The following is a 144179-nucleotide window of genomic DNA, read 5'->3' on the forward strand; positions in this document are numbered from 1 at the left end:
GCTGCACAACAGGATTTGAGTCACTGAGGATGATTTCCCTCCTTCTGCGGTGCATGCAGAACTTACATTAGCTACTTTTATTGTGTTGTGGATTCCCTAAATGGAAAAGGAGGAATATCACATGGCCTGCAAACATGTTCATATGATGCTTTGTGCTGCTCCTTTGTGTCTTTTGGGGGTGCTGGGATAAAAACAGTGTGACAGTTGAATGTTTTGTAGCATATCCTTTCCCCTGAAGTGACCGTAAGAGTGAATTGGACAGGGAAGATTGATGACAGGAAAAATATTGATTTGTCTGGAGTATGGTGCTGGAGATTAGCTTTGTGGACTTCCAGAAAGATGAACAAGTGGGCCCCAGATCAAATCAAATCTGAACTTTCTCTGGAAGCAAAAATGATGAATCTGAGGATGCTCTACTTTGGGGACTTCAGAAAAAGATAAGACTCGCTGGCAAAGCCAATAATGCTAGGAAAAATTGAAAGCAGCAGGAAAAGAGGAAGGCTAGATATGAGATAGTTGGCTGGAGAGTTAAGTATCTGAAAACAGAGCCAAAAGTTGAGAGTTTGATTCCTCACTGTTCCTTCTGGGAGAAGAGCCAGCCTGTGTGGCCCTGGGCAAGCTACACAGTCTCAGGGCACCCCAAGAAGAAGGGAATGATAAATCACTTCTGAATAGTTTCTAGCTATAGAACAATGGTAGGAATTGCCATGAATTAGAACCAACTTGACAGCACATGATTATTATTAGATACGACATGGACAAAAAAGAGACCCCCACACTCCAAATAGGAACTGTATGATTAGCCATGGTCTGCGGCCACCAGCGATTGTTATTTGTGTTGCACAGACAATACTGTGCAACAGGATCGTGACCCTTCTCTTTCCCTGGTCCGGCTTGCCCATAAAATGCATCTCCTCACCTGGAGACTTGGGAAAGGATAGCAATATTTTCAGGCCTTGGATGGTGCACTGAGAACAACCTTCTTCCCCCACCTCCATGACCATTCAGCAAATATATTTTCAGAGAGACCCAGGCCTGCTTTACAAAGCGTACTGAATCAAGATTCGGCTCGGAAGAAGTTGACCAGAATATTTAGCTTTCAGTATGGCGAGCAATGACAGAACAACCTTCCGCTTTTGGTCCCCCCCCCCCCGTCTCTTCCCTTCAACGTGACACTCTCTCCAGTGCAATGTGTCGCCGTACTGGGCTTCAGCAGAAGATATTTGAAAACCAGCAAGATGTGACAAACAGCTTCAGGGAGGAAAAGGAAGCTGAGCGAAACACTACAAGCAAGCGCTCTAGCGCCTGTTAAGTAGCTGGAGGGGGAGGAATGAAAGGAAGGGGGATTTATGTCCTGAACTGATAGGAATTCTCTCCGGATGTTTGTGGGGTGTGTGTGTTTGGGGGGGGAAGAGAAAACAGCCATCAAATGACCTTTTGAATAAATCAAGAGCTCCCAGCATTTCAGCACCAGCTTCCTAATAAAGATTACATCATAGGGCCCCTCTCTCCCCCACCTTTGCTGGGATATAATTAACGAGGAGGAATTGTTATTACATTAAAATGGATTGTGCGGCAGTCACTTTACATAACAAACCAACGCTTCTCCACTTCCTCCTCATGAGGTTTGCAGGCCTCAGCTTATAAAACAGGCAGAATTACAACAGAATCGAGGAGCCCCAAAGTCCCAGCTTAGATATCATAAAAAAGAGCAAAGAAGAGACCACGGTGGCCCACGATTTGTAGCCATGGTCTATGGCTGAGCCGTGGCTATGGTGGCCTCTTGGTGCTTCAGAAATGAGCACAACACCCTGGGTGGGTACCAGTTTATATTGTGGGTGATGATTATTGCCCAGTCAATAAAACAACAGAGAGAGAGAGAGAGAGAGAGAGAGAGAGAGAGAGAGAGAGAGAGAGAGAGAGAGAACGACTGCTTTATTTAACTCTTCTTTTCTATATCTTTACAGTCACTTGAAAAAGAAAGTGACTGCTTTATTTACTTCTTATTTTCCATATCTTTACTGTTTTTCCTTGGCAATATCTTCTAAGTAGACATGGGGACGAATATAAAAGCGAATCAGGATATTCGTTGAATATCCCTGACTCGTCAGATATTCATTGCTTCATATGCTTGGGGTCCAGAGACCCCAGTGAATACAAATCGATGAACAAAGTCCTCTTATATTTGTCCCTTCGTTCCCTATCGGCTTACGTCCCTGCGGATCAGCTGTTCCTTCGTGGCATAAGCAGAGAGGGATTTTCCCCTTGGGCAGCTTGCTAAAGCCTGCCCGAAGGGAATCCCACTCATGGGGCTGGTGGATGGTTTGGTTCCCCTTTCCTCCTCTTCCTATGCCCACACGGCATTGGAAGAGGAGCGAAGGGATCAAAGCAGGATCAAAGTGATCCCCCATCCCGGCTGCCTTTGCAAAAACAGCACGGCTGTTGGGTGGCTTGGGTCCTGCTTTCTCTCTTCTTCCTATATTGTGCAGCATAGGGAGGGTGAGGGGGGCAGGGCTCTTTTTAAAAAGATAACACCACAGCTGTTTAAAAAAAATGATACGACGAACCGACAAATTGATTCGTTGTTCGTCGGGTCATTGGGGCGCAATTCGTGGTTTGTACGCTTCGTCCCCATCTCTAATTCTAAGGAGAGCCCTGTGTATTGCACCTGATGCCCTTCTAGTCCAGCAATTTTTTTACCTTTCCTAACCTGGCCGAACTAGAATTGCCTCTGTGGACAAACCCCAATTCATGTGCCAGAGGAGGAGAAGTGGCGAATCACTCGCACGCCGACCACAACTCTGTACACCAGGTTTGCACACATTTACACAAGAGGCAGGCAGTAGGAAAAGAGGAAGCCCAACGATGAAATTGGTTGATTCCTTAAAGTAAGTCACACAACCCTGAGTTTGTAGGAGCTGAGCAGGAGTTTTGAGATCAGGACATTTTGGAAGAAGCCCACACATAAGGTAGAGATGACTTGATAGCATATAACAACAACACAACACATGTTCCTAATATACAGAATTTTTTTTTACCCTTCTCTGAATCTTCACACTCATTCTACATATTTGTCCCTAATATATGTGCAGATAAATTTCCTTAATATTTGTGCACATTCATATTTATGTGCAATGTTTTCTGACTTGCAAACGTATGAAAAGCCGAAGATTTAATCTAGTATATTTCAGAGGAATGCATTGTGGGTAAGGTAGCCATGAAGTCTCTTCAGTTTTTATGAGGCATGTCTGCAGGTTCATCTCTCCCACCTCCCCTTGCATCAATGAATAATATTCAAGAGCCCAACCTAGCCAAACATGGTCACAATACTGTATTGAAATTTCTAAGCCAAAGTTTTGACTTTTGCAGGGTTTTGCAACACAGGCAGTCTTTGTGCGCAACCGTAAATGTGCACAAATGTCAAAGAAAAACAGTGACACAGAATATACTAGGGGAAGATGCATAGAAAAAGGGCACACTTTTGGAAAAATGTGAAAAAACTGCACATATTACGAATGTACATAAATATGTGCAAATTATGTCTACACAAAATTTTGAAAAAGGTTCAGAAAATTTGGTTCAACAACAATTTGCTGAGAACATAGAGTGAAACAAAATGTATTTAGGGGAAGGAGAAACTCTCTGAAACCCAAATATTCAGGAAATATTATTTTATGATCGTTTTGAATTTTTTTAGTGATCGTGAGGGAGAGGTGCTTGTAGGCTATTATACCCCATTTACTGAATATTGTGATTATATTAATTGCTTTAATTGTTTTGATTTTTATGGTTTTATTGCCTAATCTGTTTTAGAACTGCTTTTAATTGGTTCTTAATCTCCTTCTAATTATGTTTGCTAGCCACCTTGAGCCCTATTTTTTGGTGTAAACGCAGGATAGAAATGAGATAAGATGGGTGGAGGGGCCCCATTTGCTACATTTCCTCGAGTAGAGCAAAAACTTGGAAGTTTTCTCTGCCTGTCTCTGTGTCAGACACACGTATGCACTTGTTAGCTGGTAAATAATAATAATAAAAAAACCCAAACCTCCCACCCCAAATATAATAATTAAGTTTGAATTGAAACAGGATGTCTTGGCAGGCCTTTCTGCACAGCCGTTCCTGGCACTCAAGCTGAGGATGGAATCCACAAATAAGATCATGTGGGTCTGTGCAACAAAGCAAACAGAGGAAAGATATCAGGTGAAAAGGAAAGAGACAGAAACGTTGTGGCATCTTAAAAACTATCTGCTATATTTTAATGTGAGCTTTCATGGACAACTCCACTTCCTCAGACAGCAGACTTGCCTACGTATATTATTATTATTATTATTATTATTATTATTATTATTATTATTATTATTATTATTATTATTATTATTATTATTATTATTATTATTATTATTATTATTATTATTATCGTCGTCGTCGTCGTCGTCGTCAATAATAATAATAATAATAATAATAATAATAATAATAATAATAATAATAATAATAATAGAAGAAGAAGAAGAAGAAGAAGAAGAAGAAGAAGAAGAAGAAGAAGAAGAAGAAGAAGAAGAAGAAGAAGAAGAAGAAGAAACAGCAGCAGCAGCTATCAGGTCAATTTTGACTCATGGTAACCCTTTCCAGGGTGTTCCAGGTAGAGAATACACATAAGTGGTTTACCATTTCCTTCTTGTGTGGCACTCCTAGGACCGTGCAGCTGGCCCAAGGCTGCGCAGGCTGGTTCTTCTCTCTGGAGGCACAGTGGGGGAATCGAACTTCCAGCCCCTGGCTCCACAGCCAGACACTTGGTGCACTGATTTATCCAGCCAGCTGTTTGTCCACAAAAGCTCACATTAAAATATAGTGGTTTGTCTTCAAGGTGGCACAATCGTTTCGTCTTTTTTATTTTGCTTTTGCCAGATATGGTAGCACAGCCTAACATGCAACCGAGGGAAGTGATACAAGAATGTGTGACATCACTTAGAGTCCAGATAACAAAAGATGCATGTGTATTGATTCAGCTTCCTCTCTCTTCCAAAACATCAGTGAGACTTCTTTTCAAAGAAAACCCAAGCTGAAGTTGAAGAAAAAGGGAGGGCTCTTTCTTTGGAGAAGGGTAGGCCACCACAGTGGTATAGTGCTGGCCAGTAACTTTGGTAAAATCTCGGTTCTAGTCCCCTGCTAAGTGAGTCACCTTCCGCCAGTTGTCGTTTCTGATGCTGACCTACCTCACAGGGCTGATGTGAGGAGTAAAAGAAGAAAGTGTGAATTTTCTAAGTGCTCAAATTGTGTGTGTGTGTGTGTGTGTGTGTGTGTGTGTGTGTGTGTGTGTGTGTGTGTGTGTGTGTGTGTGTGTGTGTGTGTGTGTGTGTGTGTGTGTTTGAAAAGCTTGGAAACTAAAGGAAAAATACGCCTTTAGATAATCACATGAGGTCCAGGAAAGGGCAAATTCCAAGTGGAGAAAACTTCTGTAATTGCAATTCTGTATTGCAAACTCCCTCAAATTCCAAAACTCTTCCAGATTCAGACAGACAAAGGCCTTAACACTGGCGGAGTAGAGGCGGCTGACAGGGATGAGCTGGGATTAAGAGTAAAGTAATAAGGAAAGGCCAGGCCATCGGGAGCTTTTGAGGTAACTTCTATTACCTCAGAGACTTGAAGCTCAACGAATGCTATAATTCATTCTCTCTCTCTCTCTCTCTCTCTCAGCCTGCTGAACTGCTTCACAGGGTTGTTGTGAGGAGGTCCGAGAGGAAGACAGCCAGGCTCACCACCCTGAGTTCATCACAGAAAAGGCACTATTATCAGTGCAACAAATAATAGATTTTCAAAACAGCCTTCCATGTGGGCCACAGTTCTACACAGTTTCCTTTCACCTTGACCTTGACTTGTCATCATGAAGACGATCTTCTTCAGTTTCAGGTTCTCCAGATAGGTGAGGCTGATGAGGCTTCTAACTGGGAATGGTGGAAGTTGTAGTCCAATATATCTGGAAGGCAATATGTTAGGGAAGGCTACTTGGCAGATATTGGTCTTTTGGTTCAGTCACATTTGAATGGACTTTTCCATTCCCAAGAGAAAAGACAATAACTTAACTGCTGGAGTCTGTAATTCTTATGTGCTCTAAAGTTATACAGTGGTGCCTTGCTTAACGATGTTAATTCGTTCCAGCGAAATCGCTGTAGAGCGAAAACGTCGTAAAGCGAAATTAAAAAACCCATTGAAATGCATTGAAAACCGTTCAATGCGTTCCAATGGGCTAAAAACTCACCGTCCAGCAAAGATCCTCCATATGGCGGCCATTTTCGGTGCCTGTATAGCGAGGAATCCATCCCTAAGCACAGTGGGAAGGCATTTTAAGCAACCTGTGGCCATTTTGAAAACTCGACAATCAGCTGTTTTGATCGTCGTAATGCGAAGAATCAGTTCCCGAAGCAGGGAACCGATCTTCACAAAGCAAAAAAAAAACCTATTTTAAACATCGTTTTGCGATTGCAATTGCGATCGCAAAGCCGTCGTGAAGCAGATTTGTCGTAATGCGGGGTAATCGTTAAGCGGGGCACGACTGTATCTGTTTCACGATGACCCTAATAGAGTTTTCAAAGTATTTGAGATGTTCAAAGAGTGGTTTATTATTGCCAAAACCGGTGATGTTTCCAAGAGTGGGGATTTGAACTCGGGTCTCCTGGGTCCTAGTTGAACATGCTATCCATTACTTCACACCAGCTCTCCTGCTGAAATCTAGACACCTACAATAAAAATGTATGGGCCACTCATGCACCTTCTTTTATGGTGACACCAGGAGCGTTCATAGATTGCAACCTGTTTCAGCGGTTGTTAACTTCCTTCCTGGCATCCAGCAAAGCTGAAGTTCGATCTATGAAAGGCCATGCTCTGGCAATAAAACAAGTCAGTCTCTCTGGAGCCAGAATTCCAGTTACCTTTAAATTACCTTAGATAGTATGTGTGTAAGAGGAAGAGGGAGGCCAGCTTCCTGTGCTATATGAGAAAAGTGAACAAGGAAAGATGGGTGTCTCTCCATTCTACTTTTCTCTGACATTTAAAGGCAAATGAGAGCTCATTTTTTCCAACCAATAACGCTCACAGCTTGGAAATATTAGGGGTTTTTGCACTGTAACTCCCCAAAATGGCGGCTAAGGCTTTGTGGGAGTTGTAGTCCAATAAAATAGTTTTTGAAGCTCAGGTTACCGCTACAGAACTATTCAAGCGTTCATCCTGAGCAGGATAAACAAGTCACAGGTAACTTACTTGTCTGTAATGGTTTACTCCTGTGTTGTTAACAAGGGTGTGATAAAAATGTAACACCGGAAGTGGGAGAAGGCATTTTGGCAGACATGTTCCCTGTTTCTATGAAATTCTCTTCTTAATTCTAAACCTGTTTTTCTTTATATATATATATAAAAAGCAAACAAGAACACAACAAAGCAAAACAAAGTTTGCTGCTTATATACCGCCCCATAGCACTTATATTACTCTCTGGGTGGTTTAAGATTTTTAATTATCCAGGCTACACATTTTCTCTCTCTCTCTCTCTCTCTCTCACACACACACACACACACACACACACACACACACAGAGAGAGAGAGAGAGAGAGAGAGAGAGAGTCCTCAGCAAGCTGGATACTCAATTTACTGACCCGAGAAAAAGAGGTTAAGCCAACCTTTAGCCAGCTACCTGACCCCGCAGAGATCAAATTCAGGTTGTGAGCAGAGTCTTCACAGCAGTTTAACCACTGTGCCATCACTGCAACAAGCGATACAGCCAGTAACACAACTATTTGCTTTCTTTTTAATTTTTTTTAATTTATTATAACATAAACAAAAACATATAACATATAAACTCAAATACAATTGAACTGTGTTCCCCACCACCATGTATGGGACCTTGCCATCATCATCATCATCATCATCATCATCATCATCATCATCATCATCATCATCATCATCATCATCATCTTCTTCATCTTCTTCTTCTTCTTCTTCTTCTTCTTCTTCTTCTTCAAAACTGCATTGATTCTTGATTTGGAGCTTTCCCTTTTCCCCTTATTAAACATATTCCAAAAATCTACCCCATGTTTCATAAAAATTATTCATTTCATTTCAGTAAAATGGGTTGCACACACCGAACCGCAAACCAGCCCAGTTTCCTGGGCTATGTTTCTGCCCGCCTCGAACGTGATCTGCAGAATGTTCCTCTCCAAAACTGAAAAGATGGGGGATTCACATCTCTGTCTCCTGGAAATGTGAACTAAGAATCTTGGGCAGTCTAAGATTCCTTTATGACATTGTAAGGGAGACAACTATGACCCTTGAATTGACTTGGCCAAGATGGTATTGGGAAAGCACAACTTCTCAGCGTGCACCTCCAAGCCCAACTTCTTTCCTCATAGACCTTCTTTCCCTGCATTGTTTATTCTGTGTATTTAACCCAGCCAGGTAAAATGAAATATTGTTTTTAATAAAAACCAGAAGCGTTATTCCTCTATGCAAGGGGGGGGGGGAAGGACACCATATCAGTAGGCAGGACAAATATTTATTGCAGTTTTCTCTGTCACGGCATCTGCTTTACCCTGCAGTATTGTTAAAAAGTCCTCCAAAGAGTATATGTAAGAGGCTCCATCTCTCGGATTTGCCTGGTGTCCTAAGAAAGCCAGCATAATGGAGACAAAGAAGTGAGGACTAGATTCTTTTGCTTCTGATCAAGCTGAGGCCTTAAAGTGACTCTAGGCATATGTTCTAGCTGCAGAAAAAAAGCATCGAACTAGGGAGGAGCAGGGTCATTTGCATGTTGTCAGAGCAGATACTTGAGGGTTCAAGATTGTATATCTCTTCCAAATCCTTCCAGAAGGAAGGAAGGAAGGAAGGAAGGAAGGAAGGAAGGAAGGAAGGAGATAGTGGAGGAAGTAAGAGTCAGGAAAAGGAAGGAAGGAAGGAAATTGACTTCAAGTTGAGGCTCTACTACATCCCCAAAGTTGATATATAGCACCCCCAATTACAGGCGATGGTCCATTACTTGCCACATTTTTCAGTCTTTCTTTCCTCCTCATTTGAAAGTCTACAAATACTTTAGGAAACCCAAGAATAAATCAGTTCAGGCCACTTTCCGCTCAGCTCCGGGCAGGTCCCAATTTGTATGGCAAACATTTGAATACTGAACAGATTCAGTGGTATTCATACCATTTTTGTTAGGAATTTTACTTGAAAGATTGTCGTAGAGCGGCAGAATCAGTTCTCTATCACCCTATCGTGCAGGACACAAGTCCCTGGAAGTCAGAGTTAGGCTGAACATCGGGAAAAACCTGTTGTACTGTTAGAGCAGTACAACGATGGAACCAATGACCTTGGGAGATGATGAGTGGTCCAAAGCTGGAGGCATTCAAGAGAAAATTGGTCAACCATCTGCCAGAACTTTGATTTGGATCCCTGCATTGAGCAGTGGGGTAGGGTTAATGGTCTCATTTGCCCCTTCTAACTCCATTATTCTACGATTCTGTATTTCTATGATCACTTCAGTAAAAACAGATAAAGATCAGGTTCATCATCCTGATTACTGTGCATAGAATGAGGAGACGGGGGTTCCTTTGGACTTGGCCAATTTTAGGATCCCAAATATTCACTTTTGGGGTGGATGCTGCTAATCCTGCGTACTTGGTGAGTAGTAATGAATTGAAAGTAAAACAAGTATGGTCTGAGGCTTTTGAGAATTCCAGATGGATCCCAACCAGCAGGTCTCGTGTCCGTCATTACTGAGGTTCCCCCTGCTTTACGGCTGCCAATCTCCAGCTGCTTCCTAAAGATTTTTTTCCCAAAGAACCCGAAATTCAGAATACCAAACAGTTCTTTCAAACAAACAAACAAACAAACAAACAAGTTTTTGCAGCCTCAAAGCACCTAGCCTGGGGACTGCCTTCTTTCTCTGCTTTCCCCAGATCCCGGACAACTTTCAAGTATCTGCTCGAAGCTTTTGATTGCCCTTCCTCCCTTCAAGGATGGCCTGCTGCGAGCAGAACGCCAGGGGCCTGTTGTTACATATTGAAAGGTCTGCTCAACAGACAGTGCACTGCCTATTGATCCATCTGGAGCTGTGATCCGCCCCATGCTTTTCTAATCAGCATCAAAACCCCGTCTCCAGTTTTGCTACTGATGCTTAAGTACTCCATCTTGTAACCGGCTCACTCCCCTCCCACACAGCTCACTTCTTGGGTAATGGCAGGGACTTGAACTGCATCGTGATTCAAAACAGAGCAGTTGAGGTATGCTCAAAAGCCTATGGAGTCTGCCTAAACTTTTTCCAGACACATCGGATATAGAATAACCTTAGAATGGCAGAGCTGGAAGGGACTCTATGGATTATGGTGTCCAGTCCCTGTCAAGGACACACAGTGGGGAATCACACACCCAACTTCTGGCTCTGCAGCCACATACCTAAGCCATTGAGCTATTAACCCTCAGAGGAGCTATCCAGGACAGCTCTCCTATTGGGTTAGGGGTTAACACTAGGGATGGGAATTTTTTAAAAATTTTCCGGACTACAAATACCATACTTATCCATTCTGGGAATTCAACCCACCTTGCTGGAACCTTACAAACACCTAAATGTGATGTACCATGTGTAAGGTAAAGTTTCCCCTTGACATTTAGTCCAGTCATGTCCGACTCTAGGGCGCGGTGCTCATCCCCGTCTCCAAGCCGCAGAGCCAGCGTTTGTCTGTAGACAGTTTCCGTGGTCACGTGGCCGGTGCGACTAGACACAGAATGTTGTTACCTTCCCACCGAGGTGGTCCCTATTGATCTACTCACATTTTTACATGCTTTCGAACGGCTAGGTTGGCAGGAGCTGGGACGAGCAATGGGAACTCGCTCCATCACATGGATTCAATCTTACAACGGCTGGTCTTCCGACCTTGCAGCACAGAGGCTTCTGCGGTTTAACCTGCAGCGCCATCACATCCCTTTACCAGGTGTAAATGCCTGAATTAGAAGTTAAAAATGGCAGGTTCTCTACCTTATGGTCCTAGCCTGCATTGGCCACAATGAGGAATGATGGGAGCTGGAGTCCAGAAATAGCAAGAGGCACACAATCCCCATGCCCTGCAGAAGAGAGATCATAGATCCAAGGGCAGTGAGATTACCTAGTGTCCTACCTTGTGAGCTGTGGATGCAACGGCTATCTTTCCTTCCACCATTACATTTCTTTTTGCCATCCCCGTGTAATTCTATAGTTCCTGCCCCCCCCAAGTGTGTTGCGAAGTGTGGTGTATTTTTTGGGGGGGTGCCACCACAGTTGTTTTTAGTTGCAATTAAATTTTAATTTTTAATCATGGTATACCCAATGCTGTTTCATTTTAATCCTCCTGGCCTACAGACCGATAAAATTAATCTGAACCAGAATTGCAGGCGACCTAGAGTTCTTAGTTATTTCTGTACCCCCCTTTGAGCAGATTTTCCTTTTATGCATGTGCATCGCTTATTCTCCCTCTAAAAGAGCTGCTCTCACTCGTTTTTCTTTGCTCCTCTGCATCCACCTGAGAGTATGTGGTGCATGCAGGGGACGCTGATGCCCAAGATCGTGCCAGGATTGAAAAGGGGTTGCTGTGACAGCAGTGGCCCTTTTAGCTCTGCCTAAGTCTCTGGACAGGGAGGCGCCTCTGCCCCCCCCCGAGTCATGGGGGAGGAAGGCAAGTGTAAAAAGACAAGGGAGGAGAATCAGCCTCCCACTGCATGGGGGCACTTGAGGGTGTCCATTTTGGCTCAAATGCAAGGGCCTGTTCACTGAGGAGGCTTTTCTTTGGAGAGGGGAGACATAAAAAGAGGGCAGTCTCCACATCCAAAAAAGTAAATGAAACTCAAGTGTACAGTCGTGCCCCGCTTAATTATTACCCCGCATTACGATGAATCCACTTCATGACGATGTTTTTGCGATCGCAATTGCGATCGCAAAATGATGTTTTAAATGGAGTTTTTCCGCTTTGTGAAGATCGGTTCCCTGCTTCGGGAACCGATTCTGCGCATTATGACGATCAAAACAGCTGATCGTCGGGGTTTCAAAATGGCCACCGGGTGCTCAAAATGGCTCCCCGCTGTGCTTAGGGATAAATTCCTCACTATACAGGCACTGAAAATGGCCGCTGTATGGAGGATCTTCGCTGGACGGTGAGTTTTTAGCCCATTGGAATGCATTAACTGGGTTTTAATGTTTTTCAATGGGTTTTTTATTTTCGCTTTACGATGTTTTTGCTCTACAGCGATTTCGCTGGAACGAATTAACATTGTTAAGTGAGGCACCATTGTATTGTCCTTTCCCCCCCCCTTCTCAAATTTTATCCAGTAGAGGCAGATTTGTGGCCCCCACATAATTGTGTATGATTACAATATTAGTCTAGAATGAAAAATTTTTAATGTCTTTTCTTTACCCTATTTTAAAACGCCTTTTAATGCAAAAATGGCGAGGGGTGTCACAGCTCACTTGGCTATTGTAAAAAGAGTTCGCGACTCTGAAAACGTTGGAAAATGCGGTGCTAAGCGAATGGGTCCATCCTCCAACCAGACGCTGAGCCTTTCCTCAGAAGGAGGCCTTAGGGCCACTGAAGGAAGGCCACCTTGGCCATGCAGGCAGGAGTGACGAGTATCAGCTGATCACACCCGAAACGTAATCACCAGGCACTTACTTTTCAGCCTAATTAAGAGTCTTGCAGATGTTTGCTCATCAACGCCTCTATTTTCTTAATTAAAGTGATGGAGGCAATTTTCAGACTTCACTGTTTGGGGATTCATCTTCACAGGAAGTTTATTTTGCAAGGAGATGGGTCGGGATAAGGCGGAGGTGAGCGATGCGTTGCTTTAAGAAGAGGGAAGCTTTTGATTGCAGGGCATGAAACAGCGTGGTTGTCAAACAGTGTCACCTAGGAGTTGCCCAATCTTTCCCCCACCTTTTCTGTTTCTCAGCCAAATTCACTCGAGAATGCCACTTGGCTTTGGAAGCTGATTATTAAAGCGCTTTACGGATCACCCCAATTATAACTTCACATGTGATGTAGCGAGAGAGTGGATTCTCCAGGGGAGTAGCCTGGATCATAGAAAATGTTCAAACCAGGAATAAGACGAAATTTAAGCATCTGCACACTCATGGGGTGTGTGTGTGTGAATGGCTGTATCCTACACATCCTAGATCTTTGGAGTCCAGGAGGCTGAACTGCAGCCAGAAAGGCAGGTACGTGCCTGAGTCGGTGGAGCAGAGCGGACCACCTCCAAGTCCCTGGGAATGTCACAGGATAAAGGCAGAAGAAGCCTTCAGATGAAGTTCTCGGGTGCCGAGAAAAACTCCTTGGACAAAAAGGCCACCATGAGACTTCTCTCCTTGAGAGAAAGCTTTCCTCCAACTGAGAACAATAGGGTGATTCTGCAGTTGAGGTCTTCCTCAATCAAATCCCTGCAGCTGAGATCACAATGGGGCTTCCACTGTTAACCTTTATAAACCTTAAGCTAATCCTAAGGCTAAGTACAGCATCTCTTGTCATTCTAGACTTTGCCTGCACCATAACCTAATGTGTACAGTGGTGCCCCGCATAAGAAGCGATTCATTTATCGACGAATCCGCATAGCGATTGAGTTTTTGCAATTGCAAAAGCAATCGCATAACAATGTTTTAAATGGCAAAACATCACTTTGCGATGATCGTAAGCGTTTTGCTTACCGATTTTCGCATTGCGATGTTTTAAAAACAGCTGATTGGCAGTTCCAAAATGGCCGCTGGGTAAAAAAAATGGCTGCCCAAAGTGTTTTCGCGCCCTTTCCTCGCTTACCAGGCAGCAGAAATGTCGGCCGCATGGAGGATTTCCGTAGAACGGTGAGTTTTTTGCCCATAGGAATACATTAAACGTGTTTTAATGTGTTCCTATGGGCTTTTTTGCCCCGCCTAGCGACGAATCTGTATAGTGACGATTTTTTTGGAACGGATTATCATCGCTATGCAGGGCACCACTGTATTATGATTTGCTTGTTGTGTACGATTTTTGGGCTGCTTGATTGTGCTTTAGGCTGCATTAGCAGAAGCATAGTCTCCAAATCCCATGCGGGACTTGTCCCCGTCTATTCAATATTGGTTAAGCCTCACCTTGACTACTGTGTCCAATTCTGGATACCACACTCTTAAGAAGGATGCCAACAAACAGGAGGAAGTTCAGAGGAGGACAACAAGGATGATCAGGGGTCTGGAAACCAAGCCCCAGGAGGAAAGACTGAGAGAACTTGGCATGTTTAGCCTTGAGGAAAGAAAAGACTGAGGGGAGATCTGATAACACTTTTCAAAGATACATAGGAAGGGGGCAGGATCTGTTCTTGATCAGCCCAGAGTTCAGGACACATAATAATGAGCTTGAGCTACAGGAAGCCAGATGTAGGCTCAACATCAGGAAAAAAAATATTAACTATTGGAGCAGCACGACAATGGAACCAATGACTTCGGGAGGTGGTGAGCTCTCCAACACTGGAGGCATTCAAGAGAAAATTGGGCAGCCCTCTGTCAGATCTGCATTGATTTGGATTCTTGCCTTGAGCAGAGGGGTGGCCCCTTCCAATTCAATGAATTGCTGCCACACATGTTGAAAACAGGACTGCAAATGCACCTAAGAGTGATAGGACATGGTGACATGCTGTCCCACCAAGAGACATTGGAGGAGACTCAAAATGATGTCTGCCCAGAATGAGGGAAGCCATTTAATAACTGCATTGATTTGGTCAAGATGAGATTCCAAAAGAGGAATTACTCTCCATTCTGTACATTAATTCAGAGTAGGGATGCAAATGATACCAACTACATTCCTTGTTCTTACTGATTTAGGCTGTCCCGACATGATGAGGCATCTCTGAGATGAATTTTCAAACACCACGGGATTCTTTTCTCCAACATAAAAGCAAGAACGGGGGGGGAGGTACTTTTCCCCATCCCCATTCACGCAAAATGCCTTTGTGACAGTTTACATAAACTAATGCCCTTTCCCTTTGAGAATCAAAGCATTTACACAGAAGGATTAGATAATTATGAAAAAGATGCAAAGAATCTATCTACTGCTTCAGACTGAGAAAAGAGGCAAATAACCCATCCACTGCTTCAGATTCAGTACTGCTGGCTAGCTCAGTGGTTTAAGTATCTGGCTGGGGAGCCACATGTTGTGAGTTCAGTTCTTCACTGTGCCTCCTTGAAAGAGCTGGACATGATCATGCATAGGTCCTTTCCAGCTCTGCAGCTCTAAGATGATGAATGATTTTCAAAAGGCCATTTTTTGCAAGTCATACAATTTGCATTTTTTGCAAATCATACAATTTGTGCACATATAATTTGCACAGGACCATCAGGCCGACAGGACATCACATTCTCACCAGGGAAGGAAAAAAATAAAATGAGGCAAGCACAGATTTGCATCCCTAATCGAGAAGTAGAAAGCAGGCAAGTCGGCACAGAAGTTGAGACCAACCAAATTCCTCCTGCATCTCCAATCTGGATCTCTGGGAATATTGGACATCAGGTGGGTGGAGAGAACTGGCGTTTCTCCTCTCCTGTCAATGCACTGAAATGTGTAAATGCATCCATTTGACTTTCCTCTTCATTCCAGTTCTGTGGATTTTGGAAAACTTCATTTAAAAATTAGCCTGAGACAAAACCTCATCCACTTCAGAGACAGTCATACCTAACTGTTCCATTTTCTTTTCTTGTCTGGATTTGGCAAATTTGGTTTAAAAACAAACAAACAAAAAGCAAACTCAAATGATCAGATCTAGCCAAGGGATAAAGGAGGTTTATGTTTCTGTGTTCCTAATCCTATATTAATTGTCCAGATCTGTACATCTCAGACTGATGTGTCATACAGCTTGAGAAAGTGGGTGGTTTTTTTTTGTTACCTCTCTCTCTCTCAATCTCCCAGGCATCATTGTGCCCACTAGATGAATCTTGAACTTTCCAAAGCACCAAAAAGTAACTTTCCCACAACATTGATGAGCTAATATAACAGAATTTGTTAATTTGGCACGTATGTAAATCTCATAGATTTAATGGTTGGGTGAAACAACTGGTCTCAGCCATTTATTTATACAAAAGCACAAAGCTGAGTGTGTTTCTTGAAAGACATTTCCTTTTTTGGGGAAAAAAAAAAGCTTAAATGGCAAAACTCAGTAGAATGGGACTGAGAGTTAAATGGACCCATTCCTAATTTGGCCTCAAGGACTTCTTTTTAAAAGAATGATTCCTTTGAATGCGGAGCTATCACATCAAAGATACATGTGGTCACATTGTTTAATTCCATGATCAGCAGGGATGTGAAGGTCGCATAAACCAATTCTCTTTTTCTAGATCACAGGGTAGTAAATTGCCATGCTGGTTCTCTCGGCTGTATGAGCGGAGTGTATGAGCATCAAACCTTATCAGATTCTTTCCTCTCCTGTTGATGTTGGGAGAAAGATCATTTTGATTCTATTAACCTCAGTTCTTGCACAGAGCAAGGGATTTAAATTGGCAAGTGTGGTTTTGATGCAGTGCATTGTCAGAGAATCTTATGGACATAATGAGACAGTGATGAATGGGGCTTCATTAGCCATTCCAGAGCGTGGCCTTGTAAAGCTGGTATGCAATGCAGAAGCAAAGCCCTTATGACTGGGAGGTGGGAGTGATGGAAAATCAACCTGGATGAATGACACAGGGAGACCTCAAACACATGCCCAGAGGAATCTCCCACATTGCTCAATGTCATATTACACAACTAAAATCAACATCTTTAATGGGGATTATACTGTTTTTAAAAGATGCCTCATGAAATATGAATGCTGAGATATAATGGATAGTTCCAAGTAAAATAGACCTTTCAAATCAATTGGTGCATGGAAAGTCTCTGCTAATATAAATTCCAGCAATTTAGTGGCTTTATTCTACTTGACATAAGGAATTATGTTTCAGTGAAAGTTTCTGGCTAGAAAAAAAATTTCAACTTGCCTTGGATATGCTTTGAATGGGCCAGTTATCTAGCAGTGCTTAGATCTTGAAAAAAGGAAAATCAAAAATTGTTAAAACACGAGCTTCACCACAAACTTCATCTGCATAGGATAAACAGGACAATCTAGATGCAGAAGAATTAATGGAGACAATTCAGACATCAGAAGTGGCAGCACACTGAAAAATGTTTTCTAATCATTTTAATTCACTTGGACACTCTGCACAAGATCTGAAAGTTGCCATTCTGGAGAATAAAGTTTCCAGGACGAGATACAGAGGAAGATAAAATACTTACATATCCTTAAACACATGTCAATTGACTTAAGATAAGCCAAGGTTTCTTAGGACATTGTCAAATGTAGAAAATTGTGTTGTAGCTACTGAAATTCCTAGCTATATTTCCTTACTTACTAATCAGTGCAACCTCACAAGCCCCATTGATGATTAGAGATACTCAGTGTTTCTACTTGCTATCTATAGCCTGGGATTAATTTATTCACCAGTCATTAACATTATTTACAGAACAATACTTCCTGGGAGGTGAACTGATTATCAACAGGGGTCCTAAAGTTCACTGCCAGGACAACTACTTGTGCCCAAAACCAATAACTGTTTTGGGATCATGTAAAATGTAAAAATATTTGTAATGTAATCCCACTCTTATGTCTGAGGAAGTGGACTTGTCCATGAAAGCTCACATTAAAATATAGCAGTTACTCTTTGAAGAGTTTGGGTCTTCTTCTTTTTTTCTTTGCTTGATGTGCCAGCACAGACTAACATCCCCACCTTTTCTGAAACGTTATCAGCTTATCCTGGATGAAGTCTGGAAAATGATAGAAGTTGGCCCAGAAGGGACCAGTATCTTACTCTCCGCTCTGCATGTTCTAAATACTCACATGGCTAAATGTGGAAAAGGCAGGCAAAGAGAGGAACAACATCCCCAGGATGATCATTCTATTTGAAGGAGGAACACAGCTGTTGGGAAAAAAAGCTTGGGACCTACCACAAAATGATACAGGATGGTGTTGCCGCCTATTGGCTAAGAACAAAGGGGAAAGTGACTCTTTCAGTTGATTTCCTGCCTGAGAGGACATCAAGGGAGTAACAAAGGGATTTGACACTTCCACCTTATCTCTTGTCATTGAAAGCAAGTCTGCCTCCTTCCCAGTGGTCATGCAAATTGAGGAAGGATTACAGCTGTGTGAAAGGAAGAAGGTGCCTTTGTTTTGGTAAACATGAAAGGGTGTTAAAATGTTGATTAAGACAACTCTGGAATGGGTCATTTAATGTAGAAAAAGGATTCAAGAATCTGGTTAGATGGCTCAGTCTTACTTGAAGGAAGGGGCTGTGTTCAAGAGCCTAGCCCGTACCAATGCAGCTGCTTTGCTCAACTGTTATTAGAACTTGGAAGGATGCATGCTGTGCATGCCTCAAAACTACACTGAATCTATCCTAAGGTGTGCATATCAGGTATATTAGGTACCTTTGTTACTTTCTGGTGTGTCTCTTCAGGGTTTAAACTTGGTCTCAGGATCTATATTTTACTCTGAGTATTTTTTTTGGGGGGGGAACTTTTTGTGAAACAGTTTGGAACGTTTGCCTTTTGTCCTTTTAAATTTTTTAACTTCTTTTAATAAAATATATTTAAAAAATCTCTTTAACTAATTGTCTGTGTTGTTGGCTGGGTTTTTGGTATTAGAACCAGATTTTGCCTAGACCAGCTACTGGGCGTCTTTCGTATTGATGTGGGTCTAGTGGCAGGCTAACTTTCAAGACAGACACATTATTTCTTAGTGCCAACTGTGTGGATTTAGCGTTTGACTCCCTGGAGGTTTTGCCACTGATGCTAGGAAGAGCTGAAGGCACGAGGAGAAGAGGAAGACCAAATATGAAGGAGGCAACAGGCTTGAGTTTGCAAGAATTGCACAGGGCTGTTTATAACAGAACATTTTGGAGGTCACTCGCTCATATGGTTGCCGTAAATCGGAGATGACTTGATGGCATGCATCAGCAACAAAAACAACCCTCGATCCTTTCTCAGTAGTACCAGTGTAAAAACTGGAACAGTGTGTAAGTTATTTTTAAGTGCAATTGATTGCCGGAGTTACACAAGTCATCAGACGACTCTGGATGTTAGCCTAATGTTTTCTTTCCAGGATGGAGACATGAAACGAAACATGAGTCCATGCCTCTGTTCTCTTCATCTCTCTGGGAAAGCAAAACACAACAGCAAGGCGGGTCAGGTGTTTGCTAGGATAGATCGCTTTTGAAAAATTCTTCAATCTTCCAGCTTTTTTTAATGTTCCAAAAACGGTTCAAACGAATCTGGAGTTAGACTTGTATGTCAGCCCGGAGCCTGTGGTCAACTCAGATGAATAGTGTTTTTGTAAATAAGATGAAGACAAATGGTTGGATGAAATGGCGTGTGCCAATAGCGCTTATGGTGTCTCCAGAAAAAGGATGGGCTCTCAATCTGAATTCCCTGATGGCATCGCTGTTTCTTGATCTCATAAAGACAGTTTTGCAGTGATGAAACTGACCCCTGATAAAACCGGTGTGATGGACGAGCAGGAAAGCTGTCTTTGCAGTGCCACATACAATGATCTGGATGTATCTTCGGGGGCCTTGGAACTGCAAAGGAACTATAGCACATTTTTAACTCACAGCAGGACTGTGATAATAAATCTATTTAAAAAATGCGGGTGGGATTATGCATTAGTAATGGAGGACTGTAAGTCAGAGCAAGGAATCTCTGTCTGTCACACTAAGCCTACCTAAGCTAAGAAAATATTTGAGCCTTCCTCGCGGAATATGTCTACAGCAAACGTAAAAATAGACCGTTTGGCTGGCAACGTTCCACCTAATGCTGAGATCCAAAGGGAGGCACTGCAAGAGAAGAGGGAAGGGACATGAGCAAAGATGGAAAGTGAATATTCACAAAGCAGAAGCCGCTCAGAGTGGTACTGACCTACCAGATGGGCGGGATATAAATCAAATAAATAAATAAATAAATAAATACTTCAATCAGCCTCGTGGCGCAGTGGTTAAACTGCAGTGCTGCAGCCAAAACTCTGCTCATGAGCCAGGTTCAGTCCGAGGTAGCTGGCTCATGGTCTACTCAGCCTTCCATTCTTCCAAGGTTCGTAAATTGAGTACAAGCTGGGGGAAATGTATAGCACGTATAATCAAATTATAAACCATCTAGAGAATGCTTTAAGTGGTATATAAGCAGCCTGTTTTTGCTTAGATATGTTGCGCTGTATGATTATCATTGCATGGAGTGCTTGCTTGTTGAAAGCATCCTTCAGTCTCGAGAGACTATGGTAACCTGCTCTGAATAGAGGTCTTGGAACAGCATCTAGTGTGGCTGAGAAGGCCAATTTATTTATTTATTTATTTATTTATTTATTGGACTTATATACCGCCCCATAGCGCTACAAGCACTCTCCGGGCGGTTTACAATTTTTTTTTTAATTATACAGGCTACACATTGCCCCCCCCCCAGCAAGCTGGGTACTCATTTTACCGACCTCGGAAGAATGGAAGGCTGAGTCAACCTTGAGCCGGCTACCTGGGATTTGAACCCCAGGTCGTGAGCACAGTTTTAGCTTGCAGTACAGCGTTTTAACCACTGCGCCATGAGGCTCTTTGCAATTCTAGAGTGATCATCCCTTCCATACTGAAGAAAAATACAATTGCATGGAGTATATCCTAGGAAACTTGTGTACATTGAATTATACCAATAGTCCATCCAACTTCGTATTGCTAACTCTAACTGGCTGTGCCTGTCCAGGATTTCAGACAATATTCTTTCCTAACCCTAATAGTACATGGGGGGGGTGTCTTCCATCTCTTGACAAACCTGACTAATTAGAGTGTTGTCCTCTGAAGATGCCGGCCACAGAGACTGGCGAAACGTTAGGAAGAGCAACCCTCAGAACACGGCCAAAGAGCCCGAAAAAACCACAACAACCACTGAATAATTAGCTTATAAAATCAGATAGGACAAGTGTGTTTGGGGCATTATGGCCAGCAGAACGTTCCCTCCAACTTCTTATAGGTTGGGATCATTACTCACATTTGTGCCTATCCATAGAAATAAGAGTCACTTATTTACTTATACAGCTAACTTTAATGATCATTAAACTTTAATGACCATCATCATCTTCTTAGAACCTTAGAGCTGGAAGGGGTCCTACGGATCATGGAATCCAGCCCCAGTCAAAGAGGCCCCATCAAACTCCCAACATCTGGCTCCATAGTCAGATACTTAGGCTACTGAGCTATCCAGAAGTTCCCTATGCTGAGAGGGGATATGATATCACTTTTCAAATATTTGAAAGGCTGTCTTACAGAGGAAGGGCAAGATCTGTTCTCAATCATCCCAGAGTGCAGGACACACAACAATGGGCTCAAGTTAAGGGAAGCCAGATTTCGGTTGAATATCAGGAAAAACTTCATAACTGTTAGAGCAGTACAATGGTGGAACCAGTTACCTTGGGAGTTGGTGAGGGCTCCAGCACTGGAGGCATTAAAGAAAAACTTAGATAATCACCTGGAAAATCTGTTTTGATTTGTATTCCTGCCTTGAGCAGAGGGTTGGACTTGATGGCCTTGTGGGCTCCCTCCAACTTCACTTTTCTATGATTTCTATGCTAATATTATGTAACATTATTGTCATCATCGCTAGAATATTTAGAGTAATAGCTATTGCCTTACTTTCAGGCTTTGAACTACCCACATTTAGGGAGAACAGTCCATGTGTCCTGCATTGACTCTCCACATTATTCCAGTTCCAGGTGACACTGGCCTTTTTACCAGAATGGAATTGAAAAAACAAAATTGTTTTGAAGCAAAATTTCAGTTCCTTTGCTCCATCAGGGCTTTTCCTCATTCAATTTGACCAAGATATGGGCGTGCCTTTATGAAACACTGCCAGAAAAATTCAAAACACATTCTTCCAGGATTTTAATATATATACACAGAACCATTACTTAAAAGGACTCAGTTTTTATTTGTTTAGCAACTTGTCTCTTGGTGATGCATTACCACCACAGGATGAATTGCCCTTGACTTGGTTTCCAAGTGAATCTGGGGAACAGACGTATTCGCAGGCCAGTTGTAAAAACATCTGGATAACACCCTAATAAACTCATCAAAACTTGCATCAGAGATGATGGGAATGTAACTATGGGCTTATATGCTTCCTGCTCCAACATCAGTAAAAGGGTGGATATCTTTGCATCTTTCCATTTTCAATGACACAAACTTAATAGCCAAGTAACTGGCTCATCTGTCTTAGATCACCTTTGCTTCCTCTTAGGAAAAATGAGCATCCTTCACTGAAGTTCTACCGGTTCTAAGTCTCTTTGAAATGAACGGACATGTGCAAGATCTTTGTACCGAAAGCATCCCCAGTGTATTGAATCCAGTCTCTCTTAGCTTCTTTTTTTTCCCTTCCCCATAGCAATGCTAGAATCTTCTAAGCATTTACAAAAGAACGAGAGAGGGAAAAGTAAAAAAAAAAAAAATTCAGGATACAGTTATTCCATCAGTTCTTCATCAACTGATCTTCAAACAACTCTTTGAAAGCGGCAGACTCTGTGAGCGTTGTGTTTTTTTTTCGGGCTCTGAAATTTTATTCCATGTTAATTTTTAATGTGGAAAAAGCTACTGTGGCTTTCATCCGATGAAGCTGCAATGGTTGAAATGAGAAAGTTCTCTTCTTCTTTTCTTTCCTGAAGAAACAATGACCTGTAAAAAAAAATTGTCCTTCAGTCTTCAAGGTCTCTCTAGGGATGCCCAAACCAAACCTCAGTTAATAGATACCAAACACATCACGGGCAACCGCGTGCCAAGTACTTATTCTCAGCAATTTTTTTCCAAGTCCCAATAAGCTGAGACATCCCGCCGAGACCTCCTCTTGTGCAAGTATGAACTCTCAACTTCCCACGAGAATTATTATTATTTGAAAATACAAGAAACAGTCATTGACTGTTGTTATACAACAGATATAAGTTTTGACCAAAAAGCTAAGTATGCATTAAATATTGGTATTTTTATTTTTATTTATTTCTCCTGTCTCTGTATTATATCTGTTATTGTATGATCTATGTAATATTTTGTGTTATTTTATTGTTTTATGTTATATTGGAAGCCACCTATAATGGTCTTATAGACCAGATGGGCGGGGTACAAATCTAAAGGCTCTCCTTGGATTTAACATGAAAGAGCTTTCGGGGTGTGTGTGTGTGCCATTTCACTTTCTTTATGCCTTTGGGCTCTTTGTGTCTCTACATGGTCACCCCATAAAGGTACAAATTTTACATATGCGTCCTAAAACACTGTACAACCCTAGTAATTAAAACTATTCTCCCCTCCAGTGGCTGTTCTACGTCCCCTAGGCCCTGTTCGATCTTGCCAGCAGCATTTTAGTGAATCATATTTTATAAATCATTGCAAAATCCTGCCTTTTCTCGTCTTCCCACCCGTCTGCTGCCTGTGTTAGAACAGTAAGGTCACAGTTCAGGTAATGCAGGCAAACCAAACCATGGATCTTTCTCTGTGATTCACTCATAGTTGTAAATATCAAAGAGCATTTCATCAAAGGTGCCGGGGGGGGGGCAACCAGACCCATTTCCAAGAGAAACAGGAACCTCTTCATCCATAAAAGTTATATTAACACTTCTGTTTTTCATCTTGAACTCCTATGATTTGTTACGTGCATGACTTGGGAAGTTCCAGAGCTTGGCCAGTTACTTTAAAAAAGTAATTAGTGACAGGTTATACTCGGACAGTCTACCATAAACAAAGGTGATGTGTGTTGAACTTGGTGGCCCACATGGAGGGCCACCAACCCACCACCTCTGACCAGTGGAAATGCTGACTGCAATGTCATGAGGCCAACACATCTACTCCGGTCTGAACTTTAAATGTGCTCTCCATGGTGCTGAACCTATTTCGGGTGTAAGAGCGAACAACTTGAGTACTCCTCTAATTTCACCCTATAAGTCAGAGTTAATTCACCCTCCCTGACTTAACACTCATGAGTTTCCACAGTGCCAACATAAATAATACTGAAGGGTATGGCTTCTTCATACTCTTCAGGTTATTACCTACCAAAGAAAGATGTGGGGAAAAAAATCAGATGCAGCATTCTCAGTGCAAGGTAACAATTTGGTATGCTTTGGGTCTCTATAAGAGAAGAAATGCACTTTATTTTAAGAATGCCGACACCTGGGAGGATAATAGGTTATAGAGGAATAAAGTGCATATAAAACCATGTCCACAATTTAAATTATGGACGCCTAAAAGATGAACCACTTGGGTTGGGAGGAGGAAAGTGTTGAATCTTGTCAGAATACCATGGGTTCATTGTGACACCCTATCACGACACCTTAAAACCCAGTTTTTTTCTAAACCCAGGGAGCCATATACTTAATAGCTGCTTACATTCATCCTCCTTGAAATTACATCTTAAATATTTGCTATTTTCTGATGAATTTCTAAGCACCTCATCTATTTTTTAAAAAAAGAAAGAAGGAAAGAAACCGAATAACATATTCCAGGCTATTAACTCCCAAATGCCATCTTAAAGTTTAAGTCAAATTGTTTTCAGCTGTGCCGTTTTGCTGATGAAATGCTCGATTTTTACATTTCAAATGAAGTGTGTGCAGGGGGGGGGGGGAGATTGCTCTTCGTTACCGCATATAACATGCTGAAAGCAAATTACTGAAGATGTATCGATTCCCTGGTTGGTGTCTCACTTATTTTCCTAGCGAAGTCACTCTTTTTCCAGGTTTTTTTTTTATTTTGAGGGTAGAGATCCTAATGAGGAAGCTGCAACATAAAAAGATAGTTTTGCATAATGAAATCGATTGAAACAAAAGGTTATGGTAAGCAATTAACGGTAATAATGATAGCAAATTTGGCTTGGGAAATGACACATTTTGTGTGTGTGTGTGTGTGTGTGTGTGTGTGTGTGTGTGTGTGTGTGTGTGTGTGTGTGTGTGTGTGTGTGTGTGTGTGTGTGTGTACTCGATTCCCTTTTTACTGAACCCATCAACATGATATTGAATAAAATTAATATCAACAGGAAAAATGATTCAGCAGAACCTGCCAAAATGATCTTATCTGAGACAGAGATCCTTCGTATGACTGACAAGAAGCTAGGTGATCCTCTAAGTTAATTAGGAAGGAATAAGGGCATAAAAATTCTATTTTTGCACAATATATTTTTTGAAAAACACACAGAATCTGATTGGCTAATGGGGAGAGATAAATACAAAAATTGTATCATAATTCCAAAATAAATGGTGGTATATATGTTCTAACCATGGGGGTCTTAGGACTGCAAAAATGACCCTGGGAACAATCCATATTTTGTCCTTCTCTAAGCACGTGGTGGCACTGCGGGCTAAACCGCAGAAGCCTGTGCTGCAGGGTCAGAAGACCAAGCAGTCGTAAGATCGAATCCACGCAATGGAGTGAGCTCCCGTCGCTTGTCCCAGCTCCCGCCAACCTAGCGGTTCGAAAGCATGCAAATGCAAGTAGATAAATAGGGACCACCTCGGTGGGAAGGTAACAGTGTTCCGTGTCTAAGTCGCACTGGCCATGTGACCACGGAAGATTGTCTTTGGACAAAAATGCTGGCTCTATGGCTTGGAAAGGGGGATGAGCACCGCCCCCTAGAGTCGAACACGACTGGACAAAAATTGTCAAGGGGAACCTTTACCTTTACCTAAGCATGTTGGAGAAAACATGGTAAATAATACTGACTAGGGCTAATAAGTATGATGACAGTTTTCCTTTGCAGAATGCAACCCCAGTCTATATTACAATAGGTTTAGTTGGTGATTAAAAGTTTTCCATTGTAGGGATGGTTAAGAATTTTAATCCTAGAACTGAGGAGCTGGAAGAGACCCTATGGAACATTAAGTCCAGCCCCTGCTAGGGAGGCACAGTGGGGGGATTGAACTCCCAACCTTTGGTACCGCAGGCAGAGACCTAAACCACTGAGCTATCGAGCAGCTTTGGTTTAGATCAGACTAGAACAAAAGTCAATGAATTCAAAAGTAAAAGAAAAGGGAACGCAGCTGCTCGGAACATGCTAGTTTGGCCTGGGTCACAACATGGCGTCATTTATTTACCATGTGGAAATAACATGGCCTGTGCTTTGAACTTACTGCGAAATCTTCTCTGCCTCCTGCATGTTAAAAGAAGAAAAGGAAGTGAAGAAATAAAACCGTAAAAGCCAGAGCAAGCATCCACGTCAGCTGAACGAACAGGCTGGTTCCTTGGCTAGAGGTTCTGTAGTGCCTAAGGTACAGCTGTGATGTGGAGATTGCGCATGAAGGTGTCTCAGATAGTAGCTCGTCTCCATCATCATAGGCATCCTTCAGTCTCGAGAGACTACGGTAACGTGCTCTGTATGGAGGACTTGGAACGGCGTCTAGTGTTTTGATGCTGTATGCGAAGCTGGAGTGTCCTCTCCAGGGCACGAAGCCTGGGTAAAATGATATGGAGGATAGGCTGTTACCCAAGCAGCAAATCCCCCCTCTCCATGTCGCTGAAATGGTCCAATGGAAAGGCAAGAGCCAATACAACTGGTTCCAGTGACGTTGCAGGAGTTGCCAGAACGACACGAACTGCCTCCGGGACTCCTGGTCCGGATTTTGCCTCGAGGTTAACTCCTGAAGCCTTTTCCATTGGTGGATATAACCACAAGCCCCACCTACCCGGTAGCTCGTCTTAAATTGTTTTATGTTCTCTTCTATCACTGTGTGATATTACCACCGGTCCCTCAACTGCAAGACTCAGAAGATGCTGTTGCCTACATACTTGCTGGTGGATTTCAGACTAACCTGTTGAGGAAGATTTTCAATATTTCCCCCCCCCCCACTTTCCAAATACTTGAAAGGTAATCATCCAGAGGAAGGGCGGGATCTGTTCCCAATCATCCCAGAATGCAGAAGATGCGAACATGGGCTCAAACTACAGAAAGCCAGATTTCAGCTGAATATCAGGAAAAAAATTCTTAACTGTTAGAGCAGTACAGCAATGGAAACAATGACTTTGGGAAGTGGTGAGCGTGCCAATGCTGGAGGCATTCCAGAGAAAATTGGACAACCATCTGTTAGATCTGTTTTGATTTGGATTTCCGCCTTGAGCAGGGAGTTAGACTCGATGGACTCGTAGGTCCTTTCCAAGTCCATTATTCTATGATTCTATGATTATTCTCTGCATACACCCAGGAGAGGCACCATCTTCAGTGGATAAGCTGGGATTGGTGGCCACCACTGATCAGCTTTTCTCAAGTATACAACAACAACAACAACAACAACAACAAACCTTGTTCATACAGGCGAACGAAAAAACTTAATTGCAATTTTTGCAACTTTGGAAAAACAATTAAAAACATTCAAAATTGTGTTGTTGTTAAATGATGATGATCATATAGGGAGGCATAATGCCTACTAACAAGCCCCAGTAATTAAAGAGCTTTGCTAAAGATATAGGCCTTTAATATATTATAGTGACAAAACTTCAGTGTGCATATTCTTTTGGGGCTATTAAAAAATAAAAAAAAGCTCCATGACTATTCCTGGATGGAATTATCCCTTTAACAGAAAAAAAAGCATCTCTTCGCTGCATCACTAAATTGAGCAGCGGTGATTCTGGTGAAGGGTAAAGAGATGCAAAGAGACAAAAAAAAAATTGGAATTAATTAAACACATAATTATACCTCAAGGAAGGGAGTTTGGTAATAGTGTATGTTGGTAATATTAATTTTCTTCTTAAAATTATTTTAGCCAAACAACGCTGGGAGTAAAACTGTTATGGCTATCTACAGGGTTGGCAAAAAGCCCAGAACATGACCTCAGAAATCTTTTTTGACTTTCTTTTCCCCCCCTGAGAACTAACTAAAACTATGGCTTGGAAATGGGGATGAGCACCACACCCTAAAGTCGGACACAACTGGACTAAATGTCAAGGGGAACCTTTACCTTTTTATGGCAGGATACTACTGTTTCTTTAATGCAGCGCATTAACTACTTTTAAAATTTGCAAGGATCTGTTTATAACACAATAAAGATTTACTTACTTGTGTGTAACTGATAATGCACTTCCAAACCAAAATCGGAACTGAAAATCAGTTACCCTTCGGAATTCATGCTTCTCCATCTTTTGCAGTACAGTTCTCCAGTTTTTAAAAAATGTATATAAAAAGGTGGGTGGAAGATGGCATAATGGGCACGCACCATTGTTTGGTGCTTTGGTAACACGGCTGATCCATGGATGCCCTGATTTCCCCTGCTCCCTTTCTTCTGGTGGGCACCCACTCATGCCATGATTTCCCAGCCCTGGTTCCTCTGGGCACCCCCTGGAAGATGTGGGGCAAGGAACGCCAAGGCCTGCATGCATCAGCTGTGCTGCCAACGCTCCAAACTGCACTGGACCATGGATCGCAAACAAACAAAATGTTCCTATTAGGGCCAATAGCATTCCCAAAACACATTATATTAAAAATTGCCTGCACAGGTGCACACCTTCGGGGAAAATTGCAAATCTTTGTGCACACTTCAAAAAACCCTCAAAAGTCCTGGTTGTATTGATCTTAAGATTGGTAAGAGCAGAGACAGAGGAAAACCAGAAAAGATCTATCCATCCACTGCTTACTGGAACATAGGGATCTTTATGTGTAGAACTGCTGCATAGTCCAGTGGTTCAGGCATCCAGCTGCAGAACCAGAGGTTGGAAGTTTGATTCTCCACCGGGACTCCTTGACATGGGGTGGACTCACAGAGTCTCTTCCAGCTTTGTCATTCTAAGATGATGACCATGATGATTTCTCTGTGTCCTCATATAAGAAATAAAACAGACTGCGCAAGAGTGGTTAAAAATGCTTAGTCCCTGGAAAACTTGTTCACTGTTCTGAAAATACAGACAAGATAGAAACCAGCAAGCAAAGGGTGCAGAGTTGGCGTTCACACCGTTTGTCCCATAAGCCTTCTTGCCCTTTGTCTCCCTGTTCTGCCGGCACTGGTTTAATAAAGGCCTTTATTGCACAGTTGGCTAATTAAACACCAGCTTATTAGAAAACATGTTTTGTTTGAGGTTTAACAACTCCGGCAGGTGCAACCGCTTCTGTGGCACTAAATATAAATGGGCCCGAACAGCCCCTCCAAGAAGCAGCCTTACATTTCTTAGAGACAATGTCCTTATATGGTTTTTTTTTCCTACAAAAAAGGCTGATGTTAAGCACTGGAATGAAGTATATGAAGATCCCGGGACTATTTTCCCACATTGAGAAAAGGCAAAATGGCTGTGATTTGGTGGTGGCGGTGAGATTCACCGGTCTATCAACTTGTTTCTGGAAGAATTATTTGCCTATCTTGAGCCTAAATAATGCAAGAAACAAGCAGGAGGCAGCTGTTAGGAACGTTGTTGATAACACCACTGCAGAACAAGAAAAGGATTAGGGAATGGCAGCCCTAAAACTCTAAACTGAACCACTTGGAATCCATAGAGAACTGCAGACATACATGTACAAAAATAAACACACTCAGGGCTAGTAACATATGTAATGAAGAGCAACAGCCGAGAAAGAAAGGCTGAGGAAATGTACTACAGTGGTGGCAAACCTTGACTTTCTCCTGCAGGTGAACAGAATTCTTTGCATCAGAGCACTGCACAATTTAAAATTATGGATGTACAATAAATGAAATATAGGCAAAATTGAAAACATATCACAATGTTAAGATAATAAGATGATATTTTTGACCAGAAGCAGGCTACTTCAATAGCCTTATCTTGGCAATTTGCTAGACTTTCTTTTCTACATGTGGAGGGACATAAATTGCATGCGCGTAAGTGCTGCATTGATTGATTTTCTCCACAGTCACAGAAAATTTGTCCGGTATCCAAGTAGCCCTGTTTTACTTTATTATTCTTTCTACTTATTTTTGATGTATGTGGAAAACCGTTATCAGAGGAATTCCTCCTCCCGATCCCACTGCCAGGGATGGGGACGTAAGAGAGGGCCTTCTCTGTGGCCTGCTCCCAGGTTATGTGGAATGCGCTCCCTCAGGATATCAGGGTGGCATTCGCCCAGGTCATGAATATTCATATGCTATTTGCACGGACCAATGGGAGTGCTGGAGGAGCGGAGTCACAAGGTATAAGAGACTCAGCAGGAGGAGGAGGAGAAGAGATAGACATAGGGTTTTATAGATAGGGAGTTTGAGGGAGAGTTGAAGGGTTTGCTGTAGTTTTGGAGTTTGGGCAGGAAAATGGTGGTTGAGGATGGATAAAGAAGAATGTTTGTTTAAGAGTTAACAACATGGCTTGTTCTGTCAATACCTGTATCAATAAACAATTTTATTTGGTTCTTTTAAAATGACATATGGCCTGGGCCTCTATCATTCATAATAGGTATTGTTGATGAAATCAACTGGTGGCGGCTGAGGGGCACATAGCGTGAGCTCCTTGGTTTGGTGAAACGATGAGGGGCCATGTGAGGATCGTGACAGGTCCCTTCCCTTTTATCCTTCTGCCAACAGCTGAAGACTCATAATTTCAGGCAGGTTTTAAACAGTCATGATTGGGTCCCTGGGTGCCTTTTTAAAGTTAAGATAGTTTTTAATGATTACCATATTTTTTAACACCCCCTAATTTTTTAATCCAAAATTAAGAAATCTAAGTGGGGCTTAGCAAGTGGAGAGGAAAACAGGGATCAAAGCCCTGCAGGATCACTTTGATCCCTGCTTGTTTTTTCCTCTGTCCTCAGCTTATTCCGTGTATAAGACGACTCTCAATTTTTAGTCTAAAGATTTTAGACAAAAGTATAGTCTTATACGTGGAAAAATATGCTGCTCACTTTTAATTATCCATCTGTATTTTAACAAGCATATATAGTTTAATTATTTTTCAAATGTTTAGTTTATCATATTTTTAATTTAATTTAATTTAATTTAATTTAATTTAATTTAATTTAATTTAATTTTTTACTATAGTGAGCTGCCTGGGGTCCCCTTATGGGGAGAAAGGCGGCCTATAAATAAAACAAAATAAATAAATAATTTTTAAAAAACTGGTGACCTAACTTAGAGATCCTCAGCGACTGCTGTGTGCAGAACAGGTCATGAACTGGATTTGAACATGAAGCTGCCCACTTCTTCCTCAGGCACCAGCTCAGCATCTTTTTTTTTTATAGGTGGTGATGAGAGATGGGACAAATCAGCAAAAAAGCAGTTTAGCCTGCATCGTGGTCCCTCAAGGTTGACAAACCAGGAAATATGAATTTCCTGCCTGTGAATTGACAAACCACAAATCTGTTCATTGGTTCATTGGGGGGGGGGAGTGTTATTAAAAAAAAGAGATGAGCCCCCGACCCAATCCGTCACCTCCCTTCCTTGGCCTCCATCTGCCCATAGGCAGAATAGGAAGGCCCTAGGCAGAGACTGAATGTTAGGCTTCCCTCTCTGCCTATGGGGCAATAAATAGAAATGGAGAAATATTCGTCTGTATTTGTCGGGGTCTCTGGAAATGATAAATACAAGGAGAACAATACTAAACAAATTAGCAAATTTTAACAAATATTGTGATTTGTTTTTATTGGCCCCCATGTCTAGTACTGATTCTGCTCCACTTTCCGACATTTGAGGTGAAGAATCTCACGGCGGTTGGATAGTCCTTAACCTTCTGTCTCACTGTGTCAAGATGGGCTGTCTTGGCTATAAATGGGACATTAGCAAGATTTCTTTATATGGCTACCTTGTCCTGGATCAGAGGAATACTAATCAGATGGAAGAGATCCTGGGCATGAATCTGATGATTAATCCCTAAAAGAGTAGACTTACTGAATCAGTGGAATTTGTCTAAGAGTTGCCTCACCCTTCAACAGTGAGATCCTGGTCAAGCGATGGAGGTAGGATGAGCTATATGAATACAATGTGTACTTTTACTACCGTCTTGGGAAAAAGAGCATAACAGTCAGATAATCCATCTTTAAGGAAGTACAGGAAAAAGATTAGAAAGAAGGAACCGTCTCTTGATGATGTAAGCTGCCTTGAGTCCTTTTTTAAGGAGAAAGGAAAGGTAAAAGTAAGCTAGTAAGTAAGATCGATTGATAGATCAGTCAATCAATGCATTTATATTCATCTCTGTTTTTCCTTTCCTTTTCTTGTTTTGAGTACACAAAATACCTCCACAGGTGTAGCAAGAAAAGTGTCAGACTAAGAATGAGGAGAAATAAATCTCTACTTCTCCATGAAGTTAACTAGGTGACCTTGACGTAGTGAACTGCCTCTAGCTTAAGTTCCTTCACAAGATTGTTGTGAGGGGAAAATGTTGAGAGAGGGACTGTGTGTGTGCCATCGTAAACTCCCTGGAGACAAAGCAAGAGGCATAAGGCAGGTATAGATTCATCACCAAGATGTGGAGATTTCTAGAGCCCCACTCCCCTGCTGTCATTCTCCCTGTGTGAAGAATGACAGTCTGGATACAAGACTGTTGGCTACACACGGAGACCCTTCATAACAGTTAGGGACCTTGAAAAATCAAGGTTCTTGACCTGATAGAGATGAGGAGATGCTCCTTTCCAGATTGCCACATTCAACACATGGAAAATGACAACAGAGGAGCGAAGGGCTAGCCCCCATTCTCTGCTCACATGTGTCGATTAATCATTTCCTGAACACCTAGATAGGGCATACATTATCTAAGGTACCAACATGTCTATGATGCTGGTTGTGTCTGGAATTAACCCAATGTTTGAGTTCTGGGCAGTTTATTTGTGTCTTGATTTATTTCTACTGACTTTTTTGGCACATCTTCAGAAATTACATCAAGTTCCGTGGAGTTGAGGCCTCTCTCAGCAAGCCGTAATCAAGCCATCCTTACCAGTGTTCTATTTTGTTTTATTTTTATGGTGTGCAAGTGGCCAGGATGTCCCAACTAGAGGTGGGCTCAAAAACCCACAGTCCAGACTGGTTTGTAGTTTGGTTCATGGTTCAGTTCGTGCAAGCCGTTTTGCCAAAATGAAACGAAGCACCAAACTTTTTCCCGCTCAGCACTTCATTTTGCTTCAGCATAACGAACGCCCCTTTCCCCCTACTGCTGGCCATCATAGGTGTGCACCTTCTATTCCTGAAGATGGTGGTGGCAGTGAAGGAAGAGGAGGAGGTGGCAGAACTGGGTAGAGAGCCAATGGGGGCAGAAAGAAAGGGGTGGGAGCATTAGGAGCATTTCCCTCCTGGCAAAAACCCAGGACAATGAATTGTAAATACACTGGAAAATACAGCCTGCAGAAGGTCAATGAACTCTACCCAGCCACAAGGACCAGGGATCATTGCACAAAAAAGATCAGCTAAAGACACCTATCAACCACAGTGGCAGATCATCTCTCCCTCTTATCACAACAATACATCCACAACAAAAACATGCTGATCACCCTATCTCCTGAAAAGGACAAAAGCTGTTCTCACAGCTATAAATACTCAACTATCCAACAAACAGCAACAAAGCACGGACAGAATTCCTACTCCAGTCCTCTGTAAATCAGTTCATTTTTCCATAGTTTGGGGGTGGTTCAAGCTTTGCAGGTGACCACAAATCATGAACCACACTGAGTCATTGTTTTCTGGTTCATGCCCATCTCTAGTCCTGGCCCAGGTGGGAATTCCTCACCAGAGATTACCTGCTAAACACTCTCCACCCCAGTTATTTTCCCCTGATAACTATATTTGCATCCCTAGAAGTATATTTTGAATTGGGGTCTAAGGTGTTCTTTTTCTGCCAAATAAAAAATGATGTATTTACAACTTTAAGCACATTTTAAAAGGTATTTTGTGTGCGCAAAACCATTTAAAAACTGTTTATTAAAAGCTGGGAGTCTGGCTCAAGGCCGGGCCTTGACTGTCTGTTAACAACTACTTATTTGTTAGAAATAACAATTCCCAGTTAGTTCTGACCTTGTCGAAATGAATTTCCTTTCCAGCTTTCGCTCATTCTGCTTGGTCTATGTATTTCAGGGATAGGAAATGTGCAGCTGTCCAGATGTTGTTGAACTTCAAATCCCATCGTGCCTCAAAGCACATCTGCTAGGGCCGACGGGATTTGCAGTCCAACATCTGCAAACAGAGGGGCTTATTGTATCAAGTATGCAGTCCTATGAAGTGAAAGAGCAACATGGACGGATTGGTGACACGGAGGTCTAAAATGAGCAGGAAAATGCCATTGATGCAGAGGATGCGGGAGAACATGAGATTGTGGCATGACTGGAGAGGAAGAAAAGAGTTTGGTTTTGGTCATGAGCAGTTCTAGCACGTAATCTGAAGCAAGGATTTCAATAAACCTGGGATTTTTGGATTTTGTGGTCTACAAGTCCCATAATTCTCTACTGCTTGCCAGATGGATCCTTTATAGACACCTAAATGTAGCTCGCCAGAGAGAGAGGCCTCAGCTGGGAAGGCTTTGTGTCTTAGCTAGGCCTAGATCCACTTAGCTTCCTGTTGGAAAAGAAGGCTCCCAGCTGGCACTGGGGCAGCGACAGGAAGTTTGGGTAGAGCTAGGCACAGCTCCACCTCAAAGCCTTCTAGATGAAGCCTTGCTCCCAGGCGAGCCACATTAAGCGGTCTGCCAGGTAGAGCTCCTGGAATGGAGAACTGTGGGATTTGTAGTCCAAGACTATCCAAAATTCTATCACCGCCCCTTCCCAATCACAGTTATTGCTGACAGGAATTGTACGGGTGCCCAGCGATGGCGTGATTTGAGTGGAAAGGAGGAGAGCTGGACTCTGCTTCTTGGCACCTCTAACAAGTAATCTGAGGCAATAATTTCACAACTACACTCTGATTGCACTGTTTATAGGGAAGAGTGGCGTGAGATCACTGGAATTATGTCCTCAGCATTGCTCGTCCTTCACTTAGCCATTAGCACAGCACTTAACGCATAAGAGAACTGGGGCTGGAGTTGCCTGCTCTGGCTCGCTATCTCTCATCTCCTTCTATTGCTTTCTTTTGTGAATGAAAGCCATTCAGTTGAATCCTATGTTTACATATCGGTTTACTGTAAGTGCATTTGTGTAACCCTGCCTTCCCTTTGTCCTTAATTCTTGATTTACTCTCTTTTCGTGGTTCTCGTTCATCTTTTCCCATCATGTGTGTGTGGACAAAAGTGGCATGAATGGGTAAGGTCATATACTCAGCTAAAGTCACAAACAAGCTTTGGCATTTTTATTATTGTCTCATGTCTCCAAACTGGCTGGATAGCTCAGTGGTTTAGGTACAGTATCTGGCTGTGGAGCCTGTGAGTAGAGCCAGCCTGTGTCACCTTGGGCAAGCCGCAAAGACCAGGCTTCCTCTGAAAAAGGGAATGGTAAACTACTTGGAGTACAGTAGTGACTCGCATTACGATGTTAATTTGTTCCTGCGAAATCGCTGTAGAACAAAAACATCATAATGCGAAATTAAAAAGCCCACAGAAATGCATTAAAACCTATTTAATGTGTTCCTATGGGCTTGAAACTGACAGTCCAGCGAAGATCCTCCATAGGGCAGCCATTTTCGCTGCCCGTGCAGCGAGGAATCCGTCCCAGAAAACAGCGGGGGGGGGCCATTTTGTTTACCCGGCGGCCATTCTGAAACCACCGATCAGCTGTTTTAAAATCGTCGTTTTGCGAAGAATTGGTTCCCGAAGCAGGGAACCGATCATCACAAAGCGAAAAAACCCCATTCAGACCATCGTTTTCAAATCGCAATTGCGATCGCAAAAAGATCGTCATAATGTGGTTTCGGCGTTAAACAGGGCACCCGTCTTGGGAGGCACCACTGTATTCTCTACCTGCAAAATCCTGAAAGGGTTCGCCATAAGTCAGAATTGACATAACGGCACATGAGGGTGATGAACATGTCTCCATTTGCCATACCTCAGTGAAAAAGCAAAGAAAGTTATAAATTGCTTTGATCTTTCTAGTGCTAGTCAAGAGAAGGCCAGTGATATAAAGTGGTTTGAGTATCGGGCACAAATCAAAATGGATGGGGCTCGAATCAGTTCGGCCCCAAGCAGGATACAATCAGGAAATTCCTTGAAGTTTCAAATTGGTCCCCAAGTTGAATTGGTAGAACCAGGAACAGCCTTAATGTCTACTTAGATGCAAGTCCCATTGTTTTTGCTCAGTTTTACTCCAAGATAAATACGTATTCAATTGCAGACTTAGCTTTAAAGCCAGGGAGCTTAGTTTCTAAGGCCTGCATCATTATTTTTTCATTTAGGAATAATGCATGCTAGCAGCATGGTGCATTTGATTTTAATTGCCGCAGGCTGTTTTGGAAGATTGTTTTTTTTTTTTTCCTGAAATGTAGAAATATATATAATATATATAAATTGTTTGTTAATGTTTAATGATTGTATTCTCACAGGCTCTAGATACCCTGTAATAAAACATTACAATAAAGGCATCATACAGCTGATTACATGATCCCAATATTTAGATCACTAGTAATCACCAACGAACCAAAACAAAAGTGACAGTCCCTTACTGCAATCACACTAACGCAGGGAAGCAAAGCAAAATAAGATATAAAGAGTAAAGCTGGGCCAGTTGATCTGTTTCTATATGTTTGTGTTTTGTAACACATTCTTTCCTGGTTTTGCACAAGCTAACAATACTTTTTTTTAAGTCTGTGCATCTTTTTGCACACATCTGTCCCTTTGTACAACTTTCTTTGACCAAATACCAGTGGTAAAGGCGTTGTAAATGCCAGAGTAGCACAGGGTTTTCTAAGTACAGTGGTGCCTCGCTAGACAGTTACCCCGCATGACAGGTTTTTTTTTTGCTAGACACTGACTTTTTGCGATCGCTATAGCGATTCGCAAAACAGTGATTCCTATGGGGGAATTTCGCTGGACAGTGTTTGGTCCCTGCTTCGCAAACCAATTTTCGCTAGATGACGATTTTGACAGCTCCCTCCGTGCTCGCAAAACAGATGTTTTTGGGACCTAAGCTTCACAAGACAGCGATTTAAACAGCTGATCGACGGCTCGCAACGCACCTTTCCTATGGCCAGTCTTCGCTAGACAACAACGATTCTTCCCCATTAGAACGCATTAAACAGGTTTCAATGTATTCCAATGGGGAAATGCTTTTCGCTAGACAATGACTTCGCTAAACAGCGATTTCAGTGGAACAGATTATCATCGTCTAGCGAGGCACCACTGTACCGCTTACACAGGAGAGGCTTACTCTTCCTTTCTCTGGTACTCTGCAGCAGGACCAAGCCTACACAAGCTAACTCATATCGTGGTAGACACAGATGCATGTCAAACTCCTCACCTCTGGCTCATCATCCAGATACCTAACTCACTGAGCTAGCCAGGCAGCCTATAAATAGAAGGCTTCCCCTAATTTTATCTAGCCCGGCATTGTCTGTATGGGCTGCAAACCAAGACATATGTCTTCCCATTCCCTCTATGTAGATTCTTCTAGAGCCTGGAAAAATGATCCCCCCCCCCAGATTTCCTAGTTGATGGCTGGGTAATTATGGGAAGTACAGCTCTCTGCTTTTCGAACAATAAAGTGGGGAGGCGAAGATATCCAAACCTCTCCCCGATTCTTTTCAAAACCTGAAACAGCAGAGACCGGGTCTGGGATTTTGTGCCTGCGATGCAGATGTTCTACGACTATTTTTCCTCCCTTCCTTCCTCAATTTCTACACTGCCCATCTGGCTGCAAAGCCACTCTGGGTGGTTCACAACATAGTACAAAAATCAAATTAGACACACCAATCAACAATCTAAAAAGAAAAAAAGAAAAACTGAGAAAAAGCCAGCGTAAACACAATTAACAAGACAAGGCGACAGAACAGATACCTTAAGCCCTCTCTCCCCATTTGATGCCAAATTTATAATACAAAGACCTGCTCCTCCTTCCTTTTCCCTTCCCACAGCAGCCCTGACTCTTCTCTATTTACCTTCCTATCGCTGTCTCCGGCTGCGATCGGCCACATGATCAAATGCTATTTATGCCGCCCCTGTTGCCCGTTTGCTATAATTCCTGCCATATGTTCTCTGCTCTGTTGAATTTATTTAATAATGCAAGTGTTGTGACAAGGGGAGGGGAAAAGGCAGTCACACAGAACAAATTAGGGAAAGCAAGGGTGGGGGGGATGAGGAGTCAGCCATCCATAATTCGGCACGTAGAAGAAAAGGTATAACTCTTCTAATATGCTGCGTTCATACAGCCCCGCAACGTGTTAAATCAATCCTGATATAATTGCAGATAATTTTTAGAAGCTGCAGTGGTGTCACGGAGGTGGCGATGCTGTTGGCAAAATCATATGGTCAAAATAGAACAGACAAAGTGAGGCACGTGACCATTGACAAAACTCAAAGCTCGTTGGGTTGCTTCAATTTCCACTTCAAATTTCATTCCTGTTGGAGCTTTTACAACCTCACATGCTGCCTGGAGAAGGTGTGGCTGAAAGGGACCTTTCTGGACTGTGGGTGACTGTCAGTCACCTGAACAAGCAGTAACCTTTTTCATGTTGAAAAATAGCCCTGACAATTGCTTTGTGTTTGGGCGAGAAGTGGTTAACTGAAGGGAAAAAAGGAGTCTGCTTCTGGGATTTCCCCTGGTGTATTGTCACTTTCTGAATGGTAGTGAGCACAAGAAGGGATCCTGTAGACTATTTTGGCTGTGGTCATTGGTATTGTCAACAATCAGGCTGCCCTTTGCTATGTAAAGCTGGGCCTCCTTTTTCCTGCTAGTAATACATGCACAACATTGTACAGTTTTATCAGGCCCTGCCCAATTACGGGTACAAAAACACAAAATCCCACATTCATAAACCAGTAGCCTTTTGAAGAACTACACCTATCTCCAAATTCCAGTAAACCCAGTTGAGGTTTCTTTGCCTGCTCCTTGTCTGCGAAAAAAAAAAACAATGGGGGAAAAGAATACAACCTACGTATGTCTTGGTAACTAGCCAGCCTTCACAGAATCCTTACTTGTTTTCATGCACATTTTTAAAAACAAGTGTACATTTTTTAGTGAGCATTTTAGATTCATACTCACACACTAAGAAGTGTATGCTCACATTTTTGAAATGCATTCCTCTTGCATGCACATTATTCAAACATAAGCTTCTGTTCTCCCTACCCCCTCATGTTCCTAGCTATTTTTTAAAATGCTGTAGCCGGCAGCCTCTGCTGGATAATACATAGGATCAGCAGGTGGGTGGCAATCCCATTCCCTAAGGATTCTGGGGCCAGACTTGAGGCAGGACTTTTAACACCCAGTGGAAAATGTTGCCTGCATCAAGGAGACAGAGAGTGTCAATGTCCAAGAAATCCTAGGCAGCCTCTCATCAGGTGCAAAGACATACCCAGTCCACCACACAGGGTATTGAGTCCAAAGACACTCACAGCACAGCTGTCCATGACCAAGCAGAGGTGGGAGCACAGAGCTGGAACGAAGCACCAAGATGCAGGAGACCAGCAGAAGCAAACAGGGGCTGGAGCAGAAGCACTAGAACGCATGGACTCCAGAGTTCAGGAGATACACAAGCAAAGACTTTTGTTGCTGAAGCCAGTTCTGGGAAGGAGAACCGCTCCTTAAATAGGCCTTTCCCCCAGGTTTCCAGGTGAGCCTCATGAGTGGCTCAGCAGCTGCTACAAAGGCCAGGGCCTGAGCCTGCAAACACCCGGCCACTCCTGGCTCAGGTTGGTCATGATCCTGCAGCTGCCAGGGTGGTGCGGGCTGGATCCTGACAGTCAACTAAGGGTCTATGTGATCAACTGCAATGCCCATAGAGTATTGATACCAAGGGATCACCACCTACAATTTTTTGGGGGGAAAAGATTTATAGCCTGAAAGCTGCAACACATTGTGGGAAGCAAGTCCATAATTAAAAGAAAACAGGCCACTGTTTACTGGAAATGGAGACCTGAGTCGTGGGACTCCCTGTCCAGTTGGACTTAAGTCGCACTGATGACTCAACTTGGATTTGAGATATTTTTTTTTGTCCCCAGTGACTTGGCCCCTCCCTTTCTTCTGGGGAAAAATCATATTTCTAACAGGGGCTTGAACTTGATGCTCAGGAATCAGGACTTGGTACCAAAGACTCCGACCAAAAGACTTGCCAACTTCCCTGGTCCCTGTTCTGTATGAACCAAAGATGGGATAAGAGTAGATACAGAAGAAGCATGTTTGGAACAATTGCCTTAAGAAATAAATAACTGTGCTGCTAACCAGATACAAAGAAAACAACATTACACTTCATTCACTAGTCTCGTGGCATTGATTGGTCTCCTGCTTCTCTAACCAATCCTGTCAATCCGTGGATGGACCTGTTAATATAAAGTGTACACGTGGGGCATGTGGATGGGTCTATTAATATAAGGTGTGCAATAGGGACTCATTCCATGTCTGAATTAAGGGGGCACAGATCAGGATCAACCCAACGCGTGCCCTTTTGGACACCCTGTGACCTGATCTTTGTCTGGCTCCTTGACGGTAATTCTGTGATTCTGGTTCTCTGGGAAGACCACATTCCTGCAAATAGGGAAGCATAAATGGCAAGGCCAGTTCGTATGTCATGAGTGCAGGCGAAGATCTGGAACCTGAAGGGTTAACTGTGGCTGAACAGAATGCTGAGCAACTAGAAATACAAACACCTGAATCGCCTTCAGATTCTCCTCCCCCAGTAGACAGGCTGAGGGCCAGGCTTCCGGGAAGACTTATGACCAAAAGGCCAGAGGATCACTTGAAGGCTGCGCGCAGAAACATCCAATCAATTAGCCCTGAGTACTGACAGGATGAAAAGGCTTCCAGCAGTTCAAGGGGCTGTTTTACTATATAAACAGCTCTCAGATGGCTGAAAATCTGTGGAAGCAACAAGTTAAATCTCTGGCTTGCATCCACGCTCCTGATAAACTTGAATCGTGTTCTCTGGACTCTGACCCTGGACTATGTTGTGTGAGTTGGTTTTGGTATTTGGATATTGGTTCTGCATTCCCTGAATTCCTGACTTTGGATTGGCTTATTGGACTCTGCTGTTGTAACCCCTGGGAATGTGACAGTAATACAGGGAAGCTGTGCCTCACTTTCCAGCCTTTTTCACTCCCTCTCCCAGCCTGAGCCTTGAAATGAATTTGGTGATTCCACAGTCACAGAACTTTGATAATTTAATCAATGACTTTGCAGCAGGAAAGACAAGGAAGGTTCATTTTTTTAAAAGATGGAATGTATTCTCCAATAGTTTAAATCCTGTTGCTTAATGTAAGGTAAAGGTTCCCCTTGACATTTAGTCCAGTTGTGTCTGACTCTAGGGGATGGTCCTCATCCCTGTTTCCAAGCCATAGAGCCAGCATTTGTCTGTAAACACTTTCTGTGGTCACATGGCCAGTGCAACTAGACACAGCATCAAGAGTTTGATTCCCACTTGTCCCTCCCAGGAGAAGACCCAACCTGGGTAGCCTTGGGCAAGCTGCACAGTCCCAAGACAGCCTCAGAAGAAGGAAATGGAAAGCCACTTCTGACTACTCTGTACCTAGAAAACCCTGGAAAGGATTTCCGTAGGTCAAAATTGTCTTGACTGCACATAATTATGTTACAATGTCCCACATCTATATTACAATGTCCCACATCTGTGCGTTGCTGTGCTTTGGACCCAGAAATCTCAAGGGACAGGGTGCACCTGACCACATGGCCTCATCCTTTCTGCTTTGAGATTGTCTTCGTGCATTTCTTTTTTTGGGGGGGGGGTTGGGAGCAGGGATTAAGAGAGGGAATCCACAGGGACCTTTATTTTTCTGTCCCAGTCCTTCTGAGGGAGGCTCAGGGGATCCAACAATTTCGTATGGAACCTCTGTGGGTTGTTTCCATGTTTAATGCTAATTCGTGTCCACCACGGAAACAGAGATGTTGTCTGCCCTGAGTAATTAGCCCCCCAGATATCAGGAATTGTGGGGTGGGGGCAACAGCTGGGAAAGAAGAGTGGGTGGAAGAATGGAGGACAAGCTTCAAAAAAAGCCTCTTGCCAAAGTCAGTGAAGATGTAATTGGGCCTGACAGCCCTGTAGCTAATCAGCAGCTCGTTGGATGGATATTCCTGTCACGCTATTGAGCGGACTCTTGCTGAGGGGAGCTTGTGCAGTTGTCACCAAAGCGAGGAAAACTCAAACCACACATACACACACCAATGTCTGGGATACTAGACTTATCTACGATCTGGCCTCAAGGCCCTAAGACCTCGTGTCTGATGGCCAAAGGGGTCATGAGCAGCTGGAGGGGCTTTGGACACCTGGAGGCTTGTTTGAGGAGACCAGGACTGCTATTTATGGTTCCTGTCCTTTCTCACACTGGCAGATGTGAATGTGTATAGGAAGTCAGAGGGCCTAGCTGTGTCAAGGAAAAATATTCTTGTTTCCTGTGTGTGAGGGGGGTTTCTAAGTTTTCAATCATGTGCCACCAAACTTTTGCAGAGTGTGGGAAAGTTAGCTTTCGGACGTAAATGCTAAGAAATATGTGGTGGCAATGCTGGTTGGGGGGATTTGGGGATTGGTAATACAAGAAGTACTGTTTGTTTAGTAGATCCCCAGTGTGTTGTTGTAGATAAAGAGATGGACTAGGACTCGGGAGAACAGGGTTCGTATCTCCACTCCCCCATGGAAACTCACTGGGGGTCTTGAACTGGTAAAACCACTCCTTAATTATCTCACTTACCTTGAAAACCCTCTTAGGGTCATTAGAAGTCAGCTCCAACCTGGTGGCACAGAACACACGGCCATATGTTTATTAGATCAGAGCAAAGTTGACTTTTCAGCTGAGGTGGGGTGCTACATCTTCTGAAGACCTGAACCAGTAGTTAAGAGGGGAGCCTCTTTAAGATGATCATTCAGCCCTGTGAGGAAAAGACCTGGGTATGTTTAGCTTGCAATAAGAGGAAAGGGAGGAGGGGGACATGTTAACTTTGCGTAAGATAGAAGATATATATATTTTTTGTTCTTTTTGCAGTGTGAAACTAGAATGAAAGGGTGGGACTTGCAGGAAAGCAGCTTGGGTTAAATGCTATGGGAAGCGCTAAGAACCATTCAGCAGTGGAACTGTCTGTTTCAACATGGCTGTGTTCTTTTCTTCAGCGGACTTAGCCTGTGCAGCTGTCTCTCAGAGATGAGGGAGTTGCACCCTGCATTTGCATCATTCGTTCACTTGGTGGATCCAAGGTGGGCAACATGCACTGTGTTGGCTAAATTTGCCCCTGCCTGTTTTTCTGGCCCCAGCCCCTACCACTGGATTTGCAGCCTTGCCACTCCGGTCAAGTGGGATGGCATCAACAAAAAAGCCCCCTTTTGTACTCATACAAGGTATGCAGGGGATGTACTTTACCTTGAAGTCAAATTGAATTCCTGATGTTCCCAGGAATCTGCATGAAGCCTGTAGGCATCCTTCAGTCTCAAGATACTATGGTAATATGCTCTGAATAGAGGTCTTGGAACAGCATCTAGTGTTGCTGAGGAGGCCAGTTCAAGAGCGACCATCTCTTCCACACTGAAGACAAATACAATCTGCCCCCTGTCCAGATCTCTGATTTTGCTGGTTTCGGAACTGCCTCTTTGCCTCGGCCTGCTGGACAAGGGTCTCTCCAAATTGGGAGAGGCCGTGATGCACCACTTGCCTCCAGGCTGAACGCTTAGATGTCAGGGTTTCCCATCTGTTGAAGTCCATTTCTAAGGCCTTCACATCCCACTTGCAGATGTCCTTGTATCACAGCTGTGGTCTCCCTCTGGGGTGATTTCCCTGCACTAATTCTCCATACAGGAGATCCTTTGGAATCCGACCATCAGCCATTCTCATGACATGCCCAAGCCAACGTAGACATTGTTGTTTTAGTAATGTATACATGCTAAAAATTCCAGCTCGTTCTAGGACTACTCTATTTGGAACTTTGTCCTGCCAGGTGTTAACACAAATGTGTCAGAGACAACGCATATGGAATGTGTTCAACTTCCTCTCCTGCAGTACATGAGTGTACTCAAGACACAGACTCTGTAGACCTGGATCTTGGTATATGCTGTCAGCTTCTTATTAAGCCATATTCTCTTTGTGAGTCTAGAGAACATGGTAGCTCCTTTGCCAATGCATTTATCCAGCTCGAGAGATGCTGCAGTAGTTATTGCAGTTGGCCTTGTTTCCTTTGTTCTTCTACAATGCGATGATGTTTGCATCCTTCATATCCTGTGGTACTCCACTTTCCCTCCAGCAAAGACCAAAGATTTCATATAGCTCAGTGGCGATAGTCTCTTTACAGCACTTCTGCAGGGATGTTGGAAATCCAAGGCCACTTTTATGTCTGCTAAAGTTGGTTCGCTGTCCAACAGACAGGGAGGGACTTGATGTTATTTAATGCCTCTTTGGTTACTGCATTCACTCTGGAATAGAGCTCAGTGTAGTGCTGTACCCAGCGGTCCATCTGCTGTGCTCGGTCCTGGATGATCACGCCTGTTGCAGACTTCAAAGGAGCAGATTTCTCCCGTATTGGACCTAAAGCCTGCTTGATACCATCATACATTCCCTTGATGTTACCTGTTGCTATCTGTATCTAAGAACAGAGCTGAAGCCAATAATCATTAGAACATCTCCTGGCAGCCTGCTGGACTTTGCTACGAGCATCTCGAAGAGCCTGCAAGTTGTCCTCACTAGGACAGGCTTTGTATGCTGCTAGAGTTCTCCTCTTTTCCTCGATGGCTGGCATCAACTCCTCCGGATGGGCTTCAAACCAGTCTGCTATCTTTTTTGGTCTTCTTGCCAGATGTGGACAAGGTGGTATGATAAACAGCATTCTTAGAACGTTCCATCATTCAGGTGCATTTGCACCAGCCGGGCCAGGAAGGGTTTCCTCAAGCTCATGACATGGCTTAGAAACCAGGTGCATGCTCCCATGCACCTTGTTTTAAAGCAGGAATTGTGGTGGTGCTGCTAAAATCCAACAGCATGGCAGCAGGAAATACAGCTGTTGGTGAGCTGGGGGGGGGGGGCTGATACAGGGTTGCCCTCTATGGCAGGTTCATCCCCAGCATGAGGAACTGGACTAACCTCTCCTTGAGCGTAGACTTCATTTCGGCTGCAGACTTCATGGGGAACCTGATTTCAGGTTATCCAGGAAAACCTTACCAGAGGGTGGCCCAAAATTAGAACAACGGCTTCTCTTGATGTTTGGCCATGCAGAGAATTTTTAATCAAAATACAACAGGGGAAGGAAATTGAAAAGTCTAGCTTAATGCTTGGCTCAGTAGGAACATTTCCAGGAGACAGATCCTTTTATCCTAATCTATTCCCGTCCGGAGGATATTGCAGCTATTTTGTAGATGGTAGATCTACAGTAAGTGGGAAATGGAAAAATGGCTTTGCAGGGCGGGGGCGGTGAAGAGAGAGATCAATAATTTGAACACATGGTCAGTATAAAAACGATGTCATTCTTTCTCACATACTGCTTGAAAAATGAACAACTTTCCCTACTGCCTCAAGCCAAAGATGGTTTCTGGCGAAAGAGAACAAGATGAAGTTCTTCAGCTGTCCCCAGCATACTTGAGCATTGGCCAGGTTGAGATCGGGGGACTTGCAGTCCAGAAGCATCTGAAGAACCACACTCTTTATGTAGACCACTGGTTCTTAACCTTGGGTTACTCAGGAGTTTTGGACTGCAACTCCCAGAAGCCTTCACTACCAACTGTGCTGGCTGGGATTTCTGGGAGTTGCAGTTCAAAAACATCCAAGTAACAAAGGTTAAGAACCACTGATGTAGACCAAAGCTCTACCCATGACAGTAGGACCCAGAACTTGAGAAAGCCATGTTGGCTGAGAATACTGGGAGTTGCAGTCCAAAAACTGCATTCAAGCCATCCAGAATCCTGTGCCAGATTCCCAAGTGTGTGTGTTTAGTCATTTAGTCGTGTCCGAGTCTTCGTGACCCCATGGACCAGAGCACGCCAGGCCCTCCTGTCTTCCACTGCCTCTCAATGTTGGCTCAAATTCATGTTGGTCACTTCGATGACACTGTCCAGCCATCTCATCCTCGGTCGTCCTTCTCTTCTTGCCATCACACCTTCCTAACATCAAGGTTTTTTCCAAGGACTCTTTTCTTCTCATGAGATGGCCAAAGTATTGGAGCCTCAGCTTCAGGATCTGTCCTTCCAATGAGCACTCAGGGTTGATTTCCTTTAAAACTGATAGGTTTGTTCTCCTTGCAGTCCAGGGGATTCTCAAGAGCCTCTTCCAGCAAGATTCCCAAAGCCCTTTAGAAATAATCAATGGACCATTCCTGTCCCACAAGTTCACAGAATGAAAAGAAAGATGTGTGTAGAGAAAGATGGAGAAGAGCAGCAGAAAGGATGAGGGCACAAGATCAAGACAAGAGGCAGCTCCACCATACAGGCTTGACGTCTAACCACTGGTTTCAGCTTCTCTCACTAGCAACAGAAGGTAGATGTAGCCAAGAGAACATTCCACTGGGAATTGAAGGATCTGACTTCTAATCCTCACCAAACTATGAAGCTCAGTGGATAACTCTGGGTCACTCACCATATCTCACTGCCCACTACCTATTTGGAGGACACTGAAAAGGGCTGAAGAGGAACCACTGAGGTCATTGTAGAGAAATGGGTGTAAAAGTGAAAACTAAATATATTGAATAAATATGCACAGTTCCCTCTCTCCGGCAGTGACTCCCCTGGTAGAGTTAACATTTTCCACCTGACATTCATATTCCTTTTTAGGAGAAGGCTGGATATTGGACACCCTAGACAGACAGGTTTTCTTCTCCTTTCCATCTGTTTCATAAGAAGAAGGGAAATATTAGGGACAAATGTTTCCAATATGACATGTCTGCAAGTGGATTATCATTCACATGAGGAAAGGAGACTAGAGAGAGCTGAATATAGAGAGGTTAAAAAAAGAGAAGGCTGGAGGACACATGATCAAAGCTTGCACTCGAAATGCCTTCAAGGGAACAGCATACTTGAAGGAAGGAGATTATTCGGAGTGTCAGGAGATGGCAGGGTGGGGAGGGATGGCCTGGAGCAAGAGAAGGAAAAGTTGAAGCAATGGAGCAGTGGGTGGGTGAGCGGGGGGGGGGCGTTCCTTAGAGGAGAACAAGAAAGCGGTGGCAGAAGAAGACTTCTTTGGAATAAAGAAGAGAGGAAAATGGATCAGAGAGAGGACAAGATCCTTTGTGAGGTGGTCACTCACTACAGTATGCTTATCACGTCTTCTTCGCCTAGGGCACTTCCCATCCAGTTGACCTCCACTAGCAGTTTTATGTAGACCTTCCAAAGCAGGTTGAGCAAGACAGTTGCATGTGATCTCACAGGATAACCCTGTAGGGAAGATGTCTTACTGCTTAGTCCTGAAGCTTTCTCAGTAAGAGCCAAAATGGGGAACCACCACAGCTCAGTGGTAGGAAGTCTTGCAGCATCCAATTAATAATAATGATGGCCCTTGATTATTATTATTAATTGGATGCGGAAAGACTTCCTACCATTTCTGACTTATCATGACCTTTTCCAGGGTTGCTCAGGTAGAGAAAACTCAGGAATGATTTACTTTCCCCTTCTTCGAAGAACACTCTGGGACTGTACAGCTTACTCTAGGCTGCACAGGCTGGCTCTACTAATAGGAGGCACGGGGGTGGGGGTGGGGGTGGGGGTGGGGGTGGAATTGAACTCCCAACCCTCTGGCTCTGCAGCCAGATATCTAAACCACTGAGCTATCCAGCTATCCAGTAACCACTTAAAAAGTTAAAGGTTAAGGCTCCCCTTGACAATTTTTTGTCCAGTCGTGTCCGACTCTAGGGGGCAGTGCTCATCCCCGTTTCCAAGCCATAGAGCCAGCGTTTTGTCCGAAGACAATCTTCCGTGGTCACATGGCCAGTGCGACTTAGACACAGAACGCTGTTACCTTCCCACTGAAGTGGTCCCTTTTGATCTACTTGCATTTACGGGAGCTGGGACGAGCGACGGGCGCTCACTCCGTCACGTGGATTCGATCTTACGACTGCTTGGTCTTCTGACCCTGCAGCACAGGCTTCTGCAGTTTAGCCCACAGCGCCACCACTTACACATAGATAAAACAGAGGACAAAAAGAGGAGACAGGTTTGCATAGGCGTTGCATCATGTCCATGTATGCTTACAGCTGCCATTTTAGAAATAGATATTATCCTTTCAATCAAAACAAAATACATCACAACCAAAGGGGGATTGTCTCATCCCTAGTGATCATATTGTAAATGTGTGTTGGCTACTGGACCATAATAAGGAATTTCAGAAGGATGCCTGTTTGTGCTGTATAGATCACAACAAAGCCTTTGACTTGTGGATCAATGAAGGCGATGGAGTACTCTAAAAGAAATGAGTATGCATTTGTTCTCAGGTGTAACCTATGTCCTTCAAAGATCGAATGTTCCTATATAGGGTTCAAGTCCCTCTGCCACCTGCCATCTCCTAGGACAATAATGATAAATAATCATGTGCTGTCAAACCAGTTCTGACCTATGATGATCCTAGCAAAGGTCTAATGCACTGGTCCCCAACCTTGGGCCTCCAGATGTTCTTGGACTTCAACTCCCAGAAATCCTGTCCAGAAGAGGTGGTGGTGAAGGCTTCTGGGAGCTGCAGTCCAAGAACATCTGGAGGCCCAAGGTCGGGGACCGCTGGTCTAATGGACTCAGAAGCAGTGCACCATTCTCTTCTTCCCCTTGGTGTTCTGGAGCTGAGCAACTTGCCCAAGGCCACAGGCTGGCTGGCCTTCTGGGAAGTAGGATCCACCTTCCAACTTGGGCTCCTTGACCACATCCTCCAACTCATTGAGCTATCCAGACAGCTGTGTCCTAAGATACTCCATTCCCCCAAGTTTCCTCTCAACAGATGTTCAGCATCCACTGACCACCGAATAGGATCAGTCCTCAGTGAGTTGTTTGGGGGCACAGCACCTCCTTTTCACTGTTTTCATTCAAACAGGGGAGAGATTTATACTGGAAACTCTGGGCTTCCAGAACCTCCTGATGGTACCTCTTCCTTTTCGGTTCCCCAGCACCAGTGGCAAAGCGGTCAGATCTCAGATTTTGCTTTGAGACCGAGATAAGCTTGTTTGGCTGTTTTTATTTTTGGAATGCTGTACTTTTCTATTCAAATTTTCTTTTAAGAACGATCACGGCTTTATGATGTGTATCGGTTTTAGTCTGAGTGTTTGATCTCTTTTCATTTGTGAGTTGTTGGAAAATAACCTGCATTTAAAGGCTGATCTCTTTGGAGAGTTGTCTCTGCGTGTGGCAGGGTAAGGTCATAGGCCAGCTGCTTCTATTTTCTTTTTTAAAAAGAAAAGTATTTCTGGCCAAAAATGAATAGGAGAAAATTACTTGGCAAATCAATTACATATCTTCTTTCAGGCCTCTCTCTCTCCCCCCTCCCTGTGTGTGTGTCTCTGTGTGTGTGTGTGTGTGTCCATGTTTGTGTGTCTTAACATATTGGAGATACTTCATAGGATTTGGATGGGGAAAGTTTAACTTTGTCATGATCTGGGTGACCAGAACCGCACTCTTGAAACATCTAGGTCAAGAGAGCTCAACTCCTGAAATTATTATGCAGACGTCTGAAGGTAAGCAACACCATGGGGTTAGGGGCTGTGGCTGGAGTTCTTGATTTGGATCAGACACCATTTTCTAGAAAGGATCCCAATTTGGTTTGGACCAATTTCTGCCCCATCTATCTTTATCTACACCTCTGCTCTGAACTGATTTATAAATTCAGATTTTTTGCCCTCTCATTGACTTGTGTTGGGAAACCAAAACAGATATACCTGTTTTTTTTTCCCCACCAGTGCAAACAAAAGGTAGGGGTGTGTTCATCTAGTCTCCAGTGAGGAAGTGAGCCTTCTATCCTTCCGAGGTCGGTAAAATGAGTACCCAGCTTGCTGGGGGGGGGGGCAATGTGTAGCCTGTATAATTAAAATTGTAAACCGCCCGGAGAGTGCTTGTAGCGCTATGGGGCGGTATATAAGTCCAATAAATAAATAAATAAACCCTGACAAATTTCAGATAGCTAGCATCAGGTGTTTACCTTTAAATTTGCTTTGCCATTAAAAGGAAACAAAACACAGCCGAAAACAATTGGTGCCCTCATTTGAGTCGGTTCACAACCTGAATCCAAACTGGTTTGTGGATTCACTTCATTCCCCCCGCTGAACTAAATCTAGATTTAAGCAAAATCTCCTACAAATGGGTCCAAGCCAGACAGACTTGTTTAGTAATATGGACTTCAACCCTAACAGGGTTATTCACAGGAGGATGTAATCTAGTCACCTTGCCTTTAATTCTCAATCCAGAGGGTCCTTCACTCAATGGCCCTTGGCTCAAAGGTTCAGCAACAATTCAAAGTGGACCTGGAGAGCCAAGGCTCATGGGTCACACTATGTATGGAAGAATCCTTGGCACCCGGCACCAAATGCCTTTCAGATTTGAAGGCATAGCGTTCCCTTTAGCCTCATACTCTGAGGCTGACTCCACTTTGGCCATTCAGGAGAGAGTAGAGGCAAGTATAAATGTACAGCTCTCTTCACCCAGTGCTAGCATAAGTTGTCAATGTTTTGACCATCCAGCCTTCTGAGGGCCTTCACTTTTTGCTAGGACAGCAGCCCTCTCAGATGGGGGACACCAATTTGAGGACCGCACTTTTCCTCTTAGAGGGGTGCATAGAATTCTCCAGGTCATACACAATACATGGAGAATCAAGCATTGAACCAGCGAATGGAAGTAGCTCATGATGAAGACCAAGATAAAAACAAAGGTGAAAAATAAAAACATCACAAGGGGTGAACCCTAAATCATACCTACATCAAGATCAAAGAGTGCTAAGATTTTTGTTTTAATTATGCTTGGTCCTGAGAAGGCCCTAATGAAGATGCCAGGTGAGGCTGAGTGGGGGAGGGCGTTCCCCATGTGGGTTGTCACTGCTGCAAAAGCCCTTCCAGTGCTCTGTCCAGGATCCTGAAACCTCCTTATCTTGCTGTAGTTTTCCTAGCCTTCACTACATAGGTTTTTAACCTGTGGTTTATGGATCCCTAGGAGAACGCAGTGTCATCACAGGGGGTCTGTGAAAGCTTGAAGAAATGGCAGGCAGGCAATCTCAATTTCAATTTCTTGTTTGTGTAAAACAAACTAAGGTAAAGGTTCCCCTTGAAATTTTTAGTCCAGTTGTGTCCGACTCTAGGGGGCGGTGGTCATCCTGTTTTTCAAGTCGTAGAGCCAGCGCTTGTCTGAAGACAGTTTCCGTTGTCACATGGCCAGAGTGACTAGGGAACACCGTTTTACCTTCCCACCAAGGTGGTCCCTATTTATCTATTCGCATTTGCATGCTTTCGAACTGCTAGGTTGGTGAGGAGCTGGGACAAAGCGATGGGAGTTCATTCCGTCACGTGGATTCGATCTTATGACTGCTTGGTCTTCTGACCATGCAGCACAAAGGCTTCTGCGGTTTAGCCCGCAGCGCCACCACATCTAAAATAAACTTAAGTCTATGTCATTAATCTGATGGAGCGCATGTGTTGGGGAGTCCCAGAGTTATCACTGTTGGCTGTTATTGTAAGCATCCTGGTAGAGTCACCCTGTCCTGTTTCCAGGCTACAAGCAACAAGAAAGATCTCAGGCCACCTCAGTTGAGCCTGAAAGCCACACAAAGGTGCCGGGTGGAACGATGAGTGACTGAGTGTCCAGAAAACCAAGATGAGAGCGAACACATATGGAATCTGTAAACAAGTTAGGTAAGAGGTACATGACAATGGAATTTGACAAACAAAGCGAAGGACTTAATTCACAGGTCATGGATCAAGTTCTGGTGAAGCTGGAGATATGGTTGTTCATTGAACCCAAGATCCAATTCCACAACAGCAAAATGCAGCAGGAATTTCCATAATGCAGGGAGCTGTGATCAGCCAGAAACTGACATGGCTTCAGCAGTCTTGGTTACTGTAGTCAGTATTTACAGAGTTCCAACCCACAGCTATACAAGAATCTATTACTCCTAAGAGTTTTGTGCCACAAACTTATTTATTATTTATTGGACTTATATACCGCCCCATAGCACTACAAGCACTCTCCGGGCGGTTTACAATTTTTAATTATACAGGCTACACATTGCCCCCCCAGCAAGCTGGGTACTCATTTTACCGACCTCGGAAGGATGGAAGGCTGAGTCAACCTTGAGCCGCTACCTGGGATTTGAACCCCAGGTCGTGAGCACAGTTTTAGCTTGCAGTACAGTGTTTTAACCACTGCGCCACGAGGCTCTTGAACCTCTTAAGTGTTTCCTTTCCTTAAGGCCTTGAGAGCTCTGCCTCACATTCTGCTGTAGAGCTCCGCTGATCTAAAGAGGGTAGAATGGCAGGTGCCTCTTCTGAAAGCTCTGATTTTCCCTTAACCTCCAGTAGTGCCAGGGAAGAGTTGTCATCTAGGGATGCGGGTTCTTCCTCTTGTAAGGATGCTTCCAGTTGGTGAATGAAGCAACTGAGGTCCTTCCTTCCACTTCAGTCCACGGCCTTCTTTCAATAACCTCAATTCTTCTCATGTGTCCCTTGTAGGAGTTGAGTAGGAGACCAGCCATCAAGAAAGAACCAAGAACCGTCAATCAATCCAAAGCCTGACATTGGCAGCCAGAAATTGGAGCCAGAAGCCAAGGCTGAAGGTCACACTGGGAGTGAGATATCAGAGACCACACAAAAGCCAGCAAAGACTAATATTGCTCCAAGATAGGCATTGCCCAAAGAAGAGATGTTATACATTTTGCTTGTGAGCCTAGGTAGACAGAATCATTCTGAAGTGTAGGAAACTTTTCTTGCCTAGTTAATGCTCCAGGCTATAATCTCAAGAGCCCATTGCACAAGTAACAGTTGTCATGTTACTAGCCCTTGTGGTTGCTGACACATACACACAGACGTGCTTTCCTGCAAAGGGAGCACGCTCATTAAAATAAGTATATTCATAAGAAGGAATGCTAATTTTTGTTTCCTTGGCTCATAATTAGACTATCTCTAAAGGAGAAAGATGCCAGCTTCAGCCTAAAACAGCTGCAAAAGCATTGAAGAGTTTTAAAATACATTCCAGCATTTAAAAAAACAACAACAACAACGGCACAGAAGGAAGGAATATTTCACTTCTCTTTCCATTTATAATTCAGAGTATTAAAGAAAAAGAAGAAAGAGGTGGGAGAAGAAAGCAAAAAAAAAGGAAAGGCATAGCGGTGCCGGCAGCTTGTGAATGAAGCACATCGGTAATATTGGCGGATGTACATGGTGTTCAGCCTGACATTTCATGGTAAGAGGAAATCCTGATATGTATCCGCCCAAGATGCTAAATTATATAAGTTTGCACGTCAGCAAAGGTACCCAGCAGATGAGATGCCCGGTAGGTTGTGTGCCACACAACACACCTGGAAACAAGCCAGATGGTTTTCCATATGGATGATTCTAATTTTCCCTGGTTGCAGAAAGAGCAGATTGTTAGAAACATGTCCTGTTCTGTGGTTTGTTATTCTTTCCTTTCCTTTTCTCGTCGTCCTTCCTTGTCTCGCCTTTCTTTAAAAAAACATAGCTACAGTGAAATGTTTCATGGACTTTTCTTTAGCGAGCGCTTGGAGCTCACCTCGAAAGAGGCAATTAAGAAGTGCAGTCTGCTCCTTCATTGAGCGCAGGAGACTTTGCCAACCGAGGAGGAAACGGGAAGAGACTGGATGCCATCTGGTCCCAAGGCTGTGTCGGATGCAGCTAGGCTACCATGCCCGGGCTCGTTTGTCCAGGCTTGTAAATTACTGATCCATCTTCACTCAAGACATGGAAAGGCCACAGAGAGAAATGATCAAAAAGCCCAGCGCATCCAGTGGACGCATGTAAACCTGGTTTACCAGATTGATCACATTGCTTCGGATTTCAGGGCTAAAGCCAAGGCTTAAGGACAGTACCGTAGCATGAATTCAGAAGTGAACGGACCTCACACTTTTTCCAAGAAGCCCCATGAGGGAGTTCCAAAATTAATTAATTCATTCATTCTATTTCATTTCATTTTTATCCTACTCATCTAGGAACAAAGCACTACTCCGGATAGCTAGCACCAATTAAAAGAATAATAACCTATCCACCAAACACAAACCCCAATTAATAAAAATAATGGAAAAGGCTCCAGAGGCAACACAGGCGAAGCTCAAATTAAAAACACATGGGTCCACAACAATATCGTGGGGGAGGATGTTTGTTGTTATTGTTTAGTCATTTAGTCGTGTCCGACTCTTCGTGACCCCATGGACCAGAGCACGCCAGGCCCTCCTGTCTTCCACTGCCTCCTGGAGTTGGGTCAAATTCATGTTGGTCGCTTTGGTGATGCTGTCCAACCATCTCATCCTCTCCTCTTGCCTTCACACTTTCATAACATCAGGGTCTTTTCCAGGGAGTCTTCTCTTCTTATGGGATGGCCAAAGTAAGGCCTGTTTGAAAACCTCAGCTTTCACCTATTTCCTGAAGGTCACGAGGGAGGGAGCCTGGAGGACATCAACATCAACAGGAAACTGTGTTGAGGCCACCACCAAGAAAGCCCTGCTCCTGGTGCGAGTCTTCCAGGCTTCTCTAGGGGTGACCACCCAAGTGACCATCTTAAGGAGAAATGCTCCAAGAGGTAATGAGGTCCAAAACTCTAAACGGTTTTACAAATTAGCACTAGCGGTTTGAATTTGGCCCGGAAGCAAACAGGCAGCCAATGCAGGCTAGCCAGGATCAGGGTGATGTGATAGTACTTCCTTGCTCCCATTGTTAACCTAGTCGCTGCATTTTGTGTCTGTTGAAGCTTCTGTATTGCCTTCAAAGATAGTCCCCAAAATCTAAGTTCCAGGGGACAGCCCTGGAATTAACTCAGCAGCTAGGCTGGGTTCAGTTGGTGAAGCTATTTCTCCTTACCTGTTTCAGGTTATGAATTTTTCCTGTACATAAATGCTCAAGTGCATTTATGAACTTGCTACCATTTCTCTCAAATGTTCTTCCTTGAAGCATCCCAGCACATTTGTTAGGACCTGTTAGCATCAGTGTTGGCACAGTACCAGCAGTGCTCACGTGCATACTATATATTGACTGACTGATTTCAAATTTTATACTGCTTTTCTCCCAGTGAAGGAACACACAACATCATTAAAACAGGAATTAATACAAGCTCCTTTGATCCTTTAAAAAGTAATAGTAATATAAAAACGCACATCTGAAAACGAATTCAAAAACATTTATAACACGTTCAGATATTGAAATGCTGTTTCATTGCATAAATTATACAGCAAAAACACTGAGCATAGTAATTAATTACTCCAAGAATTTATTAAATTCACTTCTTGGTGCAATTAAAAATGCTGATTATGACCTAAAACCCCATGTGATTTGAGTCCAGAGTACCTGAAGATCGCAGTGTGCTGGTTAAGTCTGCTTGAAGCATATGATATTTATAGGAAGCAATTCTCTCACAGGTGTGTTTCTAAGCAGCTGATCCCAGGCTGTGGAACTCCCTTCCACTAGAAGCTAGGTTCCCCTTCTTGCCATTTATCTGCTGGGAGGCAAAGACCCTTCTCTTCATGCAGTCCATTGAGCAATCTTTTACTTGCCAAGGAAAGATCTTTTAATCCTGAGTGTTGACCAAAAGAAACCCTTAAAATTTATTTACAACCCTTTAATACTGGCCAAAAAGGAGGCCATATGAAGTTGGGATCCTAGAATCATAGAATAATTGAAGTGGAAAAGGCCTGTAAGGCCAACAGGTCAATGCTCAATGGAGGAATATAAAGCAAAACATATCTGATAAATAGTTGTCCAATTTTCTCTTGAATGCCTCCAGTGTTGGAGTGCTCAACACCTCCTGAGGTCACTTGTTCCATTGTTGTCCTACTCTGATAGGTAAAAAGTTTTTTCTGCATTCTGGCATCCTGTAATTTGAACTCATTATTACATGTCCTGTACTCAGAATGACTGAGAACAGATTTTGCTCCTCCTCTGGATGAGTACCTATCCATTGTTTGAACACTGTTATCGTATCTCCGTTCTATCTTCTTTTCTCAAGGCTAAGAATGGGATGAGCACAGAATGAAGAATTGGATTGTTGTGTTTTGTCTAATCAGTGGAGGTTGGTTTTGGCTTCTATATCTGCTCTAAGACTCCGAAGTCATGGCTTATGCAGCAGGAAATTATGTTTTGAGTGTGCTGGACACCGCAATGTCTTTTCAGAAAAAAGGTTCAAGTAAATCTGCTAATTTCTGCCAAATGCAACACATCAGATACCTCTTTTAAGCATGTGCTTTTGCTAAATCCAGTCATCCTCTTTTTCTGGGTGGACACTATTGTGCATATAAATGTTGTATTAGAGCCATCTTTGAATTTTGCAGAGGTACATATTTTGTTGAATTCTCTAGCTGGTTCATGGAAATTAACCATGGCTCAAAGGAAATGCCTTTATGATAGCTAAACTATCAATACAGCAATGGGGATGGAATTCGAACATGTGGCATAAAGGTAGCAATTTCACCTGGATAATTATTCGTATTTTGGTTGTCTATGCTTAGGAGCTGTTTTTTTAATGAAACTGTTACCATTATTGTTCTATTCCTAGCGCATCCCTGTTTCTTTTTCAGTTTTTAAATTTGGGTAATATGTTTCTGGCTTTTTATTGGGGGATATTTTCTTTCATGATTTAACATCCTACCTACCTACCTACCTACCTACCCACCTATCCATCCATCCATCCATCCATCCATCCATCCATCCATCCATCCATCCATCCATCCATCCATCCATCCATCCATCCATCCATCATACACTAGCTATGTGTATAGATATGTATATATACTAGATTGCTAGTATTATATACTGTATATGCTGTCATAAAAAAATAAAAATAAAAATAAAAAGCCAGAAACATATTACCCAAATTTAAAAACTGAAAAAGAAACGGGTGTGCTAGGAATATATATATATTCCAACACAAGTCAACAGAAAGCATACAAAATGAGCCAGATCCAGAGCATGGATCAAATCAGATGGGGTGTAAATGTCTCTAGACTGGATCCGGATTCATTCCAAAGTCCTGGATGGGGTTCCAGGACATCCATTGCATGAACCCTTACCTCTGACTTGGACTTTATTGGAGATGATGTCCATTCTTCAGCAGGTCCATCCAGAATGCTAACTGGGGCTGGTCACAGAGATCACATAACCCACCTGTTACGGCAGCTGCACTGGCTGCCAATCCAGTTCTGGGAACAATTCAAAGGGTTGGTTCTAACCTATAAAACCTTAAACAGCTTAGGTCCAAGCTATCTCAAAGACCATGTCTCCTATTATGAGCCTGGTTAGGTGTTAACATAATCAGGAGAGGCCTTTCTCTTGGTCCTACCACCCTCACAGGTGCACATGGTGGGGACACAGGAGAGTGCGTTCTCTGTCTCTACTCCCAGACTCTGGAACTCCCTCCCACTGGAGGCCAGGCTGGTCCCCATCTTTGCTTTCCTTCTGTAAGCAGGTCAAGCCCTTTCTCTTCAGGCAAGTTTTTCCTGAGTGACTGGCTGAGAGCAATTTTTAAATAAAGTGTTGTGTCTTATTGCTTTGGATCTGTTTTTGTGTTGCTTCTTGTTTTTTTTTTTTTAGAATGGTACTCATTTGATCTTTTTTTATTTTGTATTTGTATACTCACTGTTATTAGCTTTTTTAATTATGTTAAAATTACCTTAGGTTCTTTTTAAGGGAAAAGTGGATGGATGGATGGATGGATGGATGGATGGATGGATGGATGGATGGATGGATGGATGGATGGATGGATGGATGGATGGATGGTTTCAGACACTGCTCAGGACTATAACTAGGATGGAGGTCTGGGACTGCTGCCAATTATAACCCTGACCTTGGTGTTGACTCCTTGCTATGTATGACTTTTTGACCCTTTAACTATGTACTTCCTGGTTTTCTTTCCTGATGCTCTTGGGCTGGCTTAAATTCTCAGCTGTTCCTACACCTTGGCGCCTGATTTCCTTCCACTAGCCTTACTTGACTTGATGGTCCTCTTCTTTTTTTAGATCTCTATGCCTATGGATTTTGGCCTGGGACCAACTAGCCTAGGAGTCAGAAGCTGGATGGCAGACAGCTTGCTCAATAGTGCAGGACACTTGGGTCACCCCGGTGTTCTAAGACTGCAATTCCCAGAAGCTTTTCACTAGCTGTGCTGTCCAGGGTTCCTGACAATCTTAATCCAGGAGCACCTGGGTTACCCAAGGTTGAGAAGTACTGGTGTAGGAGATATTCAGAAAAGGAAAGGCATGGGATGTGGGGTGGCTCGATTTCAGTATGGCAGAACTGAATATTTCTGTTGTTGTCTGGAGGCACCACTTAAATCAAGTACCCCTTCAGAGAATGAATCAAAAAAACCACAGGGCCCCTGCTCGGTGGTAGGTTGCTGCCAATGTATACAATTAGAGAGGTGGTGAAAATGACCAATTTTCATCAGATCTACCTGCAGGACCCAAAAATCAATGATTCTGATTACAGGAAACTCCGTGGGAATAGCAATCAGGGAGAGATGAATACATTACTTCTGTTTTCTTTCCCTCTCTCCCTTATCATAGTTAGCCTATCTCAGACCTGTCATAAGGTAAAGCATGAGGAATTAGAAACCTCGGGGCAGCATATTCTGAGCTTGCATAAGTGGGCGGTGGTGGTTCATTGCACGCTGTGATGATGATCTTTCTTTAGGGAACCCATGACTCCCCATTCCCCATCCTTCTTGTAATATTTTTTTAGTCCCGAGGGCTGAAAATCTGAGTTCTTACTGCCCATGCATGCATGCAAATGGGTGTTCAAGGCTGCAATGGCAGCTGAAGAAGCTCTAGGATTTAACAACAAAAAAAGCCAGATCTTAAAGAGGCTCCTGGTGCTTTCTGTCCTTTCCTGAATAGGTAAAGATAAAGGTTCCCCCCTTGACATTTAGTCCAGTCGTGTCCAACTCTAGGGTGCAGTGCTCATCCCCATTTCCAAGCCGTAGAGCCAGCGTTTGTCCGAAGACAATCTTCTGTGGTCATGTGGCCAGCGCGACTAGACATGGGACGCCATTACCTTCCCACCATGGTGGTACCTATTTATCTACTCACATTTACATGCTTTCGAACTGCTAGGTTGGCAGGAGCTGGGACAAGCGACGGGAGCTTACTTCGTTGCGTGGATTCGATCTTACGACTGCTGGTCTTCTGACCTTGCAGCACAGAGGCTTTTATGGCTTAACCCACAGTACCACCACGTCCCTTTCCTGAAGACACTAACCTAATCTTTAAACCAGGCCTGTCCTCAGCATCCAGCACTTCAGGGAGCACCGTGGTGAATGAAGTAACTGAGGTCATTTGGGGTCTTCATACTGGAAGCTGTTGCTGAGCTATCAGTTCACATTTCTGCAGTTAGAGTAGGCCCATTTGAATCCCTGGATCTTACGGATGAGCTGACTGTCCCAATTCCTACTGATTCAATGGGCCTAACTCTTGTGCCACTTACTGCTCTAAGTAGAATTTCAGCCACTGAGTCTGGTAAAATCAGTCAGAGCCATCCCAGGGACTCAGCAGCTGGTGTTTCCACATGAGGCTTTAGTTGGGGTGTCAACTGTCAATCTTCTGTTCTGGCATTTCTGTCTTTTGATCATCATCATCATCATCATCATCATCATCATCATCATCATCATCATCATGTGCTATCAAATCAATTCCGATTTATAGTGACCCTTTCTCAGAGTTTTCCAGGTAGATAAGACTCAGAAGTGGTTTACCATTCCCTTATATTGCTCAAGGGTGTCTTGAAACTGTGCAGCTTGCCCAAAGCCACCCAAGCTGGCTCTTCTCCCAGAAGGCCCAGTGGGGAATTGAACTCCCAAACTATGTCTTTACAGCCAGATACGTAAGCCACCGAGCGATACAGCCAGCTCCTTATTTTGCTACGGCACCAAATTTTAATACTTCTTACCTCAAAAACACTGGAGAAAGGGATTTGCAAACCAACCCGAGGGTGATTGGGCTTTATGAACTGCTCTGTAGCAAATCCTCCAGGGACGTGGTGACGCTGCGGGCTAAACCTCAGAAGCCTGTGCTGCAGGGTCAGAAGACCAAGCAGTCGTAACATCAGATCCACGCGACGGAGTGAGCTCCCATCGCTTGTCCCAGCTCCCGCCAACCTAGCAGTTCGAAAGCATGTAAAACGTGAGTAAATAGGGACCACCTCGGTGGGAAGGTAACAGCGTTCCGTGTCTAAGTCGCACTGGCCATGTGACCACAGAAGATTGTCTTCGGACAAAACGCTGGCTCTATGGCTTGGAAACGGGGATGAGCACCGCCCCCTAGAGTCGAACACGACTGGACAAAAATTGTCAAGGGGAACCTTTACCTTTACCTGTAGCAAATCCAAGTTTACCCAAATATTCCCGCCCCGTGCCTATTGGAGACTTTTCTCCAAAGCCAGTGCATGTCCCTTTTGCACTCCAGACAGATCTTGTGGCTTGTTTTGTGGCTCTACAACCCCATCAGTACATTTTGGCACCAGAGGCTTCAGCAACAGCCAATGGGAAGCCTCTGCCCATAGGCTGTGTGTTTTCCTCCTCTAGGAGAGACCTCTTGCCCAGCCATTTGAGAGTTGACTGCATCTGTGTGCTTCTAAAGAGTTCAGCCTTACCTTTGAACATGTCTCCGTCCCTCTTTGTATCTCTGCTGGTGTCCTTTGGTCACAAACCGCCTCTGTCAAAGGTAAGAGGAAAGAAGGATTCCACCTTCACCTCCAATCCTATTACAACGGTTTGCAACACTTAAGAAGATTTGAGGATGAGAGTTCGTGTGTGCGTGCACAGATTTGGCATTTGATGGAGGAGGGAAGGATAGACTGCAGGCGATGTGTTTATCATCTCGAGTGCTACGAAAAAGAATCCACGGGAAGCTATCAATAAAGCTGTGTGCTGTGCAAAATAAACAGGAGGTGGGGGGAGTTTTAGAAGATGGAAAGGAGGAAGGAGAGGAGGACAGAAAGGGGAGAAGGAAGCGATCATCATGATTGCCATTAATGAATTGGTCAAAACTCAAAGCTTCTAACGACTTCAATGTAGTGTAGTAGTTAAAATACTGGACTGAATTTGGGAGATTCAGGCTCAAATCCTACTGAGCCATGGGGAAATGCACTGGATCACAAACAAGGCATTCTTGACCAGCTTATCTACATTTGAAGGACAAAGTGGAGAGGAGATGCTAGTATATTGCCATGAGTGCATTGGGAAATTGATAGGAATCCCTGTCACAGAAGAGGAAAAGGGAGCAGGACAAACCAAGATCAACAGTAATATAATGGTAAAGCTCCCAGTGGTGTTCATATATGGTTTATGAATATTTCTGTGGCTAATTGTGGCTAACTGACAAGGTGCTGGGATCCATCTCAGTTATGAAGTCAGACACATGACCAAGACATGCCTTGATACCTCCTCAATTATCAGCAGCAAGTTATACAAATGGTGTAGACACATCAATAGGATTCTAGCCGATATTGGGGGGAAAAAGGATACCTTGTACCAGTAAGAATGGCTGAGAATATTGCTTTGTTCTGTTTCTGGTGATAACTGAGCAAAATTAGCAATTGGCCTTGTTGTCACTGATTAGCCACTGATTAGCCGCAAAACAGCCTTTGCAGGTATGATAATTGGATTCAGTGGTGTAACATTTGGTGATACAGTTGTGTAAACTTTTATTTTATTTTATTATTCCAACACTCTTGGTGCTGGGCTGAAACACATTTTATTCTGCTAACTCCTTGCAGGACACTTTCTGTCATACGACACATTGGCCAAAATCCTGTTGCTTAGTGTAGGGAGTCAAAATTATAGTCGGCCCATTAAATCAGTGGGTATTGGGTGAATCAACTCCTCCCTACGTTCCATCAATTCAAAAGGACCTATTCTAGTTGCAGCTTACTATGCTAAGCAATAGGATTCCAGCTAGAGACAGGAAAAGTTATAATTAGTAGTATTTTGTAGAGTTGGGAACATTGGCTGAAATCCAGCAGTGAGCCACAACTATAACATGCCCATTTAATCAATGGGGATTTCGGGAATCAGCTCTTCTGTAATTTCCATTGATTCAACAGGCCTTCTCTACATATGTGTTATTACTGGATTTCATCTCATGTTCTTAGACTTCTAGAATCCAGAGTTAGGGGATTCTGGAAGTTGTAGGGTAAAGGTAAAGGTAAAAATTCCCCTTGACATTTAGTCCAGTTGTGTCTGACTCTCGGGCATGGTGCTCATCCCCATTTCCAAGCCGTAGAGCCAGCTTTTGTCCATAGACCATTTCCGCGGTCACGTGGCCAGCATGACTAGACACGGAACACTGTTACCTTCCCACCAAGGTGGTACCTTTTTATCTACTTGCATTTTTACATGCTTTCAAACTGCTAGGTTGGCAGGAGCTGGGACAAGCGATGGGAGCTCACTCCGTCACATGGATTCGATCTTACAACTGCTGGTCTTCTGACCCTGCAGCACAGAGGCTTCTGCGGTTTAACCCGCAGCGCCACCACGTCCCTCTATGGAAGCTGTAGTAAAAAAAAAAATCAAACTATGCATTTTCGGAGTGCAAGTACCAGAAAACTGGGCATACTGGCTGTGGTACTGTACATGTTGTCCAAAGAGAGAGAAAGAGAGAAAAAACTCAGATCTCTGACTGTACATTTGCATTCTGATCTGCTTTGAGCTGAGGTGCTGAGCTGGGAATTGAAGGGTTGAAATGATTACTGTTCTGTTTTGTTGCAATTACTTTGCAAGGAAGTCTTATCCAAGTCTCCTCAAAAGTTTGACTAATTAAATGCAATGGTTCTTACGGTAGGGAAGTCTAGGGCAGGAAGCTTTAATAGGTTTTTCTTTGATTTTTCCAGACTGGGTGCATGGTAGGTTTTAGATGCTGCTCCAGATCTGTAATTGTGATGGGATGAGTTTTGTTGTAATGAGATGACTGTTGTTGTATTTTATGCTTTTAATTATGGATATGTGCTGTCTCGGGAGATCTTTGCCCTGAAACGGAACATATAAATATAGAAAAGGGAGAAAGGCATCTTGGTTTAACATTTTATAGGATTAAATCACACAAATGTGACTCACTTTAGTTGAGTGTACAAACTGGGCTTTCAGTGGTGAATAAGCTGATAAAATGAAGACAAGGTGTTCCATAGGAAGATAGAGAACTGTCTTATATGAAGTCTAGAGATGGGCATGGACCTTAGTTCAGAGGTTCTTACTGGTTTGTATGTACATCACCACAGGCATCGCATGTTCCCTTCCCCCACCTCCCTGGCTGGATGCCCCACTCACCAGTTGGAGGGCACTCCTCTCCTCCTCCTCTTTGGCTGTTCAACCAGCCCGTGTCTGGAGCACAGGCTTCCCTGCCCCACCTCCTTGGCTGATCGACCACTTGGACAAGGAGGGAGGACAGGCTAACCCATGCTCCTGGTCAAACAGCCAAAGAGGGAGAGGAGCATGCTCCAACTGGTGAGTGGGTCATTGCCTGAGGAGGCAAGGGAAGGAAACCAATGTTAGTGCCCATCTCTGCTTAACTCCAATTAGACATGGGCACAAATGGGTGAACCGATGATTCGTGGTGGTTTCTCCTTTGGATGAACAAGTGTCTGACAGTTCTTAGCTCTGCCTCCCCTGGCAGGCGCCCACTCAGAGGCAGTGCCCCAGCTTCCCAACCCACCTCCTCTGATTTCTGCTGCCTCTGAGTGGGTGCCTGCCAGGCTGGGAAGAACCAAACACCTGTTAGTCCGAAGGCAATTTGTGCCAATCTCTAACTCGAATCTTGGCCCATCTAGGCTTGTTATTGTCAATAGTGACTGGCAGCAACAGGTCCTCTGATCTGAAGCAATCATCCTTTGTCGCCCATCCAGGAGTTGCTAGAGATAAGCAGCGAGGACCCATAAGGAAAGCAGAGGTGATAAAATAAAGTCATCGGATTTATTTATTTTTTTTGTAATCCAGAACAGGTTCCAGAGCTAGCCAGAAGATTACCAGTGGCTATTGGGCATCATGATGGTTATATATTCTCCCCAATCACAGAGGGAGCACACCTCTGTATACCAGGTAGGGTGTACTAACGGGAAGGTGGTGTTGCACTCATGTTCTAACTATGGGTTCTCCATGGAGGCATCTGTTTGACCACCATGATAAAGAAGATTTTCCATGCTCTGACCTAGGAATGTGAAAAATTGCAACCAATGTCTCATTATTTGTTTCTCAAGGATTTGCTAACCCTCATAGGATTTCCCACCTGAAATGTGAGCATGAGATTATGTGCCTTTTTCTTTTCTCCTGTTGTGTCTGCGCAAAACTAGTGTCCAGCTAAGCTCAGGTGCACACAGATGGAGCACTAAAGAGCAAGGTGACTGATCAGTAGGAGGCAAAAAATCCCTTATCCAACACCCCTAACTTTGAAGTATCCACGACACAAGGACAACGTGCTTTTTGTGCAACTGTGCAGTTAGCACATGGAAAAAAAACTCTCACTGAGGCTGATGGAGAAAATCTCTCTATCATGCAAGAGGATAGATATGTCATTCATGAGAACAAGGCAGGTCATCTATCTCCCTAGTAATATTGAGGCCATCGAGTCCAACAACCTGGTTGGTTGGTTGGTTGGTTGGTTGATTGATTGATTGATTGATTGATTCAATTTTTACCCCGCCCCTCTAGACAACGTCTACTGATCAATGCAGGAATCCAAATCAAAGGTGAGTTGACAGACGGCTGCCCAATTTTCTCTTGAATGCCTCTAGTGCTGGAGTGCTCACCACTTCCCATGATAATTGGTTCCATTGTTGTACTGCTCTAACAGTTAGGAAGTCTTTCCTGCTATTCAACCGAAATCTAGCTTCCTGCATCTAGAGCCTGTTATTGTGTGTCTGGGACGATGGAGAACAGATTGTGCCTTTCCTTTGTATGACTACCGTTCAAGTTTGTGATTTATGATTCGACTCATTCAAACACAGTATGGATTGAAAACAGGCCAGCCCTGCCAGCCGTAGATGCGGTCAAATGTTTCTTATTGTGAAACACATGCGAAGAACAAAACAGTCCAGGACTCTTCTTCATGTAAACATCACATAAAAAGCCAGGCTGCAGAAGTAGGCTTGAGGGCTTTTGTTTGTTTACAATAGGGATGGAAACCACAATGCATCCTGGGAACTCTTATTTCTGGATCTGTCACCCGGCGGATAATTAGGGATTGTGTTTTAAGGAGGAATGAAAAAGCTCGATTGGAATAAATAGTTTCATTCATGGCACACAAAAGAACTTTTGCTGCTGAAGTTAGACCGGGGTGTTTTGCTGGCATTTTGGGATTTCACCAGTGAACAGCACAAGAGCTGCCAGCTAAAGGGGAGCAGGAACAGTTTCCGACGTTTGGGTTTTCTCAGCCAAAGGCCGGGCCTTCTTGACTGACATTTCTATCCCTCCCACCCATCTATCCCCCTCGTTCCTCAGATGTTGCATTGAAATTCAAATTAGACTTCCTCGTCTGCCGGTGTCTCTTTGTCATTTCTTCAAATGACTAATTGTCGCTTAAACAAGAGCCACAAAAAAGCACAACAGCGGCAAGAACTGGCATCACAAGGAGGTAGAGGCGAGTCCGTTTCTCTGTGGCTTTATGTTTTGTTTTAATGACAGTCGTGCAAATCCCTCTGGAGATTGGGCGACTTCTTCTTTCCACCTAACAGCTGTTCCTCGCTTTTACATCATGACTATCAAGACACTTCATAATTCTCAATCTGGTTTTTTGATGAATGCTCACAAAATTTCGTGTTCTCAGCCATTTTCCTGTTCTCACCATGCCAAGACTCTGCACCAAAACTTCCCACTCTATCAGCAAGATTTTCTAGCTTCTTGTAAAAACAAGACCCTGTTCTGGGTCTTCCTTCCTTCCTTCCTTCCTTCCTTCCTTCCTTCCTTCCTTCCTTCCTTCCTTCCTTCCTTCCTTCCTTCCTTCCTTCCTATTGTTCTGGACAGGAAAATGCTGAATTCTGTGCAGTTTAACATCCATTGTGGTCAAACCTGTGCAGGAAAAATGCCACTCTGTGGAGGAGTTATAAGAATATTGCCTACCTTGGAACATCTGCCTTTTCCAAATAAATCTGAAACAAGGAAGATACCATTCTGTTCAGGATTTTTACCAGTCCCATGGAGCTTAACATTTCTTCTGCCCCTTCTGGGTAAATCCTGTATAGGAAAGATGTAATTTTGCGAAGGAATTGTAACAATCCTATGCAGTTAGCCATTTCTTTTAGTAAAAATGACTATGGAAGTTTCCTTGTGAGGGGAAAATAATATTCTGATTCTCTTTGAGAGAATATTTTCCATTGCCTGTTATTGGCAGTGTGTAATGTGTGTCACTTGGCCCAAATGTGAATTTATTTATATCAAGGGGAAAAAATAAGCAACCAGAAGACCTATAAGCTAGGAAAATAGCTGGAGAGCTTGGATTCAAATTGGCTTTATCAATCAATCAATCAATCAATCAATCAATCAATCAATCTATCTATCTATCTATCTATCTATCTATCTATCTATCTATCTATCTATCTATCTATCTATCTATCTATCTATCTATCTATCTATCTATCTATCTATCTATCTATCTATCTATCTATCTATCTATCTATCTATCTATCTATCTATCTATCTATCTATCTATCTATCTACCCATCTACCCATCTACCCATCCATCCATCCATCCATCCATCCATCCATCCATGCCTGAAAGTCAGCCTTCCTAAACTCAGGGTCTTCAGGATATTTTGGATGACAAAGCACATATCTCTATACATAAAAGTGAGAGTGGGGATGATGGAGGTGGAAGTCCAGAAATCTGGGTGGCCCTGAGTTAAGGAAGGCTGAATGACATGCCTGGACTCCTGCTCTTGCACACAAATGTGCATACACAGACACAGACACACACACACACTTCCAGAGGAGTACATCACATTGTATCAAATTTATACTTGTTGTGTGCCAGGGACACACACGCTGCCATAGTGTGTTTGGGCATTCTCAGTCATAGAGTGCTTTGGCTTGATGACAGGGATGTTGCACGCATGGCTGTTGTGTTATTCAATTTGAAAGCTGTTTAAAGGATTGTATCCCCTCATATGAGCCTTTTCAGCTTTTAAGATCTTCTTGGGAGGTCTTTTGCTCTATTCTTCCCAAGCTCGTCGGGTGGGGACACCAGAGAGGGCCTTCTCAGTGGTGGCTCCCAGGCTTTGGAATGCCCTGCCCTGAAAAGCCAAGTCGGCTTCCCTCCCCTCTGGTCCTTCCCTCACCCAGTGAAGACCTACCTTTTCAGGCAGGCCTTTAAGCAGTAAGTTGTCTCAGGAAGGCTGCCTTTTATTTTATAGCTTTCTAAATATTTTTAAATTGTTTTAAAACTTTATTTTAGAAATGTTAATCTATGTTCATTTTCCCCCCAAAGATGATAATTATATAGTGTTTTTAAATCTGTTGTTTTATCTGCTGTGAGCCACCTTGGGTCCCCTATGGGGAGAAAGGTGACATATAAATAATATAAATATAAGCATAAATTTATCTGTGAATTTATTTTTTAAAAAAGCATGCTGCGTATATACCGCCCCATAGCGCTTCAAGCACTCTCTGGGCGGTTTATTTATTATTTATTTATTTTATTTATACCCCGCCTATCTAGTCATTTCGACCACTCTAGGCGGCTTACAACAAATGATAACAAGTTTACAAGTTAATGATGCAGGCTACACATTGCCCCCCCCCCCCGGCGAGCTGGGTCCTCATTTTACCGACCTCGGAAGGATGGAAGGCTGAGTGAACCTTGAGCCGGCTACCTGGGATTGAACCTCCGGTCGTGGGCAGAGTTTTGGCTGCAGGACAGCAGTTTAACCACTGCGCCACGAGGCTCTGTCTTGATTTCATCTGCTTTAGGGTTTTGTTTTGTTTTCACTTTGAAAGCTCACTTGCCACCTCCAATTTTTCTTGTCTTCTCAATACGTTCTTTTGAAGCAAAGCAAAATGATGCTGCCTAAAGCGACACAATCGCAATTCAAGGAAGCTCACAAGACCTGGACTGTTGGATCAAAGTAGTGCCAACTGAAAAACTTTGCTTTTGGAGAAGTGCATTCAAATAAACATCGATACATGTAAAATTATGGGTGACGGCAAGCTGTGCATCAACACCGCTATCAACATCAAAGCTTGGAAGCAAGGAATATATAAATCAAGTCCTAGATTCCTTGGGGATTCCGAGAATTATAATCCAAAAGTAAAGTTTTACAAGTGCTGGTTTGCTAGCAATAACGTAATAACGGTGTCCTGTCAGGTCAATTTCAAATTTTCCTGATACTTTCCAAGGTAGAGGAATATACAGTAGTGGTTTTCCCTTTCCCTTCTTCTGGGGGTAGCTCTAGGATTGTGCAGCTTGCCCAAGGCTACCCAGGCTGGCTTTTCCCCCAGGAAGTACTGTGTGGAATCGAACTCCTAACCCCCTAAACCAACGAGCAACCCAGCCAGTAATCAGTTATTCCCAAATGAAATGAAAGAAGATTTGCACACAGAGCAGAATTCCCAAGACGAGCATGCTTCAGTTTTTGGGCAAAAATAACTTGGTCAATGGCTCATTCCTTTTAAACTGCGGAATCTCGTCTTTTATCATCACGGCCACAAGAAGAACACGGCTTGCTGTAAATCGATCACTCACTGAAGCTTTGAACTCGGAACAGCCGGTTCTATTATGTTGCTGTAAAAGAGACACTGTTTGCGCTCTAGAAATTGCACAGCAGCCACTCATAACCTCTTAGACACGCTTGAACCCCTTCTCCTCTCTGCCGAGAACCTGGTTGCCATCTGAATTGGGAATTATTTGTCTTATTGCTGTTTTCTTGGTCCTTTTGCTAACCCAGGTACGGAAATGGAGCAGGTGCCAGGGTTTAAATCAGCGATGGCCACAGTGGGATGGGCTGACTTTCTGCAAGTTAGGTTTCTTCTTTGTTCCTGCAGTCAAAACCACATTGGCTATCTCAATGAAGGTGCCATTTAAATACCCCTGATCCCTTTCACTACTACAGTGGTGCCTCGCTTAACAACAATAATCCGTTCCAGGAAAATCGCTGTTAAGCGAAAACGTCGTAAAGTGAAAATTAAAAAACCCATTGAAAACCGTTCAATGAGTTCCAATGGGCTAAAAACTCACCGTCCAGCAAAGATCCTCCATATGGCGGACATTTTCCGTGCCTGTATAGTGAGGAATCCATCCCTAAGCACAGCGGGGAACTATTTTAAGCACCCGGTGGCCATTTTGAAAACCCGATGATCAGCTGTTTTTGATCATCGTAAAGCGAAAATCGGTTCCCAAGGCAGGGAACCGATCATCGCTAAGCGAAATCCCCCCATTTAGACCATCGTTTTGCAATCACAATTGTGATCGCAAAAACATCATCGTAAAGTGGATTCGTCATAATGCGGGGTAATCGTTAAGCAGGGAACGACTGTACTACAGTGGAGGCATTGCGGTAAAGCAGAATGGCAGCGAGTGTCAGTGCTTTGGCCCACTGCTGCCACCAATGGCTCGTTAGAGGTCATGTTGCCCATCTGAACTCTGCAGCGAGGTCTCCAGAGAAAGGTCGTGAATAATCTTGATGTTTAAGGCTGAAAAACTCTGTTCCTGTAGTGGGGCCACCAAATACTTTTAAACAGAATGGAAAGGCTGCTTTTAGGTAAAGAAGTAGACGCTTAAGCTGTACCTAATTGGCATAAAACCCAAAGGACCTTAAGTATATTTTTAATGAGGAAGGATCGATGTCTACCCTCTATAGCGCTATGCAAGGACACAAGAAACCACACCAAACCAGAACGAAGCCTCTGAATGTGAATATATGCATAAGGCTGGAGGTTTGATTGTCTGTTGCTGTTGTTCTAAGCACAACTTCATCTTATTTATCATCTGTATCTCTCCCTAGTAACTCCTCCTCGTCAATTGCCAGCTGGGCTGTTTACGACGCCCATAAAAGTCAAACTGAGACATAAACCGGCACCTGTCATAATTGGAGTTGATATATACACAGCCCAAACAAAGAGGAGAAACTTTGACGTGGATTGGTTAATGACAAAAATCAACAGGAAAAATATCTAATTCAGACCTTAATAAAAGGATTCTCACCAAAGTGATAAACTGGTATCTGAAGCTCTATGATGTTGAGGAGCGTCAAGGGCCATTTATGTGCCACGTCAAAACTGGCTTCTTACTTGCCTAATATTTTTCTTCTCTTCTGATTGAGAAGGAAAAAAAACAATGTATTTGCGAAGGCTTTCACGGCCGGGATCTAGTGTAAGACCTTTTTTTAAACCCACATTCCCTGATAAAGGGGCCCTGTGGAAGGCTTGTCACCATAACATATTTTGCCTGGTTTTCAGTGAAGTACGAGAGGTTTTTGTTGACCTGGTTTGCACTGTGAAAGGCAAGGCATTCATATAAACACTTTGGCTTTCTGGAAAATAAGTTTAAAAGCTTGTACTTGACACAGAAGACTTTAGCTAAAGAGTTCTTCTCTGATTTCTTTTCAAAATGTTTCTTTAAAGCAGGTTCATTGAGCATGTTCTATAACACAAATGTTAAAGTAATGTTTCTCAAATTTGAAGAGAATGGTAAATAAAATATAAAACAGATCCAAACTGGAGTTTTCAAATGTAATGTTTGTTTGGGACTATTGTTTCCAGAGTAAGGCAAAAAGTGCATTGCGCTACTTATATGCTATGCCATAGGGCTCAAAGTACTCTTTGGGTGGTTTACAATTTAATTATGAAGACTACACATTACTCCACCACCACCCAGCAACCTTAGAAGAATGAAAGGTTGAATCAAAATTAAGCCATCTGTTGGGATCGGGCGCAGAGTCTTGACTGCAATCCTGCAGTTTAATCACTGCACCATGAGGCTCCTTTACAATCCTTGCCAACATAGGGACTAGTCCGAAAAGTACATTTCCAACTTCTGAATGCAACAAAAAGGAAAGCAGAATCTTTTATGTACAAAACAAGAATTGTGGCGAGCGGGTTCAGTAAGAAACCTTCTCCCTTTACATGCTAGCTTTCAGCATGCCAGAATTTATTTTTCCTTTTTTTTTTTTCAATATAAAGAAGTCTTTGGAGTCCCAATATGCTACAACCCAGATACAGTGGAACCTCGACTTACAGACGGTTCGACTTACAGACTTTTCGAGTTACAGACTTCTCTGGCCACAAAATTTAGATTCGACTTGCAGCTGGAGAATCAACTTACAGACCAGAAAAAAACCAAAATGGAACAAAAATAGAATAAAAACAGCTGGTTATGGGATTAATCGGTTTTCAATGCATGGTAGGTCAATGGAGATTCGACCTACAGACTTTTCGACTTGCAGCCACTGTTCCAACACGGATTAATTCTGTAAGTAGAGGGTCCACTGTACTGATTTACCCTTGCAATGAGAGGCAGATAAGAGACCCTTTCCCAATTAACAGCTGGTCCTTGGAAGCCTCTGTAGTTTGCTTTCTGTGCATCTATGTAGCCAAGCTGGTATTGGTCAATCCAGAAATGTAATTGCCAAGTCTACAGATAACTTAACTTTTATGGATTGGACAATTATCCCAGATGAAAATTTAGGTCTTGACTGGGAGGCAGAGAAAAAGGTTGCTGATAGACAGAGCCAGCCTTATAATAAATCACTTCCTACTAAACGACCAGCCGCTTGGTGTTATTAATGCTTGCTGTCCTCTCGGAAGAGCTTTGGGAATAACAATGAAAGGAGGTGGTGCGGGCAAAATCAAATAATCAAGAAATGTAGATCAGCTCCAAGTCTCGGGCAGGAGAGACAATAAAGCAAGTTTTGAAAAATGTGCACATTCCAAACACACGGGGAGCATGGCTTCAACATGCTTCAGTCGCGAGAAGGGCACATTTGCGGCACGGTGCATGAATTAAAACCACGTGCACAAATATGTGCGCATTTCTGCCAAAGCAGGATTTGAGCCAAAGGTGTGGGTGGAAGACTCATCCCCACTTGTGCCAGTGCTGAAGCAGAAGAGTTTTCCAACACAAACACACACAGAGACACACACACCCAAACACCCACCCACCACCCCTCCCATCTCTGTTCCAGGGGACACTGAAATCTCCTTGGAACATCAGTGCAATTGGGGGTAGGTTTTCCCCCCTCCTCCCATTCTTTCCTATGAGGCATCAATACGGGCATGTACATCCCCTTGAGAAGGATAATGAACACTCTCTAGGCTTTAATAGATACACTCGCCTCTGCTGCTCTCCAATTGTGTTCCTTCCAACTAATTCTTCCATTATCCTGTCTTAATGAACAACCGCTGGCAACGAAGGCTGCTACTCATAAGGCATGTTAAGGATTCTACTCCTATTTCCCATGGGCCCCCACGACTCTTGATTTCATTACTTTCTCTTCTTCTCCTTTTCCTCATCCAGATGATAGATGTCCGGGCTTCTACTACACAGTGAAAACAAGAGTGTGGGTGTGGGTGGGAAAGAGAAAAGCCCTCTAGTAATCTTTTTCTAGCTCTCTTCACCCCGCAAAAAAACTGGGGGGGGGGGAGCTAGGATTAGAAAGAGTCCTCAAAGGTCATAAAGTCCAACCCCCCCAACACACACACACACACACACTCCAAGGGACAAAATTACTGCATCCCACAGAGATGGTCTGCTGCACACTGCTGAAAAACTAGGGATGTTCACATCTGTAAAGGGTTCCTCTGTTCTGCCTCTCTCTCTTTACATGCTCCATTTCATCCCTCCCCTCTCTTTTTTTGACGGAATGAAGTTTGTCCCCCGGTTGCCTTACGCTTTCACATCTATAAATCTTTATGCACATGTTTTGTTTAGGGGGTACGTTGCTGAATAAAAAAATCCCCTTTCCTTTGTGTAAAGCATGTTCATATTTGATTAGCGCTATGCATGTGGGTATTTTTCAGGGAAGCTGGCAAGTCTTTGGGTCCCATATCGAAGTCTGAGTGTTTGATACCAAGTCTCAAGTACAAGACCCTATGTGAAAATAAGCTCCGAGAGAGGGAGAGAGAAGGGAGGTGGTGGTGGTTGTGGGGTCCAAGTCATGAGTCATTGAAAAAAAAACCCAAACCAATTTGAGTCTAAGTCTTAAGTTTGACTTGACAGCAAGTATTGCAACTTGAGTCCCCTTTCTCTGGCGGTTTTCTGCCTTTTTCTTCCCCTGCCAGCCCATCAATATGCAATTTCTGAAGTGCAAATTTCACCCAGTTCACACTTAATCCGGAAAGGACAGAACTAGGAAAGGCCATCAGACCTCATATTGAAATTAGATCCCTCACATATCCCACTTAAAAAACTTCCCACGAAAGAGGGTTCCCCACTTTCCAAAGCAGTCTGTCTTTCTGCATGGCTGCTTAACTCCATCTGCTACTTACGACTAAATCTGGAGCAGAGCTTGTAAACATGATGTTTTTTTTTTAAAAAAATCACAATCCCAGAATTCCTCAGCCAACAATTGGCCAGGCCAATTGGGTTCTTCTAGAAAGGAAGGAGCAAGTGATACTTTTATTAAACCAGTTTTTTAAAAAAGCAACAAGACAGCTAGCTTTCGATGATAATCTATCTTCTTCAGGCTGTGCACTGAGTATTTGTGGGTAGTTTAAAAAAAATCCATGCTTTCAATAAAATCCCAAAGTCCCATAGTCGTTGTTGGAGCCAGGTTAGCCCCTTTAGATGGATACAAATGCAGTCTGCAAAAGGCTTGTGGGGGGCGGTTAGGGTTTCAAACTCCTCCTCATTCTTATTCTCATACTTATTCTAAGGGTTCCCCAGCTTTGCTTTGGACCGAGCTCATGGTCTGAAGTGGGCTCATAAAACCAGTAACCTCAGATACCCTGGGTTCTAGATCAAGTCAAGCCTGAACTATCTCCGGAGGCCAAAATGTTGAAACTGACGCTGTCCTTCTTTGAGCACATCAGGAGAAGGCTGGGTTCTTTGGAAAAGATAGTAATGCTGGGAAAGGCAGAAGGAGGAGAAGAAGGCCAAATACAAACGGGATTGACTTCCTAATGGAAGCCACAGCCTTGACTTTGCAAGAGCTGAGCAGGGACTGTTGGGGACAGGACATTTTGGAAATCACTCAATTCTGGGATTATCAGGGGCAACTTGAAAGCATAAAACAATAACAACAAACCTTGCCGATGAGTCCTGTTCTTCCTTCCCTCCTTTCTCTTTGCTCTCTGTTTTTTATTCCAGAAGAAGAAGTTGCATCAAAATGCAAATGGAGACACTGCTGCAGAATTGGGCAAAACTGGGTTTCACTAACAGAAATGTTGTGTTACGAAACACGCCTCTAAAATGTCAGTGCGCCCTCTCCTTTCATCCTTCGCTCTCCAGCCTCCCTCCTGCTGCTCCTCTTACAAAAGAAAAACTCCCACAAAGGAAAAACAAGGGTAGCTGGTAGCAAGTTGATGAACAATTTCTAATTAGTCTCTTAAGGTAAAGTTTAAACAAATCAGGATGGGTCTATGAATCATTGATGTGCTTGTAATGGGAGAACAGATGTAAACAGCTGATGCTTCCTGTAAACTATTAATATGTGTCCTAGAATGAATGCAATGGCTAAGGGGGGCTTCACAGGAGGTCTTTCCCTCCTCGGCGTTCCCACTCTTTTCCCTCTCCATTACCTTCTCACGTACACAAGGGGCAAAGGAGGGAACAGAAACGAACATTTCAAGCTACTGTAAATTGTGGTTAAAAGAAAGAAAGAGGGAAGCTCTCCAGACACTGCAAAACACACACATAGAAAAGCAACCTGAGGGTGCCCCTTATTTATGCGCTGTTCACAAATGCACCACCTGCTTGTTTGTGCAGCCCTACTTACCTTTGTGTAGTACCATGAGAGGAGAGGCCACCCCAGTCTGAGGTGGACGGCTTTGGAGAGAAAGATGCCCAATCCGTACGATTTGGTTGTGTTAGGAACTGGGTATTACTTCCCACCGAATGGTCTTCTCGATCACAAAATATAAAATGAGACTCTGCGCAGGGACAGGATGCTTGTGCCAGGAGCAGGAGGTGCCTCTACATTTGACATTTGAGTCATCTACCCGCTTGGTTTATTAAGGGACGTGGTGGTGCAGCGGGCTAAACCGCAGAAGCCTGTGCTGCAGGGTCAGAAGACCAAGCAGTCGTAAGATCGAATCCACGCAACGGAGTGAGCGTCCATTGCTTGTCCCAGCTCCTGCCAACCTAGCGGTTCGAAAGCATGCAAATGCAAGTAGATAAATAGGGACCACCTCAGTGGGAAGGTAACGGTGTTCCGTGTCTAAGTCGCACTGGCCATGTGACCACGGAAGATTGTCTTCAGACAAAATGCTGGCTGTATGGCTTGGAAACGGGGATGAGCGCCGCCCCCTAGAGTCGAACACGACTGGACAAAAATTGTCAAGGGGAACCTTTACCTTTACCTTTACCTGCTTGGTTCAACATGAAGTGCTACCAATATGAATTTGACCCAACTCCGGGAGGCAGTGGAAGATAGGAGGGCCTGGCGTGCTCTGGTCCATGGGGTCACGAAGCGTCGGACACGACTAAACAACTAAACAACAACAACAACCTGCTTGGTTCAGGAGCCACTCTTGACTAGCAGTGTTCAGAAGAACTTATATCCAAAGAAATGCATTTGCTTCGTGGCTACATATACAGCTACTTCTTATTCCCTCTACGAAACCTCATTGATTGCTACAAACGAGATGACCAGACAACTCAACTAAGCAAACAAGCTTTTTAGCTAGTGAGGAGATTCTCTATTTAGGTCTTTAATGTTGTACTTGTCTCCTCTAATTGTTGTCTCCTATGTGGATCTAAAACCCTGTTCTTCTTCATAGGCTTTCCCCGCCTGCCCCTTCCACATGTTCAATGGCTTAAAAGATTTCCAGAAATGAATTGAACACGATGCCTCCTCCACCATGGAAGGTAAATTTCCAAACAATTATCTCCTACTGGGAATCAGAGAAATTAAGGCTTTTCATGGCACCATGAAGGATAAGAAGCAACTCTACTAAATTTATCAGGCAAAATCCAAAGAAACAAAACAATTCCAGAAAGAGGACAAAAACAGGCCCCACCTTAAAGACAAACCATTATATTTTCATGTAAGCTTTCGTGGATACGTCCACTTCGTCAAACATTAAGAGACAGAATGAAAGGGAATGAAATGTAGATGAACTATCAGTTCCACATTCTAACTGTTTGTTGGTTACATGCAGTAATGAGGTCCTAATGTCTCTTACTTGCACTGACTAACATGGCTACCTCTTTTAAATCTACTAAATACATGGTTCTTGTTGAGAAAGGATATCTTGGCACAGCAACAGTAAGGATGTACCGTATTTTTCTGTGTATAAGACGCCTCCATGTATAAGATGCTCCCCCCACTTTTCTAACTCAAAATTAAGAAATCTAAGTGGGGCTCAGCAAGTGTGGGGGAAAGGGATCAAAGCCCTGCAGGATCACTCTGATCCCTGCTTTCCCCTCCACTTGTTTTTCTCTCTCTCCTCAGCTTACCTCTGTGTATAAGACGACCCTCAATTTTTAGTCTAAAGATTTTAGACATAAGTATAGCCTTGTACATGGAAAAATATGGTAAATTCTCATTTCTCTCATTCTCATATAGAAAAATGAGGAATTGTACTCTTCACTGGTGAGGAATTTCCTAGTGCTCTCGATGGACAGCTGTCTAGTTGTCTCATGTGTTCCCAGAGGCATCTGGTGGGGCCACAGTGAGATACAGGAAGCTAGACTAGATGGGTCCTTGGCCTGATCCAGCAGGGCTCTTCTTATGTTCTTATGGAGTTGCTGCAGAGGTGAGAAAGATCTTTTGTGCTCCATTTGTGTAGAATCCTGCAATTTGTACTATTGCAACCAAGTGGTCCAAACTAGGAAGACTACAGCTTTTTTAAAAAGCTGAAGCACTGTACGGTTGTTTCTTTCTTTACAAGCAGCCAATCCTTCTGGGCTTGCTCTCTGTGAGGGCATGTTTTGTTTCTCAAAGGAAAAGAGCACTAGGAAAATGTTGATCAAATTAAAGAGAGCCTGAAGGAGGGAAAACAAGCTCTTTTTCTTACCCTTAGCTGGAAGTGAGAAATCTTGATGAGATTTGGAATTCCTTGTGACCATGACTTTTTTTTTTTTGAGGCAGCCTAAATTGATAAGAATGTAACTCCTGTGAGGGTTCTTGCCTCCAGTATGAGAAGGAGACTGAAAATATATTTCCTTCACTGAGGTTTCTGAAATTTGAATGAAAGTCCTTTGCACAAAACTTGCAACTTTTCCATTTGTGAATCAAACCACATACACCCAGCAAGCACAGAAAATGCTGAGGAATTAAAAGAAAGCACACAATCCATCCAATGCTTCTTATTGTTAAAGGCCCATGCAGCAAGGCAAGAGCTATTCTAGATTTGTGCAACTGGGGCAAAAAAAAAAAAAACATTCTTGCATATGTGAGAACTCCCCTAGATATTAACAGTAAGGAGTTACTCCCATACTTGGTTAAATTGCAAGGCATTGGGGAACTGGTAGTATTTCTGTTCATTAAACTCTGTAGAGGGTGGCTCTCAAAAAGTTAGGAGTCACTTAATGCCTTGCAGGTCCCATGCAGGTCCTTCATGCTTAATAGACATTGCTGCTAAAAGAATCTTGCCAAGGGACACAGGTATAGCCTAGGAGTCATCTGAGGACTTGGATATTTTGGTTGAACTACCAGAATTCTAGTTGGGGGAATTCTCAGTCGATTCTGGTAGCTGTAGTGGGGGGAAAAAGTCCAAACATTCCACTCCTAGTTGTGATACAATACAGGACCCTAGTGACATTTCAAGCACTCATCTCACGGCATCAGGAGGCTCTTCCCATTGATGTCAGGTTTTAGCTTTGATATCCCAGGCAAGGAGAGGCTGCTGACCTAGCCACTCTAGTATGAAAACTTGTGAGAAAATGACTCCTAAGCATCGCTACCCAAACCAAGATGGAAGTCTATGTAGGCTAGTGGTTCACCACCTTGGGTCCACAGATATTCTTGGACTACAATTCCCAGATAGCCTGGCCAGCACAGCTAATGGCGAAAGCTTCTGGGAATTTTAGTCCAAGAACATCTGGTGGACCCAAGATTGGAAACCATTGGTCTAAGACAAGAATCTCTCTGTAGTCTTTTCAACTACGTGCATGTGGCAAGCATAGGTTGCTGATTAGAGGTTACAGAAATCAAACCCTATTTGACTTCCTCCTCCCTATCTCTCCTCTCACCATTCCTTTCTTCAGCCTAAGAGCTGTCACACTGCCTCATTCACATCTGCCTTTTACCTCCGAGAGAGTAAACCATGACAACGCATCCTCGTCTACCCGCCCTCTCAATTCCTCCTCTCTTCCAAGCTGTGGAAGGCCTTTAGAAATGTATAGATTGCCAGCTTTTCGAAGGAATTTTCAGATCTCCCTAAATCAGCTCCATATCTTGGGGCTGAGGGCATTTCATGTTGCTGCATGACACACGGGAATAGAGGCGTATGCAGCTCTGCGCATAGGAATCGGAAGCTTAAAGCAGGATCTTGCTTTGCTGCTCACATGAGCAGCTGTGGGGAATCTGTGGGAACCAAAATGGCCTCTGCAGAATTCCCAAGATCTTCAGCACTTTAACATGCATGGGGAGAAGTTCCTGGTGCTTCCAGCAGGGACAGGAAAAAGGATATGACAATGGTACAGGGATTGGAATGCTAGGCTGGTACCTGGGAAACACAGATCAATGTCTTCAGAGAACCTCTGACGACCATTTCATCACTCTTTATTTGCAGAACTAATCTAGAAATAGCTGGCTGGATAGTACAGTGGTTGAGGTATCTGGCTGAAGAGCCAGATGTTAGGATTTTGATGCCCCACTGTCCCTCCTGTGGACTTGGGCAAGCTGCACAGTCCCGGGGTGTCTCCAGAAGAAGGGAATGGTAAATCACTTCTGAATATTCTCTACCAGGAAAATCCCCTTCACGGATAGCTGCCTTGTCATGGCGAAGGGGCTTGAGTCATTCAAAGAAGCTATGGGCTAGGCCATGCAGGGACAACCAAGACAGACAGGTCATAGTGGAGAGTTCTGACTAAACGCGATCCATCTGGAGCAGGAACTGGCAAGCCACTCCAGTATCTTTGCCAAGAAAACTCTATGGACAGAAACAAAGGGCTAAAACATATGATGCTGGAAGATGAGCCCCTCAGGCGTCCAACATGCTACTGAGGAAGAGTGGAGGACAAGTACAAGTAGCCCCAGAGCTAATGAAGTGGTTGGGCCAAAGCCGAAAGGACGCTCAGCTGTGGACGTGCCTGGAAGTGAAAGGAAAGTCCAATGCTGCAAAGAAAAATACTGCATAGGAACCTGGAATGTAAGATCTATGAACCTTGGTAAGCTGGATGTGGTCAAACAGGAGATGGCAATAATAAACATTGACATCCTGGACGTCAGTGCATTAAAATGGGAATGGGTGAATTCAATTCAGACAATTATCATATCTACTATTGTGGGCAAGAATCCCATAGAAGGAATGGAGTGGCCCTCATAGTCAACAATAGACAGGGAAAAGCTGTACTGGGATACAACCTCAAAAATGATAGAATGATTTCAATAGGAATCCAAGGCATACCTTTCAATATCACAGTAATCCAAGTTTATGCACCGACCACCAATGCTGAAGAGGCTGAAATTGACCAATTCTATGAAAACTTACAACACCTTCTAGAACTGACACCGAAGAAAGATATTCTTTTCATTATAGGAGATTGGAATGCTAAAGTAGGGAGTCAAGAGATAAAAGGAACAACAAGGAAGTTTGGCCTTGGAGTTCAAAACGAAGCAGGTCAAAGGCTAACAGAGTTTTGTCAAGAGAACAAGCTGGTCATCGCAAACACTCTTTTCCAACAACACAAGAGGCGACTCTACACATGGACATCACCAGATGGGCAATATCGAAATCAGATGGATTATATTCTCTGCAGCCAAAGATGGAGAAGCTCTATACAGTCAGCAAAAACAAGACTGTTTTGCAGCAAATCAACCCTGAGTTGAAATCAACTGGAAGAACAGATACTGATACTGAGGCTCCAATACTTTGCCCATCTCATGAGAATAAGACAAGCACAACACAAAAACAGCCTAAAAATGGGATGTTTGGGGAATCACATCTAATGTGCGTCTTTGTTACACACTTTGCTCTGTTCAGTTTGGTGTATCTCTGAATCAGGGATGTGCGGCTTGCAACTTCTTAGAATTAGAGTGTAACTGCAGTGGGAAACCCCCCACTTTTTACTGATAACAAGAGTGTTCTACACAATTTCCTCACCAATGGGAAATCTTGCAGGTAATCCGATAGAATTTCTCATAAAAACAGTGGCATTTTCTTTGTACATTGTACACGCTTAGTAGGATAGCTTAAGGCCAGGCAGAAGTTCATATGCCATCTGGTGTGACCTTTGCATCCACATGACATACTTATCTCAAGCTACATTATTTGGTTGCCTCCAAATAAAAATAAAACAAAGGAAGGGGGGTCTTCTTCCTCCTGTGTCCTTCTGCTTCTGGAGAAAGATTTCAGTTTTTCAAAATCTTCTCTAAGAGCATTTGTGCTGCTTAAGACAACAACTTATTTCCTCTGCTCCACAGAGGATCAGAGGAAAGAAAGTATTAAAAAACCAGTTGTCCCATATCATTAAGTGGTTAAGCTATCTGTTTAAGCCATTAATGAGGTGGGGAAATTGAGACCAATCAAAAGAAGCTCACTTTTGGTTTGATCCTAGCGATTGTACACACTGGAAACAAACCAAATAGAGCAATCCTACACAGGCCTTAAAAAAACACAGTAGCTCCTGACAGCTGTAGATAGATATGTTCTAGAGGTGGGCTGACTTGCTCTAGCATGTATGTCATCTGATTGCCAGCAAAAAGAGCAAACCAGCCTGTTCCCCGTAGTGAACCAAACAGTGATCTAAATGCCTTTGTAGAGACTCTCCTAGTTTCTTTTCTGAAAACCTCCAGATGTGCAACATCAGTGCGGCAGAGCTATTCCCCCTACTCTTTCAGAACCAGGAAAAGTTACCTTTTGGAAATGTAGCTCTTAGTATCCCCTAGAGCTAGGGTCTCAAAAAGTAACTTTTCCAAGTTATTTGTCCCTTTCATACATTCTTCCAGTATGTGGATGGGTGAGGCACTGGAATTCCCTGGTCATTATACAGAGTTGCATCCTGGCCTTCCACGGCACTTCCTTTAGATAAGTGAAAGGCTTTGGTGGAGGTGGAGGGCCGTGGACCTTCTCCCTCCCTCTCTCTAGATCCTCCTAGCCCCCACTCCGCAGAAGTCCTCCATTTCAGTCCCGTAATTAAAGCAAAGCAACTTGAGAATTGCTTTTAAGCAGCTGCACAGATACACCACCGCTGAGGGACCAATGACCAAGAAGTTTTATTAGCCTCCAGCATCATTTGGTGGGGGGGAAGAGAGATACTTCCTGGGTATGATTATTAGTCCTGCAATTGCCCAGACCTCCCACACTGGTAGAGCTTTGTACAAAAAAAAACAGCTTTAATAGACTTTAAGCAAATAAATAGGGAGGGGGAGTCAACACAAAGACTGTACAAAGATGGGGAGAGGACGCGCTTGGGAGCGCTGCATTTGTAATGTTTCACGCTGCATTTCCTTTCACGCTGAACAGAACCCAATGCCACCGTTGCCGAACGATTTTCGCATCCACTGCTAAGAAAACGAAAAGAACTAGCGGGTCTTCGATGCAATTTATTGCCTGAGAAATATGAAGCAGCTGGGACATCTTTTTTTAAAAAAAAATCAATATTCAGCTGTGTTAATGAGTTTTATCATTCTTGTAGTACTTGCTACAAAAACCGGTGCCAAATTAATGTTGGTTGGTTTGCTTTGTTTTGGTTCGCATTTAATCTGATTATGCTGTACTTCAGCCAATAGTAAAAAAAAAAGGTAGATAATGATCAGTTGACTATTGGAGACAAGCATGCTTAGCTAGTAGATCTATTAAAACTTCTGAATAATCAACAACATTCTGGAATGTACTGGATGCTAGGATAACTGGAATGACAGTTGCATGGAAGTCTGTCGACATACCTGGGCACTCTAAATGGTTAACTGAAGTACTAATGTCCAGATCTGAATTCTTCAAACCAAGAATTCTTCAAAATTTCTGTCTTGCAATTAACTGAACTAGATAGAAGTTTTAAAGTGCATATTACCTGTGTAGATCAGCACATGCTATATAAGTCACTCAGTGGCTGAAATTCTGTTACGCAGCATGGTAAGTTGCACTAGAGTAGGTCCACCAAATCAGTAGTGAATTGGTGAGTCATCTCCTCCATAAATTCAGTTTATTCAAATGGGCCTACTGTAATTGCAACTTCAGTATAGTAAGTTACAATTAGAGTAAGCACATTTGAATGCTACTGACTCACCACATCATCACTGATTCAATGGGCCTACTCTAGTTGTGACTTACTACTAAATTTCAGCCTATGTGTTACCCTTAAAGGTTGGAAAACCTCCTTTTTGGGTACATTTCCCAGGAGACTCCAGATTAGTTGGCTGGATTTCCTAGCCAACTCCGGATTAGTTGGCTAGGAAATCATGACACTCATAATTGAAAAAAACTAACGAAAGCTGACTGCTGAAGAATTGATGCTTTTGAATTGTGGTGCTGGAGGAAACTCTTGAGAGTCCCCTGGACTGGAAAGAGAACAAACCTATCAATTCTAAAGGAAATCAACCCTGAGTGCTCACTGAAAGGACAGATCCTGAAGCTGAGGCTCCAGTACTTTGGCCATCTCATGAGAAGAGAAGACTCCCTGGATAAGACTCTGATATTGGGAAAGTGTGAAGGCAGGAGGAGGAGGGGACGACAGAGGATGAGATGGCTGGACAGGGTCACCGAAGCGACCAATATGAAATTGACCCAACTCCGGGAGGCAGTGGAAGATAGGAGGGCCTGGCGTGCTCTGGTCCATGGGGTCACGAAGAGTCGGACACGACTAAACAACAACTTTTCCAAGGTCTGGTCACCATATATGATCTGAGAAGTGAAAAGTAGCAGCTGTCTTTATTGAGCTGATACAATTGCAGATAAGTTCTGCTTATCGCTTTGACGATCATGAACACAACTGGGATATAACCAGTGGCAGTTCTCATTTCAGTGGTTTGTCTTAGGAAAGGAGGAGACAGATTGAGAAGAGGGATCCTTCCGTGAAGCTTTGAGGACTCCGGTATCAACTGGAGTCAAGCTTCACATTATTCCGTGGGATTGCTGGAGGCCTGGCTTGTAGCCAGGGGAACTGAAAATACCAGCGTCTGGAAGCAATCAGCAATTTTGTCCTCAACATGAAGGAAGCATCCAGAGGGGTTGATCGCTGACAAACTCTGCTGTTGATCCTCTTCCTGTGATTCACCTGCAGCTGATTTACAAACCCCACGGGGGACTCCCTAACTGGCAGGATTTGTTTATAGGATGAATGAGACGAGATTGCAGGAGAGGAGAGCCGTGATTTCCCCTTCAATGAGCAATTGAAAATTTCATTCCGGTGCTAAAACAGATGGATGGTTACAAAATATAGTGTACGTATCAAGTTTCAGGATTAACTAACTGTGGCAGCTCAACCATCTCAGCGGTAGAAGGAAACTTTTCAAGTCCATTGTGGGTTTTCCTCATTTTCCTTTGATTGCAGGATGTGTGGTCTCATTTCCTTACCCACGATCGCTCAGTAAGTATTGATGAAACAGCCTGTCAGTGCATTCTGTGCCATCAAGTCGGAACCAACAAATAGCAACTCTAATAGGGCTTTCAGCGTAAGTGAGATATTTACAGAGTAGTTTTACCACTTCCACTTCCCCAGTCAGCTTCCATGGCTGAGCAGAGACTCGAACCCTGTTCTCCAAAGTCCTAGTCCTGTCAATTTATCCACAACACCAGGAGAGATTTAGAATTTTTAGCACAGTGCTTCCCATCCTGGTTGTCGTGATCCCAAATGGATTGCAGAGAGTTTTTTTTGGGGGGGGTCACTGGTCACCTTATAGTCATTCTAGCCCGTGTTTAATAATTTCTTTCTTGACCTTTTGGAATGGGATATCAGAGTTAGCAGGTATGTGTATGTAGGGGAACCAGGACTTTTAAAATGCCCCATTTTTTTTTTTTGGCAAATATGATGGGGAGTCCCAGATTATAAAATGGGGCCAAGTTATCTGGGTCCAAGGGGGTGATTCAAAAAAGGTTGGGAATCACTGCTTTAGCATCAAACAATTCCTTTGCATAGCGTTCTCCTAGGTGCTAAGTTGTTAATTTTGATTCAGCAACTCTAGTACACATGGCAACATATTCAGAGGTCCACCAAAATGCCTTTTAGGGGGTTGGTCCCCACTCTCTGGAAGATTCTGCCCCCTATGCCGGGTCTCAGAAGTATGTCAAGATTTAATCCCTGGTGCAAACACATTTGTTTACCTACTTCACTGGACAGTAATGATTCTGGCTGCCCGGCATTTGTAACATTGTTCGGGTAGTTGAAATATTATTTCACACTTTTTAAAAATTGTTTTATGTAATAATATTTTATCATACACATGAGGGAGTGTAAACGAATCAGACATTTTAAGATGTCCAGCATATAAACTGTTGTTTAGTCATTAGGTCATCCCGATGGACAAGAGCATGCCAGGCCCTCCTGTCTTCCACTGCCTTCCGGAGTTCAGTCAAATTCATCTTGGTCGCTTCGGTGACCCTGTCCAACCATCTTGTCCTCCGTCGTCTCCTTCTCCTCTTGCCTTCACACTTTCCCAACATCAGGGTCTTTTCCAAGGAGTCTTCTCTTCTCAATATAAATACTACAAATCAAAAGAAAAGAAAAAACCACACCACACACACACACACACAACACACACACACAAAGAAGATAAAAATGTTGTGGCATCTTAAAGACTATGAGATTTCCTTGGTCAAGTCCACTTCTTCAGATATGTTCACAAAAGCTCACATGAAAATATAGCAGTTAGTTTTTAATCATCATCATCTTAGTCCGGCCCCTGTCAAAAAGGCACAGTGGGGGAATCAAACGCCCAGCCCTGCAGCCAGATTTAAGGTGCCACAAAATTTTTGCCTTCTTTCTTTTTCTTTTGTTTTTGCCTGATACGCTAGCACAGACTAACACAGCCGCCTCTTCTAAAACTACTACAAATCAGTGGCTCATTTTCAGTATTGCCACCCACAGTGTTTTCTTGCTTTCTCCCTGACGTGACAGGACCTCTGGCCCTCCAAATGCTGTTGAATTTCACATTCCATCAATCCCAGTCAAACTGACTGATAGTCGGGCATTAGGATTTCTACTCCAGCAACATCTGGAAGTCACAAGTTTTCCCCTCCCTATTCTAGAACAATCCACACCACCACCCAGAAAAGGAAAATTGGGGAAGCGGACTTCAGGCATTGGATTTTTGGAATTGTTGAACTACAACCTCCAGAAGTCAGTAAGAATTCTCCCAACCAAACTTCTGAGGATTTGAATTTTTAAACAATCAAAGCCCTGGCAAATATTTTAATGTTCTTAAACTAAGGAATTCAGACTGATAGCAGTTTTCATCCTGTGAAAAACAAAAGAGAAATGGATGGGCAGCCATTAGCTCTGTGGGAATTGTAAGGCATTATGGGTATGGTAGTCTCTGTCCATTAGGCTCCATACAGGAAATCTCCCAAATAAAAAATCTACCAGACCCATAATCTCTTGCAGCTCCCACAGAGCTTTGTCCCACCCACTCATTTCCTCTGTCTTCTCCACAAGATGAAAATAGTTGCTGGAATGTGAATTTGTTAGCACATGAAAACACCTTTTGGCTTCTTGATTCAACTCCCGCAGACGTCTGGCTGGAGAAATACCTGCAGAAATGTGGAGGTTGTAATCCATGAATTCTGAAAATCCCAGAATGCCTGATGGAATTTGCTCTTTCTACTCTGAGCTTCGTTTTTGCATCCATGTTTTTCTACATTCTGAGACAAATTTGCAACAGTGGCAAAATACGAAAATGACAGAGTGGCTCACGCCCTTCAATCCCTCTGTTTTTTCTTCTCTGGCAATTGTTCCATCCATGCTTCACTCCCTTCTTTCTTGCCCTCTGATTGTCTCTGTTCCTTATGGACACCCCAAATCCTAGTCTTTGCCCTTAATTTCTTTCTCAAACCATCTCCCTCTTTTTCACACCCCACTATATACAGTACATGCCTTCTTGACTGTATCCTGTCTTCCATTTTTAAATTTACAACTCCAGCTAGCCCTGCCATGTCTACTTCAGATCTTTAATCATTCCGTATTGACTGGTCATTATTCTTCCTGTTTGATGGCTGTCTCTCTCTCTCTCTCTCTCTCTCTCTCTCTCTCTCTTTCACACTTTCTCTCTTCTTCTTCTTCTTCTTCTTCTTCTTCTTCTTCTTCTTCTTCTTCTTCTTCTTCTTCTTCTTCTTCTTCTCTCTCTTCCCTTCCAAATCTTGAAAAAATCTTGTGGCCTTTTTTTCCCCCTTGCTAACTATGATGATCTTATCTCTTTGCTGCCTTTTCTCTCTAATATTTTCCAACATGTTGTGCTTCCTAGAGCGCTTCAGTTTCTATCTAACAATTCTCTCCTTGATCCTGGTCAATCTGGTTTGTGATCAGCTCACTCACCTGAAACAACCCTTACCTGGTTTTCTGATTATCTTCCTTAAACTGAGTGCAAAGCTCTCTCCTTCCGATTCTCTTCCACCTCCAAAATTTCCCGTCTGCTTCAACCCTCTCTTTCTCCCTTGGCTCCATTTTCTAGGCTTCCCTCGGGTAGCTTTCACTTTGCACCTTCAAAGTTTTTGCTAATGGTTCTTTCTCATTCTTTTTTCACTACCAGTGGACATTCTCTAAAGTTTTGCCCAGTATCTTTTCTTTTCCATCCTTCCTCCCTCCCTCCCTTCCACCCTCTTCCTTCCTTCCTTCCTTCCTTCCTTCCTTCCTTCCTTCCTTCCTTCCTTCCTTCCTTCCTTCCTTCCTTCCTTCCTTCCTTCCTTCCCTGTCAGCCTGACCAGCCATTCATTCCCTGAATTTAGGACATCAGCTGGGGTTTATTTAAGTGGTCTGGAATTTGGAATAAGCACATAGATATATAGAACAGCTGAACAGCTCAATGATTTAGGTTGCGCGTTCAGTTCCCCACTGGGCCTCCATGACAGGGGTTGGATTCAATCATCCACAGGGTCCCTTCCAGCTCTGCAGTTCTAACATTATTAGTACAAGATTATTATCTGCTCAGTCTCACTCTCTCCTTTGGAAAAGAAAAATATATCATTCTGGATGCTTCTTAGTTAAAGGAAACAAAATGTACTTACAGTACATGTGTGTGTCTTTATATATAGAATGGAGGCACACTTCTACATGTCTGTCTTTAAAGAGTAGGAAATGGAGGAGAGAAGAAGGGCAGCTAACAAAGGAAAAAAACAGAAGGAAAAGATCATTTCAAAGACTGAGATGCAGGGAAAATACAGTATTTCATAGTTAGTACTCTGTCCAGGGCATGCTCCCCACTAACACCCAATGTTAAAGGATAAGCGTGCAAACTTGTAATTTTCCAGCAGTTTTTCAGGTCTGCTATTCCTTGGCTAGAATCCTGCTGATGTTTGTATAATGTCTGCGTAACGTGCTGCAGCTAATTGTGACTAACTGTGGTGGTGCTGCAGAAGCAAGGGGAGATCTTGATTAATCCAAGTACACACCCAATCATGCAAGCAAGATGTATCCTGGCACCTCATCAGTTAGTCATAATTAGCTGTGCCATGTTATACAAACCTTATGGAAACACTGAAAGCAGCCTACCATTTGACTGTGTTATATCCTCTGCTTCTTCTGGGGCCCAGTTTTTCACCTCAAGGAGCATTCAGCTTCAGCTTTGAGCATCCCATTATATACTGTCCTCATCTGAGGACACAGCTCCCTAACAGCCTTGGATGCTGAAGATGATTCCCCTGCAGTCTGTCCTATCTGCCAGCCTTGCAGGGATAAGAGACTGCAGAAGAAGCCAGGGGCTCTTTGTGAACTAGGGTCAGCATCTAGCAGGAATGAGACCATAAAGCAGGGGTGGGGGGGAACATGTTGCCCTTTGTACATGGTTAGATGCTCTAGCCAGCCTAGGTCATGATGAGGATTGCCAGGAGTTGAAAGGCCACTCTTTGGACAGCCTACCTTAAAGCAACTGTTGGCTCTAATTTTTTGTTGAGACAACAATTCTCCTTTGACTGTCTAAGCCTTCTGGGAGCTTTCCATGGTCCTGATCACCTCTTTCATCAGTCCCATGGGACTAAGCCAGTACAGTAGTGCCTTGCTTAACGATTGCCCTGCATTACGACAAATCCATTTTACAATGATGTTTTTGTGATCGCAATTGCAATCGCAAAACGATGGTCTCAATGGGGGAACCAATTTTCGCTTTATGACGATCAAAAACATCTGATTGTCGGGTTTTCAAAATGGCCACCAGGTGCTTAAAATGGCTTCCTGATGTGCTTAGAGATGGATTCCTCGCTATATAGGCACAGAAAATGTCTGCCATATGGAGGATCTTCGCTGGATGGTGAGTTTTTAGCCCATTGGAACGCATTGAACGGTTTTCAGTGCGTTTCAGTGGGTTTTTTAATTTCACTTTACGACGTTTTTGCTTAACAGTGATTTTCCTGGAATGGATTATCATCGTTAAGTGAGGCACCACTGTATTGACATGACTTTTCTTGACCCCAGTATTTGCTTACCATCATCCGATTGTCTTTCATTTTGACCCATAACCTGATCTTTCACTTAGCCAACAATCTGCTCTATTTGATTGGATCTGATCTATTTCACCTTGATCCTGGCCAATGTAGCAGATCTTTTCCCTCATTAGTCCCAAGTTATGAAGCTATAGCTAAATATGTTATGCATCAGTTGAAGGTCACACCAGCTGATCTTTGAAGTCCATTGCAACTCAAAACTTGTGTGAAATGCTGCAGAGAAGAATTTGCAAAACCGTTCCTTATCACACAGTCCATCCTCCTCCCAGCTCTGATTTTCCAGAGATTCAGAAAGACCCCGGCTATAAGGGCAGGCTATCACCCCTCTCTTGTTCAAAAACAAGACACGACAAGTTACATGTGACGGAAAGCAAATGAAAGACAGGATGAGAAAAATTTTGGTTATGCATGCAACAGACAACCCTGACAACAAACCCCTCCTGCTCTTTCCATGCTTCTTTGATCTTTACTCTGTTGTTACTATGGTGACAGAACAAAAATACAGAATTGTGTGTCATAGCTTACTGTAAGTTGACAACATTTTGTATCTGTTACCGTGCTGAACACAGACGCTTCCTGTCCATGGACATCTTGGATTTAAAAACTCAGGCACACATGGAAAATAGATATATAAGCAGGACTGCTCATCTTCTGCCGTTCACAAAGGTGCAGACTCATAATTGCCCAGGAACCTAGTGTGATCCTAGAAACTGGCTCATGCATATGTGCTGAGCAGGCATTTTCCCAGGGCTTGTCCAGCCTGTGTTTTTCAATTGGTTCCAGGTGCTACCTTCGGACAAACCTTCAGAGAGCCCAGAATTATAAGCTTGGAGGGAACCTTGTAAACCATCTTGTCCAACCTCTTGCTTAAGGCAAAAAATCCACAACTACAGCATGTCAAACAGATGGTTGCTTGATCTATAAGACCACCATCCAGGAGATCCCACTACCTGCCAGAACCTTTTGGTTCTGTTGTCAATAGGCTGTTTCCATCAAGATGTTCCTCCTAATGCTAAGCCAAAATCTGCTGCCTTCCATTTAAGAGCTTGTTAGATCCAGTGCTATACAGAGCATCCAAAGATACTGTTTTCCCTTGTTCTATGTGACAGTTATCCCTCCCCTTCTATGTGACACGACATTGTATTCCCCAGAGTCTACAAAGAATACAGGATCTGGGAGTTGTAGTTCTCTCCACCCTTCCCCCCCCTTGCCCCTGTCCCCTCCATTCTACATATAGAAGTTAACTGTATAGACAATTCTGTCTTAATTCAACATTGGTGATAGAATAGGATCCTTCCAACTACACTGGAGGACAGCAGGCTAAGTTAGGCTAAATTACAGCTGCAAGCCATGCCATATACCTTACACAAGTCCCCCCTGGAGAGAGGAATGGGTGGACAATCTGCTGCCTCCAAAACCATAGGATCATAGAGCCATAGAACTGTAGAGTTGATAGAAAGTCCAAGCAACAACTCTCTGCCAATGCAGGAAATCCACAGCCGATGTCCCTGGCAGTCATCCAACCTCTGCTTAAAAAAACCCCTAATGAAAAAGAGTCCATCACCTTCTGAGATGTCCCATTCTCCATGGTGTCTTAGTAAACTTGAAAGCTCAGCTGCTCTTCATGACAATCCCTGCAGCCAGCTTCTTCCACCAAAAGGGAAGCCTCAAAGTGCAGGCTGCTGGTGGAGTCCACATCACCAAATGAGAAGCACGCCATTTGTAAAGCTCATGGCTTGTGGTCAACCCTTCAGGACCAAACAACCCTCCAATATTTTTGCATTGCAGCATGGATAGATTTGCAACGATACACTGATACTGGGGAAATCTATTTGCCTCCCAGCTACTGTGAGGGTGGCAGCTAAGCTCTGAGAGGACAAGACAGCTTTCAGGGGATGGGGTGTGTGGCAGATGACGTCATAGTCCCTGCAGTGCAGAAAGTCCCAGGGCTTCAACCCTCTGTGCTACACCACAATCCATTCCACTACCAAACAACTCCTACGATTAGGAGGTTCTTCCTGATGAATCATTAGAATCACTTTTCTTGTCATTTGAATCCATTGAACCCTTTCCCTCCCCCAGGCGGAAAGGTCTTCATCATACAGGATAGGTCTTCTCTTCTCCGGGGAGACTCACTAGGCGCACACTGTGCCTTTTGACCCGGGTTTGAACCAGGGCTTGTTTCTCTCTCTCCGCCCTGAGGGTAACGGTAGAAACTAGGGATAGGATTGTTGGATCTTCTGCATTGCAAACGTCATAATCCACAGTGGCAGGACTTCCACCTACCTTGCAAGAACCTGTGAAACAACGCGATGCGATGCACCTGGGAGGAAGGCCTTAGAAGGTTTTGAAGCTTCGTTAGGCCAAGCTCGGCCCAAGCTTCCAGTTCTTGTCCCAGTGCTAACTGGGAGCCTTCTTTCTGAGAAAGAAGCTTGGGAAGAACTTGGCTTAACTAAGCGTCAAAGCCTCCTGATATAAACCTTCCTCCCAAGTGCATCATGCTGAGATGTTTTCAAGGTGCTTGCCAGGTAGACAGAACTCTCAGAATGAAGAACTGGAGTACTGTCCAGGAAAAATCCAGCAATCCCATCCATAGTAGAATCTCAGATGTGTGTGCCCATATTTTGCATTCACTGCATCCCCTGATTCCGTAGGCCAAAGCTGGCCTTACCATTACGCCTGGTGACGCACCTGCCTCTGGTCAATGATGTCGAGGTGTTGCAAGATGGTGTGACGTCCGTCATGCTCCGTACTTTGAGCCTCCCAAACTAGCTTGGTATCCACCAGTCCAATGGAAGATGCTGTCCCACTGAAATAAGATTCAACTGCCAGTCAAGCTGGTTCCCAGTGTGGTTTCATAGACAGAGTGAGAGTCCAGAACTCTAGAGAATAGAGTTTGAATCCCAGTTCAAGCCATGGAAACTCACCAGGTGAGTGGAGCTGGTAAAGCCGCTCTTTAAATATCTCACTTACCTTGAAAACCCTATTAGGGTAACTATAATTCAGTTCCAGTTTGACAGCACATAACAACCAGAGCCAGCCAGGCTGGTCTGTTGATGTGCCATGGGAAAGGTGCCAATTTATCTTTGACCTCTGGCAGCAAAAATAACCTTGAGCTACCCCTACTGGGGCTCATGGTTGATTATATTATGGTGGGTCGAATGGGAGCAGGGGGCGGGGGCTTCCAAGATCTCAAGTGGCCCACCAGCACATGCCCACTCCATCAGGGTTTGGTCGTCCAAGGAAAGATCATCTCATTTTGAGCGGCGCCAGGTCTTGGCAAGCCGCTCAGCCTCGTCCGTGCTTCACTTGAACAGCAAACCTAACTGAGAAACATTTCAACGCCCTGCCACAAATCCCAATATTTTCACTGTAATACCCATTAGGAATTAAAGTCTGTTAAGAATGATTTTGCAGAAGGCTGATCTGATTTCTTTTCATCCCCGCTGATTGAAGTTTTCCCCTTTCTGTGAGTAATCTCTTTCTCTCTCTCTCTTGTAAGTAGATAGGAATCGCACATCTTCCGCAGCCGTTGAGCTAGCTGAGGGTGTTCCGGTCCCAATTAGTGCCTGATTTCTGTTTCTGTTATTAATTGTCAGAGATATGAAATGCCCCACAGCCGCTGTGTGACCTCAGACACACTTTGTGTGCTCACTTGTCACACAAGAGATTTTGCATGTCCTTGGGTTGTTCTGTTTCTCATGACATTGCATCAGCTTTCTTCAAATACGGGTCCTGCTGAGAAGCTGGTCTCAGTTCTCGATTAATTCATTGCCTTTCAGCTTCCAGCTACTACTTCCCACCCCTGGATCATCTGCATGTCGGCCCAAAGAATACACCATCCATTCTCATTAATGGAAGCATCATTGACTTCATTCACAATAATAACACGTTCACTTTGATGCTTGCATTCATTGCCCTTTACATTCTTTCTTTCAACTATATCGGCACACTCCTAATAGTGGAGCTGTGTCCATTGTCCTAAATCCAGGGGCTAATCCTCACCAGAGTAAGGGTGCAACTATGTTGCCATATAATGTAGGAAGTGCTACAGCATTGGGACAGTCTGAGTCATATGTTTTCCATTGATCATATAATGTAAAAGACAATGTGAATCCGTCTGGAATCCTTCCCACAATCTACAATTTTTCCCCTGTGCTGCTGGGACGTCTCCCTTTTTTTGACAGCAGATCCTTTTGCATCGGTTCAGGCCGTGTGATTGTTTGAACTGACATAGAGACAAGTGTGCAGCGGTGCTGGAGGTTATTATGACGGTGCAGTGGCTGTGTGACTTAAAAACCTTTTTAAAAGAAAAGCTTGGTGCCAGTGTTAATGTGCTTGGGCACTTAGACACCAGAAGAGAGAAAGAGGAGAGAGAGAAGGAAATTGCCACTCAACCCTTGTTTACAGTTTGTTAAGGTAGTTCTTTAGCCATCATTCCTGCAAACCAGGAGAGCTATGATAATAACTTGAAAACAAGGCTGTTGTCAATTTCCTCCTCTCTCCCTATGTGGCCAGTTAATGCAAATTTACCCAGAGAAACTCTACTTCCTAAAGGGTCTATTCCCATTTTTTCCTCACTGTGTAGTCTCCTCTTAAGCCCACCGAATCTTTTAGCAGTTAATCAATAATTATGTGAACCCATCCATTCACTGGGGTCAACAATTCGGATTTAGGCAAGTGGCAACCACTGTGGCATTTAGGCTGTGTTCACACACCTACTGATCAGCTACCTTTTTTGCACATCACAGCTTGGCCAAGTTTGGAGAAGTTACTTTGCCCCTGCCAGGATGCAACTCACTGCATCACTCCAGCCAGCTTGACCATTGGTCATGCTAGTTAGAAGACTCCTGGGGCATACCCTTCTGAGTGCGTACTTCTGAGGTTGCAGCCCATACAAGGGAGATTTGCAAGCTCTGCATCTAAGCATCATGAGAAGGGCAGATTCATATATTGTTCAGACAATTATAAAAATTGGTGGCTTTAACACTGAGCTCCCCGGGAGAGAATGTCAATTCGTTTTACCCGTCTCTCTGTGCCTTCCAGTATTGACTGTAACAGTGGTTCCTAATCTTGAGTCCTCAGACATACTTGGACTCTAACCCCCAGATCCCTTGCTAGCACAAGTAGTGGTGAAGGCTTCTGGGAGTTGTAGTCCAAGAATGTCTGGGGACTCAAGGTTGGGGACCACTGGCTTATAAGAAATCTTGGGGAAGAATGATTGAGGTTACAGGATGCTGATGAATGGGATCTCTCTCCTCTTCCTGCTGTGATCCAATCTGTCTTCATTTGTTTCTTGTTAGGGGTGGGGTGTGGGATACCAGGCTGAGGCTGGGTACATCAGTAAGGCAAACGATGCACCCTCCTTTTGCTTCCCCCAGCTTCCTCCAGCCTTTGCCTCCTCCAAGCTATTTCAAGAAGAGCAGAAAGCAGAAGATGCTGTCAGGTTGAAGGACTGCACTGAACCCGCCAGTCACCTGTTTCTTACTTTAAATGCACTGTTTACATAGGACAAAGAGGGCAGTTTGTACCCAGGAGAACAAATGGGTGCTAATCTGATCTACACACGCACACCCTTCAAAAATCAGACAAGGATGTTTCCAGCTCCCAGGACATTCTGCAGCTGATCTCCGAGTCACTGTGCTCCAAGAGGCAACTTCAAAGGGGGAAAAGGACATTCCAGAACTGGGGTTTATCCACAAATTCAACTATGCTCATTTGGGACTCAACCATACCCACCCGGGGGCACGTTCCTTTCTTTAAGAATCACTTTACTTGAGTTAGAAGATGATATTGCTCTTGTCAATGTGTCACTCTGCTTCCATCCCGGCTCAGCATAAAAATATAGCAGGCTTCCTGAGGCTTCTTGGATTTCATCAGTCATCACAAGTGTGATATTTGTGTGATATTTGGGTCTTGCTGTAATGAGGGGCACCCAGTTCTTGCCCAAGGATGACACACACTGAACTGGATGAGTAATGGAGGAACACCTCTCGGTGCTTGGAGCCTTAATCCATAAGATGGGCAGCCTACTGATTAACCCAGCCCCAACTTTGTTGAGTTACATGAAATGTCTCCCTTTTTTTAATGGTACAAGGAAACTGAATGCTACTTCTAGCTTCATAAACTAGATTTCTTTCACAAGGGGTCAGATGTAAATTTGCACCTGTGAGAATATCCAGGTAAAGTTCAGCTGAAGGATCAAGCTAATTGGGCTTAATGCAAATTGGGGCTATGTGAATTGGAACGTGGGGTGAATTCTGGGGAGAGGGTGTTGAGCAAACTTGATCGGCGACTAAAGGAAGGAGTGACGAGCAAAAAGGGTTAGTACATGAAATAGGCATATCATCAGCAGGGAAAACCAAGAAGGGAAGAGAGGAAGAGAGAAAAAAGAAGAGGAAAAGAGAATGTTGAAAACTGAAGGAGGAAGGAAAGAGAGAAATTGGAGAATGAGTGGAAATTAGGAGGGGAGATTAAAGAGAGGAATGAGCAGATTGAGGGGGAAAAAATCTCCAAAGCCCAGCGAAATGCGGAGCTGAAATTGCTATTTGCTGCAAACTCTGAATGAGTTTAATGGGTTTGCATAGTTCAAGACCGAGTTCATGTTATTTGTAGAGGGAAATGAGTAATTTGGCAGGCAAATGGCTTGATTGTACTATTTCTGATTGCAAGGTGGTGGGGCGCCTGACTGATGGGAAGCTCAATGGGTGGGGGAAAGAAATCCCCACACTTGTGAAATTAGGTCAGGGTCTTTCTTTCTTTCTTTCTTTCTTTCTTTCTTTCTTTCTTTCTTTCTTTCTTTCTTTCTTTCTTTCTTTCTTCCTTCCTTCCTTCCTTCCTTCCTTCCTTCCTTCCTTCCTTCCTTCTAAATCTTTGAACTGCGGAGCTGCAAGAGACCCTATGGATCACCGAGTTCCATCTGCCAGGGTCTCTGCATCATCCTACCAAGATGCATGCCACTAACATCCCATTAAGACAGATTAGGACATGCAGAGGCCCTAAACTATGTCACTTTTAAAAATCCCCATACAGTGATGCCTCGCTTAACGATTGCCACGCATTACGATGAAATAACTGTATGATGATCTTTTTGCGTATACATCTCACATCAATGCCGGTGTTGCTAAACCAGAACTTGGGAATTTACTGTAAGAAAATAATTACAATCAGTTGACTTGAAAGTCAGACTTCTTAACCCTCCTCATAACTATAGTCTCTTAATTCTCAAATATAAGTTCAGTAATTACTTTTTAGGGTTTTTTTTTAAAAAAAAAAACACCAGTACTCCACACCTACTGATTGTGGTACAAAACACAGCCCTCCGTTTCAATACTCGCAGCATAGGAGACTAATTAGTTACAAGAAATAAGTACTTGTCATTAATTCCTCCCCTTCATCCCTGGAGCATCCTTCCTCCTCCACTCAATCAGATCTCACTCCTGTAACTATAAAAATAACTGAATAAACATTACAATTGCACCACAAGAGGAGTGACATTGTGGCTGCAATCCTGCTGCTGACCCCAAGGCACAACTGGAGGAGGCCCATTGAATCAGGTGAGATTTGGTGAGTCAACCTTTTTAAGTGTCCCATGAATTCCATGGGCCTAATCTAGTTGCAACTTACTCGGTTCAACCTACATCTCATTTGGTTATCACCATAACATAACATACTATGGGGGGAAGAAGGGGAATTAATGGCAAGAAACTCATTATTTGTCCTTAACTAATTACCTCCATGCTCTGAGCTCAAGCTGAAGATCTGTAGAAGGTTCCTGCTGCTTAATGGGGAGGCAGTAGGAAAACGACTCACCACTGTGGGAGACCTGTACAAATTAGGAGAGACAGGAATCGCCCTGTAAGGATAGAGAGTTTGCTGCTCTACATCAAGGAGGGATAAGCATTCTGTTTTGGTTCCTTTTTGATACAATTTCAAGGTCGTAGGTAGCTTCAGTCATAGATCAAGTCAGTAACCAAATTGGCCCAATTTGCATGCTGGTCAGGACAGATCCTGAAGCTGAGGCTCCAATACTTTGGTCATCTCATGAGAAGAGAAGACTCCCTGGAAAAGACCCTGATGTTGGGAAAGTGTGAAGGCAAGAGGAGAAGGGGACGACAGAGGACGAGATGGTTGGACAGGGTCATCAATGTGACCAACATGAATTTGACCCAACTCTAGGAGGCAGTGGAAGACAGGAGGGCCTGGTGTGCTCTGCTCCATGAGGTCACGAAGAGTCAGACATGACTTAACGACTAAACAACAACAACACATTGAAAATGGAACGGCCAGATTCAATTCAGAGTTAAATCAAAGTGATGAACAAAAGGATTTGGATCTGGGGAACACATCCAGTACAGATAGCTTCCCCCCCCCCCAGTTCCCCTCATCACACAAAAGCAGATTTGAAGATGTCTGTTATGTAAACCCCTGTAACTTATTTCCATCACTGCACAAGCACAAGGATTACAACTGTTTGGGTTTTCCAGTGCAAGATAACGGGAAGATGGCTCAGTAGTTTAGGTATCTGGCTATAGATCCAAAGGTTGTGAGTTCGATTCCCCAATGGGACTTCTTGACAGGGGGTGGACTTGATGATCCATAGGGTCCCTTCTAGTTCTGCAGTTCTAAAATTATGATATTATGACATGTCAACTCAGATCTGGAATACAAATCAAATCAGAGTGGGGTTAAACCACTTCAGATTGAATCTGGATACTTAATTGGCCTTTGGGCGACCCATGCATAGCTCTAGTGAATTTACAAAGTTTGTAAGCTTCATATTTGGGATTTGGAGGGAGTTAATCAGAGGTGAATGGAAGTTTAGGATTAAAGTATATATATTTTGAAGAGGGTGCTCCCTTGATGGCTGTGTCCCAAGTGGTGAAAGATGTAGTTTTCTTTTCACAGCACTTGATTTTCTCCAGCTTCGTATCTTGCATTTGGTGTGCTTTGTTTGCGATTGGTGACTAGAATACAAACGCAAGCTTAATTTGCAAATCTGATTGCTGAGACAGAGAGCTCTGAAGAAAACCTGCTATGGGATGGAAAATGATTAATCTGAGGGATTATATTATCTTCATGTCTAGTTTGACTTTGAGGTTCCTCGGGATAGGTATGTAGGTACTCACTAGAGAACAGTGTTACCTCATCACCATATATTTGCTTCATATGATGCTTTCTTCCCTTTATCCTCTTCAGTTATATTACTACAGTATATTATATTTACAGATTTTGCTCTTACCTACCTCTCCGTTACTGAGGCTCCCCATAAAAATGGGATGCCAATTTTCTCCTCATCCTTTCCATATTTGTCTGTTCTGTACAGAGAATTACAGAGAACTATGGTTTATACACGGCTTAATGCCCTTTTCAAGGAAATTCTCTGCAGAAAAGATCCCATCTAGGGCAGAAATGGTAATAATTCTGCATAGGCTGATGTTTCTTCTTCCCTTTTCCAGGTAAATCCTGCACAGGAAAGATGTTGTAAAAGTTATGTAGAGCCTGAGTGTTATTCCAGAAAAAAAGTTACTTCAAAACATCTATGAAATCCTGTATGATTTCTCACAAGATTTCTTGGTGGGTGGTGGGAATCCTATGCAGAGGAATCTTACTGGGATGAGAAAAAAAAAATTTCCTTTTCTTTCTTTCACAGATTTTTCTGAGGCCATGAAGCTGTGAGAAACTCCTCCGTTAAATTAAATGATATTTTGTTTCTTTTCTGTGCTTCTGGGCCCATGAAAGGAAATGGCTCTAGAGTCCCACCCTGTTTCTCTTTGCTATAAGAAGCCATTCAAAAAACTCTCATTTTAAAGTAACAATAACCAACCAGAGCAAAACAAGCCCTTGTTTGGTGTTTATTACCAGAGTTGTTTTGTCGACTTATGTGGAAAAGCTGCCAAACTCAGAACAATAATATGTTCTATGATTACATCTCCCGTGTAAAATGCAGGGAAGTGGAGCCCATAAAAATGTAATGTCTTCCTAAAGAATTAAAAAGGATGATAGACTTGATTATAATTTAAATTTGTTTAAACTTCAGGCATCTTTCCCTGCCCCCCCCCTTTTTGTGCTAGTGCATGTGGAAAAGCAAAGCAGAGTGTGCTGCTTATATACTGCCCCATAGTGCTTAGAGCAGGCGCTAAATTTATAGTTTAATTATGCAGGCTACACATTTCCCCGCCGCCGCCCCTCACTGAACTGGGTATTCAATTTACTGACTTTAGAAGTCAGTTCAATCCCTATTGTGCTGCAATCCCTATTCAATCCCATCCTATTGGGATTGAACTCAGGTCTCGAGCAGAGTTTGGGCTGCAATACTGCAGTTTAACCACTGCGCCATGAGGCTCTTTATGGAAGCTGCTACATTTACAGCTTTTTCACATTCTGACATATACCAAGCACAGTGCTGTTTGCTCTGGCAGGATTTCCATCACATAGCATCTACTGAAATTTGAGCCTGGTATTCTTCTTTGCTGAAGATCCTGTCTCCCCATTGAGGCTCAGGTGACAGGACACAGAGCACAACAGGTTTTTGCTGCAGATCCAGGGCACAGAATGTTCAGTACCCTGGACAGTACTGCTGATACCAGCCCCAAAGATTCTTGTTTTTTGTTTCAGGACCATGGCTAGCTAAAGTAAGAGACAAATGGCACCAACTTGGGCCTGGACACCTGATGGAATCTCATCACCTGGACAAAAAGAATCCTTTAGGAATCTCTTTTCTCTCTTATGGTATTTTTTTTTTAAAAAAACTATTATAATGTGTTTTGCACTCACTAGACAGCAGGATAGGTAAAGGTTCCCATTGACATTTAGTCCAGTCATGTCCAACTCTAGGACGTGGTGCTCATCCCCGTCTCCAAGCCATAGAGCCAGCGTTTGTCCATAGACAGTTTCCGTTGTCATGTGGCCAGTGTGACTAGACACGAAACGCTGTTACCTTCCCACCAAGGTGGTCCCTATTTATCTACTCACATTTGTACATGCTTTCGAACGGCTAGGTTGGTGGGAGCTGGGACAAGCAACAGGAGCTCACTCCGTCACGTAGATTTGAATTTACGATGGCTGGTCTTCTGGCTTTGCAGCACAGAGGCTTCTGTGGTTTAACCTGCAGCGCCACCATAGAAGTGCAGAACTGAAAGAGATTCCCCCCCCCCGACAAAGTAATCAGCTACAGACCCTTGTTAAAGTAGGGTGAAGGTCTAAGACTCAGGCATTCTCAACCTTTTTTTTTTTACCACAGCTGTAAACACAACATGAGAGAAATATAGGCCAAATCAGGGTTGTATTAAGTCACATGACGAACCTTATAAAGTTGTGTGTATAAAAGAACTATTTCCAGTCTGTAGCCCCCTCCAAATATGCCAGGGACACTCCCCCCCCAGGGAGCCATATGGCCCCCGTTGAGAATGCCTGGTCTCGGTGGTGACAAACTGGTTGATGAATGTTCATCATAGCTTTCTGACTCATTGAAGAAATCCGAGGTCCACTTATCAGAATTAAAGAGAAGCAATATTTTCTTGGGATTTAATTATGGGAGTTTTCTTGGAGAGGCAGCTGAAGAATGGCCTTGTCTCCAATATGCCCTCGGAGGATTTCATAGAAGGATCCATGACACTAGGGACCTGCCTATATCCAGCCTGAACCCCACCAGAGATTTAGATTCATTCCCTAAAGGCAACGTCCCCCTTTCCTTTGAGACAAACTGCAGCTCTCCAATGGAGCTCTCCTTATTGGTTGTGAAGATGATGGCATGGATGCCTGACAAATGAAACAACGGATCCCAGCGGTTTACACAATCACTTGGAGATTTCGGTCACTCTTAGTGTGACTATGCCAGCATCGAAAGCTAGAAAACAACTAGTGCTAAAAGGAAGGGCAAGCTGCCCTCATTTGCAAAGGAGGGGGAGGCATTGTGTGGTTTGTGAGCCACACGTGGCCCACCACGGATGCTAATGTGACTCCAAGGCTCCCCAGAAACCCATCACAAAATAAATCACATTAAAAGTGAACTGTTGTCTCTATGGAAACCTCTAGAATGCATACTGTTTTAAAGTGATTTCAGGGGTTTACACAGTTTTGGAGTTCCCAATAACCCTGGGACATTAAAAAAAAACTAAGATCATGGCCACTGGTCCCATCACCTCCTGGGAAATAGAAGGGGAAGATATGGAGGCAGTGACAGATTTTACTTTCTTGGGCTCCATGATCACTGCAGATGGAGACAGCAGCCCCGAAATCAAAAGACGCCTTGACAGCATCTTAAAAAGCAGAGACATCACCTTGCTGACAAAAGTCCGAATAGTCAAAGCTATGGTTTTTCCTGTAGTGATGTATGGAAGCGAGAGCTGGACCATAAAGAAAGCTGACCACCAAAGAATTGATGCCTTTGAATTGTGGTGCTGGAGGAGGCTCTTGAGAGTCCCCTGGAATGCAAGGAGAACAAACCTATCCGTTCTGAAGGAAATCAACCCTGAGTGCTGACTGGAAGGACAGATCCTGAAGCTGAGGCTCCAGTACTTTGACCATCTCATGAGAAGAGAGGACTCCCTGGAAAAGACCCTGAATGTTGGGAAAGTGTGGAGGCAAGAGGAGAAGGGGGACGACAGAGGACGAGATGGTTGGACAGTGTCATCGAAGCTACCAGAATGAATTTGACACAACCTCGGGAGGCAGTGGAAGATAGGAGGGCCTGGCGTGCTCTGGTCCATGGGGTCACAAAGAGTTGGACACGACTAAACAACTAAACAACAACAAACAATAACCCTTGGAGTTTAATATCTGGCTGGATCACTCAGTGACGTAGAGGCTGAGAGTTCGATTCCCCACTGCGGGAAAGAGCCAGCCTGTGTGGCCTTGAGCAAGGTGCACCGTCCTAGGACACCCTCAGAAGAAGCACTTTTGAGTGTTGTGAACCTAGGAAACCCTGGGAAGAATTGTCGTAAGTCAGAATTGTTTTGATGGCACACAATTATTATTATTATTATGGTAAGTGGGATGGCACAAATACCTCTGATTCTGCATGGCTGCCAACATCTGTTCTGTCAGGCCGGTTTTCCTTTCCAGATTTCACAGTCAGCATTGAGACAAGCACAGGTGTCCCCATATGCTAAAGTGGAATGATGAGCTATGGGAAAGAGGAGCAGATTGTGCTTCTATTTATGGCCTCTCCATCTCTTGCTCCCTCATTCACCTGCTGCAGCTATTCGCTCACGCGCCGCGTGTAATATTGCGTAACTAGCTACCACATAAGCAGAACTTTTCTGATAAAGAAAACAAGGTAACGATCTTTCAATCTACCTATTAGTCTGGGAAGTGTGAAGTAGGTCAATTAGCTCTGAAACATGGATGCAATAGAATTGTCTAAGATCCCTTCTAAGTACCCATGTTCACTCCGGATAATCCTAACAAGATGATGTCCATCAAAAGATGTTTGCACTTGTGTGAACATGAATAAACACAGGCATCAAGCTCCCCTCCTCCCGGTGTTCCATATGGTGGCGTTCCTTCTTTGACCATTCTGGGAATGAAGCTCAATGTGTCTTAGAAGGGGAAGCATCTTCAAATCCCAGAAGCTGAATCTTGAAGCAAGCAAGAACTTCAGGCACAATTAGATTCTCCCCTTCCCCTATCTGTAGATTTTCATCACCTTGTTCTTAAGCCTCATAGGGTGTATTAGCTTTGTATCTTCCTAATTTTCACCTTCGCCATGGGAGAATGGAAAAGAAAATATATCTGTCTGTCTGTCTCTTTCTCTCCATCTGCCTGCCTCTCTACAGCTATAAGGAATATATAGAAAATTTGTTTAAAAAGAAAATGTGTGTATATTTAAAAATACATATTTATGAGTACATTTTATAAATAAATATTTATAAATATATGAACACATAAAATATATATATATCTATAATGTATAGCTTTATCTAAAATATATATTTATATACACATAGTACAAACATTTCTGTTTGTGAATCTCTAATAAAAATATGTGTTTGTATCTTCGTGCGTGTGTGTGTGTATATGCATTCATTTCCATTCTCCTACAGGGAAAGTGAAAATGATGAACACACAATGCCAATTTTACCTCTGAAGCTTACGAATCTGCTCTCTTTCTCTTACACACACACAGGCATACAAAGACAGAGGGAAAATTAATGAAATCTGAAGTTCTCACCTCATACTGCCTTCAGCCTTTGGGACTTGAAGAAAGTCATACAAACTTCACACCCACGTAAAATCCCAAAAGGACAAGCATATATAATGGGGCATATTCACCATTTGGTCTAAGAAATAGCCCACTGAAAGCAATTCGTGTACATTGTTGACTGTAACTCTTTTTTTTAAAAAAAGAGGCTCATTAAGATTTGGGTTGTGAGTTGTTTTGTGTTGGGTTTTTTAAACTTCTTTCTCTCCCCCCCCCCATAAAGTGATGATTTATTCATAGGCATATATTTCATCAATATTTATTTGAAAGGGTTGTTTACGCTGCTGGTAATAACCACGAATGCCTGGCAGTTAAATTTATTTTACTGCCAACAACACAGTGGGTCTCTGCATCACACAAATTGTTAGATTTTTTTTCCCCAACCGGGTGGGTGGGAGCGGCCTCCAACAGTTGTGTCCAAGTAGCCAAGGTCGTGATTCTCCCGAAAAACCTGCCGAGCGAAATCGAGGTGGCAAATGCCTGTTTATTGCTAGCCAACATGCCTTGAATTCTGCAGGCGCAGCCAGACGCCCACTTCTTGCTGCGAGGCCCTCCCTCTCCCCACCCAAAGCTGATTTACAGTTCCACCGGCCAACCCCTCCATCTGTGCTTTGGCCCACTTTCTGCCAGCGAGCTGGCCAACATTCGTGGGACAAGTTTCATGTTGTGCGCTTTGAGGGAGATTAAGAAAGTACGTCCCGCTTTCAGGCTTCTCTGCACTGCGTACGATCTGTCTGCACCCTAGAGCCGAAAAATATTTTCTCCTTTAAAAAAAATCCCTCTCTGTTAAAGGTTTGGCAAATATCAACATGTTGACTATATCAACATTCAAGGAACACTGGTGGAACCCATAGCAAGAGGCCGCCATGCTATAGACTCCTGTTCAGGATTCCAAGCAAGCAAGACTTTTCCTGGGACGCTCCATTCCCCCATTCCTTCTTCTGTACACAAACATACTAATTGTACATTATAATTAGTTGGCCACCTGCCATGTCTCATTCAGTGATGATTGGTTAAAGCAAATGTGGGCAATGGTAAGGGGTCCAGGTGCCAATTTCTCCTCTCAGGTCCTGCGATGGATCACATCAATCTGCTCCATGAAGCCCAGACATGGTAAGAAGTTAGCTCACAGTTTCACATTTCTTGTTAGAATATGACATACAGTGTGCCTTGTGCCTTGTTACTATGCTATGGTGTATCTGGGCTCCCCAGTTTAATTTGGAGGGATGTTTTGAGCCTTTTCAGAGATGTGGTGGCACTGCGGGTTAAACTGCAGAAGCCTCTGTGCTGCAAGGTCAGAAGACCAGCAGTTGTAAGATCGAATCTGTCGCTTGTCCCAGCTCCCACCAACCTAGCCGTTCGAAAGCATGTAAAAATGTGAGTAGATAAATAGGGACCACCTTGGTGTGAAGGTAACAGCGTTTCCTGTCTAGTCACACTGGCCACATGACAACGGAAACTGTCTATGGACAAATGCTGGCTCTATGGCTTGGAGACGGGGATGAGCACCACGTCCTAGAATCGGACACGACTGGACTAAATGTCAAGGCGAACCTTTACCTTTACCTTAGAGCCTTTAAAATATGTTTCAATTGATTGATATGGCCCTTCTATGCATTGGTCCTCTGCTTTAAAACTGATTTGTAAATGTGCAAATCAATGCACTGGAAACCAAATTGTGGGTTGGTGTTTGTGTGTGTGTTGCATTGATGTACCTGATATTTGGGGACATGATGCACTTGAAAGGGGGGGGCACGCTGACCAAATTTTGGACAGCTTGCTTTAGGGGTCTGCATACTAGGCATTTTTTTTCCCACCCTACAAACACTTGAAAGGCTGGTGTGATTTGAGCGCCATCCAACTGACTCTGTGCCCTCCTGCTGAATCGATGTGTAAATGCACTTCCTTTCATCCTGGAAATAAACAGAATTGTACCATTCCACTTCAATCCAGACCTCATACAAATAAGGCCAAACCAGGCTGGTTTGGTTTGGAATAGAGATGGGCATGAAACGAATCACGATAAAAACAAAAAAACAAAAACATGAAACCAGGTCAGTTTATGGTTTGTTTCGTGGGCAGTTCATGGAACCATGATTTCACAAAGGGAAATTAAACACCAAACTTTTTCATTGTGGGTGTTACTTCATTTCCCACCATAAAAGCCTCCCTTCATGGGCCCAAGCACCTATTTTACTCACCCCGGGGGCCTGCTTCCTGCCCCACTGAGGGTGTTGTGGAAAGTGGAGTTTTGCTGCCCATTGGGTTCTATATAGGAAACTCTCAAAGAACTAGACCAGACAGCCTAGTCTCTGACTGAGCTGGGCAGCGTGGCCGTGGCAGAAGGGAGGAGGAGGAGGCCTGGAGCAAGTCAGGTAGGTGCTGGCAGCCATGAAGGGGGGCACAAGGTGGGAGACTCATGAAGGGGACCTTCTGTGTCGATGAGCTACACAGAAAGTTCCCCTTCCTTTAGAGATGGGCCCAAACTGAACGAACCACAAACTAGTTCTTTTTTTTCCAAAAAAATTGGCACGGTTTGTGGTTCATGGACACCAAAGAACCATGAACCATGAAGAACGGCCATTTTGTGGGTTCATGTCCATCTCTGGTTTGGAATTTAGGATCCGTCCAAATCCTGTGCACAGTCTTACCTTGTTGTAAAACTGAGTTGCACTTCTCGGATGTGTCCAGGAGTGCCAATCATCTTCTTTCACCTTTTTATTTTATCCACCTAATCATGGTCTAGGGGTCAAAACAGTCTTCAGGGCACGCATACCACATGGGCTGTGCATTACCCACTGCTATATTGAAAGCATCCATTCTGAGGTCATCCACTAGAAAGCTGAATGCCAAGATTTTTTTAATGCCAAATTTTATCAAACTCCTAGCATTCGTCACCATTAGCCTTGCTACCTAGGAATGATGGGAGCTGTAGTCCGGCAGCAACATCTGGAGGACCACACCTGCCCCATGTCTCTTAGAAACTGAGAAGAGTCTGTTGGCTGAATCAAACTCACAATGAAGTCTTTGGGAAGGAGGTGGAAGCTTTTGCTGTGGTTCAGGAGGACTAACCTGCTGGCTAGAAAGCTTAAGCAGTGGTCCCCAACCTTGGGCCTCCAGATGTTCTTGGACTACAACTCCCAGGAGCCTTCACCATCACCTCTTCTGGCCAGGATTCTTGGGAGTTGAGGTCCAAGAACATCTGGAGGCCCAAGGTTGGGGACCCCTGAGCTAAAGGATAGTTGGGCAGTGTGTCACTTGCAAGGAGTCTTGCATTCATTTTTTTGCCTTCCCAGTTAAACAAATCAGGTTCTCAGTGCCAGGAAAAACTGTGATTCTAAAGGCTGCTGCCAGCCAGTCTGGAGAGCAACACTTAGTTAGGCAGACCAGTCCTCTTACTCAGTATGCAGTAACTCAATAGTGCCTTGGGACTTTGTCAGCACTTTTCCAGACAGGCTGCCTCATCTCTCTCTCACCAGCCTCTAAATAAAGTATTCCCACAGCCAGTGGGTCAAGCAAGGTAATACAATTACCGCATTATTAGAAGCAAAGTTCCTGCAAAGAATAAAAGTTGTCTCTTGATTCTATCATGAGCTTCCCTCCTTCTTTATGCTGCCAGTTAGCATGTTTTTCTTTCACTAGGCGCAGACTTCATTTGCAGTTCTGAATGCGTAGGCATGGAGCTTTGAAGGAATGGTGCGTCTGTAGGGAAAACATTGCAGTAGCAGAAGTATACACTTCCCTTCATGTGGGAGTTCACCTTCTGATGATGCAAGTCTTGACTTGGAGGAAGAAGAAATAAAAGAAGATACTGCCAACCCAGAGGATGGAGCCTCATCTAGTCAACAGCTTCTCTTGTTGCTACAGTTTGACAATCCAGATAACCTAGAGAGCTTGGAAACATCTTTTTTTAAACCACAAGTCACAGAATCCCCCATAAGCAGGGCCAAAATCCCCTCTCCGAAAGAGATAGGTATGATCTTTTTAAAATGATGTCAGTGATAGCTAGAGTTGTCCTTGCTCACTTTCCATTGACTTTTTGGGATGAACAGCTTCAATAGCATGGGGTGGACTTGTGAGCCTTTATCCTATGACTATTCTCAACCAAAAGTTAAATCAGTTGCTGAATGGTAAGCTGACACTAAGAGAAACCCACTGAGTGGACTTATCTACTGTAATTAGGATACTACACTGCTTTGTGAAGGTTGCACCATCCATGGCTGCTGGTCAGGATGGTTCCATGCGATCTCTAGTACCAAAGACACAGTGCCTCTGCATGTCATTTGTGGGGGAGCGCAAGAGCAAGTGTGCATCCACATTCATGTCCCATACATGAGTTTTCCATGGGCACCTGGTTGGACCACTGCCTAAGTGGAAGGTTGGACTAGAGAGGCCCTTGGCTGCATCCATTCTATGTTCATATGTTCTTCTAGATGTTCTTGTGGATCCCTATTGCCATTCGTACATCCTTATAGATACCTCTTGCTGAGTTGAGGTGACTGGGTCTGATTTTATAGGGGCAGTGAATATGTTCCAGCTTTTTATCTAAACATTACTCATCAAAGTGATGAAATTACTTTGGGGATAGTGGTAAAGCTTCAGTTAAATTCAGATTATAGCACAGAAGGGATGAAAATGAATTATTAAAATTAAATATGACATTCTCATAAGCTTTTTCTTCCTTCCTTCCTTCCTTCCTTCCTTCCTTCCTTCCTTCCTTCCTTCCTTCCGTCTGTCCGTCAGTAGTCCGTCCGTAGTCCGTCCGTCCGTCCGTCCGTCCGTCCGTCCTTCCTTCCTTCCTTCCTTCCTTCCTTCCTTCCTTCCTTCCTTCCTTCCTTCCTCAGCATTCTTGTCTTACAAATTGTTTACATCTCCAACAGATGTCCATTTCATGGGAGAATTCCGCACGACATGTTCTGCCGAGACTGGAACGGCATGTGGGTTGTTCAGGATACTTCTCTTTTGCCCTTTTATCTTTCAGAAGCACGGGGGGACAATTGGTGGTGGCATTAGGATGGTTTTCTGCAGACTTGAAAGATAAACATCACCAGAATGGCTCAGAGTGGGTTTGTTAGGTTTGTGTCAGACTTGCCTCTGACTCCTATTATGAGGATTTGGCCCTTTGCACAGTCTACATGCAAGTGGAATCCCTTGGGAAGAGTGGACCAGATGTTCCCTTTGCGGGTCTTATCCTGAATTCAAAACCCTTTCTGAAAGCTATTGTTCTTGGCACCCATCAGAGACATTGCATCGGCTTGGCCTCTCCTGTGAAGAAGAAGGGAGTGTGCCACCTAGTGGTCTCTTTCCAGCAGGAGCAGGTACCGCTGTTGCCTCCGAGAAGACTCCTGAGATTTTACGCCTGCTGCTTTTGCCAATACGATCCCCTGGTAGCGCTTTTCTGACTCATTGCTTTGCAGGCTGCTCTGGGTTGCTTGGGAATACAGAAGCCAAGCATGGGCTATGAAGGTATATCCCTCCCATTCTTTCCTAATGAGTCTACATTTGCAGAAAATAACACACATACACACACACACACAAACACATGCACATGAATGACATAAAGCCCTTGAGAGGCCATATCTGTACAGAATCCAAGTACCAAGCATGGTTTGCTAGTTTAAAAAAAAAAAAACTGTATTAGATAGATCTGGAGGGAAGGGGGAAATCCTATTTGCGTGAGAAGGCCGTGTCCTTGAACACAGCAAGCCACCTTTCTGTGTGTGCCCAAACAAACTGTAATTGGTACTTTGAAAAAGCTTCAAAATCTCTAATGGGGATCCCCTTGGTTTGCATTGTTGTTATATGCCATCACGTTGTCTCCAACTTATGATGACCTTATGAATCAGAGATCTCGAAAATGTTCTCTCCTAAACAGCCCTGTCCCGCTCTTGTTAAGTCAATCGTGTGGTTTTCTTTAGGAAGTCAATCCACTACCCATTTGGCTTTCCTCTTTTCCTGCTGCTTCCAACCTTTGCCAGCATTGTTGTCTCATCTAGAAGATTCTGCCTTCTCATGATGTGCTCAAAGCAAGGCAGTCTCAGTTTCATCCTTTTTGCCTTCAGTGATAGTTCAGGCTCGAGTTGATCGACAGAACTCGTTCATCTTTCTGGCAGTCCAGGGTATATGCAAAGTTCTTCTCCAGCACCATCCTTCAGATGAATAAATCTTCTTCCTGCCAGCTTTCTTCACCGTTCAGCATTCACACCCACAACATGGTGATCAGAAATACAAGAGTGTCGATGATCTCGGCTGACGTCTCCCGTGATCTTTTCTACTTCCTTCATCCCTGCCCTTCCAAGCCTCAGTCTTCTTCTGATTTCTTGGCTGGAGTTTCCATTTGGGTTGATGACTGAACCACTGTATACAAGATCTCTAACCACTTCAAATTCTTCATTTTCGATGTCAATTGCATTACCTGTGGCTCTTAGTCCAACTAGAACAGATTACACACTTGCATCCCCTTTGGACTTTAAAAAGCTCCAAGCATCTTGCAAGTACCGTAATGGGAGTTTAAGGAGTCATCCTTTCAACCCTTGATGGGTTGCTAACAGTTAGTGCTGATTGATTGGTACATCCTCAGTGGAGGTTAATGGATAAAAGATACGTCTTCTATGGCTTCCGGGGGTTAATGGCTGTTACCAGCCAGGTTTCTCCAACTAAACAAATGGGACTGGACTGTAGTGATGGTGCTGATGGTACTAGTGCTGGTGATACATCACAGAGATGGAGAAGAAGTGTGGGATTTAAAACGATTTTGGAAGGACATTGTATGACACATTCAACTTGCAAGTATCACAGTGTTGAAAATGAGTAGGACATTGCAAGAGAAACTTCTCTGAACAGCCAAAGTCTGCCAGCAGTTCATGGTCTCCTATTGCAGACCATCTAATTCAAAAAGCTACTGTTTTTTGTGCTCTACTAACCTCACGCATTTCTGCAAAGTTACCTTCTTGGGGTCACATCCAAAAGACTCAGGCATGTTCTCACATCTTGTTAATTCCTGCAGACCTCTCTATCTTGAAATAACAGGAAGGAGACTCTTTAGCACTTACGCTTTTTATTATCCGGTCTAAACTTAGGAGGATCTTTTGTACTCTGAAACTCACCTTGTCAATGTGGCACCATCCAAGCCAGTTCAGAGTGAGGGCAGGAATGACCACCCCATGTCCCATGTCCTTGAACACAGCAAACCACCTTTCTGTTATCTGCAGAAAACAAGCTGTAAGTGGTACTTTGAAGAAGCTTCTGAGTTTCATTTCACTTTCTTGGTGAGGATTGCATTACCTGTGCTTTGAGAGGACCACAGTCCGAAGAAATGTAGCTATGTGGTGACATTTAAAGCCAAGTCAGAGGAAGGGTGATTTTTTTCCCTGACGTCACTCTGATGTCACACATCCCTCCCTCAAATCACCCAAAGAGGTGTTTTCATTTTGGTAACAGAGATGGGCACCAAACACTGGTTCGGCGCTTTGTATCAGTTTGCTTGATGGCCAAACAAGGGTTTGGTGCTTCCATGTCCTGCCTCCTCCAGCAGGTGCCCACCCAGAGGAGGTGGGCTAGCCACTGCCTCTGAGAGGGCGCTTGCTGGAGGAGGCAGGGCTAGGAAGCACTGAACACCTGTTCAGCCACCAAACGAACTGGAACGAACATGAATCAGCGGTTCGTGCCCATCTCTATTCAGTAAGTATTGAAACTACTATCTATATAGTACTACTATATATATTTAGTAGTTTATTTAGTAGTTTAGGATAGATAGATAGATAGATAGATAGATAGATAGATAGATAGATAGATAGATAGATAGATAGATAGATAGATAGATAGATAGATAGATAGATAGATAGATAGATAGATAGATAGATAGATAGATAGATAGATAGATAGATAGATAGATAGATAATATTGTCCTCCAATAGAGAGGTATCAGAAAAAGTTCATAGACCATTTTTACCCATTTTTATTAGCTTCTCAGAGATCACATCTCCCTCTGTGAGCCTGCCTGAGAATTAAAATCATCGGGAGATCCGTTTCTCTCAGTTCCACCACCCTCACAGGTGCACTTGGTGGGCCACACGAGAGAGGGCCTTCTCTGTGGCTGCCCCCAGACTCTGGAACTCCCTCCCACTGGAGGCCCAGCTGGCACCATCTTTGCTTTTGCAAGCAGGCAAAGACCTCGTTCTTCAGGCAGGCTTTCCTTAGTCACTGATAGCCTAAGAGGGTTTTTTTAAAAATTCTTGTGCTCTGTTGTTTTTAAATGTGTTTCTAGCATTGATTTTACTGATCTTTTAGGTTTATACCTGTTTAATTCATTCTTAATATATGTATACTTACTGTTTAATTCATTTTTAATATTTGTATACTTACTGTTTTAGCTTTCAAATATTTCAGTGATGTAAGCCACCTTTGTATACTCATTGTTCTAGCCTTAAATATTATCTTTTCATGATGTAAGCCACTTTTGTATACTCACTGCTTTCTGCTTTGAACATTGTCTCTCAATGGTGTGTGCCTCCTTGGGTCCTTTTTAAGGAGAAAGGTGGGGTAAAATATTTTAAATAAATAATAAGTAAATCTAGGCCATCATCTGTGATCACACAGATGATGGCAGTGCAGCTCCCTTTATGCTATTTGACGCTCTGACAAAGCTGGCACTTTAGCGTAGAGAAAGAGTGAAGTGACTATGATAAGGGGGTACATTGGGCTGCTGAGAGGCACATTTGCAAATTGCTGACAAACTCAGTTTTGTCAGCAGCCTGATGATCTTACTTAGAGCCATTGATCTCTCTCTCTCTCTCCCTGGCAAGAGGGAGCAGCTCTTCAAAAATTTATAGGTTCTGGTCCTCGACTTGCAACATTCATTCTTCTGTCGCCAAGGGTTAGGTGGCTGCCTTAGATATGGAAATCCCATTGGGTGGTTGACGAATCCTTTGCTGCTACAATGCAGGAAGATGGGAGGCTTTCTGAGAAAGGGCGAGGGTGGGTGCTGTGAGAAAGTAATAAAAGCACAACGAGTACTTTATTATCTCTTCTCGCATACTAATACTATAGGTCTCAGTGGAGCCAAGGGACACTCATGTCAATGGAGGGATGAATCTGCTCCCGGTTTTAATTCAGGCTTTGCAAGAGCTGTCCAAGGGCCTTCTTAACCCTGTTGCTGAAAATGGCAGGTGCTCAGCGCTGCTCTGATAGTCGGCAGAAATGCTACTGGACTTAGAAACAGATTTCTGGTTTCTCAAAGCCACCCTACCCATCGAGGCACCTGGGCTGGTGGGCTTTGATCAAACAGACATCCATGGCACAGAACCTAACTGTTGTGCCCGACAGGGTAGTGTTTGATTACCTCCTTTCTCCTATTCTATCATCATCATCATCATCCTAGAACTGCAGAGTTAGAAAGGACCTTTTGGCTCATCGAATCCAGCCCCTGTGAAGGAGGCACAGTGGAGAATCGAACTCCCAGCCTCTGGCTCCACAGCCAGATGCTTAAACCACTGAGCTATCCAGCACTTTAAATAAAAACACCTCCTGTTTGTTTGAGATTTCAGTCTTTTTTTCTGCACATTCTGTGCAGTTTGGAAAATTTTCTTTGGGGAGCGATGTCTATGCTTGCTTGCTTGCATTATTTATTTATTTATTTATTTATTTATTTATTTATTTATTTAGTTAGTTAGTTAGTTAGTTAGTTAGTTAGTTAGTTAGTTAGTTTGTATACTTATATACAGCTGACTTAGTGCACAGCACTACTCTAAGTAGTCTACAACAAAACAATAAAACAATAATCGGCATCACCAAGCACCAACGTTAAATATCCCCAAATAAACACATACAATAAATACACAAGGCCCCAATGGTGGCAGAGTCTAGGAAACACCAATCAGAATTGACATAAAAGAGGATGTACTTAAATGCTTCTTGCAATAGAATTTTTTTTTTTAGCATCCTCTTAACGGATGGGAGGGAGGAGGCCTGACAAACCTCTCCCGGGAGTCCATTCCATAAGGCAAGAGCCATGACTGAGAAGGTACCATACCTGGCAAAAGTCTTCCTTGCTTTTCTCAGAGTTGAACCTGAAGAAGCAAAACCTGTGAAGAACAGATGGGTTTTTTTAGTTTAGGCTTCAGTCTTGAAAGACTATAGTAACATGCTCTGTATGGAGGACTTGGTATCACCTGGCAGGACAAAGTTCCAAATAGAGTAGTCCTAGAACGAGCTGGAATTTTTAGCATGTATACATTACTGAAACAGTGATGTCTACATTGGCTTGGGCATGTCGTGAGAATGGCTGATGGTCGGATTCCAAAAGATCTCCTGTATGGAGAATTAGTGCAGGGAAATCGCCCCAGAGGGGAGACCACAACTGCGATACATGGAGATCTTTAAGCGGGCTCTGAAGGCCTTAGGTATGGATCTCAACAGATGAGAAACCCTGACATCTGAGCATTCAGCCTGGAGGCAGGCATTGCATCACGACCTCTCCCAATTTGAAGAGACCCTTGTCCAACATGACAATTTTCTGAGGGAAAGTCACTTTAAACAGTGGGGAAGATGTGTCCAGACAACGCATACAGTTTTTTGAAAACATGTGTCACGAGTCGACAAACTAGAAAGGGAAGCATGTACACCGGGAAGGCACCATTTCGTCCAATTAAAGACAGGAAGAAGAAGAAGAAGAAGAAGAAGAAGAAGAAGAAACAAATGAAACAATTGAAAGATCTAACAATGATCAGGGATACTTCATGGAAGTATATATACTTTATTTTATTTATTTGTTTATTTATTTTATATCCCACCTATCTGGTCTTCCGACCACTCTAGGCGGCTTCCAAATACATACATGAAACAACATATAAATATAGCACACAAAGAAAAAAATTATTACATTTAATAACAACTTCTTCAAGATGGAAAAGAAAATAAAAATAAAAAAATAAATTCAAAATCCTCAAATGAAGCCATGTGGTCATTGCACAATACAAACATTGAAGAATGCAACACTTTTATTAGACCACTGAAAAATCAGATAATTAATGCAATCTTTCATAGATTAGAAATCCCTTCTTCAGGCATGAACCAGTAACTTTATGGGCAGTGCAGAAAATATAAGTGAATGTCCCCAAAATTCATGACAACAGGCAAATGTCTTCAGGTGAGTTTAAAGCTGGTTCCAGGCAGGCTTCAGGAGTATGTTTTAATGCTTCGCCCCAGTGCTATGTGGTTGGAAATATCCACTCAGTAATTCAGACAGAGCCACCTGTCCTTCTGCACAAGCTTCCTCCCCTCACACCCATTGCCTCTTTTTGGAACACAAGTTTCCTTTTTGGCTGGGGGTAGGTAAAAAAAATTACACATGGACAAAGCAATCTCCATCAGAATACTGGGATAAATTTTGGGTTACTCACCAGGTACAAGTCATTTGAAGTCAGCCAATTAATTTGGAAGTGAGAACAACCAAGAGGTCATTATGACCATTTACCAGAGGGGTTAAGTGGAGGGAAAACAGGAGGTCTGTATACAGGACTGCTCTTCCTAAACCAAAGCCTAGTTTTTGACAACAACCTCCAGAATTCTCCCACTAGTGGCTATATTGCCTTGGGACTTACTGCTTTTTTAAAATAGCTTTCCCAATATTTGATCTGATAGTTCAGAGATCCTTGTCTCTTAAAAAAAATGGGAGGGGGGACACTTCCATAGACCAGGGAGCAGCATGTGCCCATTTGTGGACTTTTTGGAGAACCACATGTGTGACCTCCAAGCCCTCCTTTTTTTCCTTTAAAAATTGGGTGTTTTGTTTTTTTTCATTGAAAAGACCCATTTGCTCCCTCTCATTTGTTTTAATAATTTGGGAAGTAAGGAGCTCAAGCAATACTGGAGGAGGGAGGCTTCTAAACAAGACAACCCCCCCTCCCTCAAAACTGTTATTTTGTCTTAGAGACTAGGCTGTGGAATTAGAGGTTGGGAATTCGATTCCCCACTGGCCCTTTCCAGCCCTCTAGTTCTAAGATATGTATATATCTTAGGCATGCATAGCCAACCACTACTATACTATGCTATGGTAGCGAGTATGTGTCCGTGGGGTGTTTACCAGACAATACCATAGCATTTTTTGAATACATGAAAGGCAGTCATACAGAGGAGAGCCAGTGCATCTTCTCAATCATCCCAGAGTGCAGGGCATGTAATAATGGACTCAAGCTACAGGAAGTCAGATTTCGGCTCAATATCAGGAAAAAAAAACTTCTTAACTGTTCGAGCGATAGAACAATGGAACTAATTAACTCGGGAACTGGTGGGTGCTCCAATACTAGAGGCATATAAGAGAATTGGACAATCATCTGCCAGATCGACTTTAGATTCCTGCATTGAGCAGGGGGTTGGACTCGATGGTCTTCTAGACCTCTCCCAACTCAATTATTCTATGGTTCTGCATTATTATGTCCCATTCTCCCAGGGACTTTCTGGCCCCACTGATATACTTTACAACTGGTCCAAGCAGCGAGAACCCATAAATAAAGAAGAGATGATAAATTTAAGTCCTTGGATTTTATTTTATTTTATTTTATTTTATTGGTAATTCAGAATAGGTTCCACAGCTAACCAGAAGATTACCAGTGGCTACTGGACATCATGATGGTTATATATTCTCCCCAGTCTCAGAGGTAGCACACCTTTATGTATCAGGTACTCAATTATTCTATGATTCTATGATTCCCAACCTCACCCACAAAATCACTATCTTATCAGCACAATGCCTGTACATTGCATTGTCTTTGAGACAATTTGATGGCATAGCACAGCACGGCATGGACTGCTGCCATGCAGCAGGAGGAGTATTGCCACCATGAAGGTAAGCATGCAAGAGGGTAGGTTCTAGACACGTTTACACCCCAAATTGCAAGCTGAAATTTATTCTGGAAGAACTTTCAGCTGCCCAGTCATCTGTGATGGCTCCCTGAAAAGTCAGCTTCTCTCCGATGATAAACGTGGCAGCTGAGATGATGAAGATGGATCCTGTCAACAGAATGGATAGTGATAGAGTTGTCGTGAATCTTTCCTTTCTAATAACTGAAGGACAGGAGATGGATGCTGTTTCAGTTTTGCCTCACTGCATCTCTGTCTTGTCCCTAAATCTCTGACACTTTGTGAAGGGTGAGAATTGACTCAGGGGACCTTGCAAGTTTAAAAAATGAATAAAATAAGCAGCTCTCTTGGTGATGTATTTATTGGATGCTAACAGGTGGTATGTGCAACTGGAGAGAAGGCATTAATCCTTCCTTCCTTCCTTCCTTCCTTCCTTCTCTCTATTTCTTAACAGGGATATTCTGGAATTAGACCATGGAAAAATATTTCCTCCAGCCAACAGAGTGTGTTGCATAATTTTGTAAAAGGCCAGGGCTGGGACTATAGAACGTATAATATAATCTTAAAGCTGCAGAACTGGAAGGGACCTTTTGGATCACCAACTCCAACCCATATAATGGTGCACCAGTGGGGATTCAAAATCCCAACTTCTGGCTCAGCAGTCAGCTACCTAACTCACCGAACTATCCAAAACATCCCCCAAAAAAGATGAGAAGGTATAGAAGCCTGTTCCCTATTCCTTCCAATCTTAGCTGGAACTCCCACTGTATGTGGGAGTAGGAAGGAAATAGAGTTTCCTAGCACCAAAATATATCTCCATGTTTCATAGTTCACAAAAGGTGGTGGCCAGAATCCTCTTGCAGATTGATGCTTGTATAAGAGAAATTGGATATCTTTTAGTGGCACGTTGACGCATCTTAATAAAGGGCTGGTCGTGTTCCGATGCATGCACCTCATTCATTTGGTGGCAACGTGCTGCCAAGACGCACATGCGAGCAGAATTTGTCAATAAGATTCTCGCCAACATGTTTTTGTGAGCTATCCTTGGGTAAAGTGCCTGAATGGCCAACAAAACCCATTGGCTTTACAAAAGGCCAGCTTCTGCTAGAGATGAAACTGTTAGAATCCGTATGTTGGCTAAGGCAGGAACAGATATTACAGATCTATCATCAGAACAGGGAATTCCTTACCTGATGAAAGTATTTGAATTCACCACAGGAGGTTTTCTTGTCTCATATAATTTACAGATTTGCTTACTTTGTCTTCTGAGTGGTCTTAAGCCCGTGATTGATTTGGAGTGGATTTCTCAAGGCATGAAAGCCCACCTGAATCACACCCCCTTGTTTCTTTTCTTCCATATCTTTTATCGCAGCTTTGCTCCTTCAACCAGCAGTCTGAGCTTCTTGTGCCAACATCCTCCCCTTAACAGAGGAACGGGTGAGGGCCAAAGGTCTGGGACCCCATTTCATCTTCTCCTGGTCCTTGAAGCATCACACGCCTCCCCTCCTCTGATTCACCAAAATGACTTGCTCCACTTTTCTGCCCCAAAAGCAAACAGTGGTGGGGGAAATGAATTTAGCTTTGAAAATGTTTGTTTGTTTGTTTGTTTGTTTGTTTGGTCGGTTATTTATTTATTTATTTATTTATTTATTTATTTATTTATTTATTTACTTACTTACTTACTTACTTACTTACTTACTTACTTATTTACTTAATTACTTACTTACCTACCTACCTACCATATTTGCCAGCGTATAAGGGGACTGGGCATATAAGATGACCCCCCAACATTTCCACTCAAAATGTAGAGTTTTTTATGTACTTGCCATATAAGACTACCCCCTCTTCCACATGCATGATTCTGCTTTGGCTGCATCATGGGGAGAGTTCGTTTTGCCGCTTTTGGTTCCTTTCGCTGGGAGAGAGCGAGGGTTTGCTGGAAGAAGGACAGCATTGGCGCCTAACAGCTGACGGTTGGGAACCAGCAGAGAAGCGGCAGCCATTTTGGAGAGGCAGCAGCCATGTGGTCGCATCTCAAAATTGCTGCCGCCTCTCTGCTGGTTCCCGATAGTCAGCTGTTCAGCGCTAGAGTCCGGCTGTTCCCAGGCTACACAAGAAGGAGCTCGGTCTACTCGGTCTTACTACCAGGTAAGTGACTTCGCTGGGAGAGAGGGAGGGTTTGCTGGAAGTGCACCCGGCGTATAAGATGACCCCCCCCCACTTGGAGGCATGTTTTTCAGGGCCAAAAAGTCATCTTGTACGCCGGCAAATATGCTACTTACTTACTTACTTACTTACTTACTTACTTACTTACTTACTTACTTACTTACTTACTTACTTACTTACTTACTTACTTACTTACTTACTTACTTACTTGCTTGCTTGCTTGCTTGCTTACTTACTTACTTACTTACTTACTTACTTACCATGGCACTTTTATGCCACCTTCCCCCCCCTCCATCAAGCGGCGGAACTGAAGGCAATTCAAAACAAAACAAAAGAAATTAAAACAAGATATGTGAACCACTGAAAAGGTTATTAAACATGAAAATGTTAAAATCCTCATCTATAAAAAGAGAGCAAAAACACACGCACATTAAAAGGGCAGAAAGAAAGAAGGAAGGAGCTGATGCTGAACGGAAGGAAGGAAGGAAGGAAGGAAGGAAGGAAGGAAGGAAGGAAGGAAGGAAGGAAGGAAGGAAGGAAGGAAGGAAGGAGCTGTTAGTGGAAAGAAGGAAAGAAGAAAAGGAAGGAAGAAATGATTTGTTTTCACATCAACCTCCCTTTTCTGGTCAGGCAGACAACCAAATACATAAATCACTGCTCTTTGCAAACAGCTCACCCACTCCCACTGTTACATGGGCTCTAGCTGTCCTCTAAACATACTGGCTTTCTCTCCACCCTTTTTTTCACAGACTTAGGGAGAGTGAAGAAATATGCATGCCAACATCTCATCTGTACTTTCATCCAGAGAGCTGGATCTTTCTGCAGTTTGTCTAGCAACCCCGCAGTGAAGCTTTTATTCTGATGGAACACCTCCAAAACTGGAAATTGAGTGGGCACGGCGCAGTAGTGGCTGGCGAGGCATGCCTTCTTAGAGCTTCAAGGAGTTACTTTTTTCTTTTTCAGATGACACTTCTCTGGCTTCCCCGGCCAGCAGAGCCAGGAGGGGTTCTGGGGGCTGTAGTTCAAAAAGAAAAGTTTCAGTGAGCTTCAGACGCAATTCCTGGCTGGGGTTCTAATGCTTTGCTCTACCAGTCACAAACTCCTTTTCTTTGGCTGTGTGGGGGCTTCTGCAGACTGAAATCCAAAGTGTCTATTCCAGTCGTTCCCAACCTAGGGTCCCCAGGTGCTCTTGAACTGCCACTCCCAGAGGTCTTCACCACACGCTGTGCAGATATTTCAGAATTGCCGGGAGTTGTAGTCCAAGAACATCTGGGTGCTCAAAGTTGGGGACCACTGGTCTAGAAAATTAGAGGTTCTATGCTCTCGCTGCATTATTAACATATATAAAGACAGTGGATGTGCCTTAACACCATTGTCTATGCATGTACATGCATGCGCATGAATGCAAAGACGCTGGGAAGTAATGATGCAACGGAGGGTCAATGTGGAGGGGGAAGCTAGTACACCCCCTCCTCCAGTTCAGGAGTGGTAATATGACTTTTCATATGGATACACATAATGGATACACCTTCCCTTCTTCTAATAAGTGAATGAGGGGATAAAGAAGCTATCCAGTATTACAATCATGTGTATCAATAAGTCTAGACTGAGACAGCAAATGGGGAAAATCAGCAAAGGTAGAGGCCAGCTAGAGTTTTTCTTTTTCCTTCTCTTTGGTAGAATTTCTGCTCCACTCCAGCAGTTGCAGTGGGATCCTTTCTTGGAAAGGTGCCTTGTATTTCTGATTAGAGTCTAAAGGTTGCCTTCCAGCTGACTGAAGATATTGGATAAAAGGAGTAACCTTTACGAGTGGAACATAGAGAGGGAGAAGTTCACATCACTGGATTCAATGGTGCTTACTCCCGGGTATCTCAGCATCAGAGCTCATAAAAATCAATTCCAAGTGTATCATCCAAAAATCTAACTTTTCCACACTTTCTGCTGTATACAGGGTGACAATCTGCTTGATCATAGCAAACTAGGTATTGTGCTATTGTGTGTGTGTGTGTGTGTGTGAGAGAGAGAGACAGAGAGAGAGAGAGAGAGAGATTTTGCCATGCTAAACCTTTGAAATTTAACATTTACTATACTATTATGTCACAAATTTACTATTACCTGCCCAGCCTGGAATAATGAGACAAGACAGAGTAACATGGGGTAACCAGAGGCACAACTTTATTAACTTATACATAGTGTGGATTTCCCCTTTCACAAGGAGGCCTATAGTAGTGCAAAATTGGTCTAGAACCAAAGTCAGCCCAGACCTCAGCCAGTCGAGTTTCTATTCCAAAAGCATGCTATCGTACGGCATGCTTTTGGATCTCCAAGAGCCATAGTACCCCATGTTACATACAGCACTGATGTTACCTGTCTGTCATGGGTTTGGAGGGAAAGTTCCATCCTATGGGGAGTGGAAGGCGGGACATCAGGAGGAGGGGCTGTACTGTATAAATATGTGATGCCTGTGTGAAGAGACACACTGAGAGACAAAAAGAGACACTGGGGTGTGACGACGCAGCAGCTGGGAAGAAGGAGCTGTTGTGGGAGTCTGTGTGTCAGACAGGGTACTTCTGTGTGTCAGAGTACCAACCTGATAGGTTCAGGTGTCTGTTGGTTAGCCAGAACTGATAGGTTCAGGGTCTGTGCTTCAAGTTAAGGGTTCTGGGTGAACCAAACTGTATGCTTGTATGAGTGAGAATAAGCCACGTTACTTTATCCTATTCACCTGATTGTTTATTTTTCCCTGTGTGTATTTAAAATAAACCTTATTCTTTTTATTGTTTAAAAATCCATCCCTGGTCTGTGTGACTTTTTATAGGGAATGGTTGGTGGCAGCTTAGTGTAACTGTGTGACATATCCCAGTAGGTCTGGGTTTGTCACATTGATTGGTGTCCAGCGTGTGGGATACGACTGGTCCAGTTGTCCAGCGGTCCAGCAAAGCCTTGGCAAGTGTGCCCAGAGCAAGGGGGGTCTAGTCAGGGACAGTCTGAGGCGCGTAGGTAATCTTCTAGGTGTACCTCACGGGGAGGTGCGCTAGTAGAAGAACGTGCCAACTGGGGAGACTTAGATTAAGGTGCTCTGAGGCAGCCTAGTTTTGGCGGGAAAAAGCTGAGGCAAAACTGCGTAGTAACAGTGAGCTAGCTTGCCAGCTGAGAGGCCCAGCAGAGGGGGGTAGGCTCTGACTCGATACTGTTGCAAGTTTAGTGCTGAAGAACAGCAGCAATCTCTAGGGAGAGCTGGTTCTGAGGCAAGAAGGAAAAAAGTGGTCGTTTTATTTTGAGGCTTGACTTTTTAAAGCAGCCTGTTCTGAGGGGGGATTATGCCCTTGACTCGAAGCCAGATGGCCGAAATGAGTGAAGTGAAAGACCCCCAGATTGACCAAGGTTCTGAGGATGAATTTGGCTCAGTGCAAGGTGACAGCACAGGAGAGCAGAACCCAGAACTCAGAAAATTGCTCATAGCCCAATAGCATGAACTGAGGATGAGGCAATTTGAAGTGGAGGAAAGGTTAGAGAGAGAAAAAATGGAGGAAAGGGAAAGAGAGAAACAGCGGCAATTTGAAATACAGAGAATTGAATTGGAATTGCAGAGAGAGAAAATGGCGTTTGAATTAAGAAAACTGGAACTGATGAACCAGAACAATAATAATAATAGGGATTCTGAGGGAGGCCAACTGTCTAAAGCTGACCTGAAGAAATTCCCTGTGTACCACAAGGGAGATTGTCCTGAGGTGTTCTTTTCCTTAGTGGAAAGAGCGTTTGTGGACTTCTCAGTGAGGGAAACTGAGAAGATGACCATCATGCGATCTTTAATCAGTGGTAGCCTGGCTGAGGTTTATGCCGAGATGCCTGAGGAACTGATGAAAGATTTTGCAGAGTTTAAAAAACTGGTGTTTGCCAGACATGGGATAAATGCAGAGCAGCTGAGACAAAGATTCAGGTCCCTCACCAAGAAACCAGAACAGACTTTTACCCAAGTGGGGGCCCAATTGGTGAGGCTGCTTGAGAAATGGCTATCGCAGGAGGGAACAGAGACCTATGAGCAGCTTAAAGACTTGATAGCGCTGGAACAGTTCTATTCAGTCCTGCATGGGGAATTGAAATTCCAGGTGAGGGAAAGGAAACCGAAATCTGTGGCAGCAGCCGCAGAGATCGCAGATTTTATTTCCCAAATAAGAAAGCCCTTGGGTGAGGGGAAATCTGTAGGTAAACCCAAAGAAACCTACAGCAAGTACTCTCAGGGACCTGGGAAGAGCCAGCAAGGGGGAGGGGCCCATGGTGAAGGGAAGCCCTCAGACATGAAACTAAGACCTCAGATTTTGGAGGGAAAACCAAAACAAGATGAGAGAGAATCAAAATACACCAGAAAATGTTATTTCTGTCAGGGAAAGGGTCATCTAATCTCAGAGTGTGAGAAATTAAAGCAGCTAAAAGGAATGGTGCCTCAGAATTCTAGTGGGACCAAGCCAAAAGCTGTGTTCTGTGTCCAGAAAGAGCAAGGCTCAGTGTCACAGAGGGAGCCTGTTGCCATGGCTACTCAGTCTGGAACAGCTACCTCTGCTGATCAGGCTGAGGAAAATGGTCCTCTTATAGAGGTAAAGCGCTGCTTGCTGGTGAAAACAGATTCTCAGTTGTTTGAGACAGCCGGGGTGGACGTAGGAATACTTGACCGTCAGTATAGGGGGCTGCGGGACACTTGTTCCCAGGTAACCCTATGCCATCCAGATATTATTCCTAGGGAGTTTATAATCCCAAATGAGAGCATGAAGGTGGCAGGGATTGAGGGGCAGGTAATCTCTCTGCCAGTAGCAGAGGTACCTGTCAACTTTCAAGGCTGGAGGGGAGATTGGCGGCTAGCGATTTCATCGACTCTGCCAGCAGCCGTGCTCGTGGGAAATGACCTGGCTGAACATGTGAAACGGGTGCTAGTGATTACACGCTCACAAGCCACCACAGGGACAGTTCAGGGGGGTAATGATGAGCCAGAGACGGAAGCAGAGGGGAGTTCAGAAGCTGTGGTGGAAACCTTGACCACAGACAGCAGATTTGGACAGCAGCAAAAGGCAGACGCCACTCTCCAAAAGTGTTTTGAACAGGTGACTGACGCCCAGCTAACACCTGAAACCCCAGTGAGATTTCTGGAGAAAAAGGGGATTTTATATAGAGAGACCCTGAGAAATATCTCAAAAGGGGGAGATGGGATCAGAAGTCAGCTGGTGGTACCTGAAAAGTATCGCCCCATGATCTTACAAAGGGGGCACTCTGACATGTTTGCTGCGCACTTAGGAGTGAACAAAACACAGCAGAGAATCACACAGAATTTCTACTGGCCTGACATAGGGAAGCAAATCAGGGAGTTCTGTAAACAATGTGATGTGTGTCAAAGGCAGGGGAATAACCGCGACAGGACCAAAGCAAAGTTGTGCCCTTTGCCTGTGATTGACACTCCGTTCAAATGCATAGGGGTGGATATTGTGGGACCTTTGCCCAAGGCCACAAAGAGGGGGAACAGGTTCATTCTAACAATTGTGGACCATGCCACAAGGTATCCTGAAGCCATACCCTTGACTAACATTGAAACTAACACAGTGGCCGATGCTTTGGTGGGGTATATGTCCAGGATGGGATTTGCCTCAGAGATAATCACAGATTTGGGCGCATCGTTCACATCAAAGCTCATGAAACGCTTATGGCAAATCTGTGGAATTAAGCACAAGGAAACCACTGCATATCATCCTGAAAGTAATGGGTTAACTGAGAAGTTCAATGGGACTCTAATGCGCATGATTAGGGCTTACTTGGCAGAGAATCCAAACAATTGGGACCAGAAGCTGCAATCCCTTTTGTTTGCTTATCGATCAGTGCCACAAGCCAGTACCGGGTTCAGTCCGTTTGAACTTTTATTTGGGAGAAGGGTGAAAGGGCCCCTTGATTTGATCAAACAAAATTGGGAGCAGATCACCCAGGATGACCCACAAGACGTGGTGACATACATAGACACCTTGATGAATGACCTAAGGAGAAATCTAGAGCTGGCAGCAGAAAACCTGCAAGCTCAGAAGGTCAGACAGAAAACATGGTATGACCACAAAGCTAGAGAGAGGCACTTTGACCCAGGGGAGGAAGTGCTTTGGCTTAGGCCCTGCAGAGAGAACAAACTGCAGCTCAAATGGGCAGGACCATATAGGGTCATTTCCAAGATGTCAGACCTGAACTACCTGATAGAGCAGGAGGAGAACCAAGCAAGGAGGGTGGTTCATGTGAATGCCCTAAAACCCTACTACAGAGGGGAACAGAGGGTTTTATTCGCGATAAAAGCAGCTGAGAGTGAGGAAGCTGAATTACCCTTCTGGGAGGGTAGAGGGGAAGTAAAATACAACCCAGAGGAGGTAAAGATCAGTCCTGCACTCACCCAAGACCAGCAGCAAGGACTAAAAATGCTGCTTAGCAAATATCAACAGGTGTTTTCCAACAAGCCGGGGATAGTGAAGGGAGTGATGCATCGGATCCACACAGGGGATGCACCCCCGCAGGCAGTATCCCCATACCGAGTAACGGGACCCTATAGGGACAAGGTGCGGAAGGAGCTGGACGAGATGCTGAGGGAGAACATAATCGTCCCCTCTTCTAGCCCTTGGTCCTCTCCGATAGTCCTTGTGGACAAGCCTGATGGGAGCATTAGGTTTTGTGTCGATTACAGGAAATTAAACCGTGTAACCACTCCTGATGCCTACCCAATGCCCAGGCTAGACAACCTGATTGAAACCATAGGGGGTTGTCGGTTCATCTCATCATTGGACCTGGTAAAGGGATATTGGCAATTAAGAATTGATCCCAGGGATCAAGAAAAAACTGCCTTTTGCAGCCCTTTTGGTCTCTATGAGTTTCGAGTCCTGAGCTTTGGTCTCAGAAATGCACCAGCCACATTCCAAAGGCTGATGGACCAGACCTTGGCAGGGCTCAGTGACTTTACAGTGGCCTACATTGACGACATAGGGATCTTCAGTAATACCTGGGAAGATCACCTGATACACCTGGAGTTAGTGCTGCAGAGGTTAAGTGCAGCAGGGCTAACAGTAAAGGCCAGCAAGTGTCAGCTGGGTAGCCCAGAAATAAAATACTTGGGTCACATGGTAGGGGGAGGAATGATAAAACCCCTGGAGGCCAAAATAGAAGCTGTTCGTGATTGGCCTAGACCCAACACCAAGAAAAAAGTCAAATCATTTCTTGGGTTGGTGGGCTACTACAGAAAGTTCATCCCGAGGTTTAGCGAGATCGCGGCTCCGCTGACCGATCTGACGAGGAGGAAGGCTGATGACCGCATCCCGTGGACCAGCGACTGTGAGGCGGCGTTCCAGAGGTTGAAGGAGGCGTTAATCAACTATCCTGTGCTGCGTGCTCCAGACTTCGACCGGGAGTTCATCATCTACACCGATGCGTCTAACAGCGGGGTAGGAGCAGTTCTGTGCCAGGAGGATGAGAATGGTGACCAGCATCCAGTGTCCTACCTGAGTAGGAAACTTCAAAAAGGTGAGAGACATTTGGCAACCGTGGAGAAGGAGTGTTTGGCCATAGTCTACGCGATCCAGAAGGCCAAGCCTTACATCTGGGGAAGACATTTTATTCTGTGTACTGACCATTCACCATTGCAATGGTTAAAGACAATGAAAACCCACAATAGCAAACTTATGAGGTGGGCTTTAAACCTACAGGACTATGACTTTGAAGTGAAGGTGGTCAGAGGGTCAGTGAACTGTGTTGCTGACGCCTTATCAAGAAGACCTGAAGATTGAAGACGGCGAAAGAACATGGACTATGTGTATATAATGATGACAAAAAGTAAAATGTACCTGTTTTTGAATTGGTTTGTATGAATAAAGGTAAATTGATGTAATGTATATGGTAAATGTTTAAATGCCTATTTGAAATGTTTAACTTAGAATGTAAGTAAGTATTATATGGTATGTATAACTGTTGTTGTGTGTTTTATACAGGTTGTTTTTTGGTGAAAAGCACCTTAGCTTTCCCCCTACAAAACAACTTATAAAGAGGGGAGGTGTTACATACAGCACTGATGTTACCTGTCTGTCATGGGTTTGGAGGGAAAGTTCCATCCTATGGGGAGTGGAAGGCGGGACATCAGGAGGAGGGGCTGTACTGTATAAATATGTGATGCCTGTGTGAAGAGACACACTGAGAGACAAAAAGAGACACTGGGGTGTGACGAAGCAGCAGCTGGGAAGAAGGAGCTGTTGTGGGAGTCTGTGTGTCAGACAGGGTACTTCTGTGTGTCAGAGTACCAACCTGATAGGTTCAGGTGTCTGTTGGTTAGCCAGAACTGATAGGTTCAGGGTCTGTGCTTCAAGTTAAGGGTTCTGGGTGAACCAAACTGTATGCTTGTATGAGTGAGAATAAGCCACGTTACTTTATCCTATTCACCTGATTGTTTATTTTTCCCTGTGTGTATTTAAAATAAACCTTATTCTTTTTATTGTTTAAAAATCCATCCCTGGTCTGTGTGACTTTTTATAGGGAATGGTTGGTGGCAGCTTAGTGTAACTGTGTGACATATCCCAGTAGGTCTGGGTTTGTCACACCCCAAGGCCACCACCCTCCACCCCAGCCTTTGGACCCTAAGTGACCAGCATCCTCCGGGGTCCCCAGCTCCCCTTCCCCTCAGCTAAACCTCTACTCATGCCATTCTGAGAGGAGGGGGGGATTTACACCCCCTAAGTGCCCTCTTTGGAACTCAATGAAGCCTGTTCCTTTTGCATGGCCGACCACAGCATAGGGACTATGTCATATGTCCCATGCCCCCCACCAAGTCAAACATTTTGGCCCTAAGTCGGTTTTGTAAATCCATTAAGAAATTAGCTAACCCCATGTTCAATAAATGCACACCATCAGCCCTGTATAACTCAGGCTGGGTAACCTTAAGGTGGGGCTGTGCAACAACGGACCCCAGGCCCTGCCTCATGGACTGGCCAACCTCTCTCTTGACTCCTTTCCAGGGCTGATCGATACGCCTAGGGTCACGAGTGGCTCTCCACACCAGTCGTGGAATAAAGCTGACCACACGTGTTCTTGGGCAATGTGCCACGAAAGCTCTTAGGCCCACAATGACCTGCAGTATCAGCAACTTGCCTGACCTCTGGCCCAAACGAATCACCGAAAGATCAGGGGTCACATCTGGAGTACAGTGCTGCCTCGCTTAACGGGCACCCCGTTTAACGATGAAATCGCATACCAACGAAATTTTTGAGATCGCTTTTGAGATCGCATTGTGGTGTTTTAGATGGGGAAAAATTGCTTTGGGATGATCAGCACCCTGTTTCGCTTACCGATCATCGCAAAGCGATGATTTTTTTAACAGCTGATCGGTGGTTCCAAAATGGCTGCTGGGTAAAAAAAATGGCTGCCTGCTGTTTTCTGGGACGGATTCCTCGCTTACCGGGCAGCGAAAATGGCCGCCATACGGAGGATTTTCACTTAAAGGTGAGTCTGGAGCCCATAGGAATGCATTGAAGGGGTTTCAATGCATTCCTATGGGCTTTTTAATATCACATAGCGATGAAATCGCTTTGCAGCGATTTTTGCTGCACCAATTATCGTTGCTATGCAAGGCGCCACTGTACCCTGGGACACCAGTTCAAAGAACCCGTCCCAGAGCATGCCTCTCCCTCCCCTCCATTCCAATGCAGCCGAGGCCCAAGGATTCTTTGCCAACTCCATCTGGAGATCTTTGATATTTCCTTCTGGTCTCCCATCCAAGTACATTCCAGAAGTGACCCTGCTTAGCTTCCAAAACCTGATCAGCTCAGGTTGTACAGTGGTAGGGGAGCTCCAATGCAAGACTCATCTATTAAGAGTCACCATCTATTTTTCCATAATCTGGTACATCACAGTGTCAAACCAAACTGCTGGGTAGCTCAGTGGCTTAGATGTACCAGACGTTGGGAGTTTGATTCCTTATTGTGCCTCCTTGACAGAGGCTTGAGTTGAGATCCATAGGGTCCCTTCCAACTCTACAGTTCTGGGATTATTATTATTATAGATGATTATAAAACTGCCCCACAAAGCCCTGGATTCAAATCTACCCAGCATGAAAACTTACTAGGAGACAGGAAATTAATGCTTTGTTCCATTTTGCCCTCTTCATCAGAGTCTGAGGATAAAATGAGAGAAACATAACTTTTGCACCATTCTATACTCTTTGGAGGAAAATTAGGTCACTTATAGGTCTATATTATCTGAGCTTTCTCCCAGTGCATCATGCTCAAATCATTTATGCCTAGACACGGACTCCCTACCCTCCTGGGAAACAATAGCTATGGAATAAACAAATACAAGCTGGTGGAACAATGAGCAAATAGCCATACTTCTCCCCGCACTCTGGCTAAATCCTCATCAGATGGCTAAAAATAAAGTATATGCATGTCTTGGATATTTTTAGCTCTCCTGCATCTGTCCAAGCAAATCGAGATGGTCTGAAGCCATGCCTCCTCTGAGGGAGGGCTTCTTGTACTGCTGGGCTAATCTAAGCCAAGAAGTGTTTAGACAATATTCAGAGGTCCACCCAAATGATGCAATGATGGCCTTTGTGGGGATTTGCATGAGATGTGTCCCAGCTGAAAACAGGTTGCCAGCAAAAAGGTCAGAACCAGAAATGGTTGTGTGACCATTTTCCCCACACTGTAGCTTTTGTCAATAATTGTGTGACAATCACCTGCTCACTCTGTGTGTATGCATTGGTGCAACATAGAGCTCGCAAAATGGGTTTTAATAAAAGCCCACCACAACCTCCAGTGGCCATACTGGTTTGGGGAGTCTGGCTTCCTGTTCAGAAAGAAAGCTCCCAGCTAGCACTGGGGCGGGAAGAGGAAGCTCTTCTAGAGCTTGGCCTAACTAGGCCTCGAAACCTTCCAGTTGAGACCTTTCTCCGAGGTGAGCCACATTTCGATTTCTGTCTGCAAGGTACAGTGGCGCCTCGCAAGACGATGTTAATTCATTCTGCGAAAAACGCTGTCTTGCAAAAACATCGTCTTGTGAAACACGGTTCCCCATTGGAATGCATTGAAATCTATTTGATGTGTTCCAATGGGGAAAAATCATTGTCTTGCGAAAATCATCCATAGGAAAAAATCATCTTGAGAAGCGCAACAGTGATCGCAAAAGCTAATCATCTTGCAGATTAATCGTCCCGCGAGGCAAGCGTCTTGTGAGGCACCACTGTATATCTCTCAAAATGAAGAATTCTGGGATTAGTAGTTCAAGAAACAATCCAAAAATTCTGTATCTAGTTATGAAAGTTGTAATGCAAAACATCTGGAGGGGGAAATATTCCCCACCTTCTGTTCTAGTGGTTTGAGGAGGGCATAGAAACCGGCAAAATGACAACTACAGTTAACCCCATTGCACCAATCAGCAGTTCAGCCAACACTTTAACATTAGTTGGGACTAGACATTGGTTTTGAGGCTCAAAATGAAAGGCGCTACAGGAAACATAATTCTGTTACTGCAGCAGAGCTACACTTTGGAATATGGCTTTGAGACGTTGGTTTTTACTTCTTGCAACTCTGGAAAAGTGCAGATGGGACATACCATCCCGAGGTGGCAAAGGTATATGTTGAATGTTCAGGACCATGGACAGAGATCCCGGTGGCTCACTCTGGATGCTAGGACCCAGCAAGATCGTGGTGCACAGGATACATCTGAATGATCTGTGCAAGGGGGCTTTGCTGCAGAACTTTGTTCCAGAGGCACCATCTCCAACAGCTTTGCCATGGGGCTGTTGTCACGGTAATAATAAAACGCCGTTCTAGCACACAGCGACATAATCACAAATCTGTCCTGCCAAGCTGCCAGAAATGGAGGACGGGATCATGCTGTATGTTGGACAGATTCATGTCAAGCAGCCACTGATATTATAGCTCCATAAATAATGGTGGGAGATAAAGTGAGGGACGGATGCACAAGGCTCTGTGCATGTGCACACAAATGCACATGTATTCATACATGCCCACACAGAAGAAAGCAAAATACAACTCAGGCCCTTGCTGATCTTCAACTTTGGACATTTTAATTGGGAATGAAAAGGCGTTAAAAATATATATGCTAAATTGGGTCTAAAACACACAGAGAGACCAGCCTGTCAATTGGTCAGAGAGATTTATTGAAAACCAGTTCCCATGCAGAAGCAGTGAATTTCCATAAAATTCCCTTTATTGACATATATCTTTTTGTCAGCCCTTTGTCTCTCCCCGACCCCCCCCCAACCAGCCTTGCATGCACATTGAAGCATTTCTAGGTCGTATAGGTGGAGGCAAGATGCTCCCATGTCAATGAAGTAAAGAAGCTACTGCTTGAGCCTGAAATGTTATCCTCCACAGGACTTTCCAGCTCCTTGTTGCTTATTTGTCAATGCCCAGCTCTTACACTGGTCAGTTTCCAGGGTGTAGCGTTCACCCCTTATTATGCTAAATAAGTCATGTATTAGTCATGTGTTATGCTGATGTGGTTGAGAGGTGGAGCCTCTAGAGAGGTTAAAAGGTGGAGCCTGAGAGGAGGCAGTCAAGAGTGAGTTAGTCAGAGTCAGAAGAGATAGAGATAGTTAGAGACTGGTTAAGATAAATAGGTGGAGGTAATTAATTATATGGCAAGAAGAAAGTATGTCTAGAGAGACCTGTGGATGATTTGGTTGTGTACAATGAACATCTGACGAACCTCTGTGATTATTATTAACTTTGCTACACTTCAATAAATAAGTTCTGTTTGCGTTTACTAGACGAGTGTTTGGACAAACGTCTTTTATACTGTGGATAGAGGTAATCCACTGGTGGCAGTGAGGGAAACAAAGACTGGAACCTTTGTGAGGGCACAAAAAGTAGGTGCTTCATAGAGGTGAACGTCACACAGGGGTTGTGTACAGAGTCCCATATCTTAACCATTTGAAACTTAAGAGTATAAGAACCTGAAATTAGCAATTGGACTTAGGCCTTGGTATCTGAGTTCTACAAAGCCCCAGGCTGGTAGCATAAAATACACTGTTTCTCCATATATTTTTCATCTATAGTGGTGCCCCACATGATGACGATAATCCATCCCATTGAAATAGCTGTTTAGCGAAATTGTTGTCATGCGAAAACCCTTTCCCCATTGGAAGCATTGAAACCTGGTTTAATGCGTTCCAATAGGGAAAATACCTCCTTGTCCAGCAAAGATCGCCCATAGGGAAGCCATTTTGTGAGTGCCGATCAGCTGTAAAAATTGTTGCCCTGCGAAGCATAGGTCCGGAAAACACAGGGCAGCCATTTTGTGAAGACGACGATCAACAGAAAAAATCGTCGTCTTGCGTACAAACGGTTCATGAAGCATGGACCTAATTGACATCCAGCGAAAATCCCCCATTGGAATGACTGTTTTGCGAATCACTATAGCAATCGCAAAAAGTCATCGTTATGCGTATTTGTCATTTAGCAGGGTCGTCATCTTGCAAGGTACCACTGTACCTTCCTATTGCCTCAATATCCACCATGAAGCACAACATAGCAGCACTGGGTAACACTTTAACCCAGTGATACAGCTCTTCCACCATTTAGGAAGACCACACACCCATAATGCTAAATAACTCAGCTTGTTATCATCTACATTGCATAGTTATAGCTATGCGATTCCACTTTAACTGACGATGCAACCCACAGAATTGTGGGATTAGCAGTTTAGTGAGGCATCTGGAATTCTCTGCTGTAGTTCAGAGGAGTACAATTGAGCTCCTTAGCACAGAATCCTAAATCCCTCAGCAAACTAGAAATCCCAGAATTCCATAGGATGGAATCTTAGCAGTCAGACACAAATACTGCAACACAGGCACACTCTAGAACAAATTACTATCAATAGGACACTCAAATAACATGTGATATAATCATCAAGTTCCAATTGTTTTAATCCAGTGCAGTTGTAATTTGAAAAGTTTACAGACCAGATTTGGCAACTAATGAATCGCTCAGCAGATCAACCTGAAGTGGAAAAGCCAGCAAATTTACTTATCGGTTTTGTGTCTGGAGCACAAATATCTTTGGATGGGCATTTTTTTTTACCATTTCTTTTCTCCATGAAAAATACAAAACATAAAGCTGCTCCTGAAACTTAGCTGGTTTGTTCTCTTTCAAGTCTCTTGTGTCTCCGCATTTCTTGTATATCAGAAGTTAAGAGCCATTGTGATGTCCCCATGAAAGTCAACAGGAGGCTTTCAAATCAATTCAGATCTCTAGTACGCATAAAACTGTGTGGGTCACAAACTGCTCAGTCCTAAAAGGGGATCCTGAATTTGACCACCAGCTTGGATCAGGAGATCCATGGTTAGCCCTCATCCCTCCTATTGAAAATAGGAATTAATGACACAGAAGTAATTATTGGCCACAAGATACTTTGAAGCTCTCTTTCTGGTCCTTTCGTTTTGGACATAGGACGAAGATGGTTACGGCTTGCTCAGCTGGCTTTCACCTTGGCCAGATGTGAGATGGGAGGAGCAATGTGCTCAACCAGGAAAGCTCCCTGTTCTTTTCCTCCACCTCCTGTGACCTGTTCTCCCTTTCCCAGGCCCAGAGGGACCATCCACAGTCTCTTAATGCCAAAAGAGACGTCAGCCCCAGTCCTGCCAAGCATCTGTCCCCATTTATTCTCCACGAGAGCCATAAACATGATGGACGGAATGCATCAAGGAGGAAAGAGAGCGATAAATCAAAGAGGCAAATGTGGATTTGTATTCATTTAAAAGTTTCTACCTCACAAGAGGCAGTGACTTCCCCCCCCCCAAGTGTACGCCTGTGTGGAGGGACAGAAAATGATAATGATGGATGCTCCTCAGGATTGGAAATTTGGGGGCAAGCACTCCCCTTATGGGTCCTAAACTCTGGGATCTAATCAATGGTGCTTCTCAAGAAACACCATAAGGGTGATTAGGAATCAGAGGAGCCTGGGAGCAGTCAGCAAGAGAGTCAGAAGCCCCAAGCGTTGTTCATGTGACCTCACAAAGTGGGTCACTATATTGTCTCTGAAGGGGCAGAGAAATGTGGACAACATGGGAGGCTGCAGGAAAAAAATGGGCTGGGGCCAGATGTAGCCCACCTCTGTAAATCAGAGCATCTCCACAGATTGGGTTAAGCACAGCGTTGCCAGTGCACCATAATGTGAGCTTTGCAGGACCCCGAATCTACACACCTCCCAGCACCAAAGAAAGTGTACAATGTTTCACCTTTCTTTTTGCATGCAATACATAAGAAATGTATTTTGTACACACATGTCCATAGTAGAATGTCTAGGGTGGCTACAGCATTAGACTGGGATTTGGAAGATCCAGATTCAAGATCCCGTGGAATCATAAAAGTCATGGTGCCATCTCGGCATGACCATTCTTAGCTTCACTTCCCTCACAAAAATGGCATAAAGATGATAAAGAACGGATGAATGGCTTAGTGGTTAAGGGTGGGAGTTCAATTCCCCTCTTGTGCCTCCTTGACAAGGGTTGGACCCAATGATCTATAAGATCCCTTCTAGCTCTGCAGTTCTCAGATTATCATTATTACAAGATAGTATAGGGAGAAGAGAGAACATGCGGGGGGGGGAACAATGGCCATGTATTTGAAGAGGGAGGATCCCAAGCAAATGTATAGAGTTTGGAAGTAACTAGTTTCTTCTTTGTTGTATGTAATTAAGTCAGTCTTCAAGAGTTCAAGCTTTATTACATTAGGATAGCAACGTAAGAGGCCATCTTTCACTCCTTTTAAAGTACAAGCTAGAAACATGTGCCATCCAGATTTGCCAAAGTAACTATTTGTTGCTTTTGAAAAAAAAAACAGGACAATGGGTAGTCACTTAAAAATAAAGTTGTAATGAAAATTGTCCTTCAAGGAAGTGGCATGGCCATGGGGCTGAGGTGGAACCACAGTTTGGCTCTCCCACTGCTGCTCTGTCGCCCAAGGCACTTGCCTTACTCCATTCCATAGCTCTATGAATGTGTGGGTGTTTGTGAGAGTGTGTGCATGGTCTAATCTACCTTCCCTATGAGCGCATGGAAAGGACTATTATGTTTACAAAGAGCCTCTCGTGGATGTACCAAAAAGGCTCCAGATGGAGCGGGGGGGAACAATCCTTTGATGCATCTATATCGGAGATATGGATATTTGGGTTTTTTTAATTGCAATTCTGGTCCGTCGTGCTGGTCGAGGGATTCTGGGAAATGTATATGGAAAAAGAAGAAGAGCAATTTCTCTCTATCTCTCATGCATGCAGGCAAGGAATTCTACCATTATATCCAACTCTAAAATATCCATGTGTTGTGAAGTAGATGGAATGTGGGACCAGGACTCAGGGGATATGGGTTCCATCAACAACTCAAATACCTCAGAAACCCTCCTGGGGTCACCATAATTCAGAAACAACCTGACAGTCTTTACCGACCACAACGAAATACCTTAGATTAATCCCAGCAAACCTTTGAAATTTCTTCCTTCCCAGGAGAGAGGCAACAGAGCCTGCTGGCTTTTTACCTTTGCCACTGTGACATCCATCATCCACAGACGTGTCCGTGTTACCGAACATAAACCATTGGCAGCATTATTAGTAGAGATGGAAGAACGGGTGAGGAACTTTCTATCATCCCTGCCTCCCCATCTGTCAAAGGCAGTACATTTTCGGTTTGCAAACCAAAAGGTGAAATAGCAGTTCAAGATTTCTTTAGAAAATCAAGCCTATAACTCATTCCTGCCTTTGGCCCCTCTGGTCTAATGTGTTTATATCTTTTCATCTATCTATCAGTCCACATCTTCTTTATCTATCTCTGTTCCTCTCGCTCAGTTATCTCCCATGCCCTCTGTAACACCATTAATCTTACTTTAATATCCTTTGCTTTCTAGCCACCTTCTTCGAACCATCGTTGGCTTCCTTGCCTGTTGTAGGTCTCTCTGCAGGCACATTGCAGTGTGCTGGGGAAAAAATGATGAGGGGATCCGGTTGTTAGCTTTACTAAGTTGATTGCCATTCCCTGGTCTGTCAGCAGGCATCTGAGAAGCAGGGGGCTTAAATTAAATAATCATAGAATAATGTTGGAAGGGGTCTAGAAGGCCATCAAGTCCAAACCCCTGTTCAATGCAGGAATCCTAATCAAAATCCTAATCAAACACGCTCCATATGTGTTGCCTCCAATGCATTTTTGGGATCACCTGGCAGGACAAATTTCCAAATAGAGTAGTCTTACAATGAGCTGGAATTTTTAGCAAGTATACATTACTGAAAAAGCGACATCTACGTTGGCTTGGGCATGTCGTGAGAATGGATTACAAAAGATCTCCTATATGGAGAATTAGTGCAGGGAAATCACCACAAGGATATCTGCAAGCAGGATCTGAAGGCCTTAGAAATGGACCTCAACAGATGGGAAGCCCTGACATCTGAGCGTTCAGGCTGGAGGCAGGTGGTGCAGCATGGCCTCTCCCAATTTGAAGAGACCCTTGTCCAGCAGGCCGAGGCAATGAGGCAATCCCGAAACCAGCAAAATCAGGGAGCTAGACAGGGGACAGATGGTATTTGTCTTCAGTGTGGAGGGGATGGTCACTCTCGAATTGGCCTTCTCAGCCACACTAGATGCTGTTCCGAGTCCTCTATGCAGAGCACGTTACCATAGTCTCTCGGGACTGAAGGATGCCTAAATCTAGAAAAAATCAAAGTATAACTGACAGATGGTTATGCAATATTATAATAAATCATCATCTTAGAACTGCAGAGATGGAAGGGACCCTATGGATCATCGAGTCTGGCCCCTGTCAAGGAGGCACAGTGGGGGAATTGAACTGTCAGCTTCTGGGTCTGCAGCAAGAGGCCTAGGCCACTGAGCTATGAAGCAGTTCTCTTCAATGCCTCCAGCACTAGAGCACTCACCCCTGCTGAGGTCATTGGTTCTATTGTTGTACTAGGCTAATGGTTATGAATTTTTTCGTGATATTCAACCTAAATCTGGCTTCCTGTAGCTTGAGCCCGTTGTTACATGTCTGCACTCTGGGAAAACTGAGAACAGATCCTGATCCACCTCTGCACGACTACCTTTCAAGTATTTGAAAAGTGCTATCGTATCTCCCCTCAGTCTTCTTTTCACGGGGTTCAATATGGCCAGTTATTTCAGCCTTTCCACATAGGGCTTGGTTTCCAGTTCTGTTATACCTATGTGCTTTGATTGTGGAGAATCACACTCCAGTCTTTGAAATGGAATTCCCATTTGGGATAGCGGCCGCCTTCATGCTGAACACCATTCTAAGCAGTTTACAGCAAAACAATGACCCGTCAACCCAACAGCAGACCAACATTAACATCCGCAAATAGAACACATACCATAATTAACCACCGAGATGATGGCAGAATCAGGGAACACAAATATAAGTTCACTTCATTGGTGCCCTCTAGCTCATGCGTAGGGGCCAGGAAATTGACTTCTAGCCAGTTTGTAATATGAGTTTAGGAGAACTGGAAGTTAAGGTTGACCACTGAAGGCGAAATCATACTTTGGCTACCTGGCAGTCAGACATATTTACTGCCTGACCTTAGATGCCCCTGAGCATGATTCCAGACAGGGCTGCCAGTGGGAGTGGGAGCTGAGCCAAAGACTGAGAATTAGGGATTGTAGGTCAAACCCAACAGTCAGGACAGGCGAGTGCCATAGCTGCTTTTTTGTTTGTTCATGTCTTAGATTTTTATACTGGTAGTTGAGATGGTTGTATATTAACTTCCATATTGGTGGTTATATGTCTCTCAAAACCATTTCCTGGACAACACAAGTAGGGAGGCATGATCACACTCATGTCATGCTTCTTGGCTTTGACTGGTCCTCCACCACTATGGAGACAAATTGTCGGAATAGCACTGAGAAGTAACTAATTCCTGATAAATAATTGAGAAAAGGGAAAATACATTGGTTGTTGTGGGTTTTTCGGGTTCTTTGTCCGTGTTCTGAAGGTTGTTCTTCCTGACATGTCACCAGTCTCTGTGGCCGGCATCTTCAGAGGACAGGAGTAGGAACTCTGTCCGTGCTCTGTTGCAGTTTGTTGGATAGTTTAGTATTTGTATCTGTGGGAACAGCTTTTGTCCTTTTTAAGAGATTGGGTGATTATGGTGATCAGAGTGTTTTTTGTTGTGATAAGGAGGAAAGATTATCTGTCACTGTGATTGATGGGTGTCATTATCTGGTCTTTTGTGTGCAATGATCCCCAGTTCTTAAGGCTGGGTAGAGTTCGTTGACCTTTTGCAGGCTGTGTTTTTCAGTGCTGGGAGCCAAGCTTTGTTGAGTTTTAGACGTTCTTCTTTTTTGTTGAAGCTCTGCTGGTGTTTGTGGATTTCAATGGCTTCCCTGTGCAGTCTATCATAATGATTGCTGGTGTTGTTCAGTACTTCAGTATTTTGAAATAGAATTTCATGTCCAGCTTGTTTTAGGGTATGTTCAGCTACTGCTGATTTTTCCTGGTGTTGATTCCAGGAAAATACATTATTACTTTTTAGCTATTATACTAGTCATTCTATTCCGTCTTAAAGATGTTTGAACTATAAATCTAACTGCTTTAATAACTAACTTCCTGGGTTCTGTTCCATCTAGAGCCGTGGTTCCCAACCTTGGGTATCCATATGTTCTTGGACTACAACTCCCAGAAATCCTGGCCAGTGTAACTAGTGGTGAAGACTTCTGGGAGTTTTAGTCCAAGATCATCTGGGGACCCTAGGTTGGGAACTGTTGATCTATATATATATATATATATTTTACTGATCCAGTATGACTCTCCTTATAGTCTAACTTAGAACTATAGGACAAAGGCAAGGTTGATAAATAAACTAGATCTCAGGAGTGAAAAACAAGGAAAATGCAGGAAATCATGATGACCTTGTCTTGGCAAACCTCAGTGGAAAGAGAAGTCCCTTAAATACACCTTCCTAGAGGCGCTCGTGATCAGCTTTATAATTTTTGCTCGTGTGCATTCCAGGACTGGAGCACTTACACAAACTTCCATGATTCCCTAGGAGGTTCTGCTCCAACACTCAGGAAACGCAGGTAGGGTGATGAAGGCAGATGTCTTTCTTTTTAAAAAAAAGTGAAAGCAAGAGTGGGAAACCTCAAACCCTGAAATCAAATCTGTCCCTCCTCAGGTTCCAGTCTGATTCCCCCCCCCCCAGTGCTCTACTTCCTTCCCTAAGGATCATCATCAGTGGCTTTCACCAGCTTTTGTACAAAATTTTCCCTGCAATCTGAAGAACTGAACTGATTTTTAAAGGACTTTGTTACTAATTATCGTGTGCCACCAATTCAGTTCTGATTTATGGCAACCGCTTTCTTGGTAGAGAGTACTCAGAAGTGGTTTCCCATTCCCTTCCTCTAGGGGGCGCCCTGGGACTGTGCAGCTGGCCCAAGGCCACCCAGGCTGGCTCTTTTGGGAGGGAACTGGACTCCCGACCTTTGACTCCACTGCCAGGTACCTAAACCACTGCACTATCCAGCCAGCTACGACAACTAAACTGTGCTGGTATTTTTTTTTTTTTTTGCCTCTGGTCCTGAGGATGGGATCCCTGCAATCCTTTTTGAGATTCTGTTTAGCCCTTGGGTTTGTTGCTAAGAAGAACAGCTCTTAAATCTTCCATTTGCTCCAACAGTAAGACAGAAGGAACAAAACAACGGAGTTTGGGCTACATCCAGCAAGTATCAGTTTGGAAACGGGACAGTTTCATTAAAGATCCTTTAGAATTCAATACACCACAAGAGTGAGGGCAGAGGAGGGAGGGATATTGTCCAGGGCTTTAGAGAAGTTAATGAAGAAACTACTTCTGAAGTTTTAATTGTCCCTAAGGCTGTTGTTCCCAGAAGGCTGTTGTCCTTAGATCAGCACAGCTCCTGATAAATAGTAAGATACTGTAGTGTAGTGGTTAATGTTGGAGTTTTTACAACCTCGCATGCTACCTGTGCTTTAAGAGATTGGGAGGGACTTTTCTGGGCTGGGATGACTGTCAATCTGTCCAGCACTAACCAATTGTTCCCTCCTGAATGCAAAGAGAGCTCCGCCTCTCTGCTGAGCATTCCTTTCCCTCTCTTTTAGTCTGTTGAAGCAGTTATTTTGTTTGTTTCCTCTTGATCTGCTCAGAACTGCAATGAACCTTTTTTTTCATTCTTTCTCCCAGAAAGGTCTGAGTTCATTTCATCATCATTTAGTTGTTTAGTCGTGTCTGACTCTTCATGACCCCAAGGACCAGAGCACACCAGGCCCTCCTGTCTTCCGCTGCCTCCCGGAGTTGGGTCAATTTCATGTTGGTTGCTTCGGTGACACTGTCCGACCATCTCATCCTCTGTCCTACCCTTCTCCTCTTGCCCTCACTCTTTCCCAACATCAGGGTCTTTTCCAGGGAGTCTTCTCTTCTCATAAGATGGCCAAAGTACTGGAGCCTCAGCTTCAGGATCTGTCCTTCCAGTGAGCACTCAGGGTTGATTTCCTTTAGAATGGATAGGTTTGTTCTCCTTGCAGTCCAAGGGACTCTCAAGGTCTGAGTTACTAAGACCTTAAATGTCATATTATGAGAAAGGAGTGAACTATCTGGAGAACTTTAAACTATTCTCCTCTGTGAGTCTCTGTACTTCTACTGTGTAGCGAAAGGAATTTTACCGGAAATTAAAAACTCTGCAACAGTTCGAGAGCAGGGCTCAGACTCCAGAGATCTGAGTTCAAATCTCCATTTGGTTTTCAAATGCAATGGGTAACCTCCAGACAGTCTTATTTTCTCAGCCTGGTATCCCTGCGCTACCTCATAAAATAGTTGTGAAGATAAAGGGGTGAAGAGAACCACATACTTGGCCTTAATTTCACGAGAGAAAGGTGGGGTATAAGCTGAGAAAAAAAAACATGCCTGTAGTAAACTTGAATTGAAACTTTCCTGGTCGATCAGAAGCCGCCTCCCCCCCCCCAATCACTTCCATTTGCCATCATCTTCTAAGCAGTTTAAATTAGCCACTCAAAAGCCCTCAAGAAACAAGAAGAGCCCATTTTTCTTCCCAGTAAGTGTCATAATGGAACACCTGGTGAGGCCTTTGGCGACTAATACGCCAAAGGGAAAAGAAGAAGGGGGGGGAAAGACACTGCCAGGATTTGTGTGAAGCCAATTACTGAAATCTTTTCAGGAGGCAGGGATGCTAAACGGGCGTTCCCGTTCCCATTAGCAGTGAGTGGAGTTCAAGATATGGGTCTCCCGCTGGGCTGTCAGTACCTGCTTAGGGCTGCTGCCAAGCTGGGAGCATCCGAAGGATGGGGTTTCCAAAGAACACCTGGCAGAACAATTTTCAAAGCTTGTTGGGAGGGATGGATGGGCAGGGGTGCCTAGAGGGGGGCCGCTGGGTACCCACAGGGTTATCCCTGAGGTGCAGGGTGGGCTCCAGCAGTTCCGATCCCCGAGCCTCATCTAGGAATGGAGGTAAGCATCTTCCTGTTTGCACAAAGTCCAGGAAACAGAATAGCCGGGGTAAGGAGCAGTTTATTATGCTCCACAGTTTGTCTCCTGCGTTTGGGGGAAAAAATCATTTCAGTCAAAGGCTCTTCCTTGTCTCCGTTACTGGGAAACGGAAATGACTTTGAAATTGGACGCTCGCTTGTTTTCATCCTGCGGTTCCTCATAAGCAGGTCAGAGAAAGACGCCAAGAGGAGGGGAGGGAGGCAATGCCTCTCTCGGGTGCTTGCAAATAGCAATTTATAATAATTTGAAGATTGCCAGGTGCGTTTGGAAAATGATCTTATTCGGGGGCTGTTCCCCACCTCTTCTCCTTGCAGGACAACAAGCCCCAATTCTATTGAAGGTTTAACTTCTACGGAAAGAAAATGGAAGGAAATGCCTCATACCAGCTCCATCTATTTACCAACCTAAGCCAGAATGGCAGCAGCTTTCCAGAAGCACAGAGAACCTACCCATCAGGTCCTTCCCATGGGAGATGTTGAGGTTTTCACCTGGGAGCAGAGATGGGGTTTTCAGATATCTTGGATTACAAATCCCATAATTCTCCATTCTGGGAGTTCTACCTGACTAACAGATACTTTACAGGTGCCTAAACATGTCTCACTTGGGAGAAGGGCCTCGCTTAGAAGCCTTCAAAGCTTCACATCACTTCCTGTTCAGGAAAAAAAATGCTCCCATTTAGCACAGGGAATTTAGGCTGAGCTAGGTCTAGCTGGGCCTCTGAGCTTTCCATTGAAGGCCTTTCTGCCAGGCGAGCCACATTTAGGTGTTTGTCTGTAAGGAGAACCCCCTGAATAGAGAATTGTGGGATTTGTAGTCCAAGAAATGCAAAGCTCCCATTCGTACCTTGGACATACTGCATGGTCCATTATGAGTCTCTGATCAACTTCCATTATATTCCACAAGAAGTCAGAAAGCTCCTGTTCTCTGTCTTCAGTTCACCCCTGGCTCCAGGGAAGTCCTGGAAGAAGTTATAAGCTTCTAGCCAGAAAATGTGGCTATATGAGTCCTGCTCAGACCAGCTCTTGAAAAAGTTAATTTATAGCCTACAGTGGCTCAGGTTTCAAACAAGAAGCCATTCTGGCTTTCCTGTCTGTCCAGAGTGAACCTGGAAGAAGGGGGAAAGTCTTTGACTAAGATAATTTTTTAAAAAATGTAGCAAACTGCAGAGCATAATAAACTCCTCTTTATAAGCAGCAGCATGAGACTTGACACTTCTCTCTTTTTTTCGGCATCTTGTTGGATAGCAGAGGGATTTGGAGAGTTATCGTTCAAAAAGGTAACCTTTCTGAATTGTGCCTCAGGCTCAGAGGGCACCACCTGTCCCAGATGCCATTATTTGAGCACCTCTGCACCATAGGGGATAGGAGGAGGAAATCTGAACAGTAGCTCTTTAAGGAACACACTGGGGCTGTGATTAAGAGGAACTCCTAGCCAGCCAAACTTCTTGAAGCTTCGGAAGGCCTCTTTGGACAACGGCTCTTCTTTATGGAGATCTGACCATCACCAGTGAACTGTCCAAGGTCCTGAATAGTCTTGCTATGACTCCTTGGCCGTAAACCTGCTGTTCCAGTAAGGGCCACTGCCTCATTTCAGCTGCACTGGGGACCTTTGGTTGACACCCTTATAGGACACGTATCTCAAACAGAAGGCGAGAACATCTGGGTATCTAGCATAACTTTAATTCAGGGAAGGAGAAGCTCATTCCCAATAGCTAGCAACATTGTTTGTCTCTGGTATTACCTTCATTCCCAATAGTAATCATGTTAATCTGGGTAGGAAAAAATGTTGCTGGAAGGATAAGGGAGAGGGTTTTTTTAAAAAAAATAATATGCCACCAATTTATCCAGGATCTCCAGTGGTTGCTGACTTTGAGATTTTGAGAAGGAGGAAGATCTTAGAGAATTTAATTTTTTCTAGTGGCCTTACTGGCTGGGGACTTTGTTTAGTGGCTCTCTTGGCTTAGGAATCATGGACTTCTGGACCAAATAAGAAAGATGTTTTTTTCTAGGCTCTGTGAATAAGAACTTTTCCTACCATCTGCCTGGAGAGGCACTGTGATAGGCATCTCATTTTTTTTTCCACCCAATAAAACACTGTTTAAATGTGAATGCATTAACAAAGATTCTCAGTACATTTAAGATTCCTATCGGGAATGACATTAGCCTTACTTCATACTGCATTACTGAAGGCAATTATATTTTTCTACCATTTTGGTATCACCATTGATGCTTCTAAACTCAATTTGCTTAGTACGTTCACCCCACCCCGACCATATGTTTTCCCCATTTCTCCCTTCAAATACAGTAAGGGTAATCATAGTTGTTTTGGGGAACAATTTAGATGAGGGAAGTGCCTCTGAATAGAAAATGTTAAATGTCCCCTATTGCAACAACACTGTCCTGATTAAACTTAGAACCCCCTGCACTCATTTAAAACATGCTGTGAGGCAAGAGAGACAATGATGGGTCTCGCCCATCATATTTGATTTGGTCTTTATAATTAGAATGTTCATGTCCTTGCAGAAGTTTCCCAACCTTCTATCTTTGGAAGAAACTACAACTTTTAAAGGACTTCATAAGCAAAATATGTTACAAGTTCAGATATGCTCTGAGCCTGGATAATTATTAATTTTTTGGATTGAAACTCTCACCAGTCACCAGCCAGCATTCTGAGAGTTCCAGGTGAGAAAAATAACTTCTCCCAAGTCTGGATGTGTTGTGGCGCAGATTCTTTTTCTCCCTCCCTCCCTCCCTCTCCACAGCCCCTTCTTTTCCCTTCTCTTAAGGTCTATGGAGGGACGTGGTGGCGCTGCGGGCTAAACCGCAGAAGCCTGTGCTGCAGGGTCAGAAGACCAGCAGTCGTAAGATCGAATCCACGCAACGGAGTGAGCGCCCGTCGTTTGTCCCAGCTCCCGCCAACCTAGCGGTTCGAAAGCATGCAAATGCGAGTAGATAAATAGGGACCACCTCGGTGGGAAGGTAACAGCATTCCATGTCTAAGTTGCACTGGCCGTGTGACCACGGAAGATTGTCTTCGGACAAACGCTGACTCTATGGCTTGGAAACGGGGATGAGCCCTCTAGAGTCGAACACGACTGGACAAAAATTGTCAAGGGGAACCTTTACCTTTAAGGTCTATGGACTCTCAGGGAGACCACCCACCTTTGTTTTATAGACTTCGGTGTATCGTGAAATCCACACTGGAATGCTAATTTGAACAGGTCAACCAAAAAGGGATCAACAGATGTGCAGATGTCCATAATCACAGGCGTCTGCCACACAGAATGTTAGAAAAGTAAAAAAGGACAGGGGAAAAGCCTTGATCTTAAGTCCTATGTAATCTTCATCGAATGCTGAGATCTAATGGAGGAAGGAGGCTATGCAGGCAATCAAACAGCATCCATCTGGTGCTACGGTGCTATATGACTATATCCTTGGTTGCTGGA

General features: G+C 43.7%; 1 long non-coding RNA gene across 1 annotated transcript; it reads right to left on the reverse strand.

The window, feature by feature from the left end:
* Positions 1-21995: 21995 nt before the first annotated feature.
* On the reverse strand, positions 21996-74530 carry LOC140702404 (uncharacterized). Its single transcript, XR_013538951.1, has 3 exons — positions 74316-74530; positions 60747-60808; positions 21996-22741 (listed from the first exon to the last, which is right to left on the reverse strand). It is a non-coding gene; the product is annotated as an uncharacterized LOC140702404 (long non-coding RNA).
* Positions 74531-144179: the final 69649 nt, after the last annotated feature.

This window comes from Pogona vitticeps, chromosome 12, assembly GCF_051106095.1.
Source record: "Pogona vitticeps strain Pit_001003342236 chromosome 12, PviZW2.1, whole genome shotgun sequence".
NCBI classification, from domain to species: Eukaryota; Metazoa; Chordata; class Lepidosauria; order Squamata; family Agamidae; genus Pogona; species Pogona vitticeps.